Raw genomic sequence first — 144,179 nt, 5'->3', positions numbered from 1 at the left:
TGTTCCTCGGGATCGTCATTTCCAGTCAAGTTACCCCAAAAGTGTTCAAGTTCTCTATATTCGAAAAGTTCCTCTTGGCTCACTGTGAATGTGTCAAAGGATGTAGGGAAGCCTAAAAGGTTGGTAAAATCTTGAATATTAAATTGGTACTCCATGTTAAACATTCTGAACTGTATAAAACCTCTGCTTATTCCTTTTCCATGGTTGGGTAGATAGATCAGAGAACTAAGGAATTCTAGAGTCAGTCTCCGGTAAGTGACAAATTGTCTACGGATAGGAGCGGTTTCCCACCCTATCTGATTCAGCAAATACAGGACACTTTGTCTTAGTCCAAGGGCAGTCATTGCCCAGTCATCAGCATACAGGCTAGGTAGCATCTCTCTCGTGGCTAGTTCCTCAAACTTTTGTTTCTGAGCTGTTCCTCTGAATTTGATACCCATACGATCAATATGTCTCATCAGGTTAGTGTTAGCTAGAGAAAAGAAAAACAAGAGTTTTAGTCAGGATTTGGCCAAATGCCGAAAGAAGAGAAAAGTTTTTAATAAATTAAAATAAATTAAGAATGAATACTAAACAGAAATTAAAAGAATAATTAAGGAAGAAATAGAAAAATAATAATAATAGAATAAGGAAATAATAAAATAATTGTGGGTTGTCTCCCACTAAGCGCTTTGTTTAATGTCGCAAGCTCGACATAAAAACAATCAATTACAATCTATAATTTCTGGAGGCATTTCGTCTAAGTGCAAGACTTGCGAATCTTCATTGTTTTCTGCATAGTGATAATGTTTTAGACGTTGCCCGTTTACGGTAAATGGTTCCATAGATTTGCCTTTAATTTCTACTGCTCCACTGGGAAAAATATTAGTGATTTGAAAAGGACCTGACCATCTAGATCGTAGTTTTCCCGGAAATAACTTTAGTCTGGAGTTAAATAAAAGGACTGTATCGCCTTGTTTGAAGATTTTCCTTGATATGCGCTTGTCATGCCATTGTTTTGTTCTTTCTTTGTAAATTCTGGCATTTTCGTAAGCGTCTCTTCTGAGTTCCTCTAATTCGCTTATATCAAGGATTCTCTTTTCACCGGCGGCTTTATAGTTTAAATTTAGATTTTTAATAGCCCAATAGGCTTTATGTTCTAATTCTACTGGGAGGTGACAGAATTTTCCATAAATTAGCTTAAATGGGGTTGTTCATATGGGTGTTTTGTAAGCAGTTCGGTATGCCCATAAAGCTTCTGGTAATTTCAATGACCAGTCTTTCCTTGAAGTGGCGACTGTTTTTTCTAGTATCTGTTTGATTTCTCTGTTAGATACTTCCACTTGCCCACTGGTTTGAGGGTGGTAAGGTGTCGCTACTCTATGTCTTACGCCATACTTAAGCAGTAGTTTTTCGAGTACTTTGGATATGAAATGCGATCCACCATCACTGACAACTATTCTTGGGACACCAAACCTTGGAAATATTATATTCTTAAAGAGTCTAGTTACTACTCGTGTGTCGTTAGTTGGAGAAGCTATAGCTTCAATCCATTTTGATACGTAGTCAACTGCCACGAGTATGTATTTGTTGCCGAAAGAGGATGGAAAAGGTCCCATGAAGTCTATTCCCCACACGTCAACAATCTCGACTTCCAAAACGCCCTTTTGTGGCATCTCGTCACGTCTAGATATGTTTCCTGTGCGTTGACATCTGTCACATTTCTTAATAGCTGCATGTACATCCTTCCATATACTTGGCCAATAAAAACCGGCTTGTAGGATTTTAGAGCAGGTCTTGGATGTACTTGCGTGTCCACCATAAGGAGCGGAGTGACAGTGTTGGATTATACTTTCTATCTCTTCTTCAGGTATACACCGACGGAAAATACCATCGGGACCTCTTTTAAAAAGTAAGGGGTCATCCCAGTAATAATGTTTTATATCTTAGAAGAATCGTTTCTTCTGTTGGTAGGATAAGGTAGGTGGAACTATTCCGGCAGCTAAATAATTGACGAGGTCAGCGTACCACGGTGTAACAGATATTGCTAAGGTAGTTTCTACCTGTTTATCAGCGTTATTTTCTTCTAAAGTAGCTATAAGCTTATCGTACGAGAAATCATCGTTAATTGCTGTTCTTTCCGGTTCAAGGTTCTCAAGTCTAGAGAGGTGATCTGCTACTACGTTTTCAGTTCCTTTCTTGTCTTTGATTTCCAAATTGAACTCTTGTAGTAACAGGATCCACCTTAGGAGTCTAGGTTTTGCATCCTTTTTAGTTAAGAGGTATTTGATAGCAGCGTGGTCAGTGTAGATGATTATTTTGACTCCGACTAAGTAAGAACGAAATTTATCTAGCGCAAACACTACTGCTAGAAGTTCTTTCTCGGTTGTGGCGTAATTCATTTGTGCTTCATCTAGAGTTCTACTTGCGTAATATATAACATGAAGCTTTTTATCTTTTCGTTGTCCTAAAACAGCACCTACAACGTAATCGCTGGCATCACACATTATTTCGAATGGTTCATTCCAATCTGGTGTCTGCATTATGGGTGCGGAGATCAGTGCTTGTTTAAGCGTTTGAAATGCTTCTAAACATTTATTGTCGAATATGAATTCAGCATCTTTCATCAATAATCCGGTCAACGGTTTAGTTATTTTAGAGAAGTCTTTAATGAATCGTCGGTAAAAACTGGCATGTCCTAAGAAGCTTCGTACTTCTCTCACAGTCTTCGGAGGTTGAAGGTTTTCGATTACCTCTATTTTGGCCTTGTCTACTTCAATTCCTCTATTTGAGATGATGTGTCCTAAAACAATTCCTTCTTGTACCATAAAGTGGCATTTTTCCCAATTAAGTACTAGGTTTACTTTTACACATCGCTCTAGAACTTTCTCTAGGTTTTCAAGACATTCTTCAAAGCTTTGTCCGCATACGGAAAAGTCATCCATAAATACTTCCATGATGTTTTCTAGGAAATCGGCGAATATTGCCATCATGCATCTTTGGAAAGTTGCAGGAGCATTACACAAGCCAAACGGCATTCGTCTATAAGCGAAGGTACCAAAAGGGCACGTGAACGTTGTCTTTTCTTGGTCATCAGGGTGAATTGGTATTTGAAAGAAACCTGAGTAACCGTCTAGATAGCAGAAATGTGAATGTTTTGCTAATCGTTCTAACATCTGGTCAATGAATGATAAAGGGAAATGATCTTTTCGGGTTGCTTTGTTTAGTTTCCTATAGTCAATGCACATTCTCCATCCCGATTCCATTCGTTTGGTTATAGTTTCTCCTTTTTCATTTTCAATGACTGTTATACCTCCTTTCTTTGGTACTACGTGTACAGGACTAACCCATTTGCTATCAGATATAGGATATATGATACCTGCCTATAATAACTTGGTTATTTCCTTCTTCACTACCTCACTCAGGATCGGGTTTAGTCTTCTCTGGTGTTCCCTAGAAGTTTTACAGTCTTCTTCTAGCATGATGCGGTGCATACAAATAGAAGGACTTATTCCTTTAAGATCGGTGATGTTGTAACCTAGTGCGGTTGGATATTTTCTTAAGATATGCAGGAGTTTTTCTGTTTCGAGTCTTCCTAGGTCAGCATTAACTATCACTGGTCGTTCAAGCTCTAAGTCTAGGAATTCATATCTCAGATTCTTGGGAAGTGTTTTCAGGTCTAAGGTTGGTTTCTTAAGGCATTGTGTAGGGTCCGGTATTATTGCTAAACATTGGTTAAGTTTGTCTTCTACAAGGTAGTCAGATGATTTGTCTTTTTCTAACTCTGTTTCTTTTATGCATTCATCGATGATATCCATGAAGTAACATGTATCTTCTATTGAAGGTGCTTTCAAAAATTGGGAAAGAATGAACTCAATTTTCTCTTCTCCTACTTCGAAAGTGAGTCGTCCTCGTTTTACGTCTATGATTGCACCGGCGGTTGCTAAGAACGGTCTTCCCAGTATAATGGGTGTAACTTCATCTTCTCTAATATCCATAATTATAAAATCAGTTGGAATGTAGAATTGACCTATGCGCACTGGAACGTTTTCAAGAATTCCTACAGGATATTTTACGGAACGATCTGCTAGTTGCACAGACATTTTAGTTGGTCTTAATTCTCCCATTTCAAGTCTCTTGCATATGGATAAAGGCATAACACTAATATCGGCTCCTAAATCGCATAAGGCTTTGTCAATGACAAATTTTCCTATGTGACAGGGTATAGAGAAACTACCTGGGTCTTTAAGTTTAGGAGGCATATTCTGTATTATAGCACTACATTCAGCAGTAAGTGTAACGGTTTCGCTATCTTCAAGTTTCCTTTTATTAGAAAGAATTTCTTTTAAAAACTTGGCATATGAGGGCATCTGCGTAATAGCTTCTGTAAATGGAATAGTGACGTTTAATTGTTTTAGTAGGTCGACAAATTTTTTAAATTGGCCCGCATCTTTGGTTTTAACAAGCCTTTGAGGGTAAGGGATAGGTGGTTTATAAGGTGGTGGAGGTACATAAGGTTCCTTCTTTTCTACGGTTTCCTTATTACTCTCTGCCTTTTCCTTAGGTTCACTCTCCTCAGTTGACCTTTCAGAGTTTTGGTTTTCTATCCTTGGGTCAGACGGTCCTTCCACTTCCGTTCCACTTCTCAGTATAATTGCATGAGCGTGGCTTCTTGGGTTAGGTTGGGGTTGGCCAGGAAACGTACCAGTTGGGGCAGCAGTAGGCGCTTGTTGTTGAGCTACTTGTGATATTTGCGTTTCCAGCATTTTGTTATGAGTAGCCAGGGCATCTACTTTACTTGCTAGTTGTTTGATTTGTTCGCCAGTGTGTACATTCTGGTTTAAGAAATCTTTATTGGTTTCCTGTTGAGAAGCTATAAAGTTTTCCATCATGATTTCCAAGTTGGATTTCCTAGGGGCGTTATTGTTAGATGTAGATGGGGTCGGCTTCTGATATCCCGGAGGAATAGCTGGGGCTTGATTTGGAGATTGTCCAGGTGCGTATAGAGCATTATTACTTTTATATGAAAAATTTGGATGATTCTTCCAATTTGAGTTATAGGTATGCGAATAGGGGCTTCCTTGAGCATAGTTTACTTGCTCCGCTTGGATTCCTGTTAGGAGTTGACAATCTGCAGGAGTGTGACCTTGGATTCCACAGACTTCGCAATTCTGAGTTATGGCAACTACTGTGGCTGGAGGTGATACATTTAAACTTTCAATTTTCTGGACCAGAGCATCCACTTTTGCATTAACATGATCAAGGTTACTTATCTCGTACATGCCAGTTTTCGTTTGAGGTTTTTCCACCATTGTTCGTTCGGTTCCCCACTGATAGTGGTTTTGAGCCATGCTTTCGATAAGTTGGTAAGCGTCAGCATAAGGTTTGTTCATTAGCGCACCACCTGCGGCGACATCTATTGTCAACCTCGTGTTGTACAGGAGATCATTATAGAATGTATGGATTACTAACCAATCTTCTAAACCATGGTGTGGACAAAGTCTCATCATGTCTTTGTATCTTTCCCATGCTTCGAAAAGAGACTCGTTATCTTTCTGTTTAAATCCATTTATTTGGGCTCTTAACATAGCTGTTTTGCTTGGCGGAAAATATCGAGCAAGAAAAACTTTCTTCAACTCGTTCCATGTGGTGACTGAGTTGGAAGGAAGAGATTGAAGCCATCTTCTAGCGCTATCTCTTAGTGAGAAAGGAAAAAGACGAAGTCGAATTGCCTCTGAAGTGACACCATTAGCTTTAACAGTATCAGCGTATTGGACAAATACGGATAAATGAAGGTTAGGATCCTCGGTAGGATTCCCAAAGAATTGGTTCTGTTGCACTGCCTGCAACAGTGAAGGTTTAAGTTCAAAGTTGTTTGCTTCGATTGCGGGTGGAGCAATACTTGAATGCGGTTCATCTTGCGATGGAGCGGCGTAATCTCTAAGAGCACGAGCTGGTTCTGCCATCTCGGGTATCGAAGGGAAAATATTTTTGAAATCAGGAAGTTCTACAGGAGGGAGATTGTTTGCAGCACGATATTCCCGAATTCATCGTAAGACTCGGAGATATAGTTCGATATCGTTGATTCGTAAGTAGAGCGGTTCGCCTTGTGAGCGAGTGCGTGGCATACAAATCAACGAAAGAAAGAAAAGAAAAAAAAGAAAAGCCTTAGTCTCTACAGCGTAACAGGAGAGTTACGATATCGACTAAATAAAAGTCCCCGACAACGGCGCCAAAAACTTGATCGCTCGACTTTATGAGTCGAATTTGGGGTAAAACTGCAAGTGCATAGTTCTATCACGTAGTTTTAAAAGATATCGATCCCACAGAGACTTATGAATCGATATACCGTTATCTAAGGTTACTTCGTAAAGCTAAGGCAGATGATATTTTGATTGTTTGGGGGAAAAGTTAAAACTAAACTAAAATCTAGATTAAATATCAATAAAGCGGATATCGGTATGTAGTTCGTCGTAATTAGGGAATCAATTCTTTGTTGGTTTCTTGGTTTTAAAAATAAATCTTTTCAGTTGACGCTATTGGTTAAAAGTTTTATCTCAAACTCTCGCTCTGTTGAATAAACTATGATTTTATATTAACGTAGTTGTCACTTATAGTTAAGTCAAAAACCACTTTTTGAAAACAATAGAATCCGTAGAAACTCTTTTTAAGAAAACACTAATCGTTTAAACACCCTTATCTCAAACTCTCGCTCTGTTGACTTAGGTTATATAATTAAGTTCAAATGCTTAACTCTCGCCCTCACATTCAATCTTTAAAAATACTTTTTGAAAAAGGTTAGAATTTAATTAACTCTAAAAATTGCTCTCGCCCTGATCTAGAATTAATGTCCAATTTACACTGTCCAGTCAAAACCTCAAACTCTCGCTCTATTGATTTTAACTTCTTTATGTCTTTTACTTTCGTACAAAAACTTTGTTATTAAACCTGTAAATTGAGACCGTAAAAAGAGTGATTTTAATTTTAAACTTTAGATAAACCAACTTAGTTTTGATTCCTCCATTCCGCTTACTTTACATACCGATACCTAAATAAATTAGCCAGACATGCTAAACAGACTTAAATAAATATCATGCATAAACAGACTCATCGCAGGCAAACAGTATAAATTAATAGTAAAAACAAGCATATATAAATTCAACAAATAAATATAGAACCTGAATAATTAAATAGCAGTCTTGAACACTCCACCACAGACCGGTTGGATTTGTTCTTGAGTTCCTCAATCAGGCAGAAAAATAAAACGAAGGAATAAAAAACTAGATTCTAAGGTAAGGTTAGATCCGGTAAAAGGTACACAATAGTTTTCGGTGTAGAAACTATTGTGCGAAAAATTAATTAAGAGCTAGAAAAGAAAATAGAATTGCAAAAGAAAACAATATAAAAATTTGTCAAAGTAATACTGTAAAAATATGCCTAAACTGCTGGAAGAAGAAAAATGCGAAAACGGCAAAAATCTGGAAAAGGCGTGGAAGCACGGAACCTAGAGCTTTCCAAAAAACTACTATTTATATGCTACCTCCTGCAACTGCCTTCCGCGTCAAAAGTCTTCAACGTGCAGAATAGTTGGGCGTGGAAATAGGACTCAACTTCTCTGAAGCGTTCCTTGTGCCTCAAATATAGGGGAATGGTGTGACGTCCGTCACACCATGTGTGACGCTCGTCACACCATGTGTGACGCTCGTCACACAAGTGCATATAGCGTGACGCTCGTCACAACCTCTGTGACGCTCGTCACAGGCACAACGTCTGTGCCTTCTTTGGGTTGGGCTTGGCTTTTGCTATTTGTTTCCAAAAACTTCTTTTTGCACCTCCTTTTCTTCCTTTTTTTACTTTTGCTTCAAATAGATACCTGAGATAAATAGAAAGGAAATACCGCGTAATATCTGATAAAATGAAATAAATTAAAGTAAATAATAATATAATTTAATTGAATTAAGTCCTAAAATGTGATATAATTTCATGTTATCATTATGCTGATGCGAATGAAAAGCTCAGGGTAACATTTATGGTATGACACGTCAGACAATACAACATCTTGATTATACCCCTCCAAGTTGTCATAACAGTTTTTGACCAAAAATTCAATATTATGCTACCGCCAAAACTTGTCATAACTTCCTTTAGAAGATTTGATTTCCTACGAAATAGACAACAAAATATTGAGTTCATTCGTAGTAGCTTCTGGAAGATCAGTATTTCTCATCCTTAAATCCCATAACCACGAGCCTAAACCAGTACCCCGTCTCCTGAACTCTGACATTTGGTTGACTTGCATAATAAAAAAAGATTCTGGAACTAAAATGGTAGAGGCCTTTAAGCCAACCATTTGTGATTCAAAAAACTGATTGTATTACTCTGCCCAAGCTTACAAGACACAGAGTTCATAAACCAATTTTGATTATCCCCGTCTCCCCTCCCTACTCTTCTCAAATCCTTCAACCATAATGAATCACCTTTCCTGTCCACTATCAATGACGAGTCCAAAATTTTACCATGAACATCCCTGTACCTAAACAAAAGAAGACCATACCACAATAAATCCCTCTCATTCAGCATCCTCCAAGACCATTTGTTTAAGAGCGCTAAATTGAACTTTTCACAATCTTTAACTCCTAATTTACCTTGCTTCTTAGGCTTGCAAACTTTTTCACAACTCATCCAATTAACCTTCCTTTTCAATTCTCCTCCACCCCAAAAAAAAATACGTTGAAGTTTTACAATTTTAACAACAACAACTTTGGAACTTTGTAAAAATAAAAATAAAAGAGAGGAATATTGTCAAGGATACCATTCATCATAACCACCCTAGCTCAAATGGACATATTCCTTCTTGCCAATTTGACAGCCTTCTCCTGGTCTTGTCCAAGACAGGATTCCATGTTTCTCTTCTTTTGGAGTTGGCACCCAGCGACATGCTAAAAAAATTTGAAAACGATTTAGCCTATGATGTAAGAGAGAAAATTTGAGGCAACTTGAAAAAAGTCTTCCTTTAAATTAATGTAAATTAATTTGTTTTTGAAGAGATTGACACGGAGATCTGATGCTAATTCGAAGCGTCTCAACATTGCTTTGATGGTCCAAAGATTGCTTGAAAAGGCATCACAAACAATGATGGTACCATTAGCGAATTGGAGCAACTCACAATGAACATCCTTACTAGGATGAAAACTCTGGAAATTTTCCAAATGAACGGCATTATGTTAATTGCTTAGCAAATTCAAGTTTCTTTGATTCCTTCAATCTTTAGAAATTCCTATCCTTTAACTTCTCTTTGACTTTAGTTATAAATCATAGAGAATAATGCAAATATCATAATTTTTATATAATAAACTCTAACTCTAAATATTTAGAAATATTGAGGTAATTTAGTTGTTTGCTTGCAAAAACAAATCTATAAATATCTCTAAATATGTAATGTAAGTCAAGTGATCATTAAATATTTTGAATCACATGAATATTCAAATAACAATGAGTCTTGGATAGGATAGTCTATTTTATATGATGCTCTATAATTCTTTAAGTCTGCATGGAGAAAAGATTGTTATAATTCTGCTAAGCTTATTAAGAAAGTTTCAATGGATCAACAACAGTGTAGAGTGGTTAGTAATAGAAGTCTTTATCTATCTAAAATTCATTGGCTCATTACCTATCATTGTGAGTGAGTCAATGCAAAATCCTCCACATCAACTCAATAAAATAAAATAAAAAATTTTGCATTAGTAATTTTAACAAATACAATATGGTGCCATCAATTAATATGTTGACATAAAATTAAAAATAATCCAACACTCTCAAACCAATAAAATATGAAAAAAAAAAGAAAGAACAAATTGAGAAATATAAAACATGGTGAATACCACTTTTTACTATGTTTGCTGCAAATGGTTTATGGTATCGCACGCAGAATTAGTGCCCAAAGTTAATGAACAATGCACAAAAGTTAAGTTTTCACATAAGAAATAGGTAACGTTTTTCTATTGGAATCCTTTGATCATCTCTCTTAACTCTAGTGGTTGTCCATCAAATGCCAAACACTACAATTATCTCAATAATAATAATAATTAATGTTACATTCAAATTTTAAAAATGATTTATAATTTGATTTTTTTTTTGTTTTGAAAAATGACTTATAATTTGAGACAGAGGAAATATGTACTACCTCCATTTCAAAACGATTGTTGTTTAAGACTTTTACACACAAATTAAAAAATACAATAATATTGTCATAAGATGTTGTAAGATTTTTTTTACTTTTTAGATTTATTGAAGAATCAAATGTATCTGGATTAAATGTAGTATAAATACATTGAGTCTTTAATGAATCTAAAAACTAATTTTTTTTCTTATATCAAGGATTAGAGATAGTGCTAAACTAGTCGTATTAATGCATTAAAATTAATGTAAAGAGTAATAATTAAATGACATAATTGAAAAATGTAAGAATCATTTCTACATTGAGAAGTGAAAATGACCGTCATTTTAAAGTAAATTTTACTTATTAAAATGACAGTCATTTTGAAACAGAAGGAATAATACTAAAAAATTTAAAATAATTGATTTCTTTTAATTTTTAATAATACATTAATTTATTTTTTGATTAATAACATTTACATCATTCTCAATTCAACAATCACATTTTATTTTATATTTGTTTCCACATGGGCTGACAAATATATTTAGAATGGCCCAATAAAAAAATGGATCCACGATTAAGGATAATGTTCGATTTGATCTATAATATTATCGACCTTAGATTAATACCAAGAGGTCAACATACTCGAAGAATAAAGTGCCTTGGAGAACAAAGTCATAAGACCTCTGAAATATGCTAAGTTTTTCCTTACAAAATCACTTAATCAAGGTGAGTAATTAAAACAAGAATGTTAGATCACGAAACAAATAAAGTCCCGACACTTATCACATCAGAAAATTAGAAGATTATAAACTCATAAAACTCTAGAAGTTACTTGTAAAAGGGGAGACAAACGTCAAATTTAGAAAGAAAAAAAACACTTATTTAAGGCCCAACCCTAACACATCCTTGAATCCTTCGTCAAAAGATCTAGAATAATATTTAACAGATGGACAACATCTTCTTCATATCTTTTGACAATGGAAGTTGTGTGTTAGTTGGGAAAGTTTACCCATAGACTTATCTCTCAAGGGAAGGAAATGCGGTCATGTCCGATTTCTTGTTGTCGTCAGCGACCCAACACCCTGTAACGAAAGTTATTGTTTTCTCTTTAGGAAAGATTCTTATAGAGACGTGCTTCTTGAAAACTCGCCGCCCAACGAGAGACCTCCATTGACATTCTATAATGACGAGTTGATTAAATTCGTTCCAACCCACCACATACCCATCCTCATTAGAAAAAAGGTGTCATGGTATTATCGTTCGAAGTATGTTGGTGGACCACGAGAGTTTTTGTCATATCATGTACACTAACTAGGGTCTAGAACCAACTTTATAATGATATATCGCGGATGGGGGATCTCCAAGAATAAAATGGAAGCAACACAATACCTTTGAGATACGTTAAACTCTCAGTGACATTTGGGGTCAAAGAAGAAAAAAATCGTTAAGATAAAGTTTTTGGTTATCAAATGCAACTTTATCAATAATTTCATCATAGGATTACCTACATTAGCCACCTTAGGCATTTCCTCATCAACCATTCATTTAAAGATAAAATTACGTACCACGACAGACCAAGTCATAATGTTGGAATCATATTTGGCTTCGTCCCGCACATAATTCCTAATCCTCCTAGCCAAACAAAACTCATTAGAAGAGAGTTCTCTCTAGTACAAAAGTCTTAATGAACTAGTGAACCTAGATACTTAGATTGAAGCCACGTATAATCTTGGAAAATACTTAGGTGCGAGAGTTTATTTATTTATTTTTATAAATAGAATAATTTTTATGCTTTCATTGTGGGTCATGTTAAGAGTAAGTTACTAGGTTGGATCACTATTTCTCTTTCTATGATTGGTTGTATTACTCTCGTTCAAAGTTGTATCATGAGTCTTCCAAATTATGTCATGCAATCTACATACAATCATACATTTATCCATCTGTGATGAGGTGGAACGATTATGTAGAAAATTTATTTAGAAATCTACTTCTAATGCTAAAAAATGTCATGTAATCTATTGGAAAACAATTTGTACTATGAAAGAGGGTGTGGTTTGAGATTTCATACTCTAAGGAGTGTTAACATGAGTCACATAATGAAGCTAGGTTGATATATGATTATTAAAATATACACTCTCCGGGTCATAAGATTCGAGTTAAATATAGATATGGAAATTTAGATATTCCTTTTATTCATTGTGGGTCAAAAACTTTACACATATGACAGGGTACAGTAAGTAATTGAAGTTTATTGGAGAATGGTATGCGTTGGGTAATTCAGAATGACCATTATGTCAAATTTTGATATGATGATTGGATTCTAGGATTTGGTAAGCTACTAGATATGGTTAATCATATTCCTTCACATTTTCATAACTATACAATTAGTGATTATGTTTCTTTAAAAGGTTGCAATTGGAATTTAGTTAAGCACATCTTTTTGCTCATATTTACTCCATAATTGCTAATATTAAGCCTTCTACTCATGGTAACGAGGACTTTTCCATCTTGAAATTTTCAAATAATGATTACTTTTCTATAAAATTAACATATCATGCTCTGGGATTGATGATTCTAATTTAAAATCTTCTCCGAATTTCAAACTCATTTGAAAGTGAAAAGGTCCTCGTAGAATATAAATTTTCCTTTGGAAGTTGTCCCGTGGAAAACCTTTTACTGATACTAAAAGGAAACATCATGATACATCATATTTTCACCTCCTTTGTCTTGTTTAAACGCAAGACCATGAAAAATGATAATTATAGTACTTTCTTTAGTCTTGAATTATTGCATTCAATGCATTTTAATCTTTAATTATCATGAGTCAGTATTAATCAATAGAACTAGTCTATTCTTTTGTGAAGACAAACTTCTCCAATATTGTATTTTGATGAAAACAACTTTAAAGATCATGTGCATTAACAAATGATGAGAAAAAACTTTATAGTCAAAGCTATGGTATCAAGACTTGTGTCTCAATTAACATTATCAAGATATCTTTGGATCTTAAAGCATTGATCACATCATTTAAGGTATAAGTTGCAATTCCATCATATGTTCTACCATAGTGCTCAGAAATATTATGAGTATTTCATCTTGATGTATTACATATCTTTTAAACATCAATTGATCTTTTTCTAAACTTTTTAAAAGGTATTTTTCAAAGTTGAATCAGGTGTAACCGGTTACACCATATGGTTACCCGGTTACACAAATGAAAAAATTAATTATTTTTTGAAACAACATCAAGTGTAACCAGTTAACCATTTGCTGTAACCGGTTACACCTTTGAAAAATTCAATTTTTTTCAAAATGTTTCAACTGTAATCGGTTACGATTATGTGTTATCCGATTACCACTGAAGTAGTAACACTTTTTTTACTGAAAATCTAATTCTAACAAATTCTAAATTCATCTACCAATCAAGGCATTGATTCATGGTATTATACTGAGTTCATCAAGTATGATTCATGTATAAAAACCTAATGTTTTAGTTTTTGAAAATTCATCTCTTTCATTACGATTCAAATTCAATATTTCATCTTTCAAAATCAAGTGTCTTGTGTCATAAGCTTTTGAGTGAAACTTTCTGCATTCATTTTCACTGCATCAATGAAAAAGTCCCATCATTTTTGTACTGAGCACTTGTGTAGAATACTTGTGAATTGTATACTTGAAATGGAAAATCAATTCAAGTAATTGATATACATCATTCAACTTAAAACTTCTTGTAGAAAACTCAGATTTGTGTGTATACATTGTTGTCCAGGATTGTTGGAAATAAAAGAGTGAAAAAGGGATGGTTGTTCTCTTTTTCTACTTTGTAAAATCATAAGGGAGTGTTCCTTATTAATTAAGTTAGTAATTTGTGTATAGAGATTGGAATTAGACTTGTACAAGGTAACACTTATTGAAATCTCTTACTACGTAAAAAAAAATGGAGCACTCTCGGATTGTGAGGGGAATCATGATATATCGCCGATGTTCTTTACTTTTTATACATTTTACAGCTTTCTAAACACCAACAAGTTAGAAAGTTAAAGTAACACTTCTTTAAAACCAAAAATCGATCAAAATACCTAATTCACCCCTTCTTATGTACACTATACACTTACGTCTTTGATATCATAACGAGTTTATTGTGGCAAGATAAAAACCCACTAATTTTCTCAAGGTTATGCATTTATCATTAACAATTTTTTAGAAATATTTAAAATTATCTTCATTTTGTTCATCAATCATTTTTTTCCTCATCCACCCTTTTTCGTTAAGTAAAGGAAGAATACAATTAATGTAAAATGGAAGTCATCCCCTACTACTATTTTCAAGCTTAATAGCAATGAGTTATACTTCAATAGTACAAGGCTTTTAACTTATGGGAGTCTCGTTAAAATCTCTAAGGTATTGTTTTTTCTTGAAACATTGGTCGATCAATCTCATTTTAATCCAACTATGGGATAATCCATAATTTGAGAATGTATGAGTAGTTTAAGTTTCTCTTCCTTTCTTGTCGAGATAAATTTTCTTGTTATAATTAATACGATTATCTCGGAAATGACTCATCGTAATCTTCATTTTCCCCTCCTCTTTTAAAATGTTGTATCTCGAGGCTAATTATTCATGTGCATGTCATCTATATGACTCGTAATAACAAGTGTGTTTGACAAAGTTTTCAATAAACTCCTCACCTTTTTATAATCTTATTGTCATATCATCTTAGTTATTGTTTTTTATTTTATTTTTTAATAAAAAAACTGAATATTAAAATGACTGGTTATCTTTTGTAAAAAAAGAAAATTATTTGTTTATAATCAACCTTGTATGCGTAGTGGCATTGATACAGATTATTCCAAAGTCCCTTTTTCTCTCTATCTACATCCATCTTTCTCTTCATTTCCATTCCATCACACTCTTCATCACACACCATTTCCTCCCCAAAAAATGCCAGGACTAACAGCACCTTCAGATTATTCCAAAGAACCCCCTCGCCACCCTTCTCTTCAAATCAATTCCAAGGCACAACCAAACCCTCTCTTCCTTTTCTCCTTTCTCTCTTTCCTTCCTCCAAAACGCTAACTCTCATCGTCGTTTTGTTTCCTCAGGAACCTTTCAATGCAGAACCAAAACGTTCAGCGCTGATCGCATCCTACGTCACGCCTTCGGACTTCTTCTACAAGAGGAACCATGGTCCGATTCCCATTGTTGAAGACATCGATAGGTTCGTTCTTTTTCTTCTGTTGAATAGGTTAATCGATTGTTTCGTTGTTGTTGTTGTGACGTGTTTGGTGTTTGTGAATAGATACTGCGTGGTGATTTCTGGTCTTGTGGAGCATTCCAAGCAGCTCTTTATGAATGATATCAGGTTAGTTACTTAGTTTGTGATTTGTTGGGAATTTTTGAATTTGTTTAGGATTTTCTTACACGTTAGGGTTTGTTTGGATTGATTTGTTTGAACTTATCTACTAGCATAAACAGTTTTTCTGAGAATGTTTGGAAGAGCTTATAGAAAAAGCTTGTGAGTATAAGTTGTTTTTAGCTTATGTTTACAAGCTCTGTGAGACAGTTGGATGAAAACTTCTTATACGTTATAGGAAAAGAGGTTGACTTTATTTTATTATTTGTTATTGAAATAACTTATAAATAAGCACTTATATAGAGAAGCTCTTGTCCTATACGTGTTTAATTAAGTTGTTTATTGAAACAGGGACGAAATTATATTTTATTGTTTTAATTTTTTATAAGAGAAAAATGGAAGAAGAATGTCAAATTGTTTCTGGAGAGAGTGAGGGAGTGTTTGGGTAAATAACTTAATTAAGCACCTACTTGATATGTAGATATTTTACAACTTATTGTGAACAGCAGTGTCCGATAGTGGAAAGTAGCATATTGTTAAATTTCTGCTATGCAGTAGTGCTATAGCACCATAGCGGCTATTAGAAACATTTTTGTACTAAATAGCGTATGTGGAACAATAGCGGTTCAAATTCTGCTATGCTATAGCGGCTAACTAATAACATTGGTGGAGATTAAATGTCCCCGAAATTCTTGATTTGATTTGTCGATTATTTTCTTGTAGTGACAAGTGACCATGTTATTTTGATGACAGGAAGCTTCCGAAATATAATGTAACTGCCACACTGCAGGTACGTGTTCTCTTGCTAAACTTTTATTGAAGTGGAACAGTGATTGTTTTGGTGTTTTTACATTGTTCTTCGGATGACTACATCATTTTGCAAATGAATTGTTTCAGTGCGCAGGGAATCGGAGGACTGCTATGAGCAAGACTAGGACAGTGAAAGGGGTTGGATGGGATGTTTCTGCTATTGGAAATGGTAAGTGTTGTCAGTTTGATTGTTTGTTTGTTGAAGTACCCTGGGATTGAAGGAGCTTCATGATGTGTTTGGATATCTAGTAGTGAATGGAGTGTAATAGAATAAATAAAACTAAAGAAAATTACAAATTTTTTACTACGGAAAGAAAACACCAATTTTATCCTGTCTCCGAAATAGAGAAGTAAAGGGTGGAAGTGAAACAGTGGACTGTAGAAGTTTTTCAATATATTCCACTCCATTCTACCAATCTAAAGTTAGCCCAAGTTATTTTTGTTTCTTTTACCTCGAGTTTGTGTGTTTTTCTTGTGAGGGTGGGGAAGGGGGTATTTGAAAAGGAAGTCATAGACCTTTTATGCTCTGGGGTTTAAGTCAAAGTGCGAGCAAAGAAACCTGACTTGGATTTGATCTCTGGATTGTGTAGTCCTTAATAAAACTTAGACGCCCCTTGAATGCTTAGCTATAGACTACTTATAAAATAAGCACGTATCACACAAGTGTTTATGGATAAGTTATTTCTATTACAAAAAATAAAATAAAATCAAACTGTTTTATAGACTACTTATTGATATAAGCACTTCTCACATAAGTGTTTATGTATATGCTTTTTCTATCACAGAAGATAAAATAAATTCAAACTAATTTGTATAAGCTATAAGTTGTTTCTAAAAGCTCTCCCAAATAATCTCACATGTATGTACGTATGATGGTAGATAAACTCAAATAAGCTAATGTAAATAGGCTCCAAGATGTCTAATGTAGTCAGTTTCTGTATTTTTAATTACTTTTTCATTATGTTTTTATCTTTCAGCTGTTTGGGGTGGTGCTAAATTGGCCGATGTTCTTGAACTTGTTGGAATTCCAAAGTTGACAAGTGTCACTCAATTTGGTGGAAAACATGTTGAGTTTGTAAGCATTGATAGGTGTAAGGTAATTGAATAATGGCTTGTTTGTTTTATCTGGTGATCTTGAATTCCTTATCTTATTGATTCCTTTCAATATTTTAAAATATTAGGAAGAAAATGGAGGACCATATAAGGCTTCAATACCACTCAGTCAGGCTGCAAATCCTGAAGCAGATGTTCTACTTGCTTATGAAATGAATGGAGAAGTAAGTGCATTTGATTCTTGTTTGCTAATCTTTTGACAGAAATAAAACACGGTTTTTAATTTTTTTTAATCTTGTTTTTCATGAATTATTTTCTGTTTGTATCTAGGATTCATGCCACATCGGTTATTCATAGTTTTTTAGCATAGGAGAAGCAGATATTATTATTTAATTTGATAATATGATGTAAAACAAACTAGAAAGTAGCCGATGCTATGCACTTCTTTTTGCTATTAAAAAAATAATTTTATTCTATTACTTGTACTTTTAGTAATGAATAATAGCGATAATAAAAATTAGGATTAATGAATAATTATTGTAAATTTCCATTTGTGATCCAAATAGTAAACCCGTATCCATAAAAAAATGTTGGTTTAGTTAATGGATATCCAAATTTATTTTCCATCAAAAATATCTGCAGCAGCATACATCTTTTCTTAAATAAAATAGATACCTTATTGTTCTCGTGAAAATAATACTCTCCAAGCTAACACTTTATATCCGGTTGATTATTATATAGAAAATAAAAATAATTAATTATTAAATGGAAATATTTAATAGTAGCATTGTCCTACGTAATTTTCCTATGTAAATTGATACAGTACATATATAAATATAGAACAATATATATTTCTTTCTCTTTATCTTCACCACTAATATAAACTCATTTCATCACATTTTAAATGTACATTATAAAAGAGGTGATAGTATTTTCATTAATTGAAAAACATACACTTGAAGCCAAAAGGATTTTTCCAATTTACTAAGTTGGAAATGATTGATCATGTTGATATGTGAAGTGGAAACAAAATATGATATAGTTGATAGTATGATAATATTATCACCATGAAATTTGAAATACATTGATAAAAATGTAGAAACTTGAATGTTCACATCAATTACTATTAAAAAGTAATAATAATAATACACAATTAATATTAAGTAATGATATTGAGTAATGATATTTTCTTAATGAAAAAAGTAGTGTTGATATTAGAAAAGAAAAAAAAAGAATCATTGATTTATTTGTCAATCTATTTTTCATATTACAGCAAAAACAAAAATGGAGATATATTTCAATTTTATTAAAGAAAAGAAATATTCTGTGTTGATTCACTTTAAATATTCAATTTCTATTCATTTGCACCACGATCACACTAAAAACCAATTTTTCCTCTAAAACACAAATACTGAAATTTTTGTGAAAAATTCATTGAAAAACTAGTTTATTATTAAAACCGGTTATGAACTAGTTCTAAACCAGTTTGGAACCACTTCCCACTATTAAACTGGTTTTCACAACAACTGGTTTGATTTACAAACCATAACCACAAAATGGGGTTGGATCACATGATTTGGTTAACCATGCACACGCCTAATTAGGGGATAATTTGTTTAAATTTGAATTACGTATGCTGATATTAGTAAATAGTTAGGAAAAGTAAGCTTGTATAGATTCTCAGTTGAATTCAAAAAATGAGAACAGAAAAATAGATGTCATGTTAAAGTTTTTTAAGAGGTCAAACTAGTGTTGACAAATATCGGTCATGGCGGATCGTGGTGGTAGATTTTTCGACTTCTGCCATGAGCAATTCATGAATGAATGGCAGCTCAGAGTGGCAGATTTCTAGCTTTCTGTCATGGTTTGCTACCGCCTAGCTCCTTAAAGTTGGGGTGCTCCCTCATTTACTGTCACATAGCTCTTACTCTAAATACATCCGCCACCCATAACACCGGGTCAAAGTCGAACTGTTGCTTGTGAAAGGAGTTGTTTTAGGCTTCACTTGGTAATCTATATCATGCTGCATGTTAGTCTAGTGGTTTCAGCTCAGTTTATAATCTTTGCCTTTCTCTAGATTCTCAACCGGGATCACGGGTACCCATTACGTGTGATTGTTCCTGGTGTCATTGGAGCCCGGTCTGTTAAATGGCTAGAAGCTATCAATATCATTGCAGAAGAATGCCAGGTATGATATATTATGTAGTATACTTTTGAAATACCGAAAATTTCCCTTTTAGAATTCCCTAGAGCTTCATATTATTATGTATATCAGGGTTTCTTCATGCAAAAAGACTACAAAATGTTTCCACCATCAGTGAATTGGGACAATATTGATTGGTCAACCAGAAGACCTCAAATGGATTTTCCTGTTCAGGTATTTTTATTATTGTGCTCTTTCAGCTTTTCCTGAATTCAGTCGAGTTAATAGAAATCAACCAGTTTATAATATAGAGCAAGTTAAAGTGCCTATTTAATTTGTTACAAGTTTTTAAGCAGAATGAATGATGATTTGACCAAACTTTTGTAACCTATGGTTATTTGTTGTCTTGTGGCAGTGTGTTATATGTTCTTTGGAAGACGTGAGCACGGTTAAGCCTGGAAAGGTTAGTTTATGTAACGACGTCGTGTATATGATGGGCTACACTTTCGGAGTCAGCTCAACCGTACATGTTCTGTCCGTTTGGTAATTTAATGAAACTCTAATGATTGCACATATGCTGTGCAGGTAAAAATAAGCGGTTATGCAGCATCAGGTGGTGGGAGAGGCATTGAGAGAGTAGATGTGTCTGTTGATGGAGGTAAAACATGGATGGAAGCCTCAAGATTTCAAAAAAAGGACATTCACTATGTATCAGATGATGCCAACAGTGAAAAATGGGCCTGGGTGCTATTTGAGATCACAGCTGATATTCTTCACAGCACAGAGATTATTGCAAAAGCAGTATGTTACATATCTTCTCCTAATTGTCATAATTTTAGTTCTTGTGTTGTATGAAACCAACCATAAACCGGTGTATAATATGCAGGTAGATTCAGCCGGAAATGTTCAACCTGAAAAGGTTGAAGACATTTGGAACCTTAGAGGGATATTAAACACTTCATGGCATCGCGTACGAGTTCAAGCGAGCCACTCAAGCTTGTAAAATTTCTACCAACAATCCAACCTGTTCAGTGATTTTTGAAGCATCTTGCTGAACAATGACCTCTGAACCTGCATCGGCGCAAACTGTACAAAAATACTAAAAAGAATAACATAAATGAGCTTTTGAGCAAAAGGGTAGGGGTTATGAATAATCACTTAGTCAAGTTTCATTTGTGATTGTCTATGAACTATATAACTGTTTCTAGAAATTATTACTTTGATATCATAAGCATGAAGTGTTTGGCTATTGTAATTTCACGTATAGAAATAATACATTCATGTATAATCATATCATGAAGCCTAAAGGAAAAAATAATGAAGCCTAAACATATTATGAAGGCTAAAGCAAAAATATTTAAAAATAAATTTAACACAATAATATATCTATAATTAAAAAATAAAAAATATATCATTTATTCAAATGTCTAGAAATAAAAATAAAAATACTCCTTTAGTACAAACTAAAAAGGTAGAAAAATAAATTTTGTATATGATCTATTTCATTTTAATTCTTTTTGTTTCATTTTAATAATATTTGTATTATTAAAACTTATTTAAATTTTTATTTTCCTATTTAATTTCTCTACAATTAATTTCTTGTCAGGTATATATCATGTGACAGTGAATTAATTCATTTAAACTAATTTTAACAAACTTAGAGTAAATTATGACAATTAATTTTTATTAAAAATATATATATTAATTCATTTAAACTATTTTTCAATCAAAACAAATATGAATTCCTATATATTCTAATGTTATTGCAAAGATTTTTATTTGAAATTTCGCCCGAAACAATTTACCCCTTTTAAAGTGCCGATTCCTTCTAACGAAAGAATTTGTGGTTCGAGTCTTGTTGGCTAGCAAATTGGATTCCCCAAGGTGGAATTGTAACCCTAATAAATCCCTTCAGAAATCGAGTTTCCATCCCTCTACCACCTATCTATGGGTCCCTGTATATAAATAAACTGGTTAGATACAATGAATGTAATGTTCATAAGGTTATTTTATCGTCCAATCTACAATTAAGCCACACGATTATGCTGTTGTAGCGATTTACAACAAAAGTTCATTCCCAATGTTGTTTCAATGCCAGAAGTTGATTTTGCTCATTAGGGCATATTGTGTGAAATCATTAGAAGGAGACTTGTGGCTCCTAAGAAAATTTAGCGATTGTACCACAAAATTTGTTGTGTATAAGTTGGAATTGGATTTTCAAAATAGTAAGCTTATACAAATGATACAACTTGATAGTTTAGGGTAAAGGATTCAATATAGAAAATTTTACCCTATACCCCTACAATTGTACCCATACCCCTACATTAAATTTTTTTTGACCAAAATACCCTCATATAAATAGGGTATATTTACCGTTTCAAATTTTTTTTACCATTTTCGTTGAAGACTTCCGGAGAAGACAAATTTTTGGCGTTTTTGCACTGTATACCAGAACACTTAAGAGTAAGTCTTCCGGTTTGGATATTTGTACACCGGAACACTTCTCTAAAGAGTTCCGGTTTGTTGTCTTTAATGGACACTGAACCGGAAGTCTTTTAGAGAGTCTTCCGGTTTGTATACTTGTATACCGGAACACTTTCTTCAAGACTTCCGGTTTGGTTGATGTATACCGGAACTCTTTAAGAAAGTGTTCCGGAAGGCTTTTTGTTTTTTTGCTAACCGGAACTCTTTAAGAAAGTGCTCCGGTACGTTTTTTTTTTTTTTTTTTTTTTTTTAATTTTAATTATTTTATTTAACATTATTTTTGCAGTGGTTCGAAGAAGAGGTGCAGATGGCCGGATTCCAGTCCGCACGTTAGACCGGGGTGCATCTTCATCTGCAGCTGCAGCTGAGCCGACTGGATATCCAGGAGGGCCGTACGATACGTCTCTTTTGATGAAGTACGAGCATCATGTTGCTCGACATATATGGTTCGGTGAGGTAAATAAACGGGCTATATTTGAAAATGAATAATAGTTGAATATTTTATAATTTGTTTTCTAATATGTGTTTTAATTTTTTTTAGGAAAGAGGACCAAAGAAAGAGTTGAAGGTTGCCGGACATGGACTGAAGTTGACTTCTAGGGTTCCATTGGCTCTTCCACCACAGATGGAGAGTTGGGTATCTAGATCCGGTTTAGCTTCACTGCAGAGAACGAGTCTGAACAAGATAGACACAAATCTTGTCTCTGCATTTGTGGAAAGATGGCATCTAGAGACATCTTCATTTCACATGCCGTTTGGTGAAATGAGCATTACTTTAGATGATGTCGCATGTCTACTTCACTTGCCCATTAGGGGTATCTTTTGGAGTCCTCAGGATGTGACTGAAGAGCTAGCTGTTGAACTTGCTGTTGACTACCTAGGAGTGTCACAGGGTCAGGCACAGTCACATGTTCGGAGCTGCAGGGGGTCGTATTACAAGTTGGAGTGGTTATATGATATATTCGTACATCATAGGGCTGCTTCCAGCTGGGCATATGCGACTAGAGCATATCTATTGATGTTGGTGGGTTCCACCATATTTGCTGATAAGACCTTTACACTTGTAGAGGCACGATACCTCCTCCTGTTTAGGGACTTGGATGGATGTTCAGGATATAGTTGGGGAGCAGCTGCACTAGTTACCCTCTACCGATATCTTGGAGATGCGTCCATGTACAGTTGCAAACAGCTAGGTGGATATCCTACTCTCCTACAGGTATATAATTTAATTTTGTTAATTAAGTGTTGGATTCATTTTATAAAATATTGTAACTTAATTTGTTTTATTTATTATGTTTTTATTTTGTAACAGTGTTGGATTCACGAGTATTTTCCAACTGTTGGAAAAAGAGGGGAGAATTGGAATCCTGCTGGAAACTGTGGTCTTCCCCGAGCGATGAGATGGTCGTATAGACAGGGAGTCCTGAAGGTCGATGATTTACGACCTATTTTGGACGAGCTGACACCTACCGATGTCATCTGGCGACCATTTGAGGATCATAGAGCATGGCGTGTATTTGATGAGATATGTCTTTACAGGGGCTGTTTGAAGTGGGGTGAAACAGTTGTTCCATACTTGCCTGATAGATGTTTACGTCAGTTCGGGTATAGGCAGTATGTTCCATCCCCACCTCTGGATTGTATGATGGCGACGGATATTGATGTTGATTGGATCAGTTACCATCAGAGTGTTGTCGATGTGATCGGTTCATCTTCCGTGGCCACCACTCCATCTGAGGTAGTAGACGGTTATCTGGAGTGGTATTATCGTGTTTCCCATCCACGGTTGGTCCCTCCCCATCGTAACGCTCCTAGAGAGGTACCCGTTCCTGTATATGACGCCGGGCCATCTGATCCTGATTGGGCTCGTGTATCTACATTGATTCGTCGCTATCTGAGACAGGTTAATGCTGAAGAGGAAGATCCACAGTTTTCTGATTTATTTGAAGCTTTGCATATTTCTCGTTCACATTGATTATATGTGTATTAAGCTTTGAATATAATAGACATAATAATACAGTTGTTCCATACAAAGTTGACCTATCCTTGTCTATTAATTCCAACCCCAACTCTCTGCGAACCATTGACCAACCATCCTCACCATATCCATGCAATGATGCAATGACTCTAAATCCACAATTACCATCTGATTCAACATTAACTACATCTTCAATGTATGACCTAATATGATTAGGAAATTGAACAATGAATTGTGGTTGCTTCTTTGATAATTTGATCTTCTTCGAAGTCTGTGATGGTTGAGATTGCCTTTGTGAAGATTGAGATGCCTTATCAACATACTCATGATACGAAGGGTCCTTATAAACATCATAATCTGCTGGTTTTTTCCCTTTCTTCTTCACTCCTCCTTTGGTTTTTATTTTCTCAGGTGGTGGACACAATGTTGTCATTGTTGGGTATGCTAGTTCACACACCCTACTCCTTAATGCCCTTTTCCCAATAACATCTAATGACCTAAATCGTCTCCACAACTCATCCATTGCAGCCGTCATATCCACCTCTGATCCATCATCTTCACCTATCTCTAACTCAACTTCCATAGTTAGTTTCCTCCAATGAACATGAACAGCATCAATGGGTATCGGTATACCACCTACTCTGTATCTTCCTAACTCACAAGCACAAGGTAACCCATAAGATGTTCTAAGAGTACAACCACATATTTGCCTGTTAGTTCCAACATAATCAACTCTCAATAACTCTTCAGCAATACGTCTCAAAGCAGCTCGAGATACGGAACCACGCAAATAACCATAAAAGGGACTTACGTGCGCGTGCTCAACTTCATAAAAACTCTTTTGAAATGAAGCTCTAATGTTTCCCAGTTGTAACCTCAAGTTGTTATTCATGGCTTCCCAACATTTGACCATGTCACCTATACTGTTTCCTAACATCTGCTTTAACTTCCAATGAGCAGATTCAACCCTAAAAATATCAGATATAAAAAATACCATTAGATATTGAAAATATCAAATATTAAAAATATCAGATATTCAAAATAACACATAAAAAAAACATAAAAATAATATCAGATATAAAAATAACACATACAAAATTATAAGACGTACCGATTAGTCGTTGTGTTACCCAAATGTAGGACTCGATTAATCCATGCTCCAACAAATCTATGCCTATGTGGAGTCAACCATGTGTCTTTCACATAATTAATAAATCCACTATAATCAACACATGCTTGCTCAAGTTGATGCAACCGCTGACCATACTCAACCTCATCACTAGCCCAGACAACTTCCATCCATAATGTGTCTATCGTCTTTTGCAGGTCATTCACCACATGTTGTTTGCATTTGGCACCAACGTTTTTGTTAATGTGAAATCTACATAGCAAATTAATCGAGTTGGGAAACACAACTTCAATTGCTTTCATCAAAGCAAGATCTCTATCTGTCAAAATCACTTGTGGACACATGTCTTTCTTCACAAACAACTCTTTTAATTTCTCCAGTACCCAGCAAAAATTCTCTGTTTGCTCAGACTCCATATACGCAAATCCAACAGCAAAAGTCAACTCAGTCGATGTCATGCCAATAATTTCAAACAAAAGTTGTCTATATTTGTTTGTCTTGTAGGTGCTATCCATAACTAACACAATCGGAAATATATTCAACAACTTAACTGAATCAGGATGTGCCTAAAATATCTCTTTCACCACTTCCGAGTCATCCTGTTTTCTACTCCAATACACATATCCTGCATCCTCAATAAGCTTAAACAAATGTTGTATCTCACTCCTTGGACCTCTTATCTCTTTTTCTATCACACTCTTATGCTTGTATACTTGTGTAATCCGAGTGACATTCTCAGGAAACTTGTCTTGCAAGGAAAGCAAAATGTTTCTAGGTGCTACATGTCTCTTTGCCAAATCAGCGACATGTTGCTTCTCATCTGTGGTCAACCTACCAATAAACGAATGACCTTCTAATCTATCAGGTAAACCATGATTATGTAACCCACATTTTACATCAATCTTCCAACCAGATCCATCTTTCGCCGGAGTCGACCTGATTTTAAATGGACATCCACATTTCTTGGAAGCACTTTGGGTACCACTATCACTAATCTTGTGTTTCCCACCTTTATCACAACCAAATATTATTTTGTTACTTCTCCCTCTCTTCCCCGTTTCAGTATCTGAACGACTGATAATAACAGTTACTTTATTGTCGATTCCAACCTTTTTAATCCATCTGATAACCTCTTCTCGTGTACCAAATCTTTCCGTCGTCATAAACGCATCAGTAGTATCTACACATATTTTGGGAAGATTTTCCATTTCTGTAAAAAAAAAAAAAAAAAAAAACGTACCGGAAGACTTTAGGAAAGACTTCCGGAACACACATAATGCATACCGGAACTCTTTGGAGAAGAGTTCCGGTATGCAAATTTTTTTGAAATTTTTTTTATATGAACCGGAACTCTTTCCTTAAGTGTTCCGGTTTGTTTTTTTTTGTGTTCCGGAAGTCTTTCCTAAAGTCTTCCGGTTTGGAAAAATACATACCGGAAGTCTTCTCCAAAGAGTTCCGGTGCGAGGGGTGTGAAAGTGTAATTTTTGCAATTTTCAACAGAATGGTAAAAATGAAATGGTAAATTGGTTAAAACCAATTAAGGGTAAAATGAGAATTTTTAAATTTTTGTAGGGGTATGGGATTAATTGTAGGGGTACAAGGTAAAATTTTCTTCAATATATTATGCAAAGGATGATTGCGAAAAAGATACACATCATCGTCCTAGTGTACAATTTGGGGTCAGTTTGTTTTAGCTTTAAAAAAATGAATTTTTTCTTTTTATTTTTGAAAATGGATTATACAAAAATGTTTTTCAAAATATTATAAGTTTTTCTAAATTTGTTTTTTATAAATTAAAAGATTGAATTGTTCATTCTATAACATAAATATACATTATTGAAGATCAAAACATAGTCAAAATCACAATTTTTCCAAAAAATTGTATCTTAAAAATGATTTTTATGAAAAGCTATTTGAAATAGCTTCAAAATTAAGTGATTTTTTGAAAATTTAATATCCAAATTTTTTTCCGATAAAATGATAAAATACCTAAAATAACATTTTAAGAATAACTATTCAAACCAAATTTTCATTTGAAACTTTTATAAAAAGTTTCTTTGTAAAATTTTTTTACACTAAAATATGTAATACTATAAAAATCATTTTTTTTAAAAGCCAAAACAAACGGGACCTTGATATGGAAATCTATAATGTAAAAGATGGAAACTCTACTCAACATTGTCGTTCCCAACTTTGTTTCACACGAATGTCACCTTCAATCTGGGTTCTTCCACCATTTTAATGGAATTGATAGCTTCAACTTGAAGAATGTTACTGTTTTATTTTAATTAATTTTCGTCTTTTTCATTTTCATATTTGTATATTGAAATATATACAAATCGAATAGTAGGGTTTAAACCCTCGCCTACATCTGTGTAGCTAGGTATGACAACAGACGGATCAGAGATGATTTTTACCTCCGCAAATCCAAATCCGAATTCTTAAATAATCTCCGTTTCCCGTCCCAAACCAAACGGGGATGGAGAATTAAAACCAAAACCCGTCCCAAACGGGTTCAGGTATCCCGTCCCGCCATCATTCATTTAATAAAATCAATTTTTTAAATAAAAATATATAAAAAAATCAAATTATATTACAAATAATAAAATAAAGTAATCTAAAAAATTAATACAAATCAAAATATCAAAACATTGACCACTTATTTAATATTCTAAATTATCAAAAATAAATAATAATGTACATAATAAAATAAATGGGGCGGGTTTGGGGTGGGTACTAGTATCCCCATTACCCAATCCGTCCCCATATTTTATAATCGGGGAAAACCGAAATCGAAACCCAAACCCAGTCAAAGCAGGTTTTCCTCGTCAACTTCAGGGTGGGTACCCGCGGATACGGGTTATGTTGCCATGCCTATGTGTAGCTATTAAATAAGTTGAGTTAACAAAACTTTTCTCTTGTTAATAATAACAATAACACAACGAATTGATTAGTTTAAGGAATAATCTAGTGTGCCGATTTATTCCTTTAATCTACAAGATGTTTTTGAAACCAATGGTTCTGATTGGACAATGTGGCTTCAATACTTTTCTCTTGTTAATATGATTTCTCTCGGTTATATATATATATATATATATATATATATATATATATATATATATATATATATATATATATATATATATATATATATATATATATATATATATATATATATATATATATATATATATATATATATATATATATATATATATATATATACACACGCATGTCACTTCTGTTTCAATTTTTACACGTTACTCCCTCCGTTCCATAATTAGTGATCCAGTTGACCATTTCACACGGATTAAGAAAAAGAAATAAATGAAAGAGAGAAAATGTTATTTTTACTAAACTACCCTTATCATGTATTGAGAATGATGAAAGTAATATTAATTAGAGGATAAAATTGCATTGGAAATTGAAATAGATCATTCATTTTGGGATAATATTGTATTCTAAATGAGTCACTCATTGTGGAGCGGAGGGAGTATTAATTTTGACTTTTTCAAAAAATTGAATCCCATGATTGGAAATTCTCAGGATCGCGCTAAAGAGAATGAGAATGAAAGCAACCAACATGTAGAAGAGGTACCATGGATGATGGTTCATAAACCCAAAAGATCTCGCAGAGGCAAAGATATGGAGGAAAATCGATCAAAAAAAGGGGTTAGGACAAAAGTTGTTAGTTCTCCTTTACAAGTTAATGCCATTAATTCTCGAGAGACAATCAGGGGATCTCGTTTTATTGCTATTGAAGAAGATGTTCCCGAAATAGTAATAGCTAATAATGATGAATCATTTATGGTGTAACGGTTTTGGAAAAAACAAAAGGACCAATCACTGATGTGCCACAACAAAATGATAGCATGGGAATAAGTGGAAAACAACCGCATGAAATTAGACACGTGAAGAAAGAATTTGTTTCACTTAAAAAGAATAAAAAGAGGAACACAAACAAAAACCTAGTCATTGGAGCACGTGGGATAGTTATGCAAAAAGGAAGGTGGGCACTGCTGGTAAAACTAAACTCATATTAGAATGCATCATTGAAGAGAAAGGGTTGACCATATCAGTTCTAGGCTTAAACATTTGGGAGATTCCAAATGATGTGTCGGGCCTTGAGAAAATTGAGAGAAAGACGGACCTACGGGACATGAATAATCTTGATCAACTTGGCCCAAAGGCTTTAAGGGCCTAAGGGTCAAGTAAGGAGAGCAATGGAACTTTTGAACATTCTAATCCAGAGAAACCCCAAATTTCCTTTTCCTTTACTCTTGGAAAAAACGATGATGAGGAAGTGTTTGTGGACACTTGTGAGGAAATTTTTTTTGAAGATGAAGGATGTGACATGGAATTGGTCAAAGAAACTCCGGGTATTGAACTTGGAAACACCCAATAATCTAATCTTATGGTTAATCACAATCTCAATATTTTCATATGGAATTGTAGAGGAGCGGCTAATAAAGCTTTTATGCTAGTGTAAGACCCCAATTTTGTCCCTAAGATCTCTCATGGCATCATATCATAACATTGCATTGCCTCAAGGATCATTGGACACCTTGCTTCCTTCCCTGTGGGTGGGATCTTTCTTGAGAGTTGGTTCTTGATCACCAAGAATTGCTTGCATTTGTATATCATTGCCTTTCTTTTAATCACTAACCAAAAATGTACAAAAATATGTCCTCTAACATTTGTCTTGCAGCTTAAGCAGTCAATAGGTCAAGGCAATTCAAGTGAATCCTTTGTGCAAGAAATGAGGTTTCCATTGAGATGTGGATCATGGGATCATTATTTTGAGCTTATATGAGCTAGATGTTAATTGTGAAGTAAATTCCCCAGGTGATTGAAGCTCAAGTTCATTAGAACATTTTTAGGTCATCTAAGGGCCTATGCCAGTCAACTGAAAAGTCAACTGAAGGCTTTGAGTGTGGGAATTGAGTTTCTTCATCCCATTCATTTTCAAACAATGCTTATTCATCATTTCAAACATCAATGTTGAAGAATTTGAAGTCAAGTCAAAAGTTTCCCAAAATGGAAAGTGACGTGTAATTTCAACTTTCCAAAAATGGCAAGTTTTTGGTCCAACTTCAACTCAACTTTCCAACATCAAAGAAGCTTCAAATGAATTTTTGTCCAACATGAAAGTTGAAAATCTCTCTCTCCCATTTCCAAAAACTCCAAGATCATGAGCATCTGATGAATGGTTGAGGAGATATGATCAAATCATTGCCAAGTGTGCATGGAACTTCAAAAGGCCATAACTTTTGACTCATAACTCCAAATTGAGTGCTCCTTTTTGCATAATTCTTGTCATGACATGAACTTTCCAAATCATTCATCACATTGCATGAAATTTCATCATATGATCATTTGTTCTTTCATGCCCATTTTGGAGGGAAATTTGAAAATTTAAAAATGGTGTATTACATGAACTAATTTCCATTGCCATTGTATTGATAAAATGATTTTAAGTGCATTTGAGCTTACATTGGGTACTGTTCATGTATGCATTTGTCATGCACCTCCAATTTTCAAATTTTTTGCCATACACCTTATCTTGCTTAATCTCAACTAAACCATGTTTAATTTTGATTAGGAGGTGATTAGTACAGAGTATATATACATAATCCTAACAGAATTGTAGGGGATTGACCATTCTAGATCTAAAATCAACTTCACACCAAATTTTTCTCTCAATTGAAATTTCAATTTCTTCCACATAGCACCTTGATTTTATTGAAGAATCATGATCAGTGAGCTTGATTGAGTGTGGATCCAGCTTTTGTTTGAAGAATTCGAGCCATAATCCAGCACTTGAATCTCAAGAACATGAAGATGGAAGTGGTGAATTGAGCTGGATCTAGGACGTGCCAAGCTCAATTATTGCACAAAGCTTCATAACAAGTGCTCAGGAGTTGAATTGGATCATTTGAAGCCTTGAATCGTGAGTTTTCAGTAACTGCTCTTCAAGAGGTACTTTAGTAGCTTTCACTCATTGTTTGAGTTGCTTTGCTTTGCTTGTGGTTGGCATACCACTTAGGTAAATTCCTATTCTCCATGTAGTCTAGAAGACCTGCTATCTTTAGCAGGCACCTGTCTGAAGTCCTCCTTAAGAGGCCATGTCTTTGGTTGTTTAATTTTGTGCCAAGCAGCTCAAGTCCTCCTAAGTGAAGAGGCATTGGCAGATAAAAGGGATGTGCAATCCATCCCCTGCTATTCAGTTGAGTCTTTCATATTGCTCGCACTACGTGCTGATGCATTTGAATAAACACCCAAGATCATTGTATATAGAGTCAGTCATTGTGGAGTAGAGTTCCTCATTCTGGACTCCCATACCTTCTTTGAGTCAAGCTCACCCTGGCCAGGGTTAAGAGCTATGAGGTCTAACCCTCATCTCCATTTCATCTGCTCACCCTAACTCTCAATGTTAGAGGTTAAGAGCCTAACCACCCATTCCAGTATTTGGCTTGTTTGTCAAGGTCGATATGACCCCTTGACTAAAGCCCAACCTTGCTTGAGCCCATTGCTTGTGTATAGTGTGTGCTTATTTGTCCATCTGTGCATAATTGTTTGTGTGTGCCTCTGTGCATTATTTTCATCTTTGAGCATTAATTGTATATCATTTCATGATCATTGTTCATACTTTGTGACATTTTGTTTTGTCCATTGAGGAGTCCATTGTAAGTCCAGCTATTGGCATTTGTTTCTTGTGATCTGGTAGGAGTTGGAACTAAGACCATTAATTGGCATTTCATTTCCTTGGAGGCTAGTGTAAGTCCATTGATTGGCACCTGGTTTCCATGTTTTCTTTTCTTTGTGAGGCTAGTGTAAGTCCATTGATTGGCACCTGGTTTCCATGTTTTCTTTTCTTTGGGAGGCTAGTGTAAGTCCATTGATTGGCACCTGGTTTCCATGTTTTCTTTTCTTTGTGAGGCTAGGGTAAGTCCATAGATTGGCATCTGGTATCCATCTTTGTTTTGTGAGTCTGGTATAAGTCCATTGATTGGCATCTGGTTTCCATTTATTTTGGCTTTTTTTTGATACATTGTTTATCTGTTATCTGCTTTGTGTTGCCTAAATTCCGAAGGAACTTCCTTGGATCATTTCTATGATCTTGAGAAAGCAACTCCTATCCGTGGCTTTGTCCCTTAACCTTAACCCTTACCCCTTTTGTGCTTAACTTTGAACCTTGTTTTCACCCTTAACTCAAAACCAGAAAAATTTTGTGCAAACATTTTCATCTGTTTTTCAAACTAGAAACCTAGGCCTTAAGCCTCTGATTTTCAAACTTCATTTTCACAATACTTCTTCTGAATTGAATCTAATGTCAACTTTGACCATTTTTGTGAATATTCTAAGCGGTTAATTTCACTCACTCAATCGCTTTTATGGCCCTCGTCCACTTCTTGATAAGTTTTCATGCATTAGCCGTAGATTTGAATTATCTTAGTGGTTGATGTGATTCTCACCTTTTGTCCTTAGTGATTGAATTATAAGACTTCCTTGCTTATTATAGGGCATAATCCTTCACTAGCAAGTTGAAGCTGTTCTCACGTGGTGGACTTGTGGTTGTATAGGTTGAGTTTTCTCCCGTGGATAATGAAAGACCTTAGGGATTTTGTTTAAAATCAATCCACTCACTTTTTGGAAGTCTTTTAGCCGAACTACGGCGTTTTGATCCTTATCTTTATGAAAGGTACGTAGGCAATGGGTTTCATCCATTCAAACACAAAAATGATAAAATTTGTATATTCTTCTCTCGGCCTCCCAATCAATGTTTGCACAATAAATATTTTCATAAACAATCATCTGATACAACAAGTTGTGAAAAGGGTTCCCTAGGAGTACCTAGGATGCATTGGGTGCCTAACACCTTCCCTTTGCATAATTACCCCCTTACCCAGATCTCTGTACCTCTTTTATTAGTTTTCTTTGTAAAACTTCTTAGGCTTTTGTTCGCTTTCTAGCCATTCCTTTGGATAAATAGAAGTGCGGTGGCGACTCTATCTTTGTATGCTTTGCTTTTGATTTAGTCAATAAATCATAAAGTGACGAATACACCGCTACAGCTAGTTTGAAAACACTACTGGAAAGTTAATAAGCTAGACATTGTAGTTGTGTTGGTGACAAGGGTTAATCCGAAGAAACTTGAAAAATCATTCAACTTGATGGGTTTCGATGGTTATGGTTGTACTCATGTCCATGGGTACACAGAAGGAATTATTCTAGCTTGGGTTAAAAGCCAGAGTTAATATTGATATCATTGAAAACCACTTCCAGTACATGCATGCCAAAATTAACCCAGATAAAGAAGAGGATTGGTTCTTTACTCCAATCTACGCTAGTCATAGAGAAGACGCAGAAGAGGAGCTTTGGCACAAACTCTAGAGAATAGGAAATACGATGACAAATGGGTAGATGTTACATGGAGTCTTTAATGATATCTTGAACGTGGAAGAGATGAAAGGGGGTGCTTTGATCTCAATAAGAAAGTGAAACAAGTTCAAAAGCATAATTGATCATTGTGGACTCATGGACCTTGGTTTCAATGGCCACCATTTTACCCGGAGAGGACCAATCTACCATGGTTTCCAGAGAATCTATAAGTGGTTGGATAGGCCCCTGTGCAATGATTATTGGAGGATGCAATTCTTGGATGCTATTGTGAAAGTTTTGACCACGTTAAATTACTCAGATCACCATCCTCTCTTCTTATCTCTTAACGATCAGCACCCTATATAACACCCTACTTCCCGACTCAATAATTAATAAATAAAATATAATTCTATCCAAGTAGGATATCACTTCACAATCCAAGAAGTATGGATGTTACTAAATTTAATCAAAAATATAGTCCAAACAGCAGAATTAAACAAAAATATGTCATTTATAGCCTCAACAAATCATCCCCGCCAAAAGTGGTTTAATAATTACTTTAAATTAAAATATACGTAACAAAATAACATAAAGAAAACAACTTGTTCCCCGATGTTACATATCAGATCAACTCCACTAGTAGACTCGACTGATAGTAACATGAGGTACATCTCCAAATAGATACTTAATTGTCTGTACTCCGATGAAGCTCATACATAACAAACACAAAAGGGGTGAAAAATTCATTCATATAATAAATGATGTATAATAATTAAGAGAGTAGTATTTATACACACAAATCACATTCACTCACAATCATATTCTCACCATAACAAATACACAAACAAAACAGAATTACAATGCAATGAGATCTGACAACATTACACTATGCATGTGGTACCAACTCTCTGTTGGTGTAAGCCCTAGAGGCCAATACTTTTGGTACTTGTATCGAATTATTATTAATAATAAAAGGCATTTTCTTTATTATGGTTGATTAATAAAGTCCCTGGAATAGATAGTCTGTTTAATGTATTAAGTGTGACTTAATCATGAGAACACATTAAACATAAGGACACTATTCTTAAAGTATCCGTAGTCGAGCTTTAATGTGAAGTGGGATAACATTAAAGCATTAAGACTATTATGTTTGTAGATTGATGATCACATCTCATGGATCATGGATAAAGAGTTATCAAGTCTTAAACATAGGTATGAATATTAGGAGTAATATTTATACCGGATTGACCCGCTATGAGAATACTATATAGAAAGTTATGCAAAGTGTCATAAGTTATTCTCATGGTGATAATAGTGTATACCACTCTTCGACCTGAAACCACTATGGATCCTAGATGTAGAGTCGAGTGCTTTATTGCTGATCCAACGTTGTCCGTAACTGGATAACCATAAAGACAGTTGATGGGTACTCCACGAAGCATGCTGAGGGACATGAGTGTCCTAGATGGAATTTGCCAATCCTGCGTAACAGGATAAATGTCTATGGGCCCAATATTGAACTGGACAAGGGTGACACAGTCTATACCTTGTGTTCAATATAGACATAAGGGCAAAGGGGTAATTATACACATAATTATTATCACAGGAGGTTTTGTCAGATCACATGACATTTTCGTGACTTGGGTAGCAGTGATGTGTTGCTAGATACCGCTTACTGTTTATTATGTTAAATGTGTGATTTAATATAATTGCCAACGTCGCGAAAACCTATAGGGTCACACACAAAGGACGGATTGATGAGAGATAGAATTATTAAGGAACACCGTAAGGTACGGTGCACTTAAGTGGGAGACGAAATATGGTAAGGTACCAAATACTTAAGTGATTTTGGCATATTATGAGATATGGTCCAAAATGCACTTAAGTGGGCTTTTTGGCTTGAAGCCCACACAAGTGGTTCTATAAATAGAACCCCTTGGGTAGAAGCATTGTCACTCTAATTCACTCAGACAGAAATTCAAGTAGAGACTTGGAATTTTGTTTCCCTCTTTCTCTCACTCAAAGCCTTCATTCATAACAGCTAGCACTGCGATTGAAGGAATCCGTTCGTGTGGACTGAGTAGAGACGTTGTCATCGTTCAACGTTCGTGATCGCCCCGTGGATCTGTATCAAAGGTTTGATCATTATCAGAGATCTGCACCAAAGGTTTGAATCGCCACAAGAGGTAACGATTCTATCACTGATCATGCTCATTCGTAAGGATCATTAAAGGATAAATTTTTTATATTCCGCTGCGCCTTGGATGGCAATTCTCCTTCACTCTCATCAATGGTTCATCATACGAACTTGATCCCCCTTTTGGAATCCCTAACCCCCCCTTCTGAGTTCCCGATAATTCTTTCGTCCCCCTTCGGACCTATGACTTATCTCCTTCAACATATCAACAACGAATGCATGGTATGATAATAATACAATTAACACAATAATTATAATAATATTTAGTGATATTAAAATCTATCACACAATTGAAAACATGAATAATGTAATCCACCCTTATGGACTACCACCAATATAATCAAACACACCCTCCCAATCATTCACAACACATCAATAATTTGTCAATACAGACCTCATCCATATTCGTCACATCATACACTTCTTTTTCATCTGCTACCGACCTCTGATAAAAATTTTAAAATTATTTTTTCCTTTAAAAAGTCCCCTATTTTAGATACCCAACTCTTCAAACCCCGTCCAAAAATTATTTACGAGTTGAAAGTTATGATCAAAACCGTGCACAAAGGCGTTACCAAAAAGTTGTTGTTTTTCTTAAATTTCCAACACGATTTTCATCTACTCCAACTCTAAAACGTCCAATAAATCCTCACCAAAAATATTTTATCTCTAAATTAAATCTATATCCCTTTGTTTCAACTACCCAATGCTTCAAACTCCGTTCCAAAATGATTTACGAGTTGAAAGTTATGATCAAAACTATGAATGAAGGCGTTACTAAAAAATTTTTTTTCCTGAAATTTCCGGCACGATTTTCATCTACTCCAACCCCAAAACGTCCATTAAATCATCACGAAAAAATATGTTATCTCTAAAACATAGTTATATCCTTCTTTTTCAGCTACCAAACACTTCAAACCCCGCCCCAAAATGATTTACGAATTGAAAGTTAAGATCAAAATCGTGCAGAAGGCGTTACCAAAAAGTTGTTGTTTTTCTGAAATTTCCAACACGATTTTCATCTCCTCCAACCCCAAAAACGTTCATGAAATCATCACCAAAAATATTTCATGGTTTTAAACTCAATCATAAACATATCAATACCAATCACTACTTATATTCATATAATCACACCAATAAATTCATAATTTCATACCTTATCATCTTCATAATCATCATCCCAAACCCTTAACATATAACAAACATAAAATTCAACAACAATTCGAAATTCATCATCAACAAATATTAATTTCTATATCCACAACAATTATAATTCATTCCTTACAATCTTGGTCACAAATCAACAACAATCATAATATGTCATAAGACAAACCTAAGAGGGTAAGGACCCTTCACTACCCTCTCATGATTAGACACCCTTATAGGAATAGTTTCCCCCTTACCTTAAAATTTTAAGCTCAAAGCTCTTCTACAATGGTAGTCTCCTTCTTCTTCTTCTTCTTCTTCTTCTTCTTCTTCTTCTTCTTCTTCATACCCTTGCCTCTTTCCCTAGCTCTCCCTTTTCCAATTCTTTCACGTACGCTCTCAACTCTCTATTCTCTCCTCACCTTCTTATAAGTAGACCAACTAAATCCCTTATTTTTAATTTATTTTTAAATCTTATTATTATTATTATTATATTAAATCAAACACACACACACACACACACACACACAATAACACACACACACACACACACACAATAACACACACACAATAACACATACACACACACACACACACACGCACGCACGCGCACACGCACGCACGCAGGCACGTATGCACGCGCGCGCGCGCGCTCGCACGCATGCACGCATGCACACACACACACACGCACGCATGCACACACACGCACACACACACACCCACACACACAAACACGCACGCACGCACGCACACACACACACACATGCACGCACACGCACGCACGCACACACACGCACGCACGCGCACACACACACACACACACGATAAACAAGTCGCATTACCAAAAGAGGAAAATCATGTCGATATTAGATGAGAGGAAAATCATGTCGAGATTAGATGGAATCCAGAAAGTTGTTCATAATGGCGGAAGTCATAAAGGCCTGTTGAATCTAGAAAAGGAGATCTAAAGAGAGTTTTTCATCATTCTCCAACAAGAAGAGATAATATGGTTCCAAAGATCGCGTGCGAAATGGCTTGTTGATGGAGATCGTAACACAAGATATTATCACATTAAAGTTGTATAAAAAGGAGAAGAAAATAGAATCAGTATGATCAAGAATGATAATGGTACGTGGATCGAAGATAACAACCAAATTAAAAGCATGTTTATTGATTTTTACCAAATGTTGTTCACTACCAACTTGGAGGTCAGTGAGTGGACTCAAACTGCCACCACTTTTCCAACCATAACTAGGTATAAACTATTAGTGTTGCAAAATGATCTAAGAGACTATGATATTAAAGAAGCTCTCTTTGGAATGTACGCATGGAAAGACCCTGACCCTGATGGCTTCCCGATAGGTTTTTATCAGAAGTCATGGCTTGTGGTATGCGACTTCGTTTGTAACTACATCAAGCAGATACGGAAAAATCTTGAGACCATTGAAGAGGTAAACATGACTGACTTAGTGCTCATTCCTAAAATGAACAATCCTACTTATGTTAGCCAGTTTAGACTCATTTTGTTGTGCAATACTGTGAATTTTTTTTGTAGTAAAACCATAGTCAATAGACTCAAAATCTATATTGATGACATTATTTCTGCTTTTCAAACTAGTTTCATCTCTGGAAGAAACATCCAGGAAAATATTATTGTGGCCCAAGAAATGATGCACACAATGAATCATATGAAAGGGAAAACTAGAGCTTTTGTGATAAAGGTAGACCTTAATAAGGCATATGATAACCTTAACTGGCAGTTTATGGAGAAGATTTTAAATGAAGTAGGTATTCCTAATCAAATTAAAAGAGCCATCATGAATGCCATTTCCACAGTCAAAATGAAGGTTCTTTGGAATAGGAATGACTGTAATCTCTTTGAAATAAGGAAGGGTCTTAGGCAAGGTGATCCAATTTCACCTTATATTGTTGTTTTGTGCTTGGATACATTATCTCATATGATTAAGGCGGTTGTTGGCAATGGGAACTGGATAGGGTTGAAAGCTAGGATGAAAGGTCCTATGATCTCCCACCTCATGTTTGAGAATGACCTCTTGTTATTTGGAAAAGCAACTAATAGACATATGGTGCGTATAAAATAGATTCTTAATGATTTTTGTGGCATGTCAGGTCAACAAATAAGCTCAAATAAGACAAATATCTTTTTCTCCAAGAATACTCATGAGCATGTTAGACGACAACTAACTTACATGTCTAGTTTCAATGAAACAAAGGAGTTATGAAGGTACCTAGGCATACCTCTAACCGGGAGGAATCATAAGAAGAAATTTTATCATCACTTGTTGGAGCAAGTTAAACCTAAACTAGCTTCATGGAAAGAAAAACACTTGTCCTTTGTAGGAAGAGTTACATTAGTTGAATTAGTTCTAGAAGCTATTCCAACCTATTACATGATGACTTGTAAGCTTCCTATAGAAAGCCTGGAATAAATCTAAAGGGTCTAACGCGCTTCTATATAGGGTGACATTAGCGAGAGTGAGAAGGCACACACTGTTAAATGGGACCAAATAACTAAGCCAAAAAATAAGGGAGGCCTTGGTGTTAGGGGACCTAATTGAGATTAATACAAGATGTATACACAAATTAGGTTGGAAGTTGAAATATGGGACTAAATCTCTATGGACTTAAGTGCTTCATGGAAAATATGACAAACTGGAGAATGAGTTTGCTGACATACAAGTCAAAGTTCATGACTCTAATATTTGGAAATTTATAGCAAGTACCTGGCCCACTCTTAATGATATGATTTATTAGAGGATTGGGAATGGGAGAAAGATAGATCTGTGGAACGATTATTGGGTTTAAGAGAACCTTAAACTAGATCAATGGAAAAGTTATGTTAATTGGAGTGATCAAGTGAAGAACATTAAGGACTTGGTGGATGTCAGAGGTGAGTGGAGTCTGAATCTCATTAATAATATTTTCCCACATCACAATAGTGAAAAGATGGCAACTATTACTCATTCTAGCGAAGAACGTGGTGAGGACATTGTTAATTGGAAGGGCTTAAATACAATATTTATGGAGTCGTGGGGTCTAACGAATCCCCTGTATTTTTGGATATTGACCACCCATTTCCTTAAAGGTTGTGATACTCTAGAGAGACTGGTCTGACTTAATTAAAAGCCTTATGGGGATATAAATATACGGGCACCATGATATTAAGGACATTCTCTAACATATAGAGAAAAAATACCATATAAAGTATCGCAGTTGGAAAATGACAGAGTTGCTATCATCCTTTATTCGTTATTAAGGAATAGAGAAATAATGATAAAACCTATAAACTATGGGTAAGATACTAGGTTCGGGAGTCGGTTAAGTAAGGAAAAGGTGTTAGGCACTCCGTACCTCGATTGTACTCTACGGGATCCTCCTTTAATTCTAGGGTTAATGTGTTTCTAAGGAATGTTTGCTTTAATGGATTAATTGTTTAATTATTATTTATTTACAAAAATGTTTTATTATTTTAATAAAGGAAGCCCTAAAAATTGTTTTTTATTATTATTATATTCGCTAGAGTCTTACAACTCTATTCCTACGTACCCTCAAATCTATTGAAGGATCAGAGTCCCGTAGTTCGTCTTAAAAAATATTGGTTGGTTGGTTGTTTTTATCCCTTGAAAGTTCTCACGGACCAGGAACAAAGAAGTAATTGATATTGAAAAATGCCTCAATGCACTAGGACAGATGACTTATAGTTTGAGGTGAATTTAGATTGGATTTATCCCAATTTATTATTTGAAAAAATATAATTATTAATTTATTTAAGAAAATTGATATTATATATTTATTTACTGAAAATATTAAAAGGTTAGTTATATAAACCCAAATATTATATCCCTTGTCCCTAATTTTTTTATCCCTTAAATCCTAAAATTTTCTTAGAGATTTACCCCATGATTATCCCCATTATTTATTAAAAATAAAAAATATAATATAATACTTAGTTTATTTATGAAAATAAATATTATATATTTATATGACATACCCCATTTGATTGATTAAAAAAAATTCTAACTATTTTGATTAATAAAGTAAATCTATAGTGATATATATATATATATATATATATATTATATATATATATATATATATATATATATATATATATATAGATATATATATATATATATATATATATATATATATATATAGATATATATATATATATATAATATATATATATATATATATAATATATATATATATTATATATATATATAGATATATATATATAGATATATAGAGAGAGAGAGAGAGAGAGAGAGAGAGAGAGAGAGAGAGAGAGAGAGAGAGAGAGAGAGAGAGAGAGAGAGAGAGAAGAGAGAGAGAGGAGAGAGAGAGAGAGAGAGAGAGAGAGAGAGAGAGAGAGAGAGAGAGAGAGAGAGAGAGAGAGAGAGAGAGAGAGAGAGAGAGAGAGAGAGAGAGATATTATCACTATATCTATATATATATATATATATATATATATATATATATATATATATATATATATATATATATATATATATATATATATATCCCTTATCCCTGATGTTTGTCCCTTGTTTTTATCTCTAAAAATTGTTATAGAAGTTTATCCCATTTACTTATTTGCAAAAATATAATTATTAATTTATTTAAGAAAATAATTTAAAAGGATAATTATATAAACTCAAGTATTATAACCCTTATCCCTAATTATTTATCCATAAAACCCTAAAAATTTATCCCTATTTATTGTCCCAAAAATTATCCCAAAGTTATCCCAAAATTATCTCATAGTTATCCCATAAATTTTTATCCCTTAAAACCCTATGGTTTTATCCCATAACTTTATCTCATATTATCCCTAAAATTATCCCATTTAATTATTTGCAAAGATATGATTATTAGTTTATTAAGAAAATAAATTAAAAGGTAATTGTATAAACTCAAGTATTATATCCCTTATTTCTAATTATTTATCCTTAAAACCCTAAAAATATATCCCTATTTATTTGTCATAACTTTATCCCATATTATCCATAAAATCATCCCATTTAATTATTTGTAAAATATAATTATTAGTTTATTTAAGAAAATAAATTAAAAGGGTAATTATATAAATCCAATGGTTATATCCCTCCAAAAAATTATCCCATAAATTAACCCTAAATCCCAAGAAATAAAATATCAAAACCATTATATAGCTGAGGGAGTAAAGGGAACTGACCTACGAGGAGGAGATTGTCCCCGATTCTTTTCTCATTGTTTCCCTATTCGAACTCATGACCTTCCCATTTGTAACTTCTTGTACTCCTTTTAAAACCAACTAGACCATTTTATTTATTCAAAATAAAACTGCAATAGCGAGTATATAATAATAATCTTAACAATAATACTAATAACTCCATCATGACCCTACTTTGATAATATATCAATTAATGATAATTTGATTAATAAAAAAAATTAATTTAACCCTAATTAATCTCAATATTAATTTATTCCTAAATAATAATAATATAACTTAATATTAATATGTAAAAATATAAAAATAATACTAATATTAATTTATTCTCATTTAACTAATAACGTTATTATGATATATTTTATCCCTTCTATTAAAACAAATAATCCTCATAATTATTAATTTTTTACTAATGTGTTTTAATAAGACAAAATGTCCTAGTTAACAATGGTAATATCCCTCTAACATAAATCCCCAAATTATTATGTTTCAATCAATATTCCTAAATTAAAACAAATCCCTAAGAGGGACTAAAAAGTCAAAATGGCCCCCCTTTGATTTTTTAGGTCATCGGGATTGACCATATGCCTTATAAAGGGCTCTGAGCATGTCAATGACCTAAATTCTAAGTCAATAAAAAGAAAGAAATAGTGGTCAAAATTTGGGGTACGACAGTTGCCCTTATTTAATCAGCTTCAAACTGAGATGATGATGATGACGAATCTTCATCTTCTCAGGGAGGAGATGGTTAAATATAAAGAGGAACCCTAATTTTGATAGCGGGGTTAATAAACTCCGAAGCCGGACAATGATTGGTAAATCCTTGGTGCTCTATTGGCATCCCACTTTGATGTATCCCTGATTATATCTCCTTGCATATGATTCCCATAATAATAGAAATCGGGCAAGACTCGGATGATCCTTCGATCACTATTTGATAACCTTTGTAGAACCCCCTGATGAAACTCTTAATAAAATCCCTTGCAAAACTCTTGATGAAACCCATGATACAACTTCTGATGGAACCCCCTGATGATAAAACCCTAATGAAACCCTTTGACAAATTCCCGATGGAACCCCTTGACTAAATCTCTGATGATCAATTTCAACCTCTCTGGGTGACACTTGCCTATGATTCTTATGATCATTCGATCATGTCACTGGAGTCGGGTAGGACTTAAGTGATATCACAATCACTCTGCCTGAGACCCCTCTGGTGATACTCTGGTGAAACCCCTTGATAAAGTTCTAGTAGAACCCCTTGATGGAAACCTTTGATGAAACTTCAGATAGAATCCCTAGGTGAAACCCTTGATAAAACCCTTTTGATGAAATCCCTTGATGAAACCCCTTGATAAAAATATGGTGAAACCCCTTAATGAAACTCCTAATAGAACCCCTTGATAGAATCCTTTGATGAAACCCCTGATAAAATCCTTGGTAAAACCCACAGTGAAACCCTGATAGAACCCTTTGATAAAACCCTGATGAAACCCCTCTGATAAAAATGGGATGAAATCCATAATGAAACCCCTAAAGGAACCTTTGACGAAACCTCCTTATGAAACCCTTTTTGATCAATTTTAAGATTCTTGGTGAAACTTGCATACGATTACCATGATCATCTAATCATTTCACAGGAATCAGGTAGTATTCTATGAAGGAAAATTGTGATCCAAAACGCAGCGGAAATTAAATTTTTTCCTTTAGTGATCCTTACGAATGGGCATGATCAGTGATAGAAACTGTTACCTCTTGTGGCGATTGAAACCTTTGATGCAGATCTAAGGAGTGAACACGAGCGTTAAATGGTGACAACGCCTCTACTCAGTCCACACGAACGGATTTCTTTAGTCTCAGTGTTAGCTGCTACGAATGAAGGATTTCAGTGTGAGAGAGAGAGAGAAACGAAATTTCATCAAGTGAAATGCTTTTTCACAAGGGTTCTATTTATAGAACCACTTGTGTGGGCTGCAAGCTGAAAAACCCATATAAGTGTATGTGGCCCATATCTTATGGTATACCGAAAATCACTTAAGCGCGTGGTACCTTACCATATTTTGTATTTTACTTAAGGGCATTGTACCTTACAGTGTTCTACAATTCACTTAAGTGCACCGTACCTTACAGTGTTCCTCATTTACTCTGTCTCTCATCAATCCGTCCTTTTGTGTGTGACCCTGTAGGTTTTCGTGATATTGGAAATTATGTTAAATCACGTATTTAACATAATAAACAGTGAGCAGTATCTAGCAACACATCACTGCTACCCAAGACACGAAAATGTCAGGTGATCTTACAAATCCCTTTTTGTGATAATACTTGTGTGTACAATTACCCTTTTGGCCTTATGTCTTGAACACAAGGCATAAACCATGTCATCCTTGTCTAGTTCAATATTGGACCCTTAGACATTTATCCTGTTACGCAGGATGGGAAAATTCCATCTAGGTCACTCATGTCCCTCAACATGCTTCGTGGAATACCCATCAACTGTCTTTATTAGGCATGGCAACGGGGCAGGCCGGGGACGATTTTTACCTCCCCCAAACCCAAACCCGAATCCCAAAACAATCCCCGTTCCCCGCCCCAAACCCAAACGGGGATGGAGAATTAAAACCCAAACTCGTCCCAAACGGGTTCGGGTATCCCCGCCCCGCCACCATCCATTTAGTAAAATCAATTTTTTAATATAAATATTTACTTTTAAAAAAATTAAACTATATTATAAATAATAAAATAAAACAATCTAAAAAAATTTTGTACATACATTTAAATATATTAAATAATTAATACAAATCAAAATATTAAAACATTGGCCACTTATTTAATATTCTAAATCATCAAAAATAAATAATAGTGTACATAATAAAATGAACGGGGCGGGTTCGGGGTCAGGTTCAGGGTGGATACTAGTGTCCCCATTACCCGACCCGTCCTCATTCTTTATAATCGGGGAAAACCCAAACCCAAACCCAAACCCAGTCAAAGCGGGTTTTCCTCGTCAACTTCGGGCCGGGTTCGGGTGGGTACCCGCGTGTACGAGTTATGTTGCCATGCCTAGTCTTTATGGTCATCCAATTACAGACAATATTTGATCAACAATAAAACACTCGACTATACATCTAGGGTCCATAGTGGTTTCAGGTCGAAGGATGGTATACACCAATATCACCATGAGAATAACTTATGACACTTTGCATAACATTTTATGTAATACTCTCATAGCGGGTCAATCCAGTATAAATATTACTCCTAATATTCATACCTATGTTTAAGACTTGATAACTCCTTATCCATGATCCATGAGATGTGATTATCAGTCTATATACATAATAGTCTTAATGCTTTAATGTTATCCCACTTCACAATAAAGCTCGACTACAGATACTTTAAAAATAGTATCCTTATGTTTAATGGGATCTCATGATTAAGTCACACTTGATACATTAAACGGACTAGCTATTCTAGGGACTTTAATAAACAAACATATTAAAGAAAAAACCTTTTTTTATTAAAAAATAATTCGATACAAGTACCCAAAGTATTGGCCTCTAGGGCTTACACCAACACTCTACTGATACCTCGATCACTCTGGATGAAACCCCTTGGTAAAATTCTGGCAGAACCCCTTGATGGAATCTTTTGATGACATTCCTGATAAACCCTTTTGATAAAATCCATTGACAAAACCCTTTTGATAAAATCCCTTGATAAAATAATGATGGAACCCTTTGATATAAATTTTTGGTGAAACCCTTTGATAAATCCATGATGAAACCCCTTGATAATAACACTTTGTTAAAACTTCTTGGTAAAACTCTGGTGGACCCTTAGTTGATAACGCTCTAATGATAACCCCTTGTCTGAACCCCTTTTGATAAAACTCCTTTGATAAAATCCCTTGGTAAAATCCCTTGACAAATCTGGTATATGGAACGTGTCCCGTTTGTGGGATAGGTTAATAAGATGGAGATGTGAGAGGTGAAGACCCGCTTAATAGTTGATAGCGATCATTCAGGATGACCGACTACTGGATAGTTCCTTTGATAACTCACAGTGAGTGAGTTTGTTGGGGAAGTCTTTTATTGAAAAGGCTCGGTGGAGATGTTAATTACTGGGGAAGACTAACTAGAATTTCTACTTGGGGAATTGTACTTGTATAGCTAGGGATTGGACTTCGATCGTCATCGGTATCAGAACCGATAACTCTGTATTGGCAAGAAAATTGATGTAAGACCCGAAAGAGGTGAAGGAAATAACAATGGTATAAGAACCGTAAAACAAGATGACAAACGGTGTAAGAACCAAAGTGAAAAAATAAATGGTGTAAGAACCAAAGTGAAGGTATGCCGACGGTGTAAGAATCGAAGTGACTGGATGACAACGGGGTAAGAACCGAAGTGACTGAATGATAACGGTGTAAGAACAGAAGTGAACAATGGTGTAAGAACCATAAATAGGATATTATGGTGGATAATACTAGAGCAAGAACTTCTGCTGGGGAGTTCTCTAAGAAGACAAGAGTAAAAAAGGAGATTGATATAAGAACTTGATGTCTCTACTAGGGAAGAATGGTGTCATGTAAGATGATCGTCTACTGAGGAATAGGCTTCCAGGTGAGGTTCCCTAAGGAGCGTGAGTGTAGAGTAAAGTCCTGAGAAATCCTTGCAAGGATCTGGTGAAGGAATTGTATACCATTAGGGAATACCGGGGATAGTGCGGCTAAGTATTTTCTGCTTGGGGAATGAGTTCCAAGGATACTTCCTGGGGAATTGTTCTTAAGACCAACTCACTGGGGTGTACAGCGAGAAAAGATCTAGGTAGAATCTTAGACTGAGATCTATGGTATACTTAGTTGAGGATGGATCCAGACTCTCATGATGAGTCCTGAGTCTCAGCCCATGTTATGTATCTATGTTATGTATGCATGTTATGCTATATTATGTATGCATGTTTATAGTTTGTATGACGTAATACTCCACATTCATGGATATGCTACGCATGATGTGATGCATGAATGTGATGTTCTAGATGATTCGTCCATGGATGATATAATCATTTGGAGAATATGGCTTATTTTTTTCGAGTGAAAAGTTAAGCGGGACCTTCAGAAAGTGGCTTTTGAAGGATGGGTTATGTAATTATTAATGTGGATGTTTTTTTTGTAGGGTTCTAGGTAGGATTGAGCTTTTGTGAGGTATTGAATACCGAGAGTGGTCGGGCTTTTTGGATGTAGGTGCCAAGTAGGATTGGGATTTTGTAGATGTTAGATTCATGTTATGGGAACATGCTAGATGAATGATATGATATGCATGGTTTGACGCTAGAGCGTAGAAACATGATTAATGCATGAAAATGATTTGAATGTTTCCACAAGTGCCCATGTGGTGGGTCGTGGAATATTAGGGCTTAGAGAGGTTGTTCTTGTAACTAGGATATTTTTTAAAAAGGTGGTAGGGTGTTACGCTAGCATGGCTTCCCGATATTCATTGCAAACTTGACAATTGTTGATGTATGGAAGAGCTTGTACGTGCATCTTGAAAGTATTGAGAGGGATTATCCCCGCAGTATCCCATAGTTTCCCCAGGCTGTTAGGTCTTTAAATAAATTCGCTTCAATATGAATTTGAAGCGACTTAGTGTCGCATCTCGAAAAATACAATTCCTCGCGATGGTCGCGGAAAAAATTGTGTTCGAACAGAGTCGCCACCGAAATTTATTTATCCCAATGAAGGAATAGGAAAATATCGATAAAACCTTTAGGAAATGGAATAATGGTCGTTGCAACCATATTCGGGTTCAGGAGTTAATTACGCAGGGGGAAGGTATTAGCACCCCTCACGTCCGTTGTACTAAACGGGAACCTTTTAGTTCTAATTTGAGATTGAGTGTTTAAATTATGTTTGTTTGTTATCTTCAGGTTATAAATATATTGAAAATAGAAATGGATGGGAATCTCATAAAGGGAAAGGGGAGGTTTTTTATTAGTGTGCTCGTGAAGATACAACAATCTCCTGCCTACGTATCTTTATAGTGCAATAAGGAAATCAGAGCATTCGAAGTTCGGGGAACTACAGTTGGTTGGTGTCTTTTAGTGAACAACTGTTTAGATCGCATTCTAAAGGCTAAACGTTGGCTTGTCTACTCTCGGCGGAGGCTTAAGCATTGGTTTGTTATGTGCATTAGAAAGGATTAAATGATGTTCTTTCTGAAAATAGTTTTGGTCACGCGGGGGTGACAAGTTGGATTAATATGTTGGATGTTCTGATTGGTTTCGATGTCTTTGGTTGGATGACGGTTACTTGGATAGCCGAGTAAGACAACTCGTATCCTAATAGTCGGGAAAGGGAATAGAAGACTCTAGTCCACTTTCTTTTTCATCCTTAATTATAAAAGGATTTAATGATGATTAAAGTGTTTTTAATGGATGACGAATACTCGGATAATCGAGTAAGACAACTCGTACCCTAACAATCGGGAAAAGGAATAGAAGACTCTAGACCGCTTTCTGTTTCATCTGAGTATTTATGAAAATAAGGTTGTATATGGTTGACGTATTTAAGAATGAACGACAAGTACTTGAATGACTGAGTAAAACAAGTCATATCCATGCATTTGAGAAGAGGAGTTGAAATCTTAAAACCTTCTCCTTTTTCGTATAGTTTATTAAGAAAATGATTTGACTAAGTTGTATGTTTATGGAAAAAAATGACAATTGTTCGACTGACCGAGTAAGAGAACTCGTATTCAACCAATTGAGGAGAGAAGTTGAAAACTCAAAGTCAACTCCCTTTTCTTTTAGCTTAATATGAAAATAATTTGATTTAATCGGGGTTTTGAAGTTTGTAGAGGAACGACAATTATTTGACTAACCAAGTAAGAGAACTTGTATTCAAATAGTTGAGGAGAAAAATTTAAGACTCAAAGTTATCTCTCTTTTGGTTTCTTGTTATAAAAGGATTTGATTTATTTGTGCTTGAGTGGATTAGAAATGACGATTATTCGACTAACCGAGTAAAAGAATTCGTATTCAAATAATCGAGGAGAGGAGTTGAAAACTCAAAACCATCTCCTTTTTCATTTCTAAATGAAATAGTATTTAATTGTGATTAAGTATTTTAATTTAATTTTAATAAAGAATACTCGATGTTGGATCGAGGTTTTGAATTTGTATTTATGAATGGGTTGAATTTATTTAGTGAATAGTTCATCTAATCGATTAATTAAAATCGAATAGGTCTCATTGTAAGAAAGCCCAAGAGTAAGCCATATGAGGTTGATGGCGATGCCTTAAAAGCGATCGACTTACAAAAGGTGTTTGAAAATGGGCTCGACATTGAATCGAGAAGTATGTGATTTATTTTTGAAATTTGATAAAAATGATTTTTAAGTCGGTGAAATTGAAATAATCTTGTCACAATTGTAGCACACCATACATATGTATTCAAGAATTGGTACAAATAAGTAAATACCAAATAATAATGTGCACAAACTTCACACAATGAATAATTGCCTAAATTATATCCAAATAATAAATAATGGTGAAAATAATAAAAATTGATTAATTAAGTAATGGTAAATTATATAATTAACTTATGAAATAATACTAGGAATTTAATTAGTAGATAAGAGCTTTATTTAAGTTAAGTAAACAATTAATCGTGGGCTACAAAAAAAAGAAATAAACACAAACAAATTGGGCCTTGAAGTAAATGTTAAGCCCAGGTGGGCGCTGTTAATCCATACAAAGGAGGTGTGAAAAGCCAGTGGGGGTTGGGCCCAATTCGGAGGCCCAGTCTCAAGATAAAGCCCCAAGAGTCCTTGGTCAAACTTTTTGACCTTAAGCCAGCAAAATCTGACCGCCTGATCCTAAATTCTGACCCAGTCAACAGATCATGTGGATGGCCAATCGAGGGTACACCATAACATGATGAACCTACGCGCACAGAAGCACTAAGCCAACCAGCATCTACCAGTGACAAGTGTCCAAGGCCAAGGACACTTGTCATCCCCCATTCTGGACATTTAATGGCCGTGAAGAAAAAGACTTTAAGTTTGGACCATTTCTCCAAACGTCTCTCATTTTACTCTCTTTCTCAAAACCAAAGCATTAACACGCTCTGCATTTCTCATCTTTCCTCTCCATCATCACCTACCGGAGAAGACAGTGGTTGCCGGCCAACGGCGGCGACGCCACCTTCTTCTCCGCGAAACCATACCTAAACACCATACCCTAAACACTAACTCCCTCTCTTTTCTGCCGGAGAATCCAAATCCGGCCTCCCTTTCCCCCTAAATCAGCCTCAATCGACCAAATCGACGCTCAACAAAAAAAACATAAACTTAAACCCTAACTTCAACGTCCTTCCACACAACCAGCGGAAACCTTAGTTCGTTCTAACAACAAATCAAAAACCCAAACCGCAACACAAAAACAGTTTAAACCTAAACCCTAGTTCCAAAATTTAAGCTTCTACAGTCATGATTTAAAGAAGATAAAAGAGGGTTTTTGTTCCACTTACAACGGCGAAGGAAATGGAGTAAGGATTTCAGGCAAAGGAGGGAGAAGAAATGCTTCTTGGTCCGAGTTCGTCGCCGGCGATTCGTCACGGCTCAGATAAGTTCTTCTTTTCCTTTAACTTTTCATCTTCTTCTGCTCTTCTCTCTGAATGTTTTGTGTTGAATGAAAAAAATTTGTTTTTGATTGTTGTGTGAATGTTAGGGTTATCTATGGATTTCTTGCAGAAAATTCACGCTGTTCTTATCCTGTTCTCTGGGTATATATGTTCTTTTTCATGATGAGTTTATTAAGTCTTAAGATAACTTGTCAGGTTTACTTTAGCTTATCCCATATGTCATGGGATTTGATTTTTGTGGATTAGTTATTGTTTGAACTGGTTGGGAAATACCTTTTTGGGTGTTCACGTTGGTTCTCTATGCAAATCCTTAAACTGATTAACTTATAAATTATTTTCCAGCTTCTTTTAAGTGCTTATTGAAAAGACTTTTAATCTTGAGTTGATTTTTTGCAGGTTACAAAGGTGAAACAACCCCTATTTGAAGAAAGAAGTCTGCGCCAGCCCTAGGAAATTGGATTTTGGGGTGCTTTGATTCAAACGACGGTTTTGGAAATGGCTTTTAAAAGTTCTGCTTTCAAACTGTTGGATTTGCAGCAACTTTCAATTTTTCAAGTTCACTTTGATGTAACGTTGGACTTTTGGATAATGTAATAGCTTTTGGACAAAGGATGTTTTTTTTCGCTCTGAATTAGGGTATTTTTTCCTTCAACTTGCTGAATGCAACACAACATTTAATCATTCCACTTCACTTTGTATTTTTTGGATAAATGTATTAACTTTGGAATTGTTTGTAATATCTTAGACTTAAAATTTGTTTATGTAATCAACTTTTAAACATTCAAATCTTATTCTTAATATCCATTTGGAAACTTGTTTGGGCCACACTAAATACATGAGTGGCCATTTAACTTGGTTACCCTTAGCATATTACTATCAACCAAAATAAAAACGTAACAAAAGGTCTAAAATGAAACATGTCACAAGTATTGCAATTTCGACTTCAATAGCAAAACCAACAGAGGATCTTTGGCACATGAGTCTAAATATGGTGACTTATCTCAAACCTAACACATGCATGCTTCAAAAATGCAAACTTAATTTAAGGACCTATGAAGGGCTTAAAATTTGGCATAAATGACAAGTGATCATAAAAAAAATAACATAGCTCTTAATATTTTACTAATAAGAAAATGGACTCTGGATTAGTAACGTAAAAGAGATTTGAAACACACTTTGACTTGCAACATGTTGACAGGCGTGGGCTTTTCTAAACCAACAAGTCTTTATGGATAAACCAAAAAAATGGGCCTTTTAACCAATAAATCCCAAAAATGCGCATACCATCCCATGCTTTAGTAACAACAATAAGAGATAAACGCAACAAATGTTTTCTTGAGTCAAATACAAGAACTTAACAGATGAAATGTCACTGAAAGATTTGTTGAAAATTTGATGTCACTGAGGGATTTTTTAGAATAATCATGTGAGCAATGAATGTGTCTTTAGAAATGATGGGGAGTTTGGAGTAGGTTAGGGTTGAGAAACCATAAGATAGAGTTTATGCCTTATAACATCTGGTGGTGAATGCTGGTGAAAGATTTTTCTTACCCGGACAAAATTGGGGTATGACAGCTGCCCCTATTTAATTATCTCGAACCGGAAAGTAAGAATGACAGCAGTCTTCCTGCATTCGCAGTGGGAGATAATTAAATATAAAAAGACCCAAATTTTGTCCTAGGAAATGCAAGGAAGAAAATACAGGAAGAAAATGCAGTGAGAAATAGTAAAAGACATTATCTCAAAGCAAAATGGAACAGCCAAGACTTTCTAGGAGTCGTCATAACAGTATCTTGGACATCACAGTCGAGATATGTTAGTAATAGAGTGACATCCCTAGCTAAATCTCAAGACTTTCCAGGATGCTAGAGTAGTACAAAGAAAATCTAGCATGAGACTCTTCATATTGATGAAGCAGCATCTCAACAGTAAAAATGAGATTCTCTGTATCAAGTCGAAGCAGCATCTTATACGATAGAACTAAGATGTTCCAGCAAGGGAAAAATACCTTAATTGAATCTAAGACTCTCCGAGGATATTAGAGCATTATCTCTACAAAAAGATGACATGAGACTCTTCATATTGTTGAAGCAGCATCTCGAACAGTAAAAATGAGATTCTCTGTATCGAGTCGAAACAGTATCTTATCTGATAGAATTAAGATATTCCAGCAAGGGAAAGATACCTTAATTGAATCTAAGACTCTCCGAGGATATTAGAGCAGTATCTCTAAAAAAATCTGAAATGAGACTCTTCATATTGATGAAGCAGCATCTCGAACACTAAAATGAGATTCTCTGTATCGAGTCGAAACAACATCTTATCTGATAGAATTAAGATATTCCAGTAAAGGAAAGACACCTTAATTGAATCTAAGACTCTCCGAGGATATTAGAGCAGTATCTCTAAAAATATTTGAAATGAGACTCTTCATATTGATGAAGCAACATCTCGAACAGTAAAAATGAGATTCTCTGTATCGAGTCAAAACAACATCTTATCTGATAGTATTAAGATATTCCAGCAAGGGAAAGATACCTTAATTGAATCTAAGACTCTCTGAGGATATTAGAGCAGTATCTCTAAAAAAATCTGAAATGAGACTCTTCATATTGATGAAGCAGTATCTCGAACAGTAAAAATGAGATTCTCTGTATCGAGTCGAAGCAGCATCTTATATGATAGAATTAAGATGTTCTAACAAGGGAAAAATACCTTAATTGAATCTAAGACTCTCCGAAGATATTAGAGCAGTATCTCTAAAGAAATTTGAAATGAGACTCTTCATATTGATGAAGCAGTATCTCAAACAGTAAAAATGAGATTCTCTGTGTCGAGTCGAAACAACATCTTATATGATAGAATTAAGATATTCCAGCAAGGGAAGGATACCTTAATTGAACCTAAGACTCTTCGAGGACACTTAGAGCAGTATCTCAAATAGATAAATGAGATTCTTCATATGAATGAAGCAGTATCTCAAATATTCGTCTGTTGGGAGAATTTTTAAGAAAAGAATCCTTTTGGAGGAAGACATACTGGAAATGCTCTGCAGGGGAAAATCTCATAAGAGACTTTTAGGGTAACCTCTGTTTGGGGAGCAATAATAGCAGAGAAAATGCTGGATTGTCATTATTAATTATATAGTTGAAAAGAATGGCTTACTGGAGAAATGGTTCCACGAGCACATGCATGGAAATAACTTTATTTGGAAATGAGGAATGTCCAAGATATACATGAATGACCTTGGATCCTGATATTTTATATTTGATTTTTGTATGATGTTCCACTTTGGGTGGAAATACCATGCATGGGATGATGCATGAGACTTATGCAAGTATGCAATTGCTGGGGATATTTAGGATGTGTATGTAGAAATGGGAATCGTATAAGGCTATACATATGTATGCCAATGATTGGTATGATTATTTCTTGGTGAATTTTCCTATTTGGTAGAAAGATTATGTATGTAATTGATGTACATGGCGCATGTGACGTATGCGGGTATGCAAATGGATAATTATGATATGGCCCGGTTAAGGCATTTTTGCTTTGAGGAATGATGCCAATATTGTGGATTTTTGTTATTGCGGTGAACAATGAAGATCAAGCTTTGATGCCCCACTAGGTGATTTTGGGAATTTATTTGGGTTGCTCCAAGTCACTGAAGGGTTTAGACTTCTCAACACGCGATACTCCATCCATGATTTATTAATGTTTCTGTTGGAAATGTAATGGAGCCTTGCCACGGTTTGGCTATACCATGAGTACATTTATGAGAGGTTTGAATTAGTAGTTAAAAGGAACATAGGTGTCTGCAAACAGTCCTACACCTCTATGAAAAACAAGAACGAACTTGGAGACTAAGGGATTTGTCCGTTTACTGTTTCAAAAGCAATTTTATCACTTTGTTCAAATATGTGTTTTATTTTCTCCAAAATTTTAAGAGTGATGTTTATCAAAAATAAATGTGCTTTGCAAACAAATAGATAAAATACAAAAATGATTTGGGCACAACTTTTGTTGAGAAAATTTCTCTTTTATTGATTTGACCCTTAGATGGGCGACTGTACATAAAGATGCAATTCCTTAATGAGGTAATTGTTGTGCATAGAAATAAAATGGCAATAAAAAATTGAGTTCATATTGAGTTTCCACACTGCTACGATCCTTATGTCTTTGATAGTCCAAGCACCTTGCTTTTGAAAAGTGAGGTAGATTGATTCTTTGTCTTCGAGGGATATGTTAGACACCTAAAGTACAACTCTTTGCCTTGGATTTAATCCCTAACTTTTGCCTGGACCATCCTTTCGGGTTTTCGATCCACCGGGATACCCATTTTTGCCTGAGTCGCCCTTTCGGGTTTTCAACTCAGCGGGTCAATTCTTTTATTTTTATCCCTAATTTTGGCCTGAATCGCCCTTTCGGGTTTCCGATCCACCGGGATAGCCATTTTTGCCTAAATCTCCCTTTCAGGTTTTCGATTTAGCGGCTTTTATTATTCCACTTTTTTTAGGCGAAGTACTTTTTAACAACATCAGTATTGGTGGGAAGTGGCAACTCATCACCGTCCATAGTTTCTAGGATTAGAGCACCTCCGGAAAAGGCTCTAACCACCACAAATGGACCTTCATAATTTGGTGTCCATTTCCCTCTGGAGTCCTTGTGAATGGGCAAGATTTTCTTCAGCACCAAGTCCTCTTCTTGAAACACCCTGGGATGAGCTTTCTTGTCGAATGCCTTCTTAAGACGCCTCTGATAGAGTTGACCGTGACCCAACACTTTCAAGCGTTTCTCCTTAATAATGTTGAACTCGTCGTACCTTGATTGAACCCATTTTGCCTCGTCTAGCTTATCCTCTATCAAGACTCTCATCGAGGGGATCTCCACTTCTATAGGGAGAAATGCTTCCATACCATTGTAATACCCCAAAATTTACCCTTCATTTTTCCTGGAAGCATGGGATTATGTTTAACACTTTATTAGCATCATATTAGGTCATACTCATTGCATACTGCATTAGTGACATGGAGATCAGGTTTTGATCGATCACTCCTTAACAGAAGGAGCCCACACAAAGCAAGATTGAGAATTGGACTTCATTTTCTAAGTATACAAGTCTCAAGGGTCTCAGGGGGGTCCAAGTATCTTATTATGGTCCTCAGTTCATAAGTGAAGGATTCAAAGTTATCAGAGTGTTCATTTGGATTTAATCAGAAATTAGGGTTTCATGGCTACCTGCAACAGAAAATGTTTGGTTGGAAGTAGAGGAGCTCATCCATGTCATGATTAGAGAGGCATCTTGTCCTAGGAAGATTCACAATTATCTCAGAAAGATCCATTGGCAATCAGTGCAATCAGTTCCTGATCATTTTGCCCTAAAACTAGGGTTTGGTATAATATCAGTTTATTTCTGATTCTTTGGGTGAAACTCTTTTCCATGGCCCTCCATATGTCCACAAGGGTCTACATACAAAAAAATCAGCTCTTTATTTGAGCTAGAAGTGCTTCAATTGATCAATGGAATCGAGAATCAGACAGTTTGGGAAAAGTCAATTGTGGGGCCAGAAAAGTCAACTCCTGACATTTTGAGAGTGAAATCTCAAAATCCATGCTTATGGGATCTTACATGTGAAATTTGATCAAGGTTGGATCATGGATTCATCATTTAATCAGGAATTGGAAAAGTTACTTAATTTGGAAATGGTTGACTTTCCATTTAGGGCAAGTTTTCATGATCGTTGCACTCACTTTAAGCCCATTTTAAATCAAGATAAAAGCTCCATTTGAACATTTCTACAACATGAAAGTTGTTCCTCTTGTTCCAAGCTTTCTAGAGATATAAAGTTTGCTCCATTTGAATTAGAATTGAGAAAGTTATGCTTAGTCAAAGTGAGACATTTTTTTAGGACACTTAGAAAAATTTCTAAGTCCAAAATCTTCAAAATTTGTCAAGACTTCTTGGCCAGTTTTCTTGCACTTCAAGGCATTATTTGAAAATACTTTCTTCATAACAATTGTACCTTGCCATGTCCTCTTTCACATCCTTTTGGAATCATCTCATTTGGATCCATGGTTTGAGAGATACATTCATTTAAAGTGGGCACCATGACTTGATTTTCTAGGCAGATTTTGGGCCTGGCTGGCCCAATCAGTTTTTCTAAGCATGCTGCACAAACCAGTCACGTTTTTTTTTACCTCTTTTGGACATGCATTGGACATTAATTCACTTAAGTTTGGCCCAAAATAACAACATTTTACACCTCACTTCACACTTTTATTCTTATGGATAAATCACTTATTAAAAAGCCCATGAGAACACCTAATCCACCCTATTTAAGAAGCTGAAACCCTAACCCTAAAGCAGCATTGGAATTTCGTGGCAAGGAGGCAAAGCTTCATCACATATCGGATTCCATTCCACTTCTATTTTCCATTAGGTAATCATCTCTTCCATGACCATGTTTTGATATATCTACGCTTGCTTACCATGTTCATCACCATTAATCCTTCCATTTTCATATTTCTTTTTCTTATTTAAAAAATTTTCTTCGTCCATAAAATTACCCAAAGATATTTTTCACTTTTCTTAACGATTTACTTAATTTTATATAATTTTTATTTTTGTATTTTTTTTACATTAATATTTTATTTTAATTATTTATTCTAACTGGTCCATTTTAACACACTTTTTTTTATTGATTTTATTTTTATGACTTAAAATTATTGTTAACATTTGATTTTTGGGATGAAGGTTGACCACTGCCTCATGGTCAACCTGACCTTTTCTTGGAATTTTATTTCACATTTTCAATTTATTTTGGATTTAGTTTTGACCTAGTTTTGTTGGTGGACTTTTAATTTGACTTCTGTTTTATTTTAATTAATTCACGTACCAATTTGCATTATTTTAAAAATATTTTTGGTGGATGATGATGTCCTGACCCCACCTTATCTAGTTTAATTTTTTATAATTTTCTTGATTAATTTACTATTTATTCTTGATTTATTTCTAACCTAGTCTCATTAATTGACTTTTGATTTGACCTCTGTTTTATTTTAATTAATTCACGTGCCAATTTTCATTATTTTTAAAATCTTTTTGGGGGATGATGATGTCCTGACCCCACCTTATTTAGTTTAATTTTTCATAATTTTCTTGATTAATTTGCTATTTATTTGTTATTTTTTAAGTTGACTTGAATTTTCAGTTGACTTCTTTATGATCGATGTTTGACTTAGGAATTGCTTATGGCAATTGAAGAGATCTTTTGATCCTCCCTCGTTCATCTCATATGCCATGTATTAGAGGCCTTTTACCTTGATTTTATTTGGTCCTTACCTCATTTCCTGATTAAATTATTTAGTGGACCCTTCGTGTGCATATTTTCATCTGTTTGATTCATCTGTTATCTTTTATACTTGTTTCTCTCATTCATGCTTTCTATTGCTTGATTATTTAACATGTTCATACTCCCATGCATTGTTTAAATGCTCCATTATTTTATTCTTTGGTTTGATTATATATTGTTTATTTATCCGATCTGATTGATAACTGTTGCCTACTTGTATGATGTATGAGGCATATATTCTTATTGTTTGTTTGCCATGAACAATCCCCATTCATAACAAATGTACCCCTCTCCCATAAAGTGTATAATATTTATTTATTTATTTCTTTAGTCACCTGTTAATACAAGAATTAAAACGAACATCCGATAACCATTTCAAAATAAGATCAAAAGCTCGATCCAACGTCGAGTAATCATTTTCAAAACTTAACAGAACCAGCATGCATTCATCCATCCTCTTGTAAGTCGATTGTCTCAAGTATCGCCATCTACCTGTAAGTCGATTGCCTCCGGCATCGCCATCTACCCTTATCCATAACCCCTCTCCGCGCTCCATCCGTCGACTCTTGTTCCGTTTAGGTAGCACCCATTAGGTAGAACCCTTTGTATGATAACATAGGTAGAATTCCCTTATTCTTTGCATGCTAACATTAGGTAGATGTTCCCCTTTGTAAATCCTAACACATAGGTCCATATTGCATGACAACTCTAGAGCAGAGCTTCCCCACTTTTAGACCTTCCGCGCGTCTCCGATCTTGTGGCATGTCAGTCCGTTCTATTGCAAAGAAGTAACTGCCTAGGACTCGATTTAGCGAGCTGCGACACCTACTTCTAGGACGTTGAACACACTGCCCACCCTCCTTTGACACAGCTGGTGTCCTCTTTTGTAAGTCCATGTTCAGATGGCAATCCTTAACCCCTAGTTAGCCGAACTACATTTTGCTCTGATTCTCATTCCAGATGAGATACGTAGGCATACGATGCGACGTCTTACCGAGCACACTTCTCTTTAACCCATAGGTAGCCGAGCTACAAAGACTCTGATTCTCATACTCAGATGAGATACGTAGGTAGTGGATGCGACATCCTTGCGAGTCATTTTCTTTTAACCTTCCTTTTAGTAAATAGTACTTTAGATATACCTACACCCTTTAGACTAGAACAACACTTATGAAAAGGGCTCCCTAGGAGTACCTAGGATGTTTTGGATGCTTAGAACCTTCCCATTGCATAACCAACCCCCTTACCCAGATCTCTGACATTTTTACTAGTTTTTGATTCGATAAAACTTTTAGGTTTTTGTTCGCTTTCTAACCATTCCTTTGGATAAATAGAAGTGCGGTGGCGACTCAACTTATATGGTTTACCTTGGATTTAGTCAATATCTCTAATGGTAACGAATACCCCGCTACAGAAAAGTGGCGACTCTGCTGGGGAGTATCATTTTCCTAGTGGGTTTTGCCTACTTTTCATATTTGTTGTATTGTATGGTATATTGCTTTGTGACATATTTTTGTGCAATTTGGGATTACTGTATTGTATGTAATGATTGAATTGTTTGAATATTAATTCCTTGTATGCTTGGTGATCTTCGTGAGATGAGTTCTATACCCGAACTCGAGTGCACTTAGGATAGGAGAATGGCATAGTCTTGTTGACTTGTGTGGAGTTATTCCTTAGCAAGTTGACTTGCAAGCCCATTCACTTGGTGGAGGTTATGTTGGGATCAATAATGTCACACGAGTAGTCGTGGTTAGGCATCACTCTTTCCAATATATGCCTTAGAAGTCAAGGACCTTAGTTTACCACGCCCATCTTGGCCTATTTTTAGGACGTAGTGCGAAGATCGTTCAAGTGTAAGATTTGATACGATTGTTACGCGATACTACACTCATAAGAGTCTCTCTTGAGAATATTTTTGGAATACGAGTAGTCATTTATCCGATAATATCTGAAAGATGGGATGATGACTATGGGAACCTCTTGTAGAACATGATTGTCAGGTTTAACCATAGTACACTCCCTTTGGGTGGTTCTTAACCAAGACTCCATGCTCGCGACTCGCAACAAACCCTTGATTCGTGGTTGATCCGTTCTTGTGTATCCTTAATATTAATGGAACTTGGGTGTTGATAAGGTGTAAACCATAATCCACCAAAATGGATGATTGATATTAAGGATGACTTGATCCATTCAATGACATTTGTATGGTGTGATTTGCTTGATCCTTGAGTGTGATTGTTGCATCCATGCATTCATGCATTCATACACATCCATATCATCAACAATGAGAAAACTTGTAAGGAACTTAAGAGGTCTATTTGCAAATTTTCAGACATGGATAAGCAAAGAAGGAATACGAAGAAGTACAGTTTCAGACAACCCGACTTGAAAGAGTTAAGGAGTTTGACATCCTATGTATTAGATCCCTTGGAATTCAAGGCTCGTCATGGGAAGCTTCTGTCTATTCTGGCTACTCAAGTGGATGAAGGTCTAATGAGTGTGTTGGTGCAGTTCTATGATCCCTTGTACTGTTGCTTCACTTTTCCGGATTTCCAGCTTTTGCCCACTGTTGAAAAGTATATTTTCGGCAAATATTTTAATATCGTATCCACAGAGATTGGTTGTTATTACCACCGTTCTATAATCCAAATTGTTATAAGTTTAGAAAGTAACCAAGTTGTTTTGTTTGAAAAGTTATCTTTTGAGTAAAATGTCACTAAAACAATAAAATAGTTTTAATCAAATGTAAAAGGCTTGGCAAGATTGGAGTTCACTATTCAAATTGCTTATGATTCCTTATGACAACTATATAGATTTAAGATTATTGATGATGTTCAAGTATCCTCTCAATATCATTTATGTCTAAATTATATTGTGATAATCACTATATTAATCTTTAGACGATTTCTCCACCTAACTATCAATATAGCAATCTTTAATGGTTGATACAAAAGAAGAGTAGTGAATAAATCTATTTCTATAACTTATTCACTACTTGAAAATATATTTTATGTCAAGACTTAAATAATCTCTTTCAACAACTACTCAAATCTAATATTCAACTTAGGGCAAAAATATCATTCAATACATCAACAATCTTTTATCATATATAAGAGTCAAATGAAATACATAAACAAATAGGAATAGCTACTACCTCCAATCTTGACAAAATGGGGTTTAGCTACTCATCATCATTTTGGAAAGCAAAAGGCAATCGTAAGAACTCTGTTTTTCTCTTCCAAAAGATCAAACTATGAATGAATGAATGAACATTTTCCATTCTGTTTTCTAAAAAGGGTTGACCTTTCCTAAAATGCTCATTTTCATCTAACACTGAAAAGCCCCCTAAAACAGATACAAAATTGTCAAACACGGCTGGCATTGAAAATAGCACACTTGACCAAAACAACTTGCTGGATTCGCAAGGTTCGCGGCGCGAAAGGAGATCGCGACGCGAACTGAAGCTACTTCAGCTTCCTTGCCTTGCAAGCATCTTCCAATGATTCTTCCAAATGTTAATCTTCAAAAATAGGCCTCCAAATTGCATTCAACACTTCTTCCAAATTATGATTATGCATTCCGAAGCTCTCTTGTCCAAAAATTCTACAAAACTAACAAGTATGTGAAATAACTACTCAAAACAACATCAATTAAACCTAATTGCATTTATACAAAATAGTGAGAATAAAAGTGTGTAATTACATCAAAAATTGGTAAAAGGGACCAATAAAATTATATAAAAAGTAGTACTAATTGGTCCCTAACAACTCTCCCCAACTTAGCTTTTTGTTTGTCCCTAAACAAAAGTTTCCACTAACACAACCAAAGCAATGACACAAAAGATTGAAACAAGGATTAACCAAGAACATTCAAATGGTTCAAAAGTGTATGGCACTTTCTCAATCCACCTATCTCAATGCTAGACAAATCACGAATAAGAGCAGTGGTTGGATGCAAAAATCATACCAAGGAATTCAAAGCCAAATATGCCAAAATTGAATCAAACTTACACACACATCATAATAATGATGAATAAACATGAAGGTTTACTTTCACTCATCCAAGCAATTAAATCAACAACAACTCAAATCATGCGGTCATCAAAACAAATACCAAATCATGTGAAAAATAAGAATCAAAAGGTCTTTCAAGGGTTGTAATGTGGCTTGGGTTACAAGAAAGGATATGATTAAGAGAATTCAACAAAATTGCCTATCTTAAGGGAGCATTCCCATATATTCAACTCTACACAATTTTCATTTCTTTGATCCCCGTCTTTTTCTTTTTTTTTTCTTTTTACATCCACACAACCATGAGCCTTTTCTTTGTTTTTTCTTTCTTTTCTTTTTCTTTGCTCTATGGTTTCAAGGGTGATTTCTTTTTCTTGTTTCTTTTCAAATTTTCACCCTTTCATAAAAACTCACTTCTCCAAGTTTCTAATCAACTCTTTTTACTTTACTCTCCCCAACTTTAGATTCCAAAACCAAATTTATTCAATAATGCTCCCTACTTAGACATAAGCAAAAGGCAAAATTTGCAAACAACTCGGTTTGAGGGTTCAATTGACACGAAAGAAATTAGGATTCATTTATTCACAAAATTTTCAATTGATTTTACACTTATCAATCAAATGAATCCTAAAGTAAGCTCAAAAGGGGTTAACTAAGGATTACTCCTCACAAGGTTCGTTGATTCAAAACTTTTTGGTCAAGTGGTTTTTCTCAACAAACAATGCCTCTATCATTTCCAATATTTTCACACAAAAATAGCTTGATGCATGATTTAGCATGATAAGAATGAGTTGAAATAATGTTCGGTTTCCCGCATTTTAGTGTACAATGGAAAGCCTCCTCACAATTGGTTAAGTCCTATTTTGATTCAAAAATGACATGTATTTCAATGAATTTATGATATGGAATTTGCACACACCATCAACTACTCATGTTAAGTCTAGAAAGCGATAAAGTGTACCTTGAAATGCCGACACTAATTCTTATCATCACCACTCGAAGTGTCCTATGCTTCTTTCTTTGCGAACATTTCTTGGTTGCTTTAAGCTTGACTTAAGAGTAAGAACAATTAAACAAAAAAAAATGTTGGTAAACCAAATTCATTGTAACACACTTAAATCTCACAGAGTATTCATGCAATTAACAAGACAAATTAACAAACCAAAGTTTTGGTAAACTAGAGCCACCTAAAAGTACAATCAAAATTTAACAAAAGCAATGATAATACAAAGAAAACTCAAAATAAAAACAAACTCTAAAATTCAACAAACTCCTCAATCTTCCTCCTCTTGGCCACCACCAACATATCCAAGGACGACCTCCATCTCATCGTCATGGGTCGCACCACCTCCTGCACCCCCCATAAAAGCTGGTCTGCCCTTAGGCCAATTAGCATAAGCAACATATTCCGCCTGGAAAGGAAATGTGCGGGCTTCAGGTGCAAGGAAAGTGTTCTGAAATTGTTGCTGCATAGCATCAAAGATGAATGATTGAGACCTCCTAGAGGCCTCAAAGCTCTCACAACAATAATTAGCAAACACCATCTGATCGAATGCTGGAGTAGTGCGGGCTCGGGGTCTAAAGGACGAAGTCCTAGCTCCTTTGGCTCTGTCCATCTGGCTCTGGCAGAACCTATTCAGATAAGCATCATTAATAACACTAGTAATAGACAAATGCACCTCATCCGAAATGGGAACACGCGCCCTTCAACAAAGTCCCATAATCAGCCCCGGATATGCAAGAACACCTGCTTTACCACCAAACTTTGTTCCGCTCGTAGCCACCTTGCGCATTTCTACCACAATAATGGATGCAACATCAACAGACTTGCCAATCATGATGTAATATAATAAACACCCTACATCCAAAGGGATAGTGGTGTTGTGGCTCCTTGGCCGGATATTGTTCAACAGCAACACTAAAAATGCTCTTGCCTCCAGATTTAGACTCTCTCTTCCATGACTTTGGTAAACCTTGATCATTTAAGTCATACGTTCTTCCTTCAAGGCATAAGGTAGCGCTCACCGTTGGAAGGTCCCAATCGTTGGCCAATTCCTTGGTACGATACTCGCACCGCTCATTCTCCCCCAAGGTGAGAGGATTACCTAGATACGTGTTAATTGCATCTCTACCGAAAGAAATAATCTTGCCTCTCACTCTGGTTTGGTAATGGAAAGCTACTCCCTCTTCAAGATGCAGAGCATTGGCATAAAACTCTCGCACAATGTCGTAATTTATTGCCGACTCTGGTTCATAAAGTTTGCTCCATCTTCTTCTCTCAAAATTTGATACCAAATTCCGATAAGTTCCACCCGACGACAATCAGATGAATCTCTCAGGTTGGATGGTTCGCTTGATTAATTTTTCAAATCTTTCTTCATGTTCATCACTTGTGAATCGTCTCAATGAACGAGAAGGACCGGAATACATGGTTTTTGTTCGTTTAGACATCTGCAATAAAAATCAGAACAACCACACAGCAAGCCATAAGGGGAGTTAGCAATCAAAAACATAAAACATGAGACTGGAATTTCCCAGTTCGCGGCGCGAACCGTACGAACCAGGAAAATTCCAGGAGCCTTCTAGGGTTCCTAAGGTTTGCACCTAACAACAATCATAATCACAATCCCTATCCTAATCCTAATCTGAATCCACTTTAGACATGCAAGGTTATTTCAAGTATCAATATCCAATCTTTGCAAAACCCTATTCTTACCTAAGTGAGAAGCCCAAAAGGAATGGAGAGGAAATGAAGAGAACAAACATACCTTGTTGAAGTTGACTTGATTCTTTGTTAACAAATTGGGATTTGGGAGATGGAGAGAAAAAAAATTGAGTTTTGGAAGTGGGGCAGTGGGAGTGTTCAAGACAAGTTTAAGTTTGTGAAAATAAGGATGACTTGAAAATAACCTAAATAGAACTTAAGTGGTTCTGCCACGCTCAGTACGCTGGGCGAACTTTTTTCGCGGTGTGAACTGAAGCTTTTCATTCAGTTCGCGGGGCGAAAGATGATCACGGGGCGAACTGAAGGAATTTCTAAAAAAATTTAATTTGCAGTGGACAAAACTCAAGTTTCACAAAAATTAACACAACAGAATATCATAACAATCAGAATTGACAAAATATAAAATGCAGACTTACAACGTTGGGTTTCCTCCCAACAAGCGCTCTGTTTAACGTCATTTTGAGCTCGACAGTTCAATGATTAGCTCGGTCCGACTAGGGAGATGACATAAACATCCCGATTCACTTCGCCACTATGGTAGACTTTGAGTCTTTGTCCATTTACGGTCCAGCTCTCCTGTGACTTTGGATCCTCGACCACAATGGCCCCATAGTTGTGCACCTCTTTGACAACAAACGGTCATGACCACTTTGACTTCAGCTTACCAGGGAACAACTTCAACCTTGAGTTGAAAAGCAATACCATTTGTCCAACTTGAAACTCTTTATGACGGACCTTTCCATCATGATATGCTTTTACCTTTTCCTTGTAAAGTTTATTCGAATGGTAAGCGTTGTTCCTTGATTCCTCCAATTCATGGAGTTGTTCTTTTCTTCTTTCTCCAGCTAAAGTGGAGTCGAAGTTCAAGAATTTGAGAGCCCATAATGCTCTATGCTCCATTTCCATCGGAAGATGACAAGTCTTCCCATACACCATTTGAAATGGAGTTAGTCCAATAGGTGCTTTGTAGGCGATACGATACGCCCACAAAGCTTCATCCAGTTTTAAAGACCAATCTTTTCTTGAATTCGAAACTGTTTTCTCAAGGATCCGCTTGACTTCCCGGTTAGAAACCTCCGTTTGACCATTCACTTGTGGATGGTAGGGAGTGGTCACCTTGTGCTTTACACCATAATGTTGCAAAACCTTTTCTAAAGGTGTATTGCAAAAGTGTGATCCTCCATCACTTATCAACACCCTAGGCACACCAAAACGTGAGAATATGTTTTTCTTTAAAAATTTAATCACTGTTTTTGCATCGGCCTCAGGTGAAGCAATTGTTTCCACCCACATCGAAACATAGTCAACGGCCACTAGTATATACTCATTTGAGAAGGAAGAGGGGAATGGGCCAACGAAAATACCCCAACAATCAAAAACTTCTACTTCTAGCATGTTGGTTAGAGGCATTTCATCCCGTTTGCCTATTCCTCCACTCTGTTGGCATGTATCACAACTCTTCGCGCGTTCATATGCATCTTTAAATAAAGATGGCCAATAAAAGCCCGATTGGAGCACTTTAGTGGCTGTTCTCAAACCGCTATAGTGACCTCCATACGGAGAGTTGTGACAATGCCAAAGGATGTCTCTTGACTCCTCAATTGTTACACACTTTCTCAAAATATTGTCTACACCCACTTTAAACAAATAAGGATCATCCCACACATAATATTTTGCATCCGCCAAGAATTTCCTTCTTTGATTACTAGTGAGGTCTTCCGGTGTTAAACCGGTTGCCTTGTAATTAGCAAAATCGGCAAACCAATGCCTCACTTGAATCGCATACAGTTTTTCATCCGGAAATTCTTCTCTTACTTCCTCTTCTTTGTTTGTAATGTCTACATTAACCAAACGAGACAAATGATCCGCCACCAAGTTTTCGGAACCTTTTTTATCCCGGATTTCCAAATCAAACTCTTGAAATAAGAGAATCCAACGAATTAATCTTTGTTTGGAATCCGGCTTGGTTAACAAATATTTGATCGCCGAATGGTCGGTGTAGACTACAACTTTAGATCCTATCAAGTAAGCTCTAAACTTTTCCAATGCGTACACTATAGCTAGTAATTCTTTTTCAGTTGTCGCATAATTGACTTGCGCCTCATTTAACACTTTACTAGCATAGTGGATAGCATGAATTTTTTTATCTCTTCTTTGACCCAACACCGCACCAACCGCATAATCGCTTGCATCACACATAAGTTCAAAATCAAGTGTCCAATTTGGTGCAACGATTATGGGTGCGGTGACTAACTTTTCTTTCAAATCAAGGAAAGCTTTTAGACATGACTCATCGAAAAGAAAGTGCGTACCTTTGTTGAGCAAATTACTCAATGGCTTTGCTATCTTTGAAAAATCTTTGATGAATCTCCGGTAGAAACCGGCATGTCCGAGAAAGCTCTTTATGCCTTTTATATTTGTTGGAGGTGGTAATTTCTCAATGACTTCCACCTTAGCTTTGTCAACTTCTAATCCTTCGGAGGAGATCTTGTGACCGAGTACAACACCTTCGGTGACCATAAAGTTACATTTTTCCCAATTGAGCACTAAGTTGGTCTCCACACATCTTCCCAAAACCACATCAAGATGTTTTAAGCACAAATCAAAAGACGATCCATAAACGGAAAAATCATCCATGAACACCTCAATGCATTCTTCTATTAAATCCGAGAATATCGCTTGCATACACCGTTGAAATGTTGTCGGTGCATTACATAACCCAAAAGGAATTCTTCGGTAAGCAAAGATGCCAAAAGGACATGTAAAAGCCGTCTTCTCATGATCCGCCAGATTGACCGAAATTTGGTTGTACCCCGAATGCCCGTCCAAGAAACAATAGAAATTTTTGCCGGCTAACCTTTCCAACATTTGGTCCATGAAAGGTAGTGGGAAGTGATCTTTCCTTGTAGCTTGGTTTAGCCTTCTATAGTCAATACACATCCTCCACCCGGTTACCGTTCTTGTTGGAATCAACTCATTTTTATCATTTTTGATAACCGTCATGCCACCTTTCCTAGGAACTACTTGCACCGGACTCACCCATTCACTATCGAAGATAGGATAAATCATTCCGGCTTCCAAGAGTTTGACAACTTCCTTCCGAACTACTTCTTTCATTGATGAATTTAGACGCCTTTGAGGTTGTGCAATGGGTTTGAAATTCTCTTCCATCATGATCTTATGCATACAATAGGCCGGACTAATACCCTTCAAGTCGGATAACACCCACCCTATTGCACCCTCATTCTTTTTCAGCACTTGTATCAATTTGTATTCCTCTTTTATGGACAAGGTGTTGCTAATGATCACCGGTTTAGTACACTCGTCACCAAGGAACACATACTTCAAGTGTGAAGGTAGCATTTTCAACTCTAGTTTTGGTTCTTCCATTTTCTTTGTCGCATCCAAGTCTTCATTTGTTTCTTCATGATAAGAAAGCTCCCCACAAGACTCTAATTCATGCAACATTGCTTCAATCTCTTTTTCTTCATTTTCGGTCAACACATTGTAGGCTCCGATAAGAGATCTTTCTAGAGGATTAGAAATATGAACTTGGTTTGCGACCTCCACTATTTCCTCTTCGGTTGCATCGATTCGGAAATAATCATGCTTGTCATTTGGATGCTTCATGGCTTCAAAAAGATTGAAGGTCACCTCTTCATCTTACACTCTCACTTTCATCAATCCATCGTCAATGTCAATCATCATCCGAGCTGTTTTCATGAATGGCCTTCCAAGAATTAGAGGAACATCACGATCCTCATCCATCTCCACTATCACGAAATCTACCGGAAACAAGAAATTGTCCACCTTCACTAGCATGTCTTGAGAAACTCCATATGGTGAAGTAGTAGATTTATCGGCTAGTTGTAAGGTCATCCGTGTAGATTTGATCTCAACATTTCCTAATCTTTTAACAATGGATAGGGGGATTAAATTGATGCTAGATCCCAAGTCAATCAAACCATTACCAATGTAGGTGCCTTCAATGGTTACCGGTAAAACGACTCGGCCCAGATCGGATTCCTTCCTTGGAAGAGTTTTTTGGATGATGGCACTACAACGTGCATCAAGCAAGATGGTTTCGTCTTCCACATGTCTCCTTTTCTTTGTGAGAATATCCTTCATGAACTTTGCATACCGTGGCATTTGCTCTAATGCGTCGGCAAATGGAATATTGATTTGAAGTTGTTTGAATATGTCCATGAACCGTGCATAATGTCTAGCATTGTCCTTCTTCGATGGTGCATGCGGATAAGGTAGATGTTGGGTTGGAATGACACTCACACCTTTGTCTCATTTCTTTTTCTTTCTTGGTTCGACATCCTTTTTCCTTTCCACTTCAATCTGTTGCTCTGTTGGCAATTTCTGTTCCTGCTCTTTTCGTGACCCGAAGGGAGATCGCGGTGCGAACTGAAGAGTTCCTGCCACTTTCTCCTTTCTACAAACCACATCCTCGTTTTCCAGCACAACATCCATATCATTCTCTACTGTAATTTCCTCACTTTTTCCACTTGTCAACTCTTTACCGCTTCTCGTGACAATTGCTTTACAATGCTCCTTTGGATTAGTTTGAGTGTTAGCGGAAAAGGAAGATCCCGCGTTTTATTCCGACAATTGCTTTGCAAGTTGGTCCACTTGATTTTCCAAATTCTTGATTTCCGCCTCATTTCTCTTCTTATTTGCCACGAAAGCTTGCATGAATTGTTGAAGAGTGTCCTCTAGCTTTGAATTTCCTCCTTGCGATTGTTGTCCTTGAGAGTTTGGGTGTTGATAAGGACTTTGTTGCTGAAAATTTTGGTTATTGAACCTTGATGGTGGATAACCTTGATTGTTTCTTGGATATGAGTTGTTGGGAGGTTATCTTTGATAGCCTTGATTTTGATTGTTCACATAGCTCACTTCTTCTAGTGGAGGGCTGTCGCAACCTGAAAAATACAGTGTGCGAAAAAACAACCGGCGAAAGAAAAAGACAGAAGAGTCGCCACCGTGCGTTATTTATCCCAAGGGAGGGAAAGGAAACGCTCGAAGTAAACCTGAAAAAAGGAAAGGACAAGACGGGGTCTCGCAACCAAATCTTGGGTTCGGGAGTCGGTTATGCGAAGGGAAGGTATTAGCACCCCTACGCATCCGTAGTACTCTACGGGATCCACTTTTGTGGTTTTTTTCTAAAGGGTGTGGGTTTATCTTATGCTGTTTGCCAAAAAAAAAGGGGTTAAATGAAAATGACTCGCGCGGATGTCGCATCCACTGCATACGTATCTCATCTGAATATGAGAATCAGAGTCTTCGTAGCTCGGCTGACCTATGGGTTGGGGGGGATGTATGCTCGCTAGGACATCGCGTCTTATGCCTACGTATCTCATCTGGAATGAGAATCAGAGCAAGCCGTAGTTCGGCTAACTACGGGGTTATGGATTGGGTTTTGGACGAACGACGTTACTACGCAATCTACCGGATGCTCGACCTTTGGAGACTTACTCGCCTGTAGTAGAAGGAGTAAACTTGTTGCTTTGGGTTTTAGGGTTTGGGATGCTCGAGGGCAAAAAGGCAGTCCTTGACGAAGGAACCGCGCTACCTGCAGGGATATGAATACAAAACACAAAACATGTATCTCAAAGTAAAATGCCACCAAGGGGCTCAAACATTGCCTCCTATCGAGGTCTTCCAGCTAAGAAAGCGATAAAGTATGAGAAAGGGAAAAAATTACCACACGGATAAAGATCCGAAGCTATAGCAGTTAAAGGGGCAAGAAACCCTGAAATGTCTCCAGCTGGACCGTCAAAGGAAATCAGTCAACACGAATAATCAGAATAAAACTCCAGGGGTATCCCACAAATAAAGTGGGAAACCACGCGAGTGTCTCTGCGAAAGCCATGTGAGCCCTCACAAAACTCGACAAAGGGTTAGAGCAGCAGGATGAAATCAAGAGAAAACAATGCCATGGAAACACAAGACAGGTTAGAACAAACAAAATAGGGTAACCCAAAGTTGCCCCTAAATCAAAATGTAACCACATGAATAATTCCATCAAAATTCACAAAAGGCTCACAAAAAAGGTATCAAATTCACCCATAATACCTCATACATTTAGAGCATTCAAATAAAAGGCATAAAGATGATGGATATAGGGCAAACCTGATTGGAGAGCTTGATTGAAATTGAGTTGCACCCGTGAGGTTTACAAGTTGAGTTCCCTTCAGGGTTCGGAGGCTGCTCTGAGTTCTCTGTCAGGTCTTCTCTCACTATCTTTTTCCTCAGGGTTTTGTTCCAAGGAAACCTCAGAGTATTTTGCTTCTCTCCCTTTTTCTCAAGTGAATCTCCCAGTGTAACTCCAAGTGTCTTTTCCTCTACTGAAACTTCAGTATTTATAAACTGATTTTCGTGGGTAATGGGCTCAAATGAGGGAGACCCAAGTCCAAAATAATTTGTTATATTTTATTTATTTATTTAATTAATTAATTAATTAATTAATTAATTAATTAAATATTTTATTTATTTATTTATTTTTGTTTTCGTTTTTTTTCCAGGAAAAATGAAGGGTAAATTTTGGGGTATTACAAGGGCAAAAACCGGTTGGATGATCTCCTTGACATAATTCGCAACATGCTACTTAATGTCGAACTTGAGACCCTTGAATTTCCTTCATTTGCTGTGGAAGCTTGGCCATTTGTTGAGTAAGCAACTCCACTTGTTGAGAGAGTAGCTTGTTTTGAGCAAGAATGGCATCATTGGTATTTAACTCAAGAACTCCCGATTTACGTTGTGAAGGACTACGGTCATGTTGACTTTGACGATCATTGAGTGCCATCCGGTCAATAATGACTTTTGCTTCTTCCGCATTCTTTGACATAAGAGAACCACCCGCGGTAGTATCCAAAAGTGTCTTGTGAGTTGATTGGAGCCCATTTAGAAAAATATGGATTTGAGTGAGCTCATCAAAACCACGGCCCTTGCATTTTCTCAACATTGACTTGAATCTTTCCCAAGCCTCATTTAGAGACTCGTTGCTTCCTTGAGTGAATACCATAATAGCCGTTTTGGCTTCCATGAATCGGGATTGAGGGAAATATCTTTCTAAGAACTTTTCTTCTAGCAAATTCCAATCCGTCATCACTCTTGGTGCTTGATCAAGGTACCACTCTTTTGCCTTTCCCACTAAGGAGTGTGGGAACATTCTCTTGAATAATGCTTCTTCACCCGTTTCATCAATTCCCGTAGAACCCGCAATCTCATAGAATTTGATGAGATGGGTATACGGATCTTCATGGTCCATTCCGGTGAATGGATTTGCATAGAGAAGTTGGAGGATTCCGGTCTTCATCTCCGTATTCCTTCCTCCACGAGCAAATTGAGCATTCCTTCTTGGACTATTAGCGGACATTTCGGTAGGAGTGTCATCCGCCATGTTTCCGTCACAAGCCTCTACAACCACTTCTTCGATTTGAACAAGTGCGGAAGTAGATGCTTCTTCTCTCTGGTTCCTCTCTTTGGCTAGTTTCCTTCTTCTTCGTGTTTTGCTATTGAGCTTTCGAAGTATTCTTTCAATTTCGGGATCGAATTGAAATTGCTCCTCGATAGCTTTTCCTCGCATGCACTAGAATCTACAAATCTAACAAACCAAGTGAAACGCAAGAGTGATAGTAAGTACAAAACTTAAAACAATGAATTATTGCAATGCTTGTAATATCGAACACCAATCCCCGGCAACGGCGCCAATTTATTGAAAAGTATATTTTCGGCAAATATTTTAATATCGTATCCACAGAGATTGGTTGTTATTACCTCCGTTCTATAATCCAAATTGTTATAAGTTTAGAAAGTAACCAAGTTGTTTTGTTTGAAAAGTTATCTTTTGAGTAAAATGTCACTAAAACAATAAAATAGTTTTAATCAAATGTAAAAGGCTTGGCAAGATTGGAGTTCACTATTCAAATTGCTTATGATTCCTTATGACAACTATATAGATTTAAGATTATTGATGATGTTCAAGTATCCTCTCAATATCATTTATGTCTAATGATATTGTGATAATCACTATATTAATCTTTAGACGATTTCTCCACCTAAATATCAATATAACAATCTTTAATGGTTGATACAAAAGAAGAGTAGTGAATAAATCTATTTCTACAACTCATTCACTACTTGAAAATATATTTTATATCAAGACTTAAATAATCTCTTTCAACAACTACTCAAATCTAATATTCAACTTAGGGCAAAAATATCATTCAATACATCAACAATCTTTTATCATATATAAGAGTAAAATGAAATACATAAACAAATAGGAATAGCTACTACCTCCAATCTTGACAAAATGGGGTTTAGCTCCTCATCATCATTTTGGAAAGCAAAAGGCAATCGTAAGAACTCTGTTTTTCTCTTCCAAAATATCAAACTATGAATGAACGAATGAACATTTTCCATTCTGTTTTCTAAAAAGGGTTGACCTTTCCTAAAATGCTCATTTTCATCTAAAACTGAAAAGCCCCCTAAAACAGATACAAAATTGTCAAACACAGTTGGCATTGAAAATAGCACACTTGGCCAAAACAGCTTGCTGGATTCGCAAGGTTCGCGGCGCGAACTGAAGCTACTTCAGCTTCCTTGCCTTGCAAGCATCATCCAATGATTCTTCCAAATGTTAATCTTCAAAAATAGGCCTCCAAATTGCATTCAACACTTCTTCCAAATTATGATTATGCATTCTGAAGCTCTCTTATCCAAAAATTCTACAAAACTAACAATATGTGAAATAACTACTCAAAACAACATCAATTAAACCTAATTGCATTTATACAAAATAGTGAGAATAAAAGTGTGTAATTACATCAAAAATCGGTAAAAGGGACCAATAAAATTATATAAAAAGTAGTACTAATTGGTCCCTAACACCCACGCTTGAGGAGTATGCCTATCTTGTGGGCATACCTATCCTAGACCAGTTGTCGTTCAGTGGCTTGGAGAGAGTTCCTTCTTCTCAAGAGATTGCTGATCTGTTGCGTATAGATGAATCTATTATTGGTGCTCATTTGACTACCAAAGGTGGAATTCAAGGTCTCCCGTCTGATTTCCTCATTGATCAAGCTACTATGTTTGGGAAGGCCATGAGTGAGGACGCCTTTGAGGCCATATTTGCACTTCTCATCTATGGGCTAGTGTTATTCCCCAACATCGACAAGTTTGTGGATGTGAACGCCATTAGGATTTTCTCTACTCTTAATCCCGTTCCTACTCTGTTGGGTGACACTTATTTCTCTTTGCATATGAGGAATGCAAAGGGCGGTGATACCATTGTGTGCTGCTTGCCTCTGTTGTACAAGTGGTTTATTTCGCACTTGCCTCAGACGCTCGCCTTCAAGGAGAACAAAGGATGTCTACGGTGGTCCACGAGACTTATGTCTCTCACTAATGATGATATCTTTTGGTACAACTGTGTATATGATGGTGTGCAGATTATCGACTCTTGTGGTGAATTCTCCAATGTACCTCTTCTTGGTACACGCGGTGGAATTAACTATAACCCTTTTTTGGCACGTCGTCAGCTTGGGTTCCCCCTAAAGGATAAACCCAATAACATTCTGTTAGAGGGTGTGTTCTTTCAGGAGGGTAAAAATCCCCAAGGCTTGAAGGGCAAGATGGTCCGCGCTTGGCGCAAGATCCATAAGAAAGGAAGGAAGGAGCTAGGTCCGAAGAACTGTATCGCTTTGGAACCCTATACCTCTTGGGTTAGGAGGAGAGCTTCCGAGTACCTCATGCCTTATGAGTATCCAAGACCTACACCTTTGGTTGTGGCTGGGCCTTCAACCCTCCCTAGCCAAGGAGTAGAGGAGTTGAGAGACGAAGACCGTTCACGTGCTTGGATCCGTGAACGAGAGGAGTTGCTTCAGCAGATCAGAGAGAAGGATGCTTTGATAGAGTTCCTTGAGCACCAGGTTATTGATGATCCTGATGATGCATTGACTTCTCTACTTCCTTAGTCTTCCAAGTTTTGGAAGAGGAAGTATGATCGACTCGCCAAAGAGAAGGCAAATATGGAGGCAGCCTATGAGAGGGAGGTGAAGAGGCTTCGTGCAGCTTATCTTCCGGTCTCGAGGGCTTTGGACGATTGCTTCTAGGGATCCATAGGATGTTCATTTTTCTTCTCTCTTGTATCGTATTTGGTTACCAAGACTGTACTTCTTTGACGTAAAAACATTTCCAAATATTAATTGACGTGATATTTCTGTATGTGATAAACGTTTAATATTTCCAAAATTTGCATTTAAGACTCTAAAGTTCCTCTGATATAAAAATTAAATCATAAGCATTGCATGCATCATGTTTATCTATTCCTAGGGGTTTATATCTTCTTCTTGATTCTAGTCGGGGTTTTCTTACACTGTTTATCTAATGTGAGACTGGAATCAAGGGGTAGAATACCCTTTGGAATTGATAAACATGTCATTGCATTTGCATATACATTAGCATGTCTTGCATAACAGGTACCGCCACAGTGTTCTCAGTTTGTTTGGTAGTCCACTAGCAGGATAGCTGACTCAGGCATTCACCGATACTGTACCCGAAGGAATCAACAGAGAGCAATGGAAGGTTTACAAGCAGAGCTCGTTGAGATGAGGATTCGCATGAATCAGTTCATGGAAGTGGTCCAAGGAGTGGCTCAGGGACAGTAGGAGATTAAATTGTTGGTACAGAGGGATCCCCCTGCTACTCAACCAGAAGTTGTGGCTGATCCTCCCATTGGAGAGGCTAATGGACCCAATGGACCCAATGGACCGGGGCCTATCCCAATCCCACATGGCAACCTTGGTCAACAACCCATCCATGATGATCAGGAGGATTAATTCCCCCTGCTTCAGGAGGACTTTGGCATGGGCCATGGTATGGACCCTATGTTTCAGAGACTGGAAGAGAGGTTGAAAGCTGTGGAAGGGCAGAATGCTCTTGGCGTGGATGTTGTTGACTTGGGGCTGGTCCCAGGCGTGAGAGTTCCGCCAAAATTCAAAGTCCCCGTGTTTGATAAGTACAATGACAACTCTTGACCGAAGACTCATGTACAAGCTTACTGCCGCAAGATGATCGCGTATTCTGATGATGAGAAGCTGCTCATGTACTTCTTCCAGGACAACCTAGCTGGGGCATCCTTGGAGTGGTATATGAGGCTGGATAGAGCCCATATTCGCTGCTGGAGAGACTTGGCTGAGGCCTTTGTGAAGCAATATCAGTACAATGCAGATATGGCACCTGATAGGACTCAGCTCCAAAATTTGTCTCTCAAGAGCAACGAGTGCTTCAAAGAGTATGCTCAACGCTGGAGAGAGTTGGCTTCCCGTGTTGAGCCTCCGATGTTGGAAAAAGAGATGGCCAACATGTTTATGAACACCCTGCCTGGATCTTATTTGGAGCGCCTGGTGGGTTACAACGCCTCGAATTTTTCTGATGTGGTCTCTACCGGTGAGAGGGTGGAGAACTACTTGAAGACATGTAAGATCCAAAATGGGGTTGGATCATCTTCGGGGTCAAAGAAGCCATTCTTAGGAGGATAGAAGAGGAGAGAAGGGGATGCAAATGCCATATCTTCTTATCAGAACAGTGGTAACCGGAGGAATAACTTTTAGAATTACCATCAACAACCTTATGTTACAGCAGTGACCATTCCGGCTGCAGCACCAGTGCAACAACAACAACCTCAACGTTAACAAAATCAATACCAATAACAACAGGGTAACAAACCTGCTTATCAACAGAGACAGAGGATGATGGATAGGCATTTCGACACTCTTCCGATGTCGTATGCCCAATTGCTTCCCAACCTTCAACAATTGCAACTTGTGCAGTTACGCACTTTGGCTCCTCTCGTTGGCAGGCTTCCAGTGGGTTATGACGCCAATGCTAGGTGTAATTTCCACTCTGGGGCACCTGGCCACACTATTGAGAACTGCAAAGCTTTTAAGCACGTAGTTCAGGACCTTATTGATTCAAAGGCCATTAAGTTTGCGCCGACTCCCAATGTTGTCAACAATCCTATGCCGCAGCATGGTAGAGCAAATGTTAACATGGTTGAAGGAGAAGTCAAATTAGTCAAGGAGGTGTTGAAGCTGAAGACTCCGCTGTTAGAAATCAAAGAATACTTGCTAAAGGGGGATGTTTTCCCCGGCTGTGGGAGCGGTTGTTAGGGTTGTGTTGCACATAGTGGGGGTTGTGTGAAGCTGCAACAGGGTATCCAGGCCTTGCTTGACGATGGTATCCTCCAAGCTGAAGACTTATCTGCCCAAAGGTCTGTTGAAGGGGTTGTTGAAGGGGTTGTTGAGAAGGCAGATGTTGATCCTCTCTTTCCTGAAGATGCTGAAGAATTTACAAATGTTGTTCCTACTGATTTTGTAATTCCCAATGATGTAATTAATCTTTTTGATGTTGTTGCTGATATTCCAAACATGGTGTTTGATTTTGATGTACTTGTTGAACTTGATTCCGATGTTTCGGATGTTTTTACTTCAATAAATAAGATTTCTGAGTGTGATTGTGACGTTGCCACTATCATAATTTTCTACCCGACCGCTCAGATCAGTACGCCAGTAGCGCAACCGGTACCACCAGTGCGACCACATCAATCCATTATGACCATCACGACCCCTGGTCCTTTACCTTTCACCAGCGAAAGGGCCATTCCTTGGCATTACGGGGGGAGTGTGTACACACATGATCATGGAGTGGAGCAGCCACTAAAAGTAGAAGAGGTGCAGGATCAGAAGTCTGAACCTGGAATTGAGATAAAAGATCCCGTAGTGGACAATGTTGGTGGAATCGGGCGATTCACCAGAAGTGGTAAACTGTTCTCACCACCGATTACCCAACCTGATAGTGCTGACGCCGCGGTGAAGGCCAAAGGCAAGCAAGTTGTGAATGAGGGTACCTCTGCACCACAGGCTGACTCTGAGCCTGCTTTTGCGAAGGATGTGGACGAACTTTTGATAATTATAAAGAAAAGCGGTTACAAGGTAGTCGATTAGTTGATTTAGACGCCATCCAAGATATCTATTCTCTCACTCCTGCTGTGTTCGGAGGCACACATGGAGGCACTCCTGAAGGTCCTTAATGTTGCATATGTGCCTCAGGAGATCTCAGTGAACCAACTAGAAGGGATCGTTGCAAATGTTCATACAAGCAACGGGTTGGGTTTTACTGATTCTGACTTGACGCCAGCTGGACGCGATCATAACAAGGCTTTGCACATCTCGATGGAGTGTAAAGACACTATGCTATCCCATGTTCTGGTGGATACAGGTCCCTCTCTCAATGTGCTAAGAGAGACCTGTTAAGGTTAGATGTAGAAGGTTTGATCTTGAAGCCTTCCGATCTTGTGGTAAGAGCCTTCGATGGTTCTAAGAGGTCGGTGTTCGGAGAGGTAGAATTGCCAATTCAGATTGGATCACAAACCTTTAACACCGTATTCTATGTGATGGATACCAGTCCTTCGTATAGCTGCTTACTGGGTCGTCCTTGGATCCACAATGCTGGGGAAGTCTCCTCGACCTTGCATCAGAAGATCAAGTTCCCGGTCAACGGAAGAATTATCACTGTCTGTGGTGAGGAGGATATTCTGGTCAATAACCTGTCTACATTCTAGTATGTAGAGGTAGAAGGTGAGATTCATGAGACCCTGTGTCAGGCCTTTGAGGCAGTTCAAGTCAAGGATGTAGCTCCAGTGGAAGAGGTTGAAGCAGGTGCATCTTTGTCGTCCTTCAAGCAAACAAAGGCCTTGGTAAATTCAGATGTTGCTCCCGATTGGGGACGTCTGGTGGACTTACCTGTAAAGGAAGACAAGTTTGGGATTGGGTATCAGCCGACATTGACTTCTACAACTTCAACGCCTCAGACTCATCAGGGGCCTATTACTTTCTCCAGTGCTGGCATCATTCAGTATGGCCAGGTCTCTGCAATCAACAAAGAAGATGGGGATAGTGATTGCGACATTGACAACTGGGTGTGTCCAAGGGTCCCGGGTGAAGTTCTCCGCAACTGGTCTTCTGAAGAGATTATCCAAGTCACTCTTCTTAAAGAGTAATTTTCTTTGTTTATTCATGCATATCCAAGTCTTACGTTCCGCCCAGGGCGTGATGACTCATTGTAGGGCTCATCTATGTGGATACCTGCATTTTTTATCATAAATAAAGGACGTCTTTTTGCATTCAAATATTTTGTTCACTGTCTTTCTATTTTTGCAGTTTTCAAAAATCAAAAATATAAATAAAAAAAACATTTGGCAATGTTTTTTTTAGTTTCACTTCTTGTTCACACTCATAAGCACATACCATCACTCATGCAGATGCACGTCACCGGATCCTATTGATAACAGTTCTGCTATGGCTCGCTTCGACTTTGAAAATCCAATCTTTCAAGCTGAAGAAGAGGGTGATGAAGACTGTGAACTCCCTGAAGAACTTGCCAGGTTATTAAAATAGGAGGAAAGGGTCATTCAACCGCATCAAGAGTCTGTTGAAGTGATTAATCTCGGCACCGAGGACGCCAAGAGAGAAATCAAGATAGGGGCTGCTTTGGAAGATAATGTGAAGAAGGGGCTGATTGAATTGCTGCAAGAGTATGTTGACATCTTCGCTTGGTCTTATCAGGACATGCCAGGGCTTGACACAGACATTGTGGTACACCGTTTGCCTCTCAAAGAGGATTGTCATCCGGTCAAGCAGAAGCTCAGAAGAACAAGACCAGAGATGGCTGTCAAGATAAAGGAAGAAGTGCAAAAACAGTTGGACGCAGGGTTCCTAGCAGTTACAAATTATCCGTCATGGGTTGTAAATACCGTTCCAGTACCTAAGAAGGATGGAAAGGTATGGATGTGTGTTGACTACCGGGATCTGAACAGAGCTAGTCCCAAAGATGATTTCCCATTACCTCACATCGACGTTTTGGTGGATAACACGACCCAGTTCTCGGTATTCTCCTTCATGGATGGCTTTTTTGGCTATAATCAAATTAAGATGGCACCAGAAGACATGGAGAAGACAACTTTCATAACCCCATGGGACACCTTCTGCTACAAGGTGATGCCGTTTGGTCTGAAAAATGTTGAGGCAACATATCAACGAGCTATGGTAACTCTTTTCCATGATATGATTCATCATGAAATCGAGGTTTATGTTGATGATATGATTGCCAAATCTCAGACGGAAGAAGAACATTTGGTGAATTTGCAGAAACTGTTTGAGCGTTTGAGGAAATTCAAGCTGAGGCTTAATCCGAACAAGTGTACTTTCGGGATGAGATCTGGAAAACTGCCGGGTTTTATTGTTAGTGAAAAAGGGATTGAGGTGGATCCTGCTAAAGTGAAAGCGATAAAAGAAATGCTTGAGCCAAGAACAGAAAAACAAGTCCGTGGTTTCTTAGGAAGGTTGAACTACATTACAAGGTTCATTTCTCACCTAACAGCCACGTGTGAGCCAATATTCAAATTGTTAAGAAAAGATCAGGCTATCAGGTGGAATGATGATTGCCAAAGGGCTTTCGAAAAGATAAAAGAGTATTTGCAGAATCCTCCGATCCTTATGCCTCCAGTCCCAGGGAGACCGCTGATTATGTATTTGACAGTACTTGATAATTCCATGGGTTGTGTTCTCGGTCAACACGACGAGACAGGTAGGAAAGAGCATGCCATCTACTACCTGAGTAAAAAATTCACAGATTGCGAGTCGAGATACTCAATGCTTAAAAAGACATGCTGTGCAATTGCATGGGCTGCTAAGCGATTGAGACAATACATGCTGACTCACACAACCTTACTGATATCCAAAATGGATCCAGTCAAGTATATATTCGAGAAGCCAGCTCTCACCGGAAGGGTTGCTCGTTGGCAAATGGTACTGATAGAGTACGACATCCAGTATACATCCCAGAAAGCCATCAAAGGGAGTATTCTGTCAGACTATCTTGCTCAGCAGCCGATTGATGATTATGAGCCGATGAAGTTTGATTTTCCGGATGAAGACATCATGTTCCTCAAGATGAAAGATTGTGAAGAGCCAGTTGTTGAGGAGGGACCTGATCCAGATGAAAAGTGGACTTTAATGTTTGATGGGGCCGTCAATGCCAAAGGAAGTGGAATTGGTGCTGTCATTACCACTCTGAAAGGTGCCCACATGCCTTTCACCGCTCGTCTGACTTTTCAGTGCACCAATAATGAAGCTGAGTATGAAGCCTGTATCTTGGGTATCGAGCAAGCCATTGATTTGAGAATCAAGACTTTGGACATCTTCGGAGATTCAGCTCTAGTGATCAATCAAGTGAATGGTGATTGGAATACTCTCCAGCCTAATCTGGTCCCCTACAGAGATTACACGAGAAGAATGTTGACTTTCTTCACAACAGTAAAGCTGTATCATATACCTCGTGAAGAGAACCAGATGGCAGATGCTCTTGCTACTCTATCCTCCATGATCAAGGTGATTCGGTGGAACTATGCTCCCAGGATCGATGTTATGCGCCTTGATAGGGTCGCGTATGTGTTTGCTGCTGAAGTGGTAGTTGATGACAAGCCCTGGTATCACGACATCAAGTGCTTTCTGAAGAATCAAGAGTACCCTGCAGGGGAATCCAACAATGATATAAAGACTTTGAGAAGATTGGAAGGAAGTTTCTTCTTAAACAAAGACGATGTGCTGTATAAGAGGAACTTCGACATGGTTTTGCTCAGATGCGTGGATAGACACGAAGCAGACATGTTAATGCAGGAAGTTCATGAAGGCTCATTCGGTACTCATGCCGGCGGACATGCAATGGCTAAGAAATTGTTGAGAGCGGGTTATTACTGGATGACCATGGAATCTGATTGTTTCAAATATGCTCGGAAGTGTCATAAATGCCAGATTTATGCTGATAAGGTGTATGTGCCGCCAAACGCTCTGAAGGTGATGTCTTCGCCGTGGCCATTTGCTATGTGGGGCATTGATATGATTGGAAAGATTGAGCCGATTGCTTCCAATGGGCATCACTTCATCCTTGTTGCCATCGACTATTTCACCAAGTGGGTCGAAGCAGCGTCATTTGCGAAGGTCACCAGATATGTGGTTGCCCGATTCATCAAGAAAGAAATCATTTACCGTTATGGGATTCCCGAAAGAATCATTACTGATAATGGTTCTAATCTCAATAACAAAATGATGAAAGAGTTATGCAAGAACTTCAACATTCAACATCACAACTCTTCCCCTTATCGTCCTAAGATGAACGGTGCTGTTGAGGCAACAAATAAGAATATAAAGAAGATTGTGCAGAAGATGGTCGTTACGTACATAGATTGGCATGAGATGATACCCTTCGCCTTGCATGGGTACCGTACTTCAGTATGTACATCGATCCGGGAAACCCCTTATTCCCTTGTGTATGGTATGGAAGCAGTCCTACCTGTTGAAGTGGAGATTCCTTTTCTAAGAGTCATGTTGGATGTCAAGTTAGACGAAGCTGAATGGATTCAGACAAGGTTCAATGAGTTGAGTCTTATCGAAGAGAAGCGAATGGCAGCCATTTGTCATGGGCAATTGTATCAGAGTCGGATGAAGAGAGCCTTTGATCAGAAAGTGCATCCTCGATGCTTCCAAGTCGGAGATTTGGTGTTGAAAAGGATCCTTCCTCCTCATACAGATCATCGGGGCAAGTGGACTGCTAACTATGATGGACCGTATATTGTCACCAAGGTTTTTGATGGTGGAGCCTTAATGCTTGCAACTATGGATGGTGAAAAATTCACTTCCCCTGTGAACTCAGACTCAGTTAAAAAATACTTCGCATAAAATAGACCCGCTGGACGATAAAAAGAATAGTCCAGGCAAAAAAATGGGCATCCCAGCGAACCAAGAAAATGAAAAAGGTTCGGGCAAAAGTTAGGGATTAAAAAATGTAAAGATTGTACACCCGGTAAGTTGAAAACCTGAAAGGGCAACTTAGGCAAAAATGGGTATCCCAGTGGATTGAAAACCCGAAAGGGCGATCCAGGCAAAAGTTAGGGATTAAGCGAATGGCTACGTTCTGAGTAGTTCTGAATATCATCTCGTGTCGATAACCGGAAACTTCCGAAGGATACGAAACAATCCAATCAAATTTTTCGGAAAGCTGATCATCTGGAGGATCTTGAAGACGAGCGAATCATAGCAGAATTGGAACCCGATAGAAATCCATTTCACATTGCCATTAGGTTAATTTCTGTTTTATCTGTTGTTCAATTACCTCTTTCCAGGGATTGCTTCCTGATGTAAATACCTATTCAGAGACCACTCAATCAATAAAATTATGTTATTCAGTACATCTCTGTGTTCATTTTCATTTTACTGTTTTGTTTGCAAAAATGACGTCCGAATTTTGATAAACATTGCATCATGAAACATAAGAGCTTTACAGGTACGTGCTTAATAAACATTGAAAATTGCTGTAAATTTTAAGTGCTTTGGATCGTCTATTCAGAACAGGTACACTCGGGGCATTTCCTTAAGGTCCCCATCAAGTGATCGCGGATGTTTTTCCTCAACAGTTGGAATTTGGTATCTTATCCCTGCAGAGCTGGTCCGAGCGTCGGATTCTTCAATCCCCAGCAGGCTCTCACTGCTGTACTTCCCCAAGCATTTGTTTCAGATTATACATTCACCAGTAGAGTCGACAGTGTCTGACTGTATATCCCCAGCGGAGTTGACAGTGTCTGACTGTATATCCCCAGCGGTGTTGACAATGCCAGACTGTATCTTCCCAGTAGAAGCGGCTGCTCCTCAGAGTCCGATGCCAGATCGATGATCTCGACACTGGACCCATGGTCCCTTCCCTGGAAGCAGAATCTTGGTACCGTATCAGTGTTTCCTTCCCCTGCTGAGTCGTCTCTCCCGCAGATTATGGTTGCCAGAACCACCGTCGCTTTCCTCAGCAACAATCTTTCAGTACCATTCTCTCCCCAGTCAGAGTCTCGGTATTTTGTTATTTGCCAGAACACCGTGTGGCGGGTCATTTCCCCACAGAGTTCTTTATGCTGTGCATCTCCAACAGCCTTGCCAGGGTCCAGAAGATGGTGATCATTTCCCCAGCAGAATTCCTTGCCTCAGCTTGGCGTTCTCTCTAATCAAGCATTTCGCATCCCTGCATGTAGAATCATATTTCATTGCATCCTCCCAAATTGCGTAGCATTTCCATTTTCATGGAGCATTACGCCATTGAAAAATTCAAACATACGCATGTAAATCATAAGGCATTCTCGGTATCCCAAGTGATAAGTCAGAAGTTGTTTCCAGTACTCAGACTGAAGATTGTTCATGACTTATCTTTATTATTCTCAGTAGGGGTCGTTGGCCCACGCGCCACCTCAATTATCATGTTCCCTATTTCTGCCGATGCTGACAGGCATGAAAGTTTTCCGGTATTCAAACCGAAGTGGCATTCAGGCCAGTTTTCCGATGTTCAGATCGAAGAAGTTTCTGACGTTCAGGTCAACGCAACTTGTGGCATTCAGGCCAGTTTTCCGGTATTCAGACCGAAGTGGCATCCAGGCCAGTTTTCCGATGTTCAGATCGAAGAAGTTTCCGACGTTCAGGTCGATGCAACTTGTGGCATTCAGGCCAGTTTTCCGATATTCAGACCGAAGTGGCATTCATGCCAGTTTTTCGATGTTCAGATCGAAGAAGTTTCCAACGTTCAGGTTGACGCAACTTGTGGCATTCAGGCCAAGTTTCCGGTATTCAGACCGAAGTGGCATTTAGGCCAGTCTTCCGATGTTCAGATCGAAGAAGTTTCTGACGTTCAGGTCGACGCAACTTGTGGCATTTAGGCCAAGTTTCCGGTATTCAGACCGAAGTGGCATTCAGGCAAGTTTTCCGATGTTCAGATCGAAGAAGTTTCCGACATTCAGGTCGATGCAACTTGTGGCATTCAGGCCAATTTTCCGGTATTCAGACCGAAGTGGCATGCAGGCCAGTTTTCCGATGTTTAGATCGAAGAAGTTTCTGACATTCAGGTCGATGCAACTTGTGGCATTCAGGCCAGTTTTCCGGTATTCAGACCGAAGCGGCACTCAGGCCAGTTTCCCGGTGTTCAGACCGATGTTTGATAATCAAGTATCGTCCGATGCTCAAATCAAAGTTATTTCCAGTATTCAGATTGATGAGCGGCATTCAGGCCATGGTTATTTCTGTGTTACCATTTATTTTGGAATTCAGGCTAACATTCCTTGTTTCGGTGTTCAGACCGACTCTCACCGTACCAGACGGGTTCTTTTTCAAGACCATCTCTTGGCCGATTCTGACAGGCATTGTTACTTCATTTTTTCACTTCAGTGTAAATTTTCGGGCTTTTATCGTATTCAATCACTTGATACCTCGAAAGTGCGAAAGCCGTTGCTATCTTCCTTTCGGGTTTCCAGTTGATTGAATAGGGGCAGCTGTAATACCCCAAAATTTACCCTTCATTTTTCCTGGAAGCATGGGATTATGTTTTACACTTCATTAACATCATATTAGGTCATACTCATTGCATACTGCATTAGTGACATGAAGATCAGGTTTTGATCGATCACTCCTTAACAGAAGGAGCCCACACAAAACAAGATTGAGAATTGGACTTCATTTTCTAAGTATACAGGTCTCAAGGGTCTCAGGGGGGTCCAAGTATCTTATTATGGTCCTTAGTTCATCAGTGAAGAATTCAAAGCTATCAGAGTGTTCATCTGGATTTAATCAGAAATTAGGGTTTCATGGCTACCTGCAACAGGAAATGTTTGGTTGGAAGTAGAGGAGCTCATCCATGTCATGATTAGAGAGGCATCTTGGCCTAGGAAGATTCACAATTATCTCAGAAAGATCCATTGGCAATCAGTGCAATCAGTTCTTGATCATTTTGCCCTAAACCTAGGGTTTGGTATAAAATCAGTTTATTTCGGATTCTTTGGGTGAAACTCTTTTCCATGGCCCTCCATATGTCCACAAGGGTCTACATACAAAAAAAATCAGCTCTTTATTTGAGCTAGAAGTGCTTCAATTGATCAATGGAATCGGGAATCAGACAGTTTGGGAAAAGTCAACTGTGGGGCCAGAAAAGTCAACTCCTGACGTTTTGAGAGTGGAATCTCAAAATCCATGCCTAGGGGATCTTGCATGTGAAATTTGATCAAGGTTGGATCATGGATTCATCATTTAATCAAGAATTGGAAGAGTTACTTAATTTAGAAATGGTTGACTTTCCATTTAGGGCAAGTTTTCATGATCGTTGCACTCACTTTAAGCCAATTTTGCATCAAGATAAAAGCTCCATTTGAAAATTTCTACGACATGAAAGTTGTTCCTCTTGTTCCAAGCTTTCTAGAGATATAAATTTTTCTCCATTTGGATTAGAATTGAGAAAGTTATGCTTAGTCAAAATGAGACATTTTTTAGGACACTTAGAAAAATTTCTAAGTCCAAAATCTTCAAAATTTGTCAAGACTTCTTGGCCAGTTTTCTTGCATATCAAGGCATTATTTGAAAATACTTTCTTCACAACAATTGTACCTTGCCATGTCCTCTTTCACATACTTTTGGAATCATCTCATTTGGATCCATGGTTTGAGAGATACATTCATTTAAAGTGGGCATCATGACTTGATTTTCTAGGCAGATTTTGGGCCTGGCTGGCCCAATCAGATTTTCTAAGCATGCTGCACAAACCAGTCACGTTTTTTTTTACCTCTTTTGGCCATGCATTGGACATCCATTCACTTAAGTTTGGCCCAAAATAACAATATTTTACACCTCACTTCACACTTTTATTCTTATGGATAAATCACTTATTAAAAAGCTCATGAGAACACCTAATCCACCCTATTTAAGAAGCTGAAACCCTAACCCTAAAGCAGCATTGGAATTTCGTGGTAAGGAGGCAAAGCTTCATCACATATCAGATTCTATTCCACTTCTATTTTCCATTAGATAATCATCTCTTCCATGACCATGTTTTGATATATCTACGCTTGCTTACCATGTCTATCACCATTAATCCTTCCATTTTCATATTTCTTTTTCTTATTTAAAATATTTTCTTCGCCCATATAATTACCCAAAAATATTTTTCACTTTTATTAACGTTTTATTTAATTTTATATAATTTTGATTTTCGTATTTTTTTATATTAATATTTTATTTTAATTATTTATTCTAACTGGTCCATTTTAACACACTTTTTTATTGATTTTATTTTTATGAATTAAAACTATTGTTAGCATTTGATTTTTGGGATGAAGGTTAACCACTGTCTCATGATCAACCGACCTTTTCTTGGAATTTTATTTCACATTTTCAATTTATTTTGGATTTATTTTTGACCTAGTTTGGTTGGTGGACTTTTAATTTGACTTCTGTTTTATTTAATTAATTCACATACCAATTTTCATTATTTTTAAAATATTTTTGGGGGATGATGATGTCCTGACCCCACCTTATTTAGTTTAATTTTTCATAATTTTATTGATTAATTTACTATTTATTCTTGATTTATTTCTAACCTATTCTCATTAATTGACTTTTAGTTTGACCTCTGTTTTATTTTAATTAATTCACATGCCAATTTTCATTATTTTTAAAATATTTTTGGGGGATGATAATGTCCTGACCCTACCTCATTTAGTTTAATTTTTCATGATTTTCTTGATTAATTTTCTATTTCTTTGTTATTTTTTAAGTTGACTTGAATTTTCAGTTGACTTCTTTATGATCGATGTTTAACTTAGGGATTGCTTATGGCAATTGAAGAGATCTTTTGATCCTCCCTCGTTCATCTCATATGCCATGTATTAGAGGCCTTTTACCTTGATTTTATTTGGTCCTTACCTCATTTCCTGATTAAATTATTCAGTGGACCCTTCGTGTGCATATTTTCATCTGTTTGATTCATCTGTTATCTTTTATACTTGTTTCTCTCATTCATGCTTTCTATTGCTTGATTATTTAACATGTTCATACTCCCATGCATTGTTTAAATGCTCCATTATTTGATTCTTTGATTTGATTATATATTGTTTATTTATCCGATCTGATTGATAATTGTTGCCTACTTGTATGATGTATGAGGCATATATTCTTATTGTTTGTTTGCCATGAACAATCCCCATTCATAACAAATGTACACCTCTCCCATAAAGTGTATAATATTTATTTCTTTATTTCTTTAGTCACCTGTTAATACAAGAATTAAAACGAACATCTGATAACCATTTCAAAATAAGATCAAAAGCTCGATCCAACATCGAGTAATCATTTTCAAAACTTAACAGAACCAACACGCATTCATCCATCCTCTTGTAAGTCGATTGCCTTAGGCATTTTCATCTACCTGTAAGTTGATTGCCTCCGGCATCGCCATCTACCCTTATCCGTAACTCCTCTCCGCGCTCCATCCGTCGACTCTTGTTCCGTTTAGGTAGCACCCATTAGGTAGAACCCTTTGTATGATAACATAAGTAGAATTCCCTTATTCTTTGCATGCTAACATTAGGTAGATGTTCCCCTTTGTAAATCCTAACACATAGGTCCATATTGCATGACAACTCTAGAGCAGAGCTTCCCCACCTTTAGAGCTTCCGCGCATCTCCGATCTTGTGGCATGTCAGTCCGTTCTATTGCAAAGAGGTAACTGCCTAAGACTCGATTCAGCGAGCTGCGACACCTACTGCTAGGACGTTGAACACACTGCCCACCCTCCTTTGACATAGCTGGTGTCCTCTTTTATAAGTCCATGTTCAGATGGCAATCCTTAACCCCTAGTTAGCCGAACTATATTTTGCTCTGATTCTCATTCCAAATGAGATACGTAGGCATAAGACGCGACGTCTTGCCGAGCACACTTCTCTTTAACCCATAGGTAGCCGAGCTACGAAGATTCTGATTCTTATACTCAGATGAGATACGTAGGCAGTGGATCCGACATCCTTGCGAGTCATTTTCTTTTAACCTTCCTTTTAGTAAATAGTACTTTAGATATACCTACACCCTTTAGGCTAGAACAACACTTATGAAAAGGGCTCCCTAGGAGTACCTAGGATGTTTTGGGTGCTTAAAACCTTCTCATTGCATAACCAACCCCCTTACCCAGATCTCTGACATATTTACTAGTTTTTGATTCGACAAAACTTTTAGGTTTTTGTTCGCTTTCTAACCATTCCTTTGGATAAATAGAAGTGCGGTGGCGACTCGACTTGTATGGTTTACCTTGGATTTAGTCAATATCTCTAATGGTAACGAATACCCCACTACAACCGTATACCAAGGAATAAGGGGTTGCCCCTGTTGAAGTTCGTACCGACGTGCGATAGCCATGTAACGCAAAAGGTAACATCTCATGCCAATCTTTGTACGTGACAACCATCTTTTGGATGATTTTCTTGATATTTTTATTCGTAGCTTCAACAGCCCCATTCATCTTTGGTCGATAGGGTGATGAGTTGTGATGCTTGATCTTGAACATTGTGCATAACTCCTCCATGGTCTTGTTATTGAGATTGGACCCATTATTAGTGATGATTTTGTTGGGAATCCCATACCGACATATGATGTTGTTTTTTAAGAAATGGGCGACTACGTGCTTCGTGACAATCGCATAAGATGCGGCTTCCACCCATTTGGTAAATTAGTCTATGGCCACCAAGATAAATCTGTGTCCATTTGATGCTTTGGGTTCTATCATTCCAATTATGTCGATGCCCCACATGGAGAAAGTCCAAGGTGATGCTATAACATTCAGCGGGGTAGGCGGTACATGTATTTTGTCACCATAGATTTGGAATTTGTAGCACGCTTTGGTGTAATGGTAACAGTCAGCTTCCATTGTTAACCAATAGTAACCTGCCCTTAGGATTTTCTTTGCCATGGCATGCCCGTTTGCGTGTGTGCCGAAGGACCCCTCGTGTATGTCCTTCATAAGCTGATCAGCTTCGTGTTTGTCTACACAGCTCAATAAAACCATGTCATAGTTTTGCTTGTACAATACCTCCCCGTTCAAGAGGAACTTTGATGCCAACCTCTGGAGGATCCTTTTGTCAAGGCTGGAAGCCTCTGCCGGATATTCTCGCTTCTCTAGATACTGTTTGATATCAAAGAACCAGGGTTTACCATCTGGCTCTTCTGCTGTCGTCAGCCAATGTGCAGGTTCGTCAAAACGCCTAATTTCAATGTGAGGCTGATGGTTGGGCCATATTAATTTGTACATGGAAGCCAAAGTTGCTAAGGCATCTGCCATATGATTCTCTTCTCGAGGAATATGAGAGAAAGTGATTTTGTCGAATTTTGGGAGTAGCTTTAGAATATAATCCCGGTATAGAATTAAGTTAGCATGTCTTGTTTCCCAATCACCTCTGATCTGATGTATCACTAGAGCGGAATCCCCGAATACTTCTAGTATCTTGATCTTCAACTCAATAGCTTCTTCCAACCCTAGTATGCAAGCTTCATACCCGGCCATGTTATTTGTGCAAGTAAAATAGAGCTTTGCGGTGAACGTCCAGCCTGCTTTTGGCTCAAGACTTTCCTCTAGTTCCATGGCCTATTGCATTTGAAGCGCCGTCAAACATGAGCGTCCAGCCTTCTTTTGGCTCAAGACTTTCCTCTAGTTCAGAGTCCTCAACATCCTTAACAGCCATGATGTTCTCATCTGGGAAGTCAAACTTCAAAGGTTGGTAATCCTCCAGCGGTTGGTGAGCAAGATGGTCTGCTAATACGCTTCCTTTAATTGCCTTTTGTGCAACATATTAAATATCGTATTCTGACAACAACATCTGCCACCGGGAAATTCTACCAGTGAGAGCTGGTTTCTCGAATATGTACTTGATGGGATCCATTTTAGATACAAACCAAGTCATGTGAGTTAGCATGTACTGCCTGAGACGCTTAGCGGCCCATGCGAGCGCACAATAAGTCTTCTCGAGTAATGAATATCTAGTCTCGCACTCATTACAATTTTTGCTTACATAATATATGGCATGCTCTTTTCTACCAGTCTCATCTTGTTGTCCCAATACACAACCCATGGACTCGTCGAGCACGGTTAAATACATGATGAGAGGTCTCCCTTCAGCAGGGGGCATCAGAATCGGTGGCTCTTGCAAGTATTCTTTGATTTTATCGAAGGCTATTTGGCAGTCATCATTCCACTCCACGCCTTGATTCTTCCTTAGAAGCTTGAATATTGGTTTACATGTGGCAGTAAGATGAGAGATAAACCTGGCGATGTACTTTAGTCTCCCCAAGAAACCACGAACCTCCTTCTCAGTCCTTGGTGCGGGCATGTTCTGAATGGCTCGAACCTTGTCAGAATCTACTTCAATTCCTTTTTGGCTTACAATAAAGCCTAAAAGCTTCCCAGATCGAACCCTAAATATGCATTTGTTAGGATTAAGTCTCAACATAAACTTCCTCAAACTAGCAAACAGTTTCCCCAGGTTAGTGATATGCTCTTCTTCTGTCTGGGATTTGGCAATCATGTCGTCGACATACATCTCAATCTCTTCATGAATCATGTCGTGAAAAAGAGTCACCATGGCACGTTGATATGTTGCCCCAACATTCTTTAACCCAAATGGCATTACTTTGTAACAAAAAGTGCCCCAAGGGGTAATGAACGTGGTTTTCTCCATGTCCTCGGGATCCATTTTAATTTGGTTGTATCCAGAGAAGCCATCCATAAAGGAAAATACGGAGAACTGAGTTGTGTTATCCAATAATACATCAATGTGAGGTAATGGGAAATCATCTTTGGGACTAGCTCTATTTAAGTCTCGGTAGTCTACGCACATGCGGACCTTCCCATCTTTCTTCAGTACCGGTACAATGTTGGCCACCCATTGTGGATACTTGGCGACTTCCAGGAAACTAGCGTCAAACTGCTTTCTCACCTCTTCTCTGATCTTGAGAGCCATATCTGGTCGAGTTCTTCTTAGCTTTTGTTTGACAGCAGAGCATTCTTCCTTAAGGGGAAGCTTGTGGGTCACGATATCAGTATCTAATCCGGGCATGTCTTGGTATGACCATGCAAACATGTCGTCATATTCGTGGAGGAGCTCTATCAATCCTGTCTTCACTACATCTTGAAGCGCGACGCCTACCCTTACTTCTCTCTTGTCCTCTTCTGTTCCCAGATTGATAACTTCAACATCCTCCTGGTGTGGTTGAATGACCTTCTCTTCTTGTTTGAGTAATCTGGCCAACTCTTCAGGGAGTTCGCAATCTTCCCCCACTTCGTCTTCAGCTTGGTAGATTGCACAATCAAAATCATATTGGACCCTAGCAGTGTCGTTATCAATGGTCTCGGTGATGTTTCTGCATGTTATGATTTATGCAGTTTATTTAGAAAGTGTGTGCATAAAAATTGATGCCATTTTTGTAATAAAAAAAACGAAAGGAAAGGAACAAAAATTTGGATGCAAATTTCCATTTCATTAATGATATAAAAACTCTAAAAGATAAACGAGGCCATACAACACGCCATTGTGCCTTGGGCAGAGCACAGGGTTTTGTCTAAAATAATAAAACTACTTTTGAAAAATTTGGGGAACTTCCACAGCCTTCCAGTTTGTCAGTTCTTCATTAGGTGCGGCTTGTCGCATCCATCTAGACACCCCCTCTTCGCGATCTTCATTACTGATCATCGCCACCTGTTTTCCAAAAATGTGGCCAGCGCTGGTGAAAGTTTCCTCTACAGAAGGAATCTACTCTTTGTCATGTTGGTTACCGGCTTTATTTGATGACGGGTCATACCCCAGGCCAAAGTTGTCTCGTTTCTCTTTCACTTCCACCACTTTGCCCCAGTCTTGAGCATTTTCACTTTCCATAACAGCCTTAGCTCCTTGCCATGAGGCCATGGATGGTCCTGATTTTGGGGTCTCCAATGTCTGTTGGATGGCCATCATATTTACCACTTCCAAGGATTGGAATGGTGTCTCAGTTATCTCGCCATCCACCTCGATATACCGGAAAGATGTCAAGTGGCTAACCAAGATATCCTCCTCCCCTCCAATCACAATCATCTTGTCATTTGTAATGGGTTTTATCTTTTGATGTAGAGTAGAGGTGACAGCGCCTGCGGAGTGAATCCAGGGTCTCCCAAGTAGGCAACTATAACCGAGATGTATGTCCATTACCTGGAATGTGATATTGAAAATAATTGACCTATCTTGGTCGGTAAGTCAACCTCTTCTATCACTGCTCGCCTTGAGCCATCAAATGCCTTTACGATTAGGGTGTTGGGCTTCATACTTATCCCTTCCATTGGAAGCTTTATCAAAGTTGTCTTCGGCATGATGTTCGGCGAGGAACCTGTGTCCATCAGTACCCTTGATAGTATAGTGTCTATGCATTTCAAGGAGATATGTAGGGCCTTATTATGGTTCTTTCCCTCGATCGGCAGTTCATCATCGTTAAAACCCAAGAAATTCCCAGTTGTCACACAAGCTATCACATTGTCAAACTGTTCTATCGTTATGTCTTTTGTGATATGTGATGCGCTCAATACTTTCAACAACGAATTCCTGTGTGCTTCTGAGTTAAGTAATAAAGGCAACATGGAGATTTTTGAAGGTGTTTGATTCAGCTGGTCCACCACTTTATAGTCACTCTTCTTGATTATCCTCAGAAATTCCTCGGCCTCTTCACGAGTGACTGCAGCTTTAGGAGACAGGTGTATGTCTTGCATTTCTTGATTAGGGACGGGGACCTGGACAATAGCTTCCTTCCCTTTAGCCTTTGTAGAAGTATCAGCAGTTCTTGGCGCGAACACTCGGTCACTACGTGTCATTCCTGCCGGCCCCACAATTGAGGTGACATTTGGTTCGTTGATCATCAAAGGTTGGTCTTCCTGCCCTTGCTTAAAAGCTCTAGGCTGGTATATCCACGAGACCGCCTTCTCATCTTCATACGTGAATGGTGCTGGAAACTCTATCACCAATGGGGTTATAGGTATTTCCATATTAACATCATCATAAGGGATGTCCACCACGGCTATCTCCTCTTGGCGCTTGCTCTTGATACAACAATTTATCTGTAACTCGCCTTGATCCAACATTTGTTGTATAAAATTCCTCAACTTTTTATTGTTCTCTTCAGTGACTAGCTCCTCCGGGATCAGACCACTCTTCAGCAATTGTGCTCCTATCTTGGCGATAGGGGTTTGAATCTCTTCAACCTTACGAATCAATTTACCTTGATCACTCTCCTTAACGGCACTGACGGAAGCATCCTTATGTGTTGGCATGGGATTGGTGTTCACGTTCGGGCGTCTCGGAGTGAAGGAGACAACCTTTGCTTCGATCAAGTCTTGTACCCAATTTTGAAATGCGAAGCAATTCTCCAAGGTATGACCAGGTGCTCCCATGTGAAACTCACAATGGGCATTAGCATCGTATCCAGGTGGATATGGAAAAACAAACGGTTTTAGCTCCCTTAATGTTAGGAGGCCCTCCTTTTGCAGATATGGGAATATATGGCTATAAGGTACTGGTAGAGGATCAAGTTGCCTTCTTGGAGGCTTAGGCTTGAATTGTCTTGGTGGCGTGGTGTTTTGCTGATGATGACGTTGTTGATGTTGTGGTTGATACACTTGTTGTTGCTGCATTGGTTGTTGATAAGGTATGGGTACCACGACGGCGACTTGGCCATATGAAGCTTGTTGCTTCCCCTTATAGCCTTTGGATATAGCGTTTGTTTCACCTTCTCTTTTCTTCAGGAAGCCTCCAGAATACTTCTTTGGTGCGCTAGGGGCCGCCATAGCTCGTGGAATCTTTCTATCCCTTAACCCTTTCTCTATGCGATCTCCAATTGTGACTAGATGCGCAAAGTCAGATGCTGCACTACTCACCAATCTATCAAAGAATGGGTCCTTCAAGGTGTCCACAAATATTCCGATCATTTTCTTTTCAGACAATGGTGGCTCTACCTGATACAATGGTCATATTCTTTAAATGACTCATTTTCTTTCATGGTCATCCCTTGTAACTGCATTCAGTCAGGTGCCATATCTAAGTTATATTTGTATTGATGGAGAAATGCGTCAGCCAAATCCTCCCAGCTTTGAATCCGCCACTGCTCTAAGCTCATGTACCATCTTAGGGACGCTCCACTTAGACTGTCTTGGAAATAATGTATAAGCAGTTTGTCTTTTTCGGTATGAGCAACCATTTTCCTGAAGTACATTACTAGGTGACTTCTTGGGCAAGTTTGTCCTCTGTATTTCTCGAAATCAGGAGTTTTAAATTTAGCCGGGATGACCAAATTTGATACCAAACACATGTTCATGGAAGAGGCGCCGAAAATATTATTCCCCTCTATAGCTTTGATCTTCTTTTCTAGGGTACGAAGCCTATTTACAGTAGGATTTGGAAGTATCTTAGGCTTTGGTTGATCAGACACATAGAAAGCATCGTACGGGTCATCTCCAATTTAAGATCCATGATGAGTAGACGCATCAGAAGGCTCTGCATGATCCCCATCTCCTTTGCCTCCTATCGGTATCTGAACCAATCTCTTCTTGGTAGGGACGAAACTCTTGTCTTGGGGGTCCAAACCTGGTGTGCTATCATTCCTTTTTGCCCTAGCTTCTTCATCCACAATCCTCTCTCTTTGGGCAATTGCGAGCATTGTCTCCAACAGCTGATCCATTTTCTCTTGGATCGTATTGATGTTTGTCCTCATGGTAACTTGGTAAGCCTCAACTTTCTCTAACGTCATCTTGTAGTTACTTCGTGTCTCATATCGGTGTTGATTAGTCAGTGTGGTTGGATAAAGGGTAAAAAGGTTGGGTAAGTTTTTTTGAATTATTATGAAGCGTGGTGCATAATGAAGATGCGAATGTCATGCGTATTTTATTTTCAGGGAATTGTTCGAGTTTCATTAGTTGTTAGTAATTCGAAGAAACAAGAAATACTTAGAATAGCAATAATAGAGTAATTTTTAAACGTCATTCATTCAAGTACATAACATAGGGGTCCAAAAAGGCACTAGTTCAAAATACATTGTCAAAGGGACAAAATATAAGACATAGGAAAATTAAACTGCAGGCTTTCTGGCTTGGAGTTCTTCTAGTTCTTCCTTGAATCTCTTCAGCAACCCTCTACAGAGCATAATGAAACTGATTATGGCGGGAGGAGTGTTATCTTCCTTCAACTCTTCAACTGCGTCTCTTAACTTCCATGGTAATTCTTTAGCTGCCCAATTATAGAACCCCACTAGCCCATCGAGCTTTGCACGGAACTTATCCATATCTCCTTGCAAGAAGTCTATGGTCTTCTTAAAGGATTCATAATCTTCAATCATATACTCTTGTTCCTTCAACCATATGGAGCTGCCTTGGTGTAATAACTCTAGCTGGTTCTTCCAATAGCTGGCAGACTCTTTTGTGTCTCTTACTTCCCGACACTTCTCCTCCCATATCATAGGTGAAACCCTAGAAGCTTCGATGGCTATATTCTTGAGTCGACATTCTTGATCTACTTCAGCCTTTGCATGACGAACCGAAATGGTGAGTTCTTTTATCTGAGCCCCAAGTGTATCTCTTATCGTCTTGTTTTCCTACATGGCTAGATGCCACCAACGCTCATTGTCTTGACATTCTTTCTGAGCTCGTCGTAATTGACCCTTAAGAGTATCTAGACAATGGTCAGCTTGTTCTAATCCCACTTTGATCTTTTTCCTCTTATGCTCCTCTTTGTTGAACTTTTCCACATGTGCTTGAAGCTGTGCATCCTTTCTCTCAAGCTCCCACTTTATGGTATTTTTCTCATTGATGATTTGTTGGAGTTTTATCTTCAAATCTTCATTCTCTTCTTCTAGCTTTGCCATGGTGGTCTTGAGTTCTTCCACTTCTTCAATAGGGACATGGGTGAGCTTAGGTTCAGGAAGAGGTATAGGTGTCTGAATGACGAATGGCATTTTGATCATCTCCACCATTTCCTTTACCCAATGAAAATATGGTTCCTTTGTAATCCCATTTTCTCTCCTCAAATCAGCTCTCCATTTTCGATTGACATTCTTCCAAGCTTCTTTGATTCATTGGAACAAGCTAGGATTCTCAACCCCAAAGTCAAGTAACAAGAAAGCTTCCAAAGACCTCGCCTCTAGAGGGCCTTCCATTGGGTAGCCAAGTTGTCTTAGTGATAGAACCGGGTTAGCATTCACACATCCCCGAGTTCCAATAAATGGTAGATTAGGGAAATCTCCACAGCTGAATGTGATGTCCATGTTGATGTATTCTTTGGAATACCAAGAAAGATCTTCGGATCGCAGCGATCCCAATCTCTGAGGCCAACTAACATCTGTCTGTTCAACCCAAGCACCTATCTTTGGAAGATGTTCTAGAAACCACTGATATAATAAAGGAGCACAACAAGCAATCATTCCTTTCTTCTTGGTGTACCTATGGCTTATGTAATAGTAAACATCAGCTAACAAGGTGGGTACTGGGTTTCCAGTAAGGAAAATGCAAATAGCATCCATGTCTATGAAACCATCCATATTTGGGAACAGGGCGATGCCATAGATGGCCAACACAATAGCAGAGTAACAAGCGTCCCAACTTTCTACTTTTAGTAGGGTATGAGCTCTTTCCAAGAGAAAACTTAGCGAAAATCCTTTGGTATTCCCTTTGGTCTCTAGGTTAGCCTCTACTTCCTTTTCATCCATGTGAAGCATGCTAGCAATGATCTCAAGGGGTAAAGATTCATCTATCCCTTCAAATAGTGGCTTGTTCTTCATAAGAATCCTAACAAGACGCTCGAATTCTTCCAACATCGGTGCTAGCTGGAAGTCTTGGAATGTGAAGCATCTTAAAGGTAGGTCATAGAATTAGGCCAAAGTGACTAAAGCTGTATAGTCCACTCGTTGGTCGAGGATGCTGAGCAGATTGCCATAATTCTTCCCAAAGTTGATTCTATATACCGGGTGCATCTGAGAGACCAAGTCATGTAAGCTCCTTAGATCGGGATCTTTGAACTTGAAAGAGTAAATGTTTCTTTTGCTTGATTCCATGTTTCTTGAATTCCTGAAACTTATGACACTCAGATTCCTTGGAAATAAAATAATATGAATGTCATGTTATGCATGCCACAGGTAGGTCAATATACAGGCCGTGAGAGTGGGTATCCTTGGTTACTAAACAAAAACCCTTTTGGGAGGATGCTAAAGTTAAGAGGTTCCCAAAGTCATCAATCACTATTTAGGAAGGTTATTGTCATGACGAAAGTTCATCCGCCAATAACATCCCCAAAAAGAGTCTCGTCTGGGTGAGGCCTTCGTATGATCCTAAAGAGGAAGACTCCTAGTGGGTCCATACTACACAACTCTCGAGTCCAAGTTTCTAATAAGGTTCTCAGAGTTATAGGTCGAGGTTGGGAATACTACTATAAGGTAGTAATATGCCCAAGGGATCTCATATGATTGGGGCTTTCATATTAACCCAATAAGTCTAGGACTTTTCAGGTAAATACTACATAACCACCGGATATAATGGGTTAAAAGGTCCCTAGAGTCATTGATCCACCTTGAGAATATTATTGTCGTGATGAAAACTCGTCGGGCAATAATATCTCAAGAGAATCTCCTCTAGGCGGGGTCTTCGTATCTTCCCAACAAGGAAGACTCCTTGTGAGCGTCCACTATGCAACCACCAACTTAATCTTATGGTTTTTCTCAGACTCGGGTAGAGAGCCTATCTCCCAAAGTATCACCAACTAGAGAACCCCAATAATACATAGCCAATAAAACACCAGACAATAATTATGACAACATAATAATAACAAAATAAATAACAAACAAGTAAACAAAATTAACACACAATACATCAACTGAACTAAATTAGGCTTCACTCTCTTTTGCTTGGAGCTATCCCCAGCAGAGTCGCCATCTGTCGCATCTCGAAAAATACGATTCCTCGCGATGGTCGCGGAAAAAATAGTGTTCGAACAGAGTCGCCACCGAACTTTATTTATCCCAATGAAGGAATAGGAAAATATCCATAAAACCTTTAGGAAATGGAATAATGGTCGTTGCAACCATATTCAGGTTCGGGAGTTAATTACGCAAGGGGAAGGTAATAACACCCCTCACATCCGTTGTACTAAACGGGAACCTTTTAGTTCTAATTTGAGATTGAGTGTTTAAATTATGTTTGTTTGTTATCTTCGGGTTATAAATATATTGAAAATAGAAATGGATGGGAATCTCAGAAAGGGAAAGGGGAGGTTTTTTATTAGTGTGCTCACGAAGATACAACAATCTCCTGCCTACGTATCCTTAGAGTGCAATAAGTAAATCAGAGCATTCGTAGTTCGGGGAACTACGGTTGGTTGGTGTCTTTTAGTGAACAACTGTTTAGATCGCATTCTAAAGGCTAAATGTTGGCTTGTCTACTCTCGGCGGAGGCTTAAGCATTGGTTTGTTATGCGCATTAGAAAGGATTAAATGGTGTTCTTTCTGAAAATAATTTTGGTCACACGGGGGTGACAAGTTGGATTAATATTTTGGATGTTCTGATTGGTTTCGATGTCTTTGGTTGGATGACGATTACTCGGATAGTCAAGTAAGACAACTCGTATCCTAATAGTCGGGAAAGGGAATAGAAGACTCTAGTCCACTTTCTTTTTCATCCTTAATTTTAAAAGGATTTAATGATGATTAAAGTGTTTTTAATGGATGACGAATACTCGGATAATCAAGTAAGACAACTTGTACCCTAATAATCGGGAAAAGGAATAGAAGACTCTAGACCACTTTCTGTTTCATCTGAGTATTTATGAAAATAAGGTTGTATATGGTTGACGTATTTTAGAATGAACGACAAGTACTTGAATGACTGAGTAAAACAACTCATATCCAAGCATTTGAGAAGAGGAGTTGAAAGCTCAAAACCTTCTCCTTTTTCGTATAGTTTGTTAAGAAAATGATTTGATTAAGTTGTATGTTTGTGGAAAAAAATGACAATTGTTCGACTGACCGAGTAAGAGAACTCGTATTCAACCAATTGAGGAGAGAAGTTGAAAACTCAAAGTCAACTCCCTTTTCATTTAGCTTAATATGAAAATAATTTGATTTAATCGGGGTTTGGAAGTTTGTAGAGTAACGACAATTATTTGACTAACCAAGTAAGAGAACTTGTATTCAAATAGTTGAGGAGAAAAATTTAAGACTCAAAGTTATCTCTCTTTTGGTTTCTTGTTATAAAAGGATTTGATTTATTTGTGCTTGAGTGAATTAGAAATGACGATTATTCGACTAACCGAGTAAAATAATTCGTATTCAAATAATCGAGGAGAGGAGTTGAAAACTCAAAACCATCTCCTTTTTCATTTCTAAATGAAATAGTATTTAATTGTGATTAAGTATTTTAATTTAATTTTAATAAAGAATACTCGATGTTGGATCGAGGTTTTGAATTTGTATTTTATGAATGGGTTGAATTTATTTAGTGAATGGTTCATCTAATCGATTAATTAAAATCAAATATGTCTCATTGTAAGAAAGCCCAAGAGTAAGCCATGTGAGGTTGATGGCGATGCCTTAAAAGCGATCGACTTACAAAAGGTGTTTGAAAATGGGCTCGACATTGAATCGAGAAGTATGTGATTTATTTTTGAAATTTGATAAAAATGATTTTTAAGTCGGTGAAATTGAAATAATCTTGTCACAATTGTAGCATACCATACATATGTATTCAAGAATTGGTACAAATAAGTAAATACCAAATAATAATGTGCACAAACTTCACACAATGAATAATTGCCTAAATTATATCCAAATAATAAATAATGGTGAAAATAATAAAAATTGATTAATTAAGTAATGGTAAATTATATAATTAACTTATGAAATAATAATAGGAATTTAATTAGTAGATAAGAGCTTTATTTAAGTTAAGTAAACAATTAATCATGGACTACAAAAAAAAAGAAATAAAAACAAACAAATTGGGCCTTGAAGTAAATGTTAAGCCCTGGTGGGCGCTGTTAATCCATACAAAGGAGGTGCGAAAAGCCAGTGGGGTTTGGGCCCAATTCGGAGGCCCAGTCTCAAGATAAAGCCCCAAGAGTCCTTGGTCAAACTTTTTGACCTTAAGCCAGCAAAATCTGACCGTCTGATCCTAAATTTTGACCCAGTCAACAGATCACGTGGATGGCCAATCGAGGGTACACCGTAACCTGATGAACCTATGCGCACAGAAGCACTAAGCCAATCAGCATCTACCAGTGACAAGTGTCCAAGGCCAAGGACACTTGTCATCCCCCATTCTGGACATTTAATGGCCGTGAAGAAAAAGACTTTAAGTTTGGACCATTTCTCCAAACGTCTCTCATTTTACTCTCTTTCTCAAAACCAAAGCGTCAACACGCTCTGCATTTCTCATCTTTCCTCTCCATCATCACCTATCGGAGAAGACGGTGGTTGCCGGCCAACGGCGGCGGCGCCACCTTCTTCTCCAGCGAAACCATACCCAAACACCAAACCCCAAACACTAACTCCCTCTCTTTTCGGCTAGAGAATCCAAATTCGGCCTCCCTTTCCCCTAAATCAGCCTCAATCGACCAGATCGACGCTCAACAAAAAAACATAAACTTAAACCCTAACTTCAACGTCCTTCCACACAACCAGCGGATGTTGGTGTAAGCCCTAGAGGCCAATACTTTTGGTACTTGTATCGAATTATTTAAAGGCATTTTCTTTATTATGGTTGATTAATAAAGTCCCTAGAATAGATAGTCCGTTTAATGTATTAAGTGTGACTTAATCATGAGAACACATTAAACATAGGGCACTATTCTTAAAGTATCCGTAGTCGAGCTTTAATGTGAAGTGGGATAACATTAAAGCATTAAGACTATTATGTTTGTAGACTGATGATCACATCTCATGGATCATGGATAAAGAGTTATCAAGTCTTAAACATAGGTATGAATATTAGGAGTAATATTTATACCGGATTGACCCGCTATGAGAATACTATATAGAAAGTTATGCAAAGTGTCATAAGTTATTCTCATGGTGATAATAGTGTATACCACTCTTCGACCTGAAACCACTATGGATCCTAGATGTAGAGTTGGGTGCTTTATTACTGATCCAACGTTATCCGTAACTGGATGACCATAAAGACAGTTGATGAGTACTCCACGAAGCATGCCGAGGGACATGAGTGTCCTAGATGGAATTTGCCAATCCTGCGTAACAGGATAAATGTCTATGGGCCCAATATTGAACTGGACAAGGGTGACATGGTCTATACCTTGTGTTCAATATAGACATAAGGGCAAAGGGGTAATTATACACATAATTATTATCATAGGAAGTTTTGTCAGATCACATGACATTTTCGTGACTTGGGTAGCAGTGATGTGTTGCTAGATACCGCTCACTGTTTATTATGTTAAATGCGTGATTTAATATAATTGCCAACGCCGCGAAAACCTATAGGGTCACACACAAAGGACGGATTGATGAGAGATAGAATAATTAAGGAACATAGTAAGGTACGGTGCACTTAAGTGGAAACGAAATATGGTAAGGTACCAAATACTTAAGTGATTTTGGCATATTATGAGATATGGGCAAAATACACTTAAGTGGGCTTTTTGGCTTGAAGCCCACACAAGTGGTTCTATAAATAGAACCCCTTGGGTAGAAGCATTGTTACTCCACTCCACTCCACTCCACTCCACTCAGACAGAAATTCAAGTAGAGACTTGGAATTTTGTTTCCCTCTTTCTCTCATTCATAACAGCTAGCACTGCGATTGAAGGAATCCGTTCGTGTCGGCTGAGTAGAGACGTTGTCATTGTTCAACGTTCGTGATCGCCTTGTGGATCTGTATCAAAGGTTTTGATCATTATCAGAGATCTGCACCAAAGGTTTGAATCGCCACAAAAGGTAACGACTCTATCACTGATCATGCCCATTCGTAAGGATCACTAAATGGAGAAATTTTTAAATTCCGCTGCGCCTTGGGTGGCTATTCTCCTTCAGCGGAAACCTTAGTTCGTTCTAACAACAAATCAAAAACCCAAACCGCAACACAAGAATAGTTTAAACCTAAACCCTAGTTCCAAAATTTAAGCTTCTATAATCAAGATTTAAAGAAGATAACAGAGGGTTTTTGTTCCACTTACAATGACGAAGGAAATGGATTAAGGATTTCAGGCAAAGGAGGGAGAAGAAATGCTTCTTGGTCCGAGTTCGTCGCCGGCGATTCGTCACGGCTCAGATAAGTTCTTCTTTTCCTTTAACTTTGCGTCATCTTCTGTTCTTCTCTCTGAACATTTTGTGTTGAATGAAAAAAATTTGTTTTTGATTGTTGTGTAAATGTTAGGGTTATCTATGGATTTCTTGCAGAAAATTCACGTTGTTCTTATCTTGTTCTCTGGGTATATACGTTCTTTTTCATGATGAGTTTATTAAGTCTTAAGATAACTTGTCAGGTTTACTTTAGCTTATCCTCAATTTCATGGGATTTGATTTTTGTGGATTAGTTGTTGTTTGATCTGGTTGCGAAATGTAACACCCTTCTAAATACCCCAAATTATTATAATTAAAATAACAATATGTTCATCAGAGTAATTATGCCCCGAAGGGTGTCACACAATCATTTCACAAAAATCATTAAAATATCCTGTCATGCTCATTTCTTTAATCAAATAAGATTCTTTGCATAAATCGCAGCGGAATAATTCAACATCAATGTAAAACATGTAACACAATACATGTCAATCATTCAACAACAGAAATCAAATAAATTAAAACATCCCCTCCCGATGTTACATCTATCAGAGCATGACCCATAAGAACTACTCTAGACTCCAAGCAATTGCTTCTACTCAACTCATTTCTCGTTACCTGAAAAATAGGTGTAAGGGTGAGTATCTCAATCAATATAATGAGCATTATAGAACAATATGTAATGCCAAGTAATTAACACATTAATTCACCCTAATCAGACTACGCATTCAGCAACAGCAATATTCGTTCAAACATCATACTCGACAGTAGATTCTCAACCATATTCAACATCAACAATATAACACACAATACACATATAATACTGGAATACATCCATTCATATTATATGCCATACATTTATTATGCAATGAGACTCTATGCATGCGGTACCGACTATTTGTGAACATATAGTTCAACCTCACCGTCCAAATCCAGGCACGGCTACCAAGCTCACTAGTCCCACTCATTTGAGACATAGTGACTCACTCACTAATTCCTCACCATGGGAATTAGCTACCACCCCAAATGGGCCATGAAATGCACGCTAATCACCTAGCATGCAAACATCAACAACAATAATCAAAATGATCTACTCACTAATTCCTCACCATGGGAATTAGCTACCACCCGAAGGCCACAATATGCATGCTAATCATCTAGCAGTGCAACATCAACAACAATCAAGAATAGACACATGCTCACACTCTAAGCCATAATACAGTCTATTCACACATGTATACATTCACATCATCATGTATACCATCACACATTATCAACAAATTAATCACAAAAGCATATCATATCATGCCACATAATCAAACACAGCATTAGCCCGCTCTACTAATACCTATACCACTCAAAACAACGGGAAATGATCCCTACAACATCATACCTCAGCTAAGTCTCACTACTCAGCCTAAACAGTCAAAAACTGCACAACAGCAGCACAGGAAATCACAATCCTGCCCATACGCGTATTGCCTATGCCCATACGCGTATTGCCCAAATCCTGACCAAGCCATACGCGTATTGCCCACTTCCATACGCGTATGCTACGCGTACCAACTTCTCATACGCGTACCAACAGAGACAATTTTACGTTAAAAACATCATCTTCCTCATCCATACGCGTATTGCCTAGCGCCATACGCGTACCAGCCATCTCATACGCGTATTGCCTAGTGCCATACGCGTATGACCAGAAACCAGCATTCTCAGATCTGCAATGGCTTTTCTGCTACGAGTTCTATTCGATCTAACCTTCCACAGTCCAATTTTCACACATAATTCCTTCCTATTGTCTAACACAAACAGATCCTATTCGATTCCACAAGGTCTAACATTTCTACACCTAATTCCTACGAATTCTTTTCTATTATCATTCAATTTCGTTCATCTAATATTTCACAAATTCATCATGCATCAATCAAATCAGAGGTACAACCAATGGTTATTACTACCCAGTACATATTATCATATAATACCCTTTAACCGATGATAAACCCCCCTTACCTGAGTTAATCCGGCAGCTTCCGAGCTCCAAGCTTCTCCTTCCTTCAACCTTCGTTCTCTGGCTTTTTGCCCTTTCTGCCTCTTTTCCCTTTTCACGTGAAAACCTTTTTCCAAAAATTGGGACTTTTTATTATTCCAACTTATATACTCCAATAATATTATTCCACTAAATAATTATCCCAATAATTATTATTCCAAAATAATAATAATAATAATAATAATAATTCAATTATTTAATTAAATCAATAAATATATTATTAACTTAATTTAAATCATTATTATATTATTATCGGGGTGTTACAACTCTCCCCCACTAAAAGAGTTTTCGTCCTCGAAAACATACCTCAAGCGAACAACTCCGGATAAGACTCCTTCATTTGGCTCTCAAGTTCCCAAGTCACATTGCCACCTGCTGGTCCTCCCCAAGCTACCTTCACCAAGGCGATCTCTTTACCCCGCAACTGCTTCAACTCTCGATCCTCGATCCTCATAGGTGATGTTTCAACAGTCAGGTTATCTCTCACCTGTACATCATCTATTTGGACTACATGCGACGGATCATGAATGTACCTCCTCAACTGAGACACATGAAAAACCTCATGCAAATTTGCAAGCGACGGCGGTAAAGCGATACGATAGGCTACCTCTCCTATCCTCTCCAAAATCTGATAAGGACCAATAAATCGAGGTGTCAACTTCTTCGACTTCAAAGCTCGACCAACACCAGTTATCGGAGTAACACGAAGAAACACATGATCTCCCTCTTGGAACTCAAGTGACTTCCTCCTCTTATCATGATAACTCTTCTGACGACTCTGAGCAATTCTCATCTTCTCCTGAATCATTTTAATCTTTTCCGTAGTTTGTTGAACAATCTCCGGACCAACCACAGCACTCTCACCGGACTCATACCAACATAAAGGTGTCCGACATCTCCTACCATACAAAGCTTCAAACGGTGCCATACCGATGCTCGAATGAAAACTATTGTTGTAGGTAAACTCAATCAAAGGTAAATAACAATCCCAAGCACCTCCTTTTTCCAAAACACAAGCTCTCAAAAGATCCTCTAATGACTGAATCGTCCTCTCAGTCTGACCATCAGTCTGCGGATGATATGCAGAACTCAATCTCAGCTTAGTTCCCAAAGCCTTCTGCAAACCTTCCCAAAACTTCGATGTAAATCTAGGATCTCTGTCCGAAACAATACTAGACGGAATACCATGCAAACTTACAATCTTCTCAATATACAACTCAGCTAATCTCTCTAACGGATAATCCATTCTGATCGGAATGAAATGAGCCGACTTCGTCAATCTATCAACAATCACCCAGATAGCCTCAAAATTCTTACTTGTCCTCGGCAAACCAGAAACAAAATCCATACTGATACTATCCCACTTCCACTCTGGAATAGCCAACGGTTGCATTAGCCCAGACGGCTTCTGATGCTCAATCTTTGACTTCTGACAAGTCAAACAAGAATAAACAAAACTCGCAATTTCTTTCTTCATCCCCGGCCACCAAAATAACTTTTTCAAATCATGGTACATCTTCGTAGCTCCAGGATGAATACTCAGGCCACTACGATGTCCCTCTTCCAGAATACTCTTCTTAAGTTCGGTAACATCCGGAATACACACCCGATTACCAAATTTCAAAACACCATTCTCATCAACTCTGAATTCACCACCTTGACCTTGATTCACTAAAGTAAACTTATCAACCAAAAGCACATCGGATTTCTGACCCTCTCTAATCTCATCCAAAATACCACTCGTTAACTTCAACATTCCCAGTTTAACACTATTGTGAGTACTCTCACACACCAAACTCAAGTCTCTAAACTGCTCAATTAAATCCAACTCTTTAACCATTAACATAGACATATGTAAGGATTTCCGACTCAACGCATCAGCCACTACATTTGCTTTACCCGGATGGTAATTCAAACCAAAATCATAATCCTTCAGAAACTCTAACCATCTCCTCTGTCTCATATTCAGCTCTTTCTGATCAAACAAATACTTCAAACTTTTATGGTCACTGAAAACTTCAAATCTTGATCCATACAAATAATGCCTCCACAACTTCAGAACAAATACCACAGCTGCCAACTCTAAATCATGTGTCGGATAGTTCCTCTCATGAACCCTTAGCTGTCTCGAAGCATAAGCTATAACCTGCTTATTCTGCATCAACACACCACCTAAACCCAACAATGAAGCATCACAATAAACCTCAAATAGTTCTGACGGACTCGGTAATATCAGGATAGGAGCAGTAGTCAACCTTCTCTTTAACTCTTGGAAACCTTCTTCACATTTTGAATCCCAAACAAACGCTTGCCCCTTTCTAGTCAACATCGTCAACGGTAACGCCAACTTGGAAAATCCCTCAATAAACTTCCGATAATAACCTGCAAGTCCAAGAAAACTTCTTATCTCAGAAACTGACTTCGGAGCTTCCCACTTAGATACCGCTTCTATCTTAGAAGGATCAACAGCAACACCACCTCTTGAAATCACATGACCAAGAAAACTAACTTCTTCTAACCAAAATTCACACTTAGACAGTTTAGCAAATAACTTCTTTTCTCGCAGAACTCCCAAAACCACTCTCAAATGTTCGGCATGCTCTTCTTCAGATTTCGAATACACCAAAATGTCATCAATAAACACCACAACAAACTGATCTAGATACGGATGAAAAATCCTATTCATATACTCCATAAATACTCCAGGCGCATTAGTCACACCAAAAGGCATTACAGAATACTCATAATGTCCATACCTCGTTCTGAAAGCAGTCTTCTGAATATCCTCAGTTTTCACACGTATCTGATGATACCCAGATCTCAAATCTATCTTGCTGAACACACTCGCACCAACCAACTGATCCATCAAATCATCAATCCTCGGCAAAGGATACCGATTCTTGATCGTCACTTTATTCAGTTGCCTGTAGTCCACACACAACCTCATAGTACCTTCTTTCTTCTTAACCAATAACACTGGTGCACCCCACGGTGACACACTCGGACGAATAAACTTCTTATCCAACAGATCTTCCAACTGACTCTTCAATTCAGCTAACTCCACAGCAGACATACGATACGGAGCCATCGATATCGGTCTAGTACCAGGTACCAAATCAATCGAGAACTCAACTTCACGTTCTGGTGGCAGTTCATTCACTTCTTCCGGAAACACATCAGGAAAATCACACACTACAGCTAGGTCGCCAATCACCAGTTTATCTTTAGCCTCCAAAGTCGCTAACAGCATAAACAACTCTGCACCATCTGCCACTTCCTCATTCACCTGCCTGGCTGATAAAAACAAACTCTTTCCTTCTTCAATCTCAGGGAATATCACAGTCTTATCAAAACAGTTGATAGAAACTCGGTTGAACACCAACCAGCTCATACCCAGAATAACGTCAATCTGCACTAATGGAAGACACACAAGATCTATCCCAAAGGCTCTACCAAAAATACTCAAAGGACAATTCAAACAAACAGAAGTAGTGGTCACTGAACCCTTCGCAGGAGTATCAATCACCATACTACCCAACATCTCAGATATCTCTAACTTAAGCTTCACAGCACAATCCAAAGATATAAAAGAATGAGTCGCACCTGTGTCAATAATAGCTACAAGAGGAAAGCCATTAATATAACACGTACCTCGGATCAAACGCTCATCTGCAAAAGTCTCAGAACCTGATAAAGCAAAAACCTTGCCTCCCGACTGATTCTCTTTCTTCGGCTTAGGACATTGTGGACTGATATGACCCAACTCTCCACAGTTGAAACAAGTCACAGTCTTCAACCGGCAATCTGCAGCCAAATGACCACCTTTTCCACATTTGAAACACTTCTTCTCGTTACTGGTACACTCATGGATACGATGTCCAACCTGACCACATCTGTAACACTTAGCAGGAGCACTAGAATCTCCTCCACTAGGCCTCTTCATCCCACTCTGCCTCTGGAAACCTTTGCCAGCTGCATACGGTTTTCCACGATCAATCTGATTCTTGCCTTTCCTATCAACCCTTTGCCGATAGCTCTCTGCTCTAGCCTTGGAATCCTGTTCGAAAATCCTGCAACAGTCAACCAAGTCAGAAAACACTCTAATCCTTTGATACCCAATCGCCTGCTTGATCTCGGGACGCAACCCGTTCTCGAACTTCACACATTTGGAAAATTCCCCAGCAGCCTCAGCATAGGGAGTATAATACTTCGACAGCTCTGTGAACTTAGCAGCATACTCCGTAACGGACCTGTTACCCTGCTTCAATTCCAAGAACTCTATCTCCTTCTTTCCTCTGACATCCTCGGGAAAATACTTCCTCAGAAATCTCTCTCTGAACACAGCCCAAGAAATCTCAGCATCTCCAGCAGTTTCCAACTCAGTGCGGGTAGCAACCCACCAATCATCAGCTTCCTCTGACAGCATATGTGTACCGAACCTGACCTTCTGGTTATCAGCACACTCAGTCACTCGGAAGATTCTCTCAATCTCCTTCAACCACTTCTGAGCACCATCTGGATCGTATGCCCCTTTGAACATTGGAGGATTGTTCTTCTGGAACTCACTCAGTTGACGAGCAGCTCCCATTCCCACAACATTCGGATTTCCTCCAAGTACTCCAGCTAGCATACCCAGAGCCTCAGCAATCGCAGCATCATCTCTACCTCTTCCAGCCATCTCTATTCTGAAAACCCAAACAAGCTAAACAAATAAGTACTGATAGGGTTACACAACACCTATCCCGTACAGGGGAAACAGAATAATTACGACTCGACACGACCGACTATGCTCTGATACCACTAATGTAACACCCTTCTAAATACCCCAAATTATTATAATTAAAATAACAATATGTTCATCAGAGTAATTATGCCCCGAAGGGTGTCACACAATCATTTCACAAAAATCATTAAAATATCCTGTCATGCTCATTTCTTTAATCAAATAAGATTCTTTGCATAAATCGCAGCGGAATAATTCAACATCAATGTAAAACATGTAACACAATACATGTCAATCATTCAACAACAGAAATCAAATAAATTAAAACATCCCCTCCCGATGTTACATCTATCAGAGCATGACCCATAAGAACTACTCTAGACTCCAAGCAATTGCTTCTACTCAACTCATTTCTCGTTACCTGAAAAATAGGTGTAAGGGTGAGTATCTCAATCAATATAATGAGCATTATAGAACAATATGTAATGCCAAGTAATTAACACATTAATTCACCCTAATCAGACTACGCATTCAGCAACAGCAATATTCGTTCAAACATCATACTCGACAGTAGATTCTCAACCATATTCAACATCAACAATATAACACACAATACACATATAATACTGGAATACATCCATTCATATTATATGCCATACATTTATTATGCAATGAGACTCTATGCATGCGGTACCGACTATTTGTGAACATATAGTTCAACCTCACCGTCCAAATCCAGGCACGGCTACCAAGCTCACTAGTCCCACTCATTTGAGACATAGTGACTCACTCACTAATTCCTCACCATGGGAATTAGCTACCACCCCAAATGGGCCATGAAATGCACGCTAATCACCTAGCATGCAAACATCAACAACAATAATCAAAATGATCTACTCACTAATTCCTCACCATGGGAATTAGCTACCACCCGAAGGCCACAATATGCATGCTAATCATCTAGCAGTGCAACATCAACAACAATCAAGAATAGACACATGCTCACACTCTAAGCCATAATACAGTCTATTCACACATGTATACATTCACATCATCATGTATACCATCACACATTATCAACAAATTAATCACAAAAGCATATCATATCATGCCACATAATCAAACACAGCATTAGCCTGCTCTACTAATACCTATACCACTCAAAACAACGGGAAATGATCCCTACAACATCATACCTCAGCTAAGTCTCACTACTCAGCCTAAACAGTCAAAAACTGCACAACAGCAGCACAGGAAATCACAATCCTGCCCATACGCGTATTGCCTATGCCCATACGCGTATTGCCCAAATCCTGACCAAGCCATACGCGTATTGCCCACTTCCATACGCGTATGCTACGCGTACCAACTTCTCATACGCGTACCAACAGAGATAATTTTACGTTAAAAACATCATCTTCCTCATCCATACGCGTATTGCCTAGCGCCATACGCGTACCAGCCATCTCATACGCGTATTGCCTAGTGCCATACGCGTATGACCAGAAACCAGCATTCTCAGATCTGCAATGGCTTTTCTGCTACGAGTTCTATTCGATCTAACCTTCCACAGTCCAATTTTCACACATAATTCCTTCCTATTGTCTAACACAAACAGATCCTATTCGATTCCACAAGGTCTAACATTTCTACACCTAATTCCTACGAATTCTTTTCTATTATCATTCAATTTCGTTCATCTAATATTTCACAAATTCATCATGCATCAATCAAATCAGAGGTACAACCAATGGTTATTACTACCCAGTACATATTATCATATAATACCCTTTAACCGATGATAAACCCCCCTTACCTGAGTTAATCCGGCAGCTTCCGAGCTCCAAGCTTCTCCTTCCTTCAACCTTCGTTCTCTGGCTTTTTGCCCTTTCTGCCTCTTTTCCCTTTTCACGTGAAAACCTTTTTCCAAAAATTGGGACTTTTTATTATTCCAACTTATATACTCCAATAATATTATTCCACTAAATAATTATCCCAATAATTATTATTCCAAAATAATAATAATAATAATAATAATAATTCAATTATTTAATTAAATCAATAAATATATTATTAACTTAATTTAAATAATTATTATATTATTATCGGGGTGTTACACGAAATACCCTTTTGGGTGTTCACGTTGGTTCTCTGTGCAAAGCCTTAAACTGATTAACTTATCAATTATTTTCCAGCTTCTTTCAAGTGCTTATTGAAAAGACTTTTAATCTTGAGTTGTTTTTTTGCATGTTACAAAGGTGAAACAACCCCTATTTGAAGAAAGAAGTCTGCGCCAGCCCTAGGAAATTGGATTTTGGGGTGCTTTGATTCAAACGACGGTTTTGGCAATGGCTTTTAAATGTCCTGCTTTCAAACTGTTGGATTTGCAGCAACTTTCAATTTTTCAAGTTCACTTTGATGTAACGTTGGACTTTTGGATAATGTAATAGCTTTTGGACAAAGGATTTTTTTTTGCACTCTGAATTAGGGTATTTTTGCCTTCAACTTGCTGAATGCAGCACAACATTTAATCATTCCACTTCACTTTGTATTTTTTGGATAAATGTATTAACTTTGGAATTGTTTGTAATATCTTAGACTTAAAATTTGTTTATGTAATCAACTTTTAAACATTCAAATCTTATTCTTAATATTCATTTGGAAACTTGTTTGGGCCACACTAAATACATGAATGGCCATTTAACTTGGTTACCCTTAGCATATTATTATCAACCAAAATAAAAACGTAACAAAAGGTCTAAAATGAAACATGTCACAAGTATTGCAGTTTCGACTTCAATCACAAAACCAACAGAGGATCTTTTGCACATGAGTCTAAATATGGTGACTTATCTCAAACCCAACATATACATGCTTCAAAAATGCAAACTTAATTTAAGGACCTATGAAGGGCTTAGAATTTGGCATAAATGACAAGTGATCATAAAAAAATAACATAGCTCTTAATATTTTACTAATAAGAAAATGGACTCTGGATTAATAACGTAAAAGATATTTGAAACACACTTTGACTTGCAACATGTTGACAGGCGTGGGCTTTTCTAAACCAACAAGTCTTTATGGATAAACAAAAAAAAATGGGCCTTTTAACCAATAAATCCCAAAAATTCGCATACCATCCCATGCTTTAGTAACAACAATAAGAGACAAACGCAACAAATGTTTTCTTGAGTCAAATACAAGAACTTAACAGATGAAATGTCACTGAAAGATTTGTTGAAAATTTGATGTCACTGAGGGCTTTTTTAGAATAATCATGTGAGCATTGAACGTGTCTTTAGAAATGATGGGGAGTTTGGAGTAGCTTAGGGTTGAGAAACCCTAAGATAGAGTTTATGCCTTATAACATCTTGCGGTGAATGCTGGTGAAAGATTTTTCTTACCCGGACAAAATTGGGGTATGACACTTAACCATAATATGTACTTGAGACGTCCTACCGTAGTATTAGCCTTGGAGAGATTCTTCCTTGACTAATCGACCCTTGGAATGATATGTCACAAATGAACTGTTCTTTTGAAGTGGTATCTTTTGATCAAGCCTTGCGGAGGTCTGTCCCAGATTGATAGAGCCTTGAAGGGTATTGCCCTTGTTTGTAGGTCTTCATTAAAAGAGTTGTCTGAAAAGAAACTTGGATCCCCCATGCTTTGATACGACCTTGATATGAACTACCCCAATATTTAAATCTTGAAAAGTCTGCCCCTGATTATTAGGGTCTAAAGGAGTGTCATGAGAATGAACTTAGATCATGCCATGCTATGATATGACCTTGATAAGGACTGTCCATAGTATCTGAATCTTGCAAGGTATGCCCCTGGTTAACTAGTGCTTGATCAATTCTGTAATATTCCACATTCCCTTAAATGCTTAATTAGTTGTCAGTTGAGACCAATTGAGTTCCTATGTACTCTATCTATCATCAGTTGTAACAATTGGAGCTCATATGTGCTCTAAATGTTGTCAATTGGGACCAATAGAGTAACCAGTGAACTCTGAAGAGATTAATTATTAATAAAAGAGACAAACCAATATTAATAAGTACAAGAGAGGACATTTTTGGTAACATTAATAATTGGTCAATTGGTACTAGAAGATAAAATATCAATTGAGATATTTTATATTACTACTTAATATTATATATTATTTATATATATTATATAGTATATGTGTGGTGGATAAGAAGAAAGGAAAAGAAAGAAGATAAGAAAAGTAGGTAGGGAAGTAGAGAGTTATCAGAAAGAACAAGGAAAGAAGAGAGAAAGAGGAAAAAAGAAGAAGGGATAAAGGAAGAAGAAGAGAGAAAGAGGAGGAAACCACCACCACCACCATGTCATCATGTCATCTTCATCATCACCATCACCACTTTCTACTCACCGTCTTCACCATCTCCATGGGTCCAAGGTGAGTTCTTAGATAAATTTAGCCTTGGGGAGGGGAAGAATTTCATGAAGGGAATTAGGTTGTGTATGATATTGTGGTTGTTGATAATAACATGTTGATGTTGTTTCTTGATGTTCATGATGTTATGTCATGTTGTATCATTGCTATGTGTTTTGGCATGGATTCATGATGGTGTATGTTTTTCTATGGATTGGGGTGGTTGAAATTGGAAAAGAGAGTGTTTAGAAGATGAATTTGTGAAGAAAATTGAAGAACCAATCGATTGGTTCTTGGGTACAATCGATTGAATGAACTTTCTGTTGTTAAGAAGTGAAATTTTGGATGGACTAATCGATTGTTTAAACTTTCTATTTTTGAAGAAGTTGGAATTTTTCAAAGACCAATCGATTGGCCTTGGGAATCAATCGATTGATTCCTTTGTATTTTGTGAGTACGAAGTTCCAATCAATTGATTGGTTTAGTGAAATTTTTGTGAGAAATTCCCATTCAATCGATTGATTCATTTGACCAATCAATTAACATGAATTAATTCTTTGATTAATTAAAATATGCTACCAATGGGGGTCAAACCCAGGACCTCCTTGGTATGGTACAAGGCTTACCACTAGGCCAAGGATTATGTTGTTGAATAATTATGCAATGGATAAATGTTAATTTATATTCTTGATTAAGTCAAATTGTTAAATTATTTGAGAGTTGTAACTCCGTTTTGGATGCGGACGGTTGCGTTAGAAAGATAACGTAAAGGACTATTATTATTATTATTATTCCATGTTATAAAATATTATGGGATTTATAAATGCTATGAATTATATTATGATGAAAGTTAAATATTGTTGTTATGTTGAAGGTGAAATAACATGATTAAAAACCTTATAAAGATGAGTGAGGAAACCTAGGAGAATAACTTGATAAATAACTTAGAAAGATAATCTAGGTTATGGAAATGAGTACACGGTGATGCTTAGGCGTAACGGTACCCAGGTGTGTATCGTGGACAAGTATTCACGTGGTAATGAATCAATATGCTTTGTATGGAACATGTGCGATATATGTATGAGAATACGGTATTCATTCGTATGATGCTTATGTGGAGGTCGTGGACAAATTGTTGCCATGATTGAGAATGAGACACATTGTATGGAACATGCCATGTTATTATTTGTGTATTGTGGTGAATGAAGTGAAGGAGAAGCGCGATCCAAAACGCAACGGAATTTAAAAAAAAATCTTCTTTAGTGATCCTTACGAATGGGCATGATCAGTGATAGAATCGTAACCTCTTGTGGCGATTGTAACATTTGATGCAGATTTATAGAGCGATCACGAATGTTGAACGATGACAACGCCTCTACTCAGTCCACACGAACAGATTTCTTCAATCTCAGTGCTAGCTGCTACGAATGAAGGCTTTGAGTGAGAGAGAGAGAAACGAAATTGCAACTGCACACATGCTTCTGCACAAGGGTTCTATTTATAGAACCACTTGTGTGGGCTGCAAGCTAAAAAGCCCAATTAAGTGTATGTGGTCCACATCTTATAATATGCCAAAATCACTTAAGCGCGTGGTACCTTACCATATTTCGTATTCTACTTAAGTACATCGTACCTTACGATGCTCTACAATTCACTTAAGTGTACCGTACCTTACGGTGTTCCTTAGTTACTCTATCTCTCATCAATCCGTCCTTTTGTGTGTGACCTTGTAGGTTTTCACGGCATTGGCAATTATATTAAATCGGGTATTTAAGATAATAAACAGTGAGCGGTATCTAGCAACACATCACTGCTACCCAAGACACGAAAATGTCATGTGATCTAACAAATCCTTTTGTGATAATACTTATGTATACAATTACCCTTTTGCCCTTATGTCTATATTGAACACAAGGCATAGAGCGTGTCATCCTTGTCCAGTTCAATATTGGGCCCATAGACATTTATCCTATTATGCAGGATGGTCAAATTCCATCTAGGTCACTCATGTCCCTTAGCATGCTTCGTGGAGTACCCATCAACTGTCTTTATGGTCATCCAGTTACGGACAACGTTTGATCAACAATAAGGCACTCGACTCTACATCTAGGGTCCATAGTGGTTTCAGGTCGAAGGGTGGTATACACCATTATCACCATGAGAATAAATTATGACACTTTGCATGACATTCTATATAGTATTCTCATAGCGGGTCAATCCAGTATAAATATTACTCTTAATATTCATACCTATGTTTAAGACTTGATAACTCCTTATCCATGATCCATGAGATGTGATCATCAGTCTATATACATAATAGTCTTAATGCTTTAATGTTATCACACTTCACAATAAAGCTCGACTACGAATACTTTAAGAATAGTGTCCTTATGTTTAACGTGATCTCATGATTAAGTCACACTTGATACATTAAACGGACTAGATATTCCAGGGACTTTATTAAACAAACATAATAAAGAAAAAGCATTTTCTTATTATTAAATAATTAGATACAAGTACCAAAAGTATTGGCCCCTAGGGCTTACACCAACAATCTCCCACTAGAACTAGAGCCACATAGGCATACCCCTAATGCCCATAGATCTAGTATGGCCATCATGCTTCTACTACGCAAGAGGCTTTGTTAGTAGGTCAACAATATTGTCAAGCGTAGGTACTCTGCATATTTTCACATCTCCTCTATCTATTATCTATCGAATGAAGTGATAAGACCTAAGTATGTGTTTAGATCGTTGGTGAGATCTAGGCTCCTTAGCTAGTGTGATAGCACGATTATTATCACAATAGAGGCCAATGGGATCCACAATGCTAGGGACTATGCCAAGTTCACTAATGAACTTTTTGATCCAAACAACTTCCTTTGCTGCACTTGAGGCAGCAATATACTCGACCTCGATTGTAGAATCAACAACTGTATCTTGCTTTGAACTTTTCCAACTCACAGCGCCACCGTTTAAGCAAAACACATAACCAGATTGCGATCTAAAGTCATCATTATCTGTATGGAAGCTAGCATCGATATATCCAATTACAACAAGCTCTTCCTGACCTCCATATATCAAGAATGAGTCCTTAGTCCTTCTCAAATACTTAAGGATATTCTTGACAGCTGCCCAATGAGCATCACCGGGATCAAATTGGTACCTACTCGTTGCACTTAAAGCATACGAGACATCTGGTCGAGTACATAACATGGCATACATGGTAGATCCTATTGCAGATGCATATGGAATCTTATTCATGCGATCCCTTTCTTCCTTAGTTGAAGGGGATTGTGTTTTTGATAGACAGATGCCATGTTGCATAGGTATGAATCCTTTCTTGGAATCATGCATATTAAAGCGTCTCAGCACTTTGTCTATGTATGTACTATGACTTAGGCGAAGCAGTTTTTGTGATCTATCTCTATAGATTCTGATTCCTAATATATAGGCTGCTTCGCTTAGGTTCTTCATAGAAAAGCATTTCCCCAACCAAGACTTTACTTGTTGTAGGGTAGGGACATCGTTTCCAATGAGTAATATGTCATCCACATATAATACCAGGAAAACGATCATGCTCCCACTAACCTTCTTGTAGACACAAGGCTCATCTTCGTTCTTGATGAATCCACATTGTTTTACTGTTTCATCAAAACAAAGATTCCAGCTTCTGGAAGCTTGCTTCAATCCATAGATTGATCTTTGTAACTTACATATCTTTTGGGCTTCTTCTAGTATGTCAAATCCTTCAGGCTGTGTCATGTACACATCCTCAAGAAGATTCCCATTAAGGAAATCAGTTTTGACATCCATATTCCATATGTCATAATCATGATATGCAGCGTTAGCAAGTAAAATCCGAACAGATTTAAGCATTGCAACTGGTGAAAAGGTTTCATCATAGTCAACCCCATGAATTTGTTTATATCCTTTTGCAACCAGTCTTGCCTTATATGTATGTACCTTACCATCCATGTTAGTCTTCTTTTTGAAGACCCACTAGCATCCTATAGGGTTAACTCCTACAGGAGGCTCTACCAAGGTCCAAACTTGGTTTGTGTACATGGAATCCATTTCAGATTTCATGGCTTCTAGCCACTTCTCAGACTCGGGACCAATTATGGCCTCTTGGTAGGTCACAAGCTCATCTTGATCCATGAGTAATATATCACCTTGATTAGTTATGAGATATCCATATCTCTCAGGTAGGTGACGTATCCTGCTTGACCTACGCTGGTCTTGTTCTACTTGAGCAGGTTGCTCTTCCATAACTACTTGTGTTTCCTGCTCTAATTCCTCCATAGGTGTATCAATGCTTTGTGATTCTTGAATTTATTCAAGCTCTAATTTCCTCCCACCGATTCCTTTGGAAATAAAATCCTTTTCTAGGAAAACTCGAGTTCGAGCGACAGACACTTTTCCCTCAGAAGGATTGTAGAAGTAATACCCTCTTGTTTCTTTAGGATACCCCACAAATAAGCATTTGTCAGATTGGTCTCAATCTTAGTTGAAATTTGTCGTTTCACATAAACTTCGCAACCCCAAATCTTCATGTAAGACATATGTGGTTTCTTACCACTTCATATCTCATATGGTGTCTTCTCAACCTTTTTGGATGGAACACGGTTAAGTGTGTAAGCTGTTGTCAATAGTGCATGTCCCCAAAAGGAGTTTGGAAGATCGGTGTGACTCATCATGGATCAGACCATGTCTAACAGGGTTCGATTTCTTCTCACAGATATACCATTCCATTGGGGTGTCCCAGGAGGAGTAAGTTGGGATAGGATCCCACACTCTTTTAGATGGTCATCAAACTCTAGGCTTAAATACTCACCACCTCGATCTGATAGAAGAGTTTTAATATTCTTACCTAGTTGGTTTTGTACTTCATTCTTGAATTCCTTGAACTTTTCAAAGGACTCTTATTTGTGTTTCACTAAATACACATAACCATATCTACTAAAATCATCAGTAAATGTGATGAAGTACTGAAAACCTCCTTTTCCTGGTATGTTCAGTGGTCCACATACATCAGTATGTATGAGGGCCAAAAGATCAATAGCTCTTTCACCTTTTCCTGTGAATGGAGACTTTGTCATCTTTCCAATTAAACAAGATCTGCATGTCTTATATGATTCATAATCAAAAGGGTCCAAGAGTCCATCTTTATGAAGTTTGGAAATGCGTTTCTCATTTATGTGGCCTAATCGACAATGCCAAAGGTAAGTTGGATTTAACTCATTAGGTTTCATCCTTTTATTATTAATGTTATAAATAGGCATTTCAAGATCAAGGACATATAGTCCATTGTTCATTTGTGCAGTAGCATAGAATATATCATTCAAATAAATTGAGCAACAATTGTTCTTTATTATAAATGAAAAACCAAACTTGTCCAAACAAGAAACGAAAATAATATTCCTGCCAATTGCAGGTACATAATAACAGTTCTCTAACTGAATTATTAAACCACTAGGTAAATTCAATACATAGGTTCCTATGGCTAAAGTAGCAACCTTTGCTCCATTGCCAACTCGTAGGTCAACTTCACCTTTTGTCAAATCTCTACTCCTTTTTAGCCCCTACATATTGGTACAAATGTGAGAACCGCATCTAGTATCTAATACCCATGATGCAGAAGTAGATAAATTAATTTCAATAACAAAAATACCTGAAATTGAAGTCTCTACTCCATTCTTCTTATCTTACAGGTACTTTGGCCATTTTCTCTTCCAGTGTCCGGTCTTACCGCAATGGAGGCAGGTGTCTTGCTTTGCCATGCCTCCACTAGGCTTCAAAGAAGCAACATTGGGTTTGGGTTTGGCAACTTCCTTGCTTTTCCCTTTATCACCCTGCTTGGTGGGTCTTTTGTTCTGTCTCTTTCCATTTCCGATCATCAGAATGGACTTCCTTTTTGACTTCAGATTCTGCTCAGCAGTTCTTAACATGGCTAGCAGTTCAGGAAGAGATTTGTCCATATCATTCATATTGAAATTTAGGACAAATTGACTGAATCTATCTGGCAACGATTGCAAGATCAAATCAGTCGCAAGTTCCTTTCTGAGGGGAAAACCCAACCTCTCAAGGTTTTCCACATACCCAATCATCTTGAGCACATGGGGATCTACAGGGGCTCCCTCAGCTAACTTGCCTTGAAAAAGGGCTTTTGAAACTTAAAACCTTTCATGCCTTGCTTGCTCTTGATAGAGCATCTTCAGGTGTTCGATCATATCGAACGCTGCCATGTTCTCATGTTGCTTTTGCAACTCTGAGTTCATGGTAGCTAACATGAGACAAGCAGTTTCATTGGCATCATCGATATGCTTCTTATAAGCATCTCTTTCTGCCTTAGGTACAGAACTAGGAGGTTCCTCTTCAGGAACAGGTTTCTCCAAGACATACAGCTTTCTATCATGTTTGAGGACAATCCTCAGATTTCGGTGCCAATCCAGAAAATTTGTCCCTGGCAATTTTTCCTTGTCGAGGATTGATCGCAAAATTTTTTTAGAGGCGTTTGTTGTCATGGTAATCTACATGAGAATAATTAAAATATAAGTATCAATAACATATTTAATTAGGCCTTTAATTAAATATGCTCCCACTATTTTACTCAAAACAAATGACCCTCACCATTTGATTCGGAAAATCCCGTTGGAAGATTTTCTAGTGGGTTAAGATCCACATTTCACTTTGTTTTAAGTCTGCGTAGGCGGATTACACAAAACTAGGTTATTTAGGTAGGAACTCCTTCCAATTGTATCTAATACAACTCTCGAATATTTTAGTTGGGTGAATAACTCCTTATTCCAATCCATCACATGGATCATTTCCAACTCTTGCTTCTAAACATATATAATCTTATTATAATTTGTTTAGTTAAGTTTGACCCATTGTTTTAGCAATTGGATATTACAATTATCCCATCGCACCTTACTAATGTAGAACATGCACCTCGCGTAAGCGAAACCTACATTATCTGATACTAGTCTTGATGAGTGCTAAAACTTGGAAAGCATAAACTTAATATTTAATTAGAGGGAATTTGCAATTATTCTGATCTCACCAGCTTATTTATCATATGAATCGTCTCTCACATGCATCAACATACATTCACATGCATCAACATACATAATGAAACAATTATGACCCCTAGCGCAATTGTTCTCCCAAGCTAATGAGAGAACCTAAGCTAACATAGTAACGATCTAAGCTTCTCCAAGCAAGATCTTCAAGGTTGTCCTCCTTTGATATTGTACTCTTCTCTTTCTTCATAAAATTACATTACATAAAAGAAACTCGTTTTACATACGAGGGAGTGAGATGAGAAAAGAAGTTACATTAAGAGATTAAAAGAGAGGCATGACACGCATGTCGTATTTTAAAATCCCAAAACAAAATAAAGGAAAACTAAGGCCATAACCGATCACCACAAAGCAATAATAATAAACACATTATTATTATTAATTTAAATTCTTTTAATTAATTAAAACCAAATTAAATTTCGGCGACCGATCACACTAAGTAGAGTTAGTCGGGGGTCCGCCGCCCGGTCAGCGGACGGTGGTTCCGCTGACCGATCAGCGGAAGGGGGTTAAGGGGGTAGCGCCCCCTTGCGGGGTTATAAGGGCATCGCCCCGACTGAAATTTTTAATGAATAATTCATTTGAAATCGATATCGTTTTTCGCATCAACACTTGATACTTTAAAGCACAACTCCTGCACAGTCCCAACCCTAATCGCATAACTCTTTGACAGCACAACCCTTGTGCCGTCATTAACCCTAATGCACCAATTTCAGACCGTCAAACACACCTCGATTGTTGATTCAGTATGATTGATCAACAGGTCATTGCTTCACCATACTAATGTCAGATCAAGAAGCAAACGACCATTGATCGCTCAAAGGAAAACAACCATTAAGTGTTTGAATGAACGAAACAGAAATAGTATATCATATATACCGTATTTTGCATCAAGATTACTTATATCATATATATAACTTGATCGATCTCAATTGCGTAACCTATGGACGATCGATGTATCACTGCTTCACCATACTAATATCGGATTCCGAAGCATAGTCAACATCAATCATCCAAATCGTACACACATGATGCCAAATTTAATTACTCTTTTATTCTTTGATTCATTCTGTCTTTTAATCGTATTAATACAGAAAATAAACAGCTATCATATGCATGGTTTCGTAAGTAGCTCTGATACCACTGAAGGAGAAGCGCGATCCAAAATGCAGGAATTTAAAAAAATTCTTCTTTAGTGATCCTTACGAATGGGCATGATCAATGATAGAATCGTTACCTCTTGTGGCGATTGTAACCTTTGATGCAGATCTATAGAGCGATCACGAATGTTGAACGATGACAATGCCTCTACTCAGTCCAAATGAACGGATTTCTTCAATCTCAGTGCTAGCTGCTACGAATGAAGGCTTTGAGTGAGATAGAGAGAGAAATGAAATTGCAACTGCATAAATGCTTCTGCACAAGAGTTCTATTTATAGAACCACTTGTGTGGGATGCAAGCTAAAAAGCCCACTTAAGTGTATGTGGCCCATATCTTATAATATGCCAAAATCACTAAAGCGCGTGATACCTTACCATATTTTGTATTCTACTTAAGTACACTGTACCTTACGATGTTCTACAATTCACTTAAGTGCATCGTACCTTACGGTGTTCCTTAGTTACTCTATCTCTCAACAATCTGTCCTTTTGTGTGTGACCCTATAGGTTTTCGCGGTATTGGCAATTATATTAAATCACGTATTTAACATAATAAACAGTGAGCGGTATCTAGCAACATATCACTTCTACCCAAGACACGAAAATATCATGTGATCTGACAAATCCTTTTGTGATAATACTTATGTGTACAATTACCCTGTTGCCCTTATGTTTATATTGAACACAAGGCATAGACCGTGTCATCCTTGTCCAGTTCAATATTGGGCCCATAGACATTTATCCTGTTACGCAGGATGGGCAAATTCCATCTAGGCCACTCATGTCCCTTGGCATGCTTCGTGGAGTACCCATCAAATGTCTTTATGGTCATCCAGTTATGGACAATGTTTGATCAGCAATAAGGCACTCGACTCAGGGTCCATAATGGTTTCAGGTCGAAGGGTGGTATACACCATTATCACCATGAGAATAACTTATGATACTTTGCATAACATTCTATATAGTATTCTCATAGTGGGTCAATCCAGTATAAATATTACTCTTAATATTCATGCCTATGTTTAAGACTTGATAAGTCCTTATCCATGATCCATGAGATGTGATCATCAGTCTATATACATAATAGTCTTAATGCTTTAATGTTATCCCACTTCACAATAAAGCTCGACTACGGATACTTTAAGAATAATGTCCTTGTGTTTAATGTGATCTCATGATTAAGTCACACTTGATACATTAAACGGACTAGCTATTCCAGGGACTTTATTAAACAAACATAATAAAGAAAAAGCCTTTTCTTATTAATAAATAATTAGATACAAGTACCAAAAGTATTGGCCTCTAGGGATTACACCAACATGAAGTCACCTGTGATTGATGGATTTTGTTATGGTTTGTGGAAACGATGATTGTGGAACTGATCATGTATTCAAAATGTGTGTTTTATGTGGTGGTACACATCTCTATTGGTATGCTTAGATGAGTAAGCATTGGGATATGGGACCAATGATTCGAGCCTCAATTGGGTTGGATCCTCAATCATGGAGGACATGCGGGAAAGATGGACACCTAGGTGGGTTAGAGTCCCATACGGTGAAAGATACCCTAGGTAGGTTAGAGTCCCATACGGGTGATGGTCATTTGAACTGGGGATTAAGCCTCATAGAGGACCCGATATCCACAGTGAAAGTCGAATCATACGAGCATGCATGAATCGGGTCTGGCTTAGACGTAAGTCTGTTCGGGAGTTGATGCACCATGATCTGAATAATGATCGTGGTTGAGTTATGAGAACTCAGATGCATGTTGCCATACAATTGCGAGATAACTTCCCCATCGCTCAAGTCTTCGTTCCCTTGTTGACTTGAGTTGATCATGAGTTGAATATTGATTAGAAAACCCTGTAGAGCCGAGTGGACCCATAGGGTAGGAGAACTCACTGAGATTATTATATCATCCTATTATTGTTGTTATTTTCCAGGTAATCCTTGTAGGTTGAATCTAAGAGAAACTGTCTATGGATGTTTCAAGGGACGCAGTTATTCGGATCTTCCGCTGTGGAGTTGTGTGCAATGAAGATATTGCACATAGTTCTTAGATTTTTATTGTTTAGGCACTATTGTATAACATGTTCCATTTATGTTTTTAGTTTGGACATGTGTATATATTGATGCCATTAGGCACTTATGTTAGATCAGTACCAATTATTAACACTTGTATGATATTATTCTAGATATGTATTATACGGGTTGTTATAGTTGGTATCAGAGCAGGTCGATTCTCGACCTAGCCTTGAAACATAATAAGTAAATATATTCTTGCCTCATATATGTGTTTAGCCAACATGATTCTTAATATCACTGTATGTAGTATTGGGTCTGATCAACCTAATGTTATGTGCATGGTAGGTAGGATCATGGTGGAGCGACCACGAGGACTCCGAAGTGTGGGTGGAACTTGTGCTTTGAGAATAGGCTAAGCCAAGAGTTAGAAAGTAAGGAAAATCGGATAGCCCAGTTGAAGTTTTCAGAGGAGTTGTGATTCGGGTATTATGGAATTAAAGAGCAGTGTATCGTTCAAGCAATTTTGTGGTGTTAACAGAGTTAAGAAGTTGAGGATTTCTATCAGATGAGTTTGTTAGAATTTTGAGGAATAAGTGAATTTGCTAGTGGAATGAGATATACCCACTGATATGGAATAAGTATTGTAAGTAATTTTTATGGTGAAGGAGAAAGGATGGTTATGTTGCACGTATGTCATAAGGCCTAGAAGTGAGGTAGTGTATCGGTGTTTCAGTTTCTAAGGCCACTATAATATTTTGGAAGAACGAGAGTACTTCATGGAGTATATATTTGGAATGGTACCTTGCAAGTGGTTGAGAACTTGAGGGATAAGGACGTTCAGTTTTGTTGGGAGCCTAAAGTAGGGGTGAAGTCTAAGGAGAGACTCGAGGACATGGTTGTCTATTCCAAGTGAAACATGTATGGACCAAATGGAGGCTAGAAGATAAATCAAGTATATTCAGTCTTAGAAGGGACATCAAATTCAGGATAGCTCGTCAAAGGTTTAGTGTTGGTAAGAAACTGTTATGGGATGCTGAGTTACCTAAGGATCAATTATAAGAGTTTGTGACGAAGAGAGAATAACCATTATATAACAACGAAAGCTCTAGTAGGATGGGTTGAAGGAGATATGTGTTGAAGAAAATAATAACTAATTGTATTTAAGGAATTCTAGTAAAATGGTTTTGTAATTGGAACTGAGAGAATTACGATAGGAAGGTAAGTGAACACAGAGTGTGGAAGCAGTGTGAATGTTGCAATACAATTGTTGTAATGATTGTTCGCATCGAAGATTTCTGGAGTATGTAGTGGAGTGGAGGAAGTTATACCTTGGTATTAAGAGAAGTATGTGATAGAGGCATTATGGTCACAAGTGTGTGTAATGGATTCCTTGTATTGAGCTGGATGCGAAGTAACACACATTTTGTTGAGTAGTGAGTCTTGTATTCTAAGAAGTTGAGTTGATGATAGACAATGAAAGACAAGCCAAGCTGGAGCATGGGGACTAAGTGTAGGATTTGAAATATGTTATGATGTAAGAGCTTATGGGGAGACAATAAGGATTGTCCGTGGCAAGTCATAAAGACAAGTAACCCCAGTATGATGAAGTGTGTAGTAGGTATTGGGTTAGAAGAAAAATCCCAGTCATAAGTGTGTGGCAATGATAAGGTTCATCTTAAGTGAATTTTATTTGAATTGCAAGAGTAATAATGGCTTATTGGAAGTCTGGTTGTTATTTATCTTCTTGAGTAGTGTTTGGTTGGTTGGTCACGGAGTATAAACATTCACACTGTGTTGGAGCTAAGGGTGTCTTAAATGTCATAAGTGTACCGTTGTGGATGTACAAATTGAGGATGGAGTTATGAGTCACCACAAGTCAGATTGGTAGTTTTGAAATTGGGAGTTCTGAAGGTGTAATGCACAATTGGTCATCTGTAGAGATATCATGGAAGTCAGACGTTTGGGGAAACCAACCTGGTGGACCATGCTCAGTTTAAGTAAGTCTTAGAAGTACCACTATTATGATTATGAATAACTATAAGGAACATAGCTGGAAGAGACCTACTAAGTGGTGATCTGGAAGAGATTAGTTAGGTATAATGTATTTGTTGGTAAGGTGTGAAGTGGTTGGTCATAGTATGACATTGATTAATTCATTCAGATTCATAGCCTTAGATGTAGACTCCATGAGAGTGGAAATGGATGTGTATGATGATACTCTACCCTATTGGAAGGATTCATGAATTATACTTCCCAGGAGGAACATGAGTAAGATATTCCTGAAGTTAAACATGTAACTCGGACTGTATATTAGTAAGAGCATGAGCTAAGATTAAGGAAGATGGGACAAGACGATTGAGATGAATGATTTTTGGATACGAAGTGAAATGACTCTGTGAGATGTATGGACACTTACAATTACAGTCTAGTTTTCTTAAGGTTCCTTAGAAGTGGTGTCTCGTTGATGACTTGAAGTTCCTTAATGGTGTTATTTTATTATTGGTCGGAATCCTGTGTCAGTAGAAGCCTTGAAGGAATCATAACCATATAAGAGGATTTGATATGGAATATAGTAACCAGAACCAGATATTGTCAAACTAATTTGGTTTAGCTGCTCCGAACACATGATGAATCTAGATGTTGTACATTTTTATGGGTGTAGTAATGTGACTTGGATACCTATCTTCTGAAGATTGTTAATCTTATTCTAAATTTTTGTGAGTCATCAAGGAAGTTATTCTACTAATGGAAGTTAGTAAGGTTCTAGTACCATTTTGGATAGTAGGCACTCTGGAGGATAAGTGTGTTTTTATGTAGACTGTCAGCTAACCAATAGTGCCTAGGAATCCCAGGTGTTCCACTGTCGGAATCAGAGTAGCACAATGGAAGGTGATGGATGAAAGAGCTCAATCAAGATTAAGAGGATTAGAGAGATAGTTACTCATAAGAATGGGAGTAAGACAATCACGTGCTAATGGTGATATCTTATTGGAGTAGTACGAGAGAAGTGAAACAATAGGAGTAAGGGCTTGTAGCATACAATATCAGATCAAATGAAGTTGATGAGATTATCAATAAATGGATTACAAAGTTGTCACATTTGTTGAAGGAATAATAAGAGAAGAGTAGTCAATATTGTGTGTGGTTAAGGAATCAATAAGTTTTCTTATGAACGATTAATGAGTATTGATTAACCAAGTCAAGATGAAATGTCGTAATTATGTGTTGTGTAACTTAGTGCAAGGAAGGGAAGTCAGGTGTTGGTCTAATATGTTGATACAAGAAGAGTTTATTTGTTGAGTGAAGGAAATTCGGGGGCGAATTTCAATTTAAGGGGGGGGGAGGAGAATGTAATATCCCATATTCCCTTAAATGCTCAATTAGTTATCAGTTGAGACCAATTGAGTTCCTATGTACTCTATCTATTATCAGTTGTAACAATTGGAGCTCCTATATCATGATGCATTCTCTATATTGTGAATTATTGTTGTGTGGTTTGTGTAATAACATGATTAAAATCTTATGAAGACGAGTGAGGAAAACTAAGAGCATAACTAGGTGACTGACATCGAAAAATAATATAGGTTATGAAAATGAAATCATGTGGTGATGTTTGGACGCAATGGTACCTCAGCGTGTATCATGGACAAGTATTCTTCTGATTATGAACCAATAAGCTTTGTATGGAACATGTGTATGGGTGGATATGATTACTTGAGAATTTATGTGTAACATGAGAATTGGTGAATGTATCACCTAGTATTCGATGGATACCATGAGAATTGATTGACATTTTGGTGAGGAACCTATATGCTAAAAGTCCTATTTGGTGAGGAGCCTAGCTCAAAAAGTCTTATTATTATTGTGAACCCTAATCATGTATTCAGATAGTGATGTGCACATACCATTTCAGAGGGCCATGTAAAGCGGTAAGTGGGGATGTTACACTGATGATTCGTTCCTCAATTGGGTTTGAGTCCCAACCATGGAGGATATAGGGGAAAGATGGACACCTAAGTGGGTTAGAGTTTCATACAGTGAAAGATACTCCAAGTGGGTTTGAGTCCCATACGAGTGATTGTCGCTCAAATCGGGTTCGATTCCCATAGAGGGCCTGATATCCACCGCGAAAGTCAAATCATACGGGTATGTATGAACCGAGTCTGGCCTAGATGTAAGTCCGTTTGTGGATTGATGTTTTATGGCTTCCGAATAGTGATCGGCCGAGTAATGAGAACTCAGGTGACATGTTTCCATACATTGTGGATATCCCGTAGGCACTTAAGTCTTTGTTATGTTGTGTGAGTGATCCACGAGTAACAAGATGAAGACTTGAGTTAGGAATTGATTAGAAAACCCTATAGAGCCGAGATGACCCATAAGATAGGGTAACTCACTGAGATTATTATCTCACCCCAATATTGTTGTTACTTTTTAGGTGTTCTTTGCCGGTTCTATATACAAGAGGAGTTGTGCATTGATGTTTCAAAGGATTTCGGCTGTTATGATCTTCCGATGTGGATTTATGTATAATGAAGATATTGCACATTGTTCTTAGATTTTATTTTTAGGCTTTATTGTATAACATGTGCATAGTCATATTTTTAGTTTGGTCATGTGTATATGATGATGTCATTAGGATCTTATGTTGTATCAATATCAAAAATTAACACTTGTATGATATTATTCTAAATATATATTATACGGGTTGGTAGAGTTGGTATCAGATCAGGTCAATTCTCGACCTAGCCTTGAAACATCATAAGTAAATATATTCCTTCCTCATATGTGTGTCTAGTTAAACATGATTCTTAATATCATTGTGTGTAGTATTAGGACTTATCAATCTAATTATATGTACGTGGTAGGTAGGATCATGGTTGAGAGACCACGAGGACTCAGAAGGTTGTGTAGAGCTTATGCTTTGAGGGTGAATTTTAAGCCAAGAGTTAGAAAGTAAGGAGCACAAGTAAGCTCAGTTAAAGTCTTATTAGGAGTTATGATTCTTGTAATGTGGAATTGAAGGATGGTGTATGGTTCAAGCAACCCCGTAGTGCTAAAGGAATCCGAAAGTTAAGGAAATCTATCACATGAATTTTTCGGAGATTTGAGGAATATATGAATCTGTTAATAGAACAAAATTGAGCCACTGGTATTGATTAAGTATTGTAAGTAGTTCCGTATAGTGAAGGAGGAAGGAAGGTTTTGGTGCATGTATGACATAAGGTCTGGAAGTGAGGTAGTATATTGGTGTTTCAACTTCTAAGGTCACTTGAGCATCTTGGAAGGGCAGGAGTACTTCCTATAATATGTTCATAATGGTACCTTCCAAGTGGTTGAGGGTTCGAGAGATAAGGAAGTTCAACATCTCTGTAAGGGTCTAATACAGAGGTGAAGTGTAAGATGAGGCTCGAGGAGATGACTGCCTATTCCAAGTCGAACATGTATGCACAAGATGGAGATATTCATTCACAATTGCATGCACATCATTGATTCAAAGTTCTTGCTATTTATGACACAAAGATTGGATTCTTGCCAATTGGCTTGGCAAGTCTCATGGGATAGAATTTTCTTCCATGGAAAATATGGGATCAAACCATTTGAATTTGTTTTACATTGACGTGGTGTTAGGGACCTAATTGAGACTAATACAACATGTGTACACAAATTAGGTTGGTAGTTGAAATATGGGACTAAATCTCTATGGACTTAAGTGCTTCATAGAAAATATGACAAACTGGAGAATGAGTTTTCTAACATACAAATCAAAGTTCATGACTCTAATATTTGGAAATTTATAGCAAGTGCCTGACCCCCTCTTAATGATATGATTTATTAGAGGATTGGGAATGGGGGAAAGATAGATCCGTGGAACGATTCTTGGGTTTAAGAGGACCTTAAACTAGATCAATGGAAAAGTTATGTTAATTGGAGTGATCAAGTGAATAACATTAAGGACTTGGTGGATGTCATAGGTGAGTGGAATTGAATCTCATTAATAACATTTTCCCTCATCACAATTGTGAAAAGATGGCAACTATTAATCATCCTAATGAAGAATTAGGTGAGGATATTTTTAATTGGAAGGTATTAAATACAAGATGCTTTTACATTTCCAATGATTATAATTCTATCTGAGATTTCAACATTGATGACATAACATATCACTGGAATTCTATTTGGATATTGAGGGTTCATGAGAGGATTCGTGTGTTTATGTGGATGGTTAAGCATAATGGCATTATCATGAAACAATGGCTTTCTTATAGGCATATTTGACATCCTTTTTTTAATTAATTTATATAGACCCTAAGGTGAGGGAAAGAGGCATGAGTAGTGGCCTTTCGGAGTCGCCGATACATCAGTTTAAGCGCTCGTCATCGGGTTCAATCTCCTCTTATCCATATCACTGGTCTAATCTCCCATTCATCGTCTATGACATGAGTGTATCAGATCAACTATAAATATTTATGGAGTCGTGGGGTCTAATGAATCGCTTGTATTTTAGGATATTGACCACCCGTTTCTTTCAAGGTTGTGATACTCTAGAGAGACTGAGCTGACTTGATTAAAAGCCTTATGGGGCTACAAATATAAGGGCACCATGATATTAAGGACAATCTCTAATGTATAGAGAAAAACCACCATATAAATATTCTCTTTATCCCTGTGTGATCTAGTTCTAACCCTAAAGATACCTTAAGCATTTGATCACTCTAATCCATTTGGGACTGTTACGTTTATTTTATTTTTATTCAGTATAATTGGCGGCCACCGTGGGGCTCCGGTAAAACTTACTTGGGCCACACACATACATCATCTCACTATAAGTTTCTCTCACCATCCTCCAACAAGGATGCTCGATCAAAGCTCTAAGAAGACCGTTAACATCATCGCTGGAGTTTTAGCCGGTGGAGGGGAATCAAATTTCTCCTGGAGAAGGCATACCCGACATATGTTGGCAATTGACAACACACCCCTAAAGGTCCTTAACATCTTTAAAGCATATGGGGAGCATGAAATCACCTTCTCGAAAGAAGACGTTGTATGCAAATTCTCTCACAATAATGATCCTATGGTCATCACGATCCAACACGCTAACTAGGAGGTGAATAAGGTGATAATCGTTCCTGGAAGCTCTATAGATATTCTGTTATGGAGTCTCTTCTAAGGGCTCTAAATAGATCCTAAGGATATCAGATCTTTCCATGGGTCCTTGGAAGGCCTGCTAGGCAAATAAATGCAGGTCAAGGGCTACGTTTCCTTGGAGACTATAATAGGCTTGGGGGAGACCTTCATGGCTATCAAAGTAAAGCATATCATTATAGACATTGTGTCCAATTATAAAATCATCCTAGGAAGACCAACCCTAAATATATTAGGGGCAGTCCTGGGCACGTGCCACCTAAGCCTAAAATACCCATTGCCTAATGGGCACATGGGTTTTGTCAAGGGAGACTAGGAAATCACCAAAAAATGTTAGCTACATGGCCTAGCAGTGATAATGGATCCTCTCACCTTAGCTACAATCCCGCACCTTGGAATGGGACTATGATGCAGTGAGATGATACCCATGTTTGAGAGCAAAAAGTGAAAGACTTGCCCCAAGCAAAGAACTAAAAGAGGTCCAGATCGAGCCCCTGCCGCACCATATCACCATTGGGCAAACAATTATAAGTCAAACGCTACATCTCCCTCACGGGGGCAAGCTCCGGGCTCATCGAAGTAAAGTATCTCATAGTAGATGTTGTGTCCCCATATAACATTATTCTAGGAAGGTCCGCCTAAATTTATTAGGGGTGGTCCTATCCACGCATCACATAAGCCTAAAATAGACTAGGTAGTCAAGCAAGATTGTCACATAAATATACTGGCAGCGGAAAGGGATCCCTTCACTCTGGAATGGATGACTTCGATGCGGAAAGATGGGATCCAATGTTGGGAGCAAAAAGTGAAATAGTTACCCCAATCGAAGATATGAAAGAGGTCCAAATCGGGCTCCTGCCGCACCATATCACAATTAGGCAAACAAGTACAGGTCAAGCACTACGTCACCCTAAAGACTATAGTAGGCTTGGGGGCGAGCGCCAGGGCCATCGAAGTAAAGCATCTCATAGTAGACGTTGTGCCCCCATATAACAACATTATAGGAAGCCTAAATTTTTTTAGGGGTGGTCCTGTCCACTCGCCACCTAAGTCTAAAATACCCATTTCCTGATATGCATGTGGGTGTCGTAAAGGGAGAATAGGTGGTCGCACAAGATTGTTACCTAAATATCCTGACAGGGAAAAGGATCCCCTCACTTTGGAATAGATGACTCTGATGCGGTGAGTTGGGACCCAAGGTTGAGAATAAAAAGTGAAAGACTCACCCCAGCTAAAGATATGAAAGCGGTATAAATAGGACCCATTCCGCACCAGATCACCATCAGGTGAACAAGTGTCGGTCAAGGACTATGTCTCCTTAGAGACTATAGTAGGCTCATGGGCGAGCACCCAGGCCATCAAAGTAAAGTATCTAATAGTAGACATTCTTTCCCCTTATAACATCATCTTGGGAAGACCCATCCTAAATCTATTAGGGGAGCTCATGTCCACATGCCACCTAAGCCTAAAATATACCTTACCGAATAGGCATGTGGGTATCGTCAAGGGACACTAGGTAGTAGCACAAGAATGTTGCCTAAGTAGCTTGACAATAACAAGGGATTCCATCACCATGGCTATAATCCCTCACTCTAGAATGGATGACTCTGATATAGTGATAAAGGAACTAAGGTTAGTAGAAGAAAGCGAAAGTCTCACCCCAATCGAAGATCTAAAAGAGGTCCAGATCAGGCCCTTGCCGCACCAGATCACCAAGTTAGGCACCTAGACAATTGGTTCGACAAGATAAACCAGAACTACAATAATAATACATACTAAGTTGTACAAGATGATGAAGCAGAAAAGCAATACAGAACACAACAATTAGTTACCTAGTTCGATGCAAACAAAACCTACGTCTATAGGGTTGACTTCCAACCAAAGAAAGGAAATTCACTGTTAGTGGCTTATTACAATTAGTCTTACGAGTAACAATAAACCCTATGTTGTTCATCCCCTCTTCCTAACACTACCCAATGAATTTCTATTTAGGATTCCCCCTAAAATTAGAACCCCTATCACTTTCTTTAAATCACTAACCCTAGTGATTGGTGATTCAGCCACTTATTAATGTCGAATATTACAGCTCAACTAGACAAGCCTTCTATGTCAAGTTACTGAAATATAGAGGTGTACACAAAGATGTTAAATATACAACTCAACTCGATAAACCTACAACTATTTCAAGTTATTGAAACATAGTGTGGTGTACATAAAAATAACAAAGACTCTTGTAAACCATAGCACTCTAAAAAATCTTTAATGTGAATGCTTACTTTCCAATGTAGGTTTGAGCTTCTTATATAGCATAATAACTCTAGACTTTTCTCCTTAGATATTATCTTTGATTTTGTTCAGAATTAATGCAGAATATGTTGGATATTATATGTTCCATAAATCTCTCAAACAAGATATTATTTGTTTCAATTTAAATTCAAATTTAAATCTTCATTTAAATATGAATCAATTTTTGTCCAACTAGCAAACAAATCACCTAATCATATTGTTAATCTAATTAGCAGTAAAATCTTATCCAATCTTTGACCATAAAGTCTTCCAAAACATATCATCAATGACCTGTTACGCAAGGCCCATATGTCGTGTCAACATGTTGTGACATTGTGTCTAGCATGTGTCCCTTCTGCACCTCCATACAGCTTAAGCAAGCTAGATTAATCTTGAATACTTTTAGCATTTCTCCATATTTTTATTTTGCAAAATGCAGTCAATCCAAAAGGAACAACAATAATAAAAATAGTTTGAATCAATTCACATTCGATTATAACATAGTTATAATTGATATATGAAATAATTTTAGAAAACATTTGATCTAATAGGCTTCATAATCGATTATACATTAACCATAATTAATTGTTCATCCAAAAGTAGATGCATAATTGATCATGACACACCAATAATCAATTATAGGGTGAGATACACTACATAATCAATTATGCACATAACCATCATCTATTATCGAAATTAATAACCATTTTACTTTTCAAAATAACATTCTTAAGAGTTTTGAATGAGTGATGTTTAGAAAACTACTTTTGTGAGTGTGTGTATGTTTAATATTAAGAAAGATGTACACTATTATTTACAACATAATCCTAAGAAAAAAATGACATTGAATCTTGGATCATATTGCGCTTTTTGGTTCAGATCTATTCTTTGATGATGTTTGAGATATTTAATCATATAGTGTTGGTATTCAAAATTTGTTCAACATTGAACCACATTCTACCTTTTTTAGTGATGACAAAATATCTCACAGGAGGTTGGTTAACATGACAACCAGAGATAAATGAAAGATAGAATTTTAAAAGTATACTTCTTACCATTTAACATTATTAAAAAAAGACAAAAAAATATTTATGGTAGAAAAGTGTCAAAATTGAAAATGGGTGACAAAGACCAACCCAGAGAGACAAAAAATTAAAATAACTCAACTTGTCAACTAGAAATGTAAAGACTATAATATATACACGATCTAACAAATATTAAATATTTTGATTTTAGATTCATTAAAACTATTTTTTTTTTTAGTTTTCATAATCTTTTACTTTTTATCTTTATATTTAATTTAATTTTTACAAAATATATTTATATTGAAATAAGTAATTGTTATATTTATTTTAATTTTAATTTTGAAAAACTAAAATTCAATATTATACATATTATAAAGATCATTTTTTATTGAATTACTTTTACAAAGACTAAAATTAATATTAAATATAAAAAATAATATAGTTACAAGAACAATTTTTTTAATGATAAATAATATTATATTAAATTAATAAAGAGTGAGAAAATCATTAAAGAGTTACAATAATAGTCTCAAAATATAAGAAGGATTAGAAAACAATTAAAAAGCAAAAAGATAAAAAAAAACATACAACAAAAAAGCTCTTACCAATTCTAGTGACAATCAAATTAGATTATAAGCCACCACATTCTTTATCAACAAATCAGAACCTATCTAAGAACCCTAAAAGAAACAAAAACCATAATCTACTTCAAAATCAAAGCAACCACTCGATCCATCATAAAAAGAGGATATGATTTTGAAACCACAATCTATTTCGGAACTAAAACAAACACTCGATCCCCTAATTTTTTTTTTCTAATGAGTAAAATTGCAATTCTTAATATTTAAAATTGGGTTGACTACAAACATAAAATATGATTCTCAATTAATATCATTTATTATTATATAGATTGATATATTTATTGCATGTTTATTTAAACATTATACATAATAATAAAAATTGAACAACAATCAATTAATTAGACAATAAGGAAGTTGATAAAATTTGAATAATTTGATCAGCTTATAGTGCATCTCCAGCAGATTTTGGAAGGGAAGAAGTATCTTGGAAACTAGGATCTTTAATACAATTATTGATATCAGTCATGATATCAGTTGCACCAACATTCATGAGTTTATAATTTCCCTCCTTCAAAGCTCTTTGAATGTTTTCAAGCACAAAAAGAGCACCTCCATCTGTAAGACCCCAATTTTGATCCTAAGATCCCTCATGCTATCTCATCATATGCATTGACATTGGGATCACACCTTGGCACCCTCCTTACCCCTCATTCATTTGGGTTTGCATTGGAGATATCACCAAGCACATTTTGATTGTATCATACTTCATTTTTCTTTGTTTACTAACCAAAATACCAAAAATATGTCAATGTATAGTTTGTTGTTTTTACAGGTATTATGCATGCTCACCTATGCTCTATCAAGCTCATATCTAAGGTTTAAGACCCTCAATTCAAGGAGTTCAATCAAGGATTGGTTTATATTTGTTCTAATCATCATATATGGATCCCCATGATCTTCACATGTCATTTTGATTAAGAAATCATCAAAAGTTTGAAGTTTGTTTGCCTTGGAAACCCTAATTCATCTGGGTATCTTTTGTAACTTCTTCAACAAGTGATCAAATATTTCATGTTATACTTCATATTACATCAGCTTATGCATATATGATCCTCCATGAGTCCCAAAAGTCAAGATAAAGTCAAGCTAGCAAAGTGGTTCATGGTGGTTGGCCAGAGGAAGTCAACTGGTCAAAACTTGGGTTCCCTAGACCCTATCTCCTACAATTTTTGTCATATGAAAATGATTCCAAGAGTAAAGTTACTAAAAAATGCATTCAAAATAACTTTCATGTTTAAGTTAATAGCTAGGTTTGCTTGAAAAATCATTTTTATGTTGAAAGATTATAGATCATTTTGTCTAAACCCTAGTTTGGAGGTCAACTTCCCAAGACCATAACTTGTTGAAGTTTTATGAGATGAAAGCCATTAAAATTCCATGATCAAATTCAAGATGTATAATTCAACTTTGATGTTAGGAGGAAGTTCAAATTCAACTTTCAAATGCATGTGCCAAGAGGAAACATTATAGGTCATTTTGGGCCAATACCATTGAACAAGTGATTTTCCTCAACTTCTAAAATGCATAACTCCTTCATGACACATCCAAATGAGGTCAGATTTATGACCAAATTGAAGAGGTGTGAAAGAGATACAACTTTAATGAAGGAACGTTTCTAATTTGAACTCCATAGAAAAAGTTATTCAAGGAGGAAGAAGTGAACATTTGACTTGGGACTTAGAAAATTTTCAAATATGTTTGATTTCCAAAACTTCCACCTCAAAATTCATAACGATTCAAGCTTCAAATGAAAATGTGTTCAACATAAGAGTTGTTCCCCTTAATCTCATCTTTCCAAAAAGTCTAAGATCATCTCATTTGGCCAAAGGATGAAGGACTTGCACAGGGGTGCAATGTGAAGAAACATTTGGATGATTTCCGATTCCACTTTTCATACACAATTGCATGGCCTTGCAACATGGATTCAGCATGATTCTCACTCATGTTTGGACTTTATTACATCACTTGATGGGCGTATCACACGCCCATGGAATCATGCAAAGGGAATTTCTCAATTTTTCCAAATTTGGGAAGTGTGTGGAAATGAATCTCCTTGGCTATAAATAAGACCCCCAATGCTCAGAATTAAGGACCTCATGCCCAAGCTTTGAACCTGTAACCCCAAACCCTCACCATTTAAGGATAATCTTGAAGGTTTTCTTTGAAAATCGAGTTTCAAATCTCCATCCGTTTTGAGATTGAAACTCCAAGAGTCCAAAACTTTTCTTGATCCTAACCACTTCCAACTAGCATCTGAAGCAAGGCCAAGCACAATTGGAATCAAGATCGTATGAATATGAAGCTCCATTGGAGGTGAATTTTCAGAAATTTCTTCTCTTAGATTCTCCCTCAATTCTTCACCATTCTTTGTGATTTTTGGTTGTCTGGAGTCCTATCAATGTAGGCAAGAAGATTGAGTTGCTTTGAGGTCAAATTGAAGATACTCAGTTCATGATCCTCAAAATTCAAATCCCTGTATCTTTTTATATACTTGGAATTGGAGAAAATTGAGGCCAGATTCGAGCTCCTGGGCAGTTTTTTCTTTAAATCCATGTCTTTGTTTTTCATTTTGGTGATGGTTGATGGTGGACCAGTCCGGTGAGGTCCACTGGAGAAGAAGACCGGAGCCCTAGCTCTGGTGATGTGTTGTCACACATCTCAGCCACGTGATCCGTTTGAAATGTTTTAATATCACGCGTCCAATTTGATTACCAAGCCTGCAGCGCATTGACTAAGGACCGTCGTGGATTGCACGCGCTTGATCATCAGATCTGCCACCTCAATTAATGAGGGAGATATGAAAGCCCTTGTTTTTTTGTAATTTCTGAATTTATGTTTAATTGCTTTATTTTGATTAATTCATAATAATTTCATTTTTAATCCAAAAAATATAGGACTTTCACCAAAAATCTTTAAATATTTTCCTCTTTCATTTTCTGAATTAAAATTATTTTTTGGATTATATTTGATATTTTTCATGAATTAATTGTTTTTATGCATATTTTTAATTGTTTAAAAATACTTCTGAATTTTCAAAAATTGAGAAATTTTTTGTCTAAGGTCCTTTGACCTTGTTTGACCTAGGATAAATCTCTTGGCCATTTATTTGGTGTTTTGAAGAGGTTTTAGGTTTTTACAAAACCAAATTTAATTTAAATGCTTTTTTTAATTTGATTTTTAATTGATTAATTGTGTAGAAATTATGTTGAGCCATTTTTATTGATTTGTGAAGTTTGACTATGTGTTTGGGCCTTGGTCAAGGTTGATTTGAATTTTGTTGGATTAAAATCATTGGATTTAGGGGATTGATGAAATGTACATTTCATCTACCAAAATGAATGAATGATTTTAATTTGATAAAATTCCTCCAATGACCAATTTGTGTTTCTCTCATCTCCCCTCCCTTTTCATCTTCAATCCCATTCTCTCCCATACTTTCCATTGACCAATGAAGTCTCAATATCCTAAGGCTAATTGGTTCATCAATAACTTTGTGTTAGATGAACCAATACAAGTACGGATGAGATAGGTCCATCCTTTGATCTTTTTTCTTTTTATGTATGGTATGTTTTAGGAGTACGGCTCATTATATCATATCTCTAATATGTATTAACACCAAAATTTCTATTGCTCGACCTCAGATAGTTGTGACTTCTACATAAGTCCAATTACGATTGCTTAACATAGAGCTAAATTTTAACCCAAAAGCATAGTAAGTGAGATTGTAAGTCTCCCCCCTTTCATGGTATTGTGTGGAAACTTGATGTTTTTTCCTTCCTTTAAAAGATGTTTTGGTTCAAGGATCCATGCTTGTGAATATAGGGTTGAGTGTTCTCCAAAGAATGACTTAATCAATTAAAAAGCAAAACATCACTAACATTTAATCAACTAACATTTGACTAACTTTTTATTATCATTGCTTTTATTTTTCAAGTCATTTACTTTATGCAATTTAAATTCAAGCCACTTAGCATTTCATTTGTCATTTACATATCATTTAACTTGTTTATGTTTATGTCATTTTCACTTTGCTCACTTGAGCCATATATTGTGATTGTATATATTTGTTTGTGTATTTTGTTTGTGTTTGTGGTCTTAGGACCTTAAAATACTTAATAAACAACAAAAACCCCAAAAAAATGTTTGTGTGGACTGTTGGATTTGATCTGAGATTTGGACTTAGAATTAGGCAACATTCCCTATGCAAAAGGACTTGGCCAATGCCAACATTTATGAGACCAAGTTATTGTGATTTGAGCTTTCATTTGATGCAAGTACTGGGACCAACATGAATTCATCTTCTACATGGTCTTGATACAACTGTTACTTTGAACCTGTGTCCAATGCCTTATTCTGAACTAATCAAGGAGTATGTTGTAACACCCCGATAATAATATGATAATTATTTAAATTAAGTTAATAATATATTTATTAATTTAATTAGATAATTGGATTATTATTATTATTATTATTTTGGAATTATTGAATTATTATTATTATAGGAATAATAATATAATTTGGAAAATATATAAGTTGGAATAAGGAAAAAGGGTTCCATTTGGTAAAAAGAGTTTTCACGTGAAACAGAGAAGCGATTGAGGAAGTGGAGAAAGGGCAAAGAGGCAGAGCAAGAGGAAGAAGATTGGAGAAGAGAAAAGCTTGGAGCTTAAAGATTCGCCGGATTAACTCAGGTAAGGGGGGTTTATCGTCGTTTAATGGGGATTATGGGTTAGCATGTAATGGGTAGTGATAAACCATTGAATTGACCCTAATTGGGATTGTGAATGCTGAAAATGATGTTGGATAAACTGTGTTAAAAACTGTAATTGAATCGATAATGGTGTGTGTCGTAATTTACTGGACGTATAGCTTTTTACGGAATTGGAATCGGAGGTCCGGAAGTCCTCTAACGGCGGAAAATGCGGAGAATTCTGCATTCTGCTTTGTGTTAGCGCAGGAACTGCTGTTTTGTCTGCGTTAACCGGTTAACCCAGGGTGTTAACCGGTTAACACTGTTACGAATTGAGAATTAGTGTTGTTTTGCCTGCGTTAACCGGTTAACCCAGGGCGTTAATCGGTTAACACTGTTAAGTTTTGGGCAGTAAGCGTGTTTTGCCTGCGTTAACCGGTTAACCCAGGGCGTTAACCGGTTAACGCTGTTGCAGAGTGGAAAAAGTGTTAATTAAAATGTTGTGTGCCTAATTGGTGGTTGCCTATATCGGTGTGTGATATAGTAGGGATTATTTCCCGCTGTTTTGAGCAGTATAGGTATTAGTAGAGTGTGCTAATACTGTGTTTAATTATTTGACATGATATGATGTGTTGATACATGTGTTGATGATGTATGATGATATGCATAACGCTGTGAATGTATATATTATGCATGTATTTGTGAATGGACTGTTGTATGGCTTAGAGTGTGAGCATATGTCCATTGTGAATTGTTGTTGATGTTGCATTGCTAGATGATTAGCGTGCATAGCATAGCCTGTGGGGTTGTAGCTAATTCCCATGGTGAGGAATTAGTGAGTGAATCATTGTGGAATTGTTGTTGATGTTGGCATACTAGGTGATTAGTGTGCATAGCATAGCCTTCGGGGCTGTAGCTAATTCCCATGGTGAGGAATTAGTGAGTGAGTCATTAGATCTCAAATGAGTGGGACTAGTGAGCTTAGTAGCCGTATCTGGATTGATCGGTGAGCTTGAACTATATGTTCAAGAATAGTCGGTACCGCATGTGTGGAGTCTCATTGCATAATGTATGTATGGCGTATAATATGAATGGATGTATTCCAATATTATACGTGTGGTTGTGTTGACATTGAGTATGAGTATGATTGAGTTGATGTTGCCGTTGCTGAATGTGTAATCTGATTTGGGTGATGAAATGTGTTATTTACTTAACATGACATGAAAATTTATAATGCTTATTATATCGATTGAGGAACTCACCCTTACAACTATTTTTCAGGTAACGAGCAATGAGTTGAGTAGAAGCTAATGCTTGGAGTCTAGTGTAGTCTCCTTAGTGGGTCATGCTCTGATAGATGTAACATCGGGATGGGATGTTTTGAATATTTTATTGATTGGTTGTGAACCATTTTACATGTAATGTTTTACATGATTGATGAGATTTCTATCCGCTGCGTATTATGCAACTGTTTTATTTGATAAATAAATGAGCATGACAAGCTACTTTGATGAATAGTGTGAAATGTTGTGTGACACCCTTGGATGCATGATTACTCTGATTTATATATGTTGTTATTTTAATTAAATATTTGGGGTATTTTAGAAGGGTGTTACATTAGTGGTATCAGAGCATAGTCGGTCGAGTCGAGTCGTAATTATTCTGTTTCCCCTGTACGGGATAGGTGTTGTGTAACCCTATCAGTACTTATTGTTTTAGTTTGTTTGGGTTTTCAGAATAGAGATGGCTGGAAGAGGTAGAGATGATGCTGCGATTGCTGAGGCTCTGGGTATGCTAGCTGGAGTACTTGGAGGATATCCGAATGTTGTGGGAATGGGAGCTGCTCGTCAACTGAGTGAGTTCCAGAAGAACAATCCTCCAATGTTCAAGGGAGCATACGATCCAGATGGCGCTCAGAAGTGGTTGAAGGAGATAGAGAGAATCTTCCGAGTGACTGAGTGTGCCGATAACCAGAAGGTCAGGTTCGGTACGCATATGCTGTCAGAAGAAGCTGATGATTGGTGGGTTGCTACCCGCACTGAGTTGGAAACTGCTGGGAATGCTGAAATCACTTGGGCTGTGTTCAGAGAGAGATTCCTGAGGAAGTACTTTCCAGAAGATGTCAGAGGAAAGAAAGAGATAGAGTTCTTAGAGTTGAAACAGGGTAACAAGTCTGTTACGGAGTATGCTGCTAAGTTCACAGAGCTGTCGAAGTATTACACTCCCTATAATGAGGTTGCTGGAGAATTTTCGAAATGTGTGAAGTTTGAGAACGGGTTACGTCCCGAGATCAAACAGGCTATTGGATACCAACGGATCAGAGTGTTTTCTGACTTGGTTGACTGTTGCAGGATTTTTGAACAGGATTCCAAAGCCAGAGCAGAGAGCTATCAACAGAGAGTTGATAGGAAAGGCAAGAATCAGAATGATCGTGGAAAACCGTATGCAGCTGGCAAAGGTTTCCAGAAGCAGAATGGGATGAAGAGGCCTAGTGGGGGAGACTCTAGTGCCCCTGCTAAGTGTTATAGATGTGGTCGGGCTGGACATCGTGTCCATGAGTGTACCAGTGCTGAGATGAAGTGTTTCAAGTGTGGAAAAGGTGGTCATTTGGCTGCAGAGTGTCGGTTGAAGACTGTAACTTGTTTCAACTGTGGAGAGTTGGGTCATATCAGTCCACAGTGTCCTAAGTCGAAGAAAGAGAATCAGTCAGGAGGCAAGGTCTTTGCTTTATCGGGTTCTGAGACTTCTGCAGATGATCGTTTGATCCGAGGTACGTGTTATATTAATGGCTTTCCTCTTGTAGCTATTATTGACACCGGTGCTACTCATTCCTTTATATCTTTGGATTGTGCTGTGAAACTTAAGTTAGAGATATCTGAGATGCTTGGAAGTATGGTGATTGATACTCCTGCGAAGGGTTCAGTGACTACTACTTCAGTTTGTTTGAATTGTCCTTTGAGTATTTTTGGTAGAGACTTTGGGATAGACCTTGTGTGTCTTCCACTAGTGCAGATTGATGTTATCTTGGGAATGAACTGGTTGGTGTTTAACCGAGTTTCTATCAACTGTTTTGATAAGACTGTGATATTTCCTGAGATTGAGGAAGGAAAGAGTTTGTTTCTATCAGCAAGGCAGGTGAATGAGGCAGTAGCAGATGGGGCAGAGTTGTTTATGCTGTTAGCGACTTTGGAGGCTAAAGATAAACTGGTGATTGGCGATCTAGCAGTGGTGTGTGATTTTCCTGATGTGTTTCCTGAAGAAGTGAATGAATTGCCGCCAGAGCGTGAAGTTGAGTTCTCGATTGATTTGGTACCTGGTACTAGACCGATATCGATGGCTCCGTACCGTATGTCTGCTGTTGAGTTAACTGAATTGAAGAGTCAGTTGGAAGATCTGTTGGATAAGAAATTTATTCGTCCGAGTGTGTCACCGTGGGGTGCACCAGTGTTATTGGTTAAGAAGAAAGAAGGTACTATGAGGTTGTGTGTGGACTACAGGCAACTGAATAAAGTGACGATCAAGAATCGGTATCCTTTGCCGAGGATTGATGATTTGATGGATCAGTTGGTTGGTGCGAGTGTGTTCAGTAAGATAGATTTGAGATCTGGGTATCATCAGATACGTGTGAAAACTGAGGATATTCAGAAGACTGCTTTCAGAACAAGGTATGGACATTATGAGTATTCTGTAATGCCTTTTGGTGTGACTAATGCGCCTGGAGTATTCATGGAGTATATGAATAGGATTTTCCATCCGTACCTAGACCAGTTTGTTGTGGTGTTTATTGATGACATTTTGGTGTATTCGAAATCTGAAGAAGAGCATGCTGAGCATTTGAGAGTGGTTTTAGAAGTTCTACGAGAAAAGAAGTTATTTGCTAAACTCTCTAAATGTGAATTTTGGTTAGAAGAGGTTAGTTTTCTT

General features: G+C 37.4%; 2 protein-coding genes, 2 long non-coding RNA genes and 1 other non-coding gene across 5 annotated transcripts; 4 read left to right on the top strand and 1 right to left on the bottom strand.

Moving 5' to 3' along the window:
• Positions 1 to 5,460: 5,460 nt before the first annotated feature.
• LOC127116102 (small nucleolar RNA R71) lies at positions 5,461 to 5,567 on the top strand. Its single transcript, XR_007801085.1, has one exon. It is a non-coding gene; the product is annotated as a small nucleolar RNA R71 (small nucleolar RNA).
• Positions 5,568 to 14,951: 9,384 nt separating this feature from the next.
• LOC127124618 (sulfite oxidase) lies at positions 14,952 to 20,788 on the top strand. Its single transcript, XM_051054170.1, has 12 exons — positions 14,952 to 15,154; positions 15,241 to 15,356; positions 15,438 to 15,500; positions 16,245 to 16,281; positions 16,389 to 16,470; positions 17,279 to 17,397; positions 17,483 to 17,578; positions 19,432 to 19,542; positions 19,630 to 19,731; positions 19,913 to 19,960; positions 20,083 to 20,298; positions 20,384 to 20,788. Exons 1-12 carry the CDS (start codon positions 14,960 to 14,962, stop codon positions 20,498 to 20,500), a joined length of 1,302 nt encoding a protein of 433 aa, XP_050910127.1. The 5' UTR covers positions 14,952 to 14,959; the 3' UTR covers positions 20,501 to 20,788.
• A 1,483-nt stretch (positions 20,789 to 22,271) lies between these two features.
• On the top strand, positions 22,272 to 28,904 carry LOC127097185 (protein MAIN-LIKE 1). Its single transcript, XM_051035698.1, has 4 exons — positions 22,272 to 22,437; positions 22,523 to 23,197; positions 23,294 to 23,851; positions 28,635 to 28,904. The coding sequence occupies exons 1-4, from the start codon at positions 22,393 to 22,395 to the stop codon at positions 28,902 to 28,904; spliced, it is 1,548 nt and encodes a 515-aa protein (XP_050891655.1). The 5' UTR covers positions 22,272 to 22,392.
• Positions 28,905 to 50,705: 21,801 nt separating this feature from the next.
• Positions 50,706 to 112,066, bottom strand: LOC127124596 (uncharacterized). The gene is made up of 2 exons (XR_007804073.1): positions 111,929 to 112,066; positions 50,706 to 50,957 (listed from the first exon to the last, which is right to left on the bottom strand). It is a non-coding gene; the product is annotated as an uncharacterized LOC127124596 (long non-coding RNA).
• LOC127124607 (uncharacterized) lies at positions 50,943 to 112,446 on the top strand. The gene is made up of 2 exons (XR_007804083.1): positions 50,943 to 51,089; positions 112,061 to 112,446. It is a non-coding gene; the product is annotated as an uncharacterized LOC127124607 (long non-coding RNA).
• Positions 112,447 to 144,179: the final 31,733 nt, after the last annotated feature.

This window comes from Lathyrus oleraceus, chromosome 1, assembly GCF_024323335.1.
Source record: "Lathyrus oleraceus cultivar Zhongwan6 chromosome 1, CAAS_Psat_ZW6_1.0, whole genome shotgun sequence".
Lineage (NCBI taxonomy): Eukaryota > Viridiplantae > Streptophyta > Magnoliopsida > Fabales > Fabaceae > Lathyrus > Lathyrus oleraceus.
This window is presented reverse-complemented; position numbering and strand designations above follow the sequence as displayed.

Excerpts from the sequence above, each read along its gene's own strand:
- LOC127124618 (XM_051054170.1), top strand. The coding sequence starts at position 14,960 with ATGCGTAGTGGCATTGATACAGATTATTCCAAAGTCCCTTTTTCTCTC. Across the intron at positions 15,501-16,244 it reads CTCTTTATGAATGATATCAG|GAAGCTTCCGAAATATAATG; the intron begins GTTAGTTACTTA and ends TTTTGATGACAG. Across the intron at positions 17,579-19,431 it reads CTTATGAAATGAATGGAGAA|ATTCTCAACCGGGATCACGG; the intron begins GTAAGTGCATTT and ends GCCTTTCTCTAG.
- LOC127097185 (XM_051035698.1), top strand. The coding sequence starts at position 22,393 with ATGAAGTACGAGCATCATGTTGCTCGACATATATGGTTCGGTGAG. Across the intron at positions 22,438-22,522 it reads GACATATATGGTTCGGTGAG|GAAAGAGGACCAAAGAAAGA; the intron begins GTAAATAAACGG and ends AATTTTTTTTAG. Across the intron at positions 23,198-23,293 it reads GATATCCTACTCTCCTACAG|TGTTGGATTCACGAGTATTT; the intron begins GTATATAATTTA and ends ATTTTGTAACAG.